This window comes from Lemur catta, chromosome 4 (genome assembly GCF_020740605.2).
Source record: "Lemur catta isolate mLemCat1 chromosome 4, mLemCat1.pri, whole genome shotgun sequence".
NCBI lineage: Eukaryota > Metazoa > Chordata > Mammalia > Primates > Lemuridae > Lemur > Lemur catta.
The window spans coordinates 29,152,114-29,296,292 of NC_059131.1; the positions used below are offsets into that span (position 1 = coordinate 29,152,114).

The window sequence follows — 144,179 nt, forward strand, 5'->3', positions numbered from 1 at the left end:
GAAGAACAAGCAAAGTTTGAAAACATCGAGGTCATAGCCCAGCTAAAGCTAAGACATGCCATGTGTTCCGGCTGGATATTTGATCTTCCATCATCTTGACGCTATGCCAAGCTAAATGTGCTCATACACCGTCTATATTCTGGCTTAGACTTTTGCTTCTATTTGTCTGCAGATGTCTAGCTTGTAGTCAGTCGTTAGAACATGTTAACTTTATGATTTTAAAATGTAGAGAAAATACTTATTTTACCATGGCCCCAAATACTGAAGCCTCCAAATGTCTTAGGTAGGCACAAAATCAAAGAGGTATATTCTAACTAAATGCCAATATCTCTGGCAAAGTTTAACTCATCCTTTAAGAGCTAACTCAAAAGTTACCGTCTCTACATAGCTCGCCTGACTCCCCAAGGCATTTAGTCTCTTCATTGTTCATGTTCCCACAGCACTTTGTTATTTCTACTATAGCACTTGCCTCTTGTTCTATCTATATGTCTGTGTCTTGCCACTAGACTGGCAGCATCTTGAAGATGGGAACCGCTTATTCATCTTTGTATTTCTTACTCCCCTAACAGAAATGGGGGTTAGTGGGTGATAGTTCATTGTTGGAAATATCCCAAAAGGAAATTTTTAAAACATGGATGGAACAATGTGCAGTTGCTGTAGCAGAGCCTGTGTACACATCATATGTCACATCCCTGCTGGTGCCGTTAATGCTGCACCAGCAGAGGCAGTGCTCTCATTACATGCTGCTGGCCCATATTTGTAATGTGTGACATTTTTTATGAAATACTGTCAAGGGCAATCCATCATATAGTAACCTTTGGATTATATGCTGAGACTGGTCTTAAACATAGACATAAATGGACTTCAAGGATAATGCTATTTTCTAAGAAGAGTATGATCAAAGAGTTCTGGCTAGGAAAATGAGACAGAACAGTATGTTCTTTTAAGTTAAACAGAAGTGCCTCAGAAAGAGGCACTCTTCTGTCTAGCTCCAGTTGGGGACAGGATTATTGGGTGAAGATGATTAGGTGACTCTGAAATGCTGCTGAATATTTATTTCTTGTAGTACATCAGGTGAGGACTTGAAAAGGAGATGAGCACTTGCTAAAGGCTTGACAACCCCTGGGATTTGCAAGGTTTGTAATAACTTTATCTAAAGAGGTATTTTTTAAAAATAAAAGGACGCATGATAAGAGTAAATTTCAGATGTGAACTGTGGACTTGCGGTTAAAAGTATTCTCTCTGTGTATCCATAAAGATCTAGGATTTCACACATATTACAGAGTATAAATAAAAGAAAGCTTCTAAGTCTCATCATTTTTGTGCAAATCCAGATAAGACTCCTTTGATGAGCTTAGCATTTCCTGTTAAGGAAAAACTTATAGGTGAGAGATATACTAAAATTATAATTCTTTGTCTTCCTTAATTAGACTAGAGCTCATCATAGATCTTGCCAAAGCTATGAGAAGATCCAGGCAATAATTCACATTGTCAGGTCAGCAGAAATAGGCACGGGGGATCTGATATGATTTGCTTAAATGAGGCTCAGAATAGGTACATGATCTTTATTGGACATATACCCTCTGAGATGCTGGGTACAAACAGCCATGAAAATAAATCCCAGCAAGATTCTTAAACCACCTGTACAGATGTCATTCCAGAGGAAGTATATAAATCATATTAATACCAATTGATGTGGGACACTAATTAATAAGTCCCATTAAATCATGGAGTAATGACATTTAGTATCTAATGAATGCTTCATAATCTCTTGATCATTAATATTTCATAGCATAAGAACACAAGAATTTCCATCCCTGGGCTCATGCAGCATGGTTTTCTGTCTCTAACATGGTCACAAGGGTATTAAGCGGCACAAGGGTATTGCACCCCTGTACTGACTATATACCATATAAGCAATTAACTCTTAGTACCCTGGCTCCTAACATCTCCTCGTTTTAGAAAATGTGGATCTGCCTGCCATTCTTGGAAGTCACATCCCTCACTGCAGAGTGCTCTGGAAGAACAGAACCAGGCTCAGATGTTGACTTCAGTGTGTAGCAATGCTTTGTTGTTGACCCTCCCGGCCCAGGAGAGAAACTTGCACAGGAGAAAATCATTACTTTGATTTATTACTGGGGGCTTTCTTTATGCAAAGGCAATAATCGTCTCACAGAGCAGGTGCCACAGCAAGGGTTTATTGATCCCAGGCTCTTCTAGAAACTCCAGGAGGCCGTCAATCTGGAAGAGATGGAGGTAGTCAACGAAAAAAGAAGCCCATCTCAGTGCAGGCTGCAATGAAGTTGGTGGACATCCCTGGCCGTCGCTCTATCGCTCCAGTGACACTCGGTGTGTTTGCTTTCAGAAGAGGGGCTGGGGCAGAGAGAACGCTTAGAGGTTGCAGGGGCGAGTGAGAGGGAAAGAGAGCGACGACAAGGACAGCTACAGTGGGTCCCAGGGGCTGTATCCTTCTGGCGGCAGGACAAAGGGTCTTCAGCTCCAGATCGACATTCCGAAGAGTTAAATGCTACCACGCAGCCCGGCCTGGATGGGATTTGCTCCTGGGTACAAAACGGGACACCGATCAAAATCAACTTGGACAAGTGACAAGAGTGAGTCTGATGTTGGTGGATGTCTTTTAAGGTCGCTGGAGGGGAGACGGCGCGAGGGGTGTGCTGTGGAGTAGGTGGAGAGAGGCGCTGGGTGCAGAGCGGGGATATAAAGGCGCAGGAGCCGGGAAGCAGAGGGACAAAATAAGTGGGGAGAAGAGCGAGAGGAAGAGTTGAAGAAAAGTCAGGGGAAAGTAGGGATCGGGTTGAGGGGAGAGAGGAAGATGAAGGCGGTGAGGAGAGATTAAAAAGGGAAGAGGGATCGCTGGAAAGAAGGGCGGACGGTCGGACGCAGAGGTAGGGCGAGGGGCGCGGGGAGCGAGCGGGGTGCGGAGAGGGGCTGGGCGGGGAGGAGGGCAGGAGAGTGAGAGCGGCGCGGGGAGGGCTCAGCCGGCCGGGAGGCGGCGGCGGGCGGCGGGCAGGAGAGCCAGGGCCGGGAGCGGAGGGCGCGGAGGCCGCGGGAGGGAGGTGGGGGGCAGGAGGGGAGCGGGAGGCAGCGCGAGCGGAGCCGAGGCCGGGCGCATTGTGTCTGGCGGCGGCGCGCGAGCCCACCGGCGGCTGCGGCGGGCGGGAAGCCATGGAGCCGCGGGCGCTCGTCACGGCGCTCAGCCTCGGCCTCAGCCTCTGCTCCCTGGGGCTGCTCGTCACGGCCATCTTCACCGACCACTGGTACGAGACCGACCCCCGGCGCCACAAGGAGAGCTGCGAGCGCAGCCGCGCGGGCGCCGACCCCCCGGACCAGAAGAACCGCCTGATGCCGCTGTCGCACCTGCCGCTGCGGGACTCGCCCCCGCTGGGGCGCCGGCTGCTCCCGGGCGGCCCGGGGCGCGCCGACCCCGAGTCCTGGCGCTCGCTGCTCGGGCTCGGCGGGCTGGACGCCGAGTGCGGCCGGCCGCTCTTCGCCACCTACTCGGGCCTCTGGAGGAAGTGCTACTTCCTGGGCATCGACCGGGACATCGACACCCTCATCCTGAAAGGTGAGCGGCGGGCGCGCCCCGCGCCTCCCAGGGGCGCGCCGGTCCCCGCGGCCCCCTCCCCGCCGCGGCCCGCGCTCCGCCGCCCGGCGCCCTCCCTCATCCTTCCCCGCAGCCTTTCTTTCTCCTCCTGCCCGTGCCTCCCTTCTCTCTCTCTCCGGCTTCTTTCCCTCCACGACTCTTCCTCCGTCCTCATCCTGCGCTTCCTTCCCCTTCCCTCAAGTCTGCGCTTCCCCCCGCCTCTGGCTCCTTCTTTCCTGCCTCTGCTTCCCTTTCCCTCTTCTTTTGCTCTGTCTCGTCCTTCTCTGTCTGTACACCTGCCAGACGCGGATGCATGTGTGTATCTTCTTGACGCTGCTCCCCATGAGGGTGACGGTCAAAAGACCCGACTTTGCTCAGTCAGGCTCCTTCCCTCAAGTTGTGCTTTCCTTTTAGGAATACCCTTTGGGAGAAAAGGGGTGCACACCTCAGAAAGGGGCGGGGAAGGGCTCTCTCTTGTATTGTGCGGATGCTGGTGGCAGCCGGACCGATGGGGTCATCCCAGCCCGGCGGGCTAACGGGGAGCTGCAGAGGCCGGAGGAACCTTCCCCCAGACACCCAAGTGCAGGGTTTGTGTGGATCAGACTTCAGGTGCCAGTCCGCTGCCGGGGGCAGCCGAGGCAGGTAGGACACCTGGTTTTCTCAGTCTTCCTGATGTGCCCTCAGTGGCTAGGCTCTCCAGGGGGAGCTGAGGAGAGAACATGCCCTAGCCCTTTAAAGTAGAGCTTTCCAGATCTGGGCTTGGAGTCTCTACAGATCTCTCTCTGTCTTGTTTGTGGTACCTTGAAAGGTTGTTTTCGTTGTTTTGTATTTGGCACTGAGTTGTAGAGCATCAGTTTGCTCTTTGGGAATCTATGCAACACCTGGTTTCCATGCATGGAATCAGATATTTTGAAAAATTTTTTTTTTTTTGGTAATCCCATTCGTGTAAAAATAGTCAATGTGACAATTCTATTTGGTAAGCTTCCTTTAACTTGCAGAACTCAATCCTTATTATAATTTTTTTCCCTCTGAGGTGAAAAAAAAATAAACATCTCATCCCTTGGACTCATTATTCCAAAAAAGAAAAAAATCTAAAATCAGTGCATTTTAATATTTAGCCATTCGGGAATGCAGACCAACAGATTTGTGCTGAATTACAACTCGGAATGGAATTACATAGAAAGGAGGGGGTTAATAATGTGTTGGCCTTCAGAGTCTTGTTGGTTGGCGTATTCTTCATTTCTCAAACATGTCAACTTCCTCCTTCCCATGGCTAGCTCAGCTGGGGACTGCCATCCAAAATCTGTCTGCGGATGGAAGGGCTCCAGCACTTTTGGGGGAATCACAGTAATCTTTCTTTGGGAAGTGCACCCTTTTCTTTCCTCTCCTAACTCACATCCACATCTGATTTCTCCTCATGAAGATGCTGCATAATTAATGCTGATAGTAGACAGTACATGAACAAACTATAAAAGCTGAATTCGGAGGCTCAGTTATGGAATGCTCATTTAGGCAAGGCAATTTTGAAAGCTAAGCAGTGTAGTCTGTCTTTGGAAATGACAGAACTGCATTTCCTTACACTCTTTCTATGCCTAGAGTATTTGATTGCATGTAAATTGGATATAGAGTAATGCCTGAAACAGCAAAGTCCAATCCACCAGTAGGAGAGAGACCCTCATAGACACTGTATAACGCCTCTGGAAATGCCCTGATTAGCTGAGGTGCCCAGTTCCTGGGCAGTCCAGAATCAAATAATCATAGAGGTGGAAGGACTTTAGAGGTCATTGAAACCAAACCTCCATTCATTGTTCAAACTCCCTTCTACAATCTGACAAATGGTTGTCTAGCCCCGTACTGCCATAGGACAGAACTCACATACCACTTAAAAGAAGCAGATTTTTCTAGTGATGAATGCATATTGTAGATGAAAACAGTCTTAGACTGATAATATTGATGGTGTTTAGCTGATCCTTTGTGTAGAATACCGAAGAGTTCTAGGTCATAAACAGAAGATATGGGCTCCATTGCTGGCTCTGTTGCTAAATTGCAGTGTGTTCTCCAAGAAGCATCCAGGCCTCCTTGGCTTTCAGTTTCCTTGTCTGTAATATTAGGAAGGCTGACTATTCTTTAGAGAATTTCCTAGTTCTAAAATCTATCATTGTTGTAATTAATGTAAATTTAGTGCCCTGGGAAGTTAATGAGCTGACACTATTAAGAAATGAGGAGTTTGGAGGAAAGGATGAGCACCGGTACGTTATAGGTCATAATTTGTTGTTTGGGGGATAGCTAGCAGCGCCTTTCAACATTGCTACTAACATAGCTACCTTGGGCTAGTTACATAACGGTTCTAGATCTCAGTTTCATCATCTGTGAAATGAATGGATGACATGAATAGCTTTAAAATTCTGATTCTGTGAATAATTTGAGAAAGGAAAATGTCACCAACATTTTCTTACCTCAAACAGACGATTTTGGCACCCATATTAGGTAAACATTATTACCTTTGCTTTGGCGTATGACATTAGTGGTATGAATTTCTTAAATGAGCCATATAAAACTAGAAATTAACATTACCTCTAATTTAAAAATGTGTGTAACTAGAGTCCCAAGTCCTAGTCTTACTTTCTTCTCTGAGTTACCTTGTTCATGAGTCCTAACATCATTTGGAAATTTTAATTATAGGAGTTGGAGAAAAGTTGATTCAGATGGGAGAGTGGAGATGGGTGAGAAAGGGGCACAAGAACTGCCTGGCATGTTCAGTGAGCTTTTGAGAGGAAAAGAAGTCAGCCTTTTTCTCCTGTGGACCTAGAAATGGGTGAAGGTTGTAGAGACAAAAGTGTAGATTTGATAAAATGGAAAACATTCTCACAATCGGAATTGTTTACATTTTCTATCACTGGAGGAAAGGCAAGTATTTCTGAGAGATGTAGAGGAGATAGAAACATACAATGTGGGCAATGACAGATTAGTTTAGAAGTGTATATAGACTCCATAGTAGTAATCTACTTAAATCACATGAGCCAGAAAAGCATTGATGTCGATAGAACAAATATTTGGAAAAATCATCAAGTTCTGATTTTCACCCTCTCATTAGGATTCTAGTTCACCCCTATCTAGCCCAGACCCTGGAAGGGTCTCCATTGGACCTCTAACTGGACCTTCAACAAGAATGGAGGTAAAGTTGTGATGAGCCCATTAAGTACTGATACTAGAACCCTATGCTGTTCTACCAGGTTGACAAAAACCATTCACCAGCATAGTTTAAACACAGTTGTGTTTCCAGCAGCAGGTTTTTCCTAACAGCACTATATTGACCAATCCACATTTTGCTATCTTGTTCACCAGGATAACATGAGAACTTATCAAATGCTTTAGAGATATTAGGTTAACACTGTATTTTCTTAGTTTACTCTCCAATTCAATAAATGCCCGTTGAAATCCTATTATGTGCCAGGTTATACTAAGAAGATTTTGGCTATACACATGGGGGTTCTTTCGTGTTTGAGTTGGACATTGACTCTGAATTATTCTTCCATGTATGCTCTTCTTGCAGCACTGGCTAACTTTTGATGCTAAGAAAGCTTTGCTGGTCAAATAAGGACTGGCTCTGGGAAATATGCAAATGAAGTCATCCTCCGCCCAAAAACCTGATTGCTGGAGTAGTTGAACAGAATGGATTTAAAACTGAGGGCTTCAGGCCACTGGGAATTTGGGGCTCTGAAAGAAGCCTTTATGTGTAAAAGTCTGTAAGGCAAGTGAGTGTAGTGTGGATTATATAAGGATCCCAGGAAATGAGAAGGGGTGACCTAAAGATAGGTCCTTCCTTCCTTCATCCATTTATTTACTCAACAGATAGGTATTGGAGTGTCCGGTATTGTTCTAGGTGTAGAAGATACTGGAGTGAACAAAATGGATAAAAATCCCTGCCTTTGCAGAGGTTATTTGATGTAGTGGAGTTTGTATTTTCTAGTGGATTACATTGTAACTACCCTTAGTAGGTTATGGGAAGATTACCTGAGAGCACTTTGGGAAGGCTGATAGCTCTAGTGAGTAAATGACAGGAAATACAGTGCAGAGTGATGGAGTGCTGTGCCCTTTGGGGGACTCCCAGCCATTCTGTCCCAAGTGCAGTACATATGTTTCAACTAAGTAAGATAGGAGGACAGATGGAAGGAGACTCAGTTGGAAACATATAATGCTTCTTTCAGTTACTGAAAACACTGACTTTAATAAATAAACATTGATGAGACTTGTGAATACATTATGTAGAACTTTGGCAAAATCAATTTTGAATAGAAACCATTGTCATTGAAATTATACTGGAAGTTCTAACTGTTCTATTAGCCTTAACTTTAATTTTTAATTAAAAATTTATCACTAACAATTAACATTACTTTTCAAATATATGTACTTTGTGCATGTAAATCAAATTATAATATTATATATTGTCTGCAATAAACTAAAGGGAAATTAATGTTGTAGTGTTTTGTTTTGATGAAATTAAAAATGATAGGATTTCAGAAATGTGAAGATTACAATTCTGTACACATAATGTAGACTTGTATAAATCATTTGGGATTGAATTCTTGAAACTTGAAATAAAACATGTCCTTGTGGTTTCAGAGGCATTTTTCCTCTAATGGGATAAACAGATATCAAAGACAGTGAGACATAAATACTTTGTCATTTTGCTCTCTGTAAGAAAGGAAAGTAAGAGCTTTGGTAGGAATTCATTGGATCTGCTCTTCACTCTGCTAATGATTTATCTGCTTCCCTTGTTGCTTATTTCCCACGAAATTAATAGTCTGCACAGGACCCACCAAGTTCTACCTGACACAGAAATAGATTGATGATTTTCTTCAGCTCATTTGTAGACCAGAGTATCATTTGTGTTTGAATAATTATCTCCCAAGAGCAGATTTATCTAGGGAAGCTGAGAAGCCGGCACTGTTTATCCTCCTTGACCCAGTAGTTCACAGATTGTTCTCAGACCGTTTTGGGCTAGAAGATGCTGCTGGCAAAGGGATTCCTCAGTTTTGGGAGTGCAGGGGATGTGATTAAGACTTCCTTTTTCTTTCTTTATTTCTCAAGGCAAGTGGTCTCTGAAATTCATCCCTCTATACGATTTATATTTACTCATTTAATTTATGTGCATGGACTGTACTAACACATGCATCATACAATGTAGACAAAAGCAAATTTTGAAGGAATGTGGTAGTAAACAGATAGAAGTTTTTCATCCCCCCTTCCAAAGAATTGCTTGTGCGCCCTGGCGTGCATACACCCCACTCTCAAGAATGTTTCTCTCACTGTTCATTAGCAGAGCCAAGTCTCATCTGGGCAAAGGAAGCAGGGATTTTTTCTATCATGGCTAAAATTTATGGTGGGTATCCCAGTGCACTGTTACATCACACACGTTTATCTTCCACAGGGAAAAGAAGATGCATTTTATTTCTGCATCAATTCTGACATTAGGCACAGTATTAAATGAGCCCTTTTTGATTAAACAACTGCTAGCTAATTCTACACAACTCTTAATGACTAGATTTGTAGTTTTGGCTTGTCTCATAGAGTGTCGAGGCTGAACATCCCCAAGTGTGATATTCTATGTTCCAACACATTCTTTTGCTAACATTCATGAAGGTTATCTTGAACAGAAATTAAATTCTTGCCACTCTGCCATCAATAGAAGATACTTGCTTCCATTTTTACCATCTGCACACAGGAACTGTCTTTTAAAAGTAATTTATAAACACAAAAGTAAATGCTGTTTACGAGGTTTGTGATCAGAATTGCCAGAATCAATGCCATTTTCATTTACCATGTCTCATGGATAACATTTAGCAATGGCCTTGAGGGGAAAAAAGGAAGTTTTTGCTATGTCATAGAAAGTTCACATCCAATTATACCCAAGTTGCTGTGATTTTTTTTCCTCAGCTACTGATTTTTCTTCTTCAGAGCTCAAAAAAAGCCCTCAAGCCCCATCAGGCAGACTGCTCATAATTGCAAGTGTTCTTGATTGCTATGAAAGACAGGCTTTTGTTGGGGGAGCATCTGGGAATTCCATTCCATTGAGGGGATGTCAACGCTAAGTGTGAGATCCTGGGGAGTGAGAACCTTGAAGGAATTTAGGCAGGTCACAGGGTTTCCCCAACAGTTACCAAGAATGAGCTCTCCTTTCATCTCTGTGTACACCTGCAGTGCTATGTACGACAGGCTATCAGATTATAATCACAGATTATCAGATTATAATCATAGATTATTACTACCAAGCAAAGCATGATCTCAGGTTGTCTATCTCCTTATTCCCTGAGCCCACCTTTCTTGTGTCCACCTTATCTTTCAGGGAAATTCCACTTGCCTTCGATTTTCAATTGTGTGAAAAACTGGGGTCCTTTTTTTGTGTTATTTGCTGGTTAAAAGAATAAAAATAACCAGATCTAGTCTGGTCATCCTCTTCAGTCCCCCCCACCCCCCGACCCCCAATAGCAATGGTGGGATGAAGGAAAAAGTTGAAAACAATCGAACTGGAGGATTGGTCAATAATACAAATAGCAAATACGTTTCCTTTGGCATAAAACAGCTCAGTATTCTGGGTTGATTCAGATACGATCACTGCTTTAGGTTTTAGAATTTTTGTTTTTTCTATAGTTCGTATTTTTAAAAAACACCATTGATATTGTCAAAAGCTTTGCATAGCTGATTGTAAAGATTTTAATCCAAAGAAAGGCATTTGTAAATAGAAAATGGACCTTATCTTCCCAACCTGGCAAAATTTATGACAGTTTATTTTTTGCTCTTTCATAGTGTTTCCCTGTGGTTAAAAGTGGTTGCAGTGATTAATCTGTTTTACTGCAAGTTTTAACTAAAAGGATGTAACTGAACTTCTTGGAGCATGAGAGAGTCAGCGTCCACCGTCATGAAGCTGACAGCCTTTGTTTGCTGCAGAGTAACGGGGAAACTACATGCTGCACTCCATCTTTCTTGTAACTCAGCCAGATAGCTGATTGCAGACCAAACAATAATGTCATGGGGACACCCATCAGGGAATGCATTAGCAAGTGAAAAAAGGGGAACAATACAAACCATATTTTAGTTTCTGTTATCTTGAATTACTGAGGACACATCGACTTATTTTCTGTAACTTGCTTCATGTCCCCAAATGTTCAGACTTTTTAATATTTTGTTCATAGGCAAAAATCAATCAACTCATTTCTTTCCTAAGAGCCTAAAGGATGTAATATGTTCCCTTTTGGTTCCACCAAGTTATTTGACATTATACATGTAGACAGGGAAGAGACTCCAAAAATATAAGTAGGAAATTTCTGAGTGTACAGATAATTCTAGAAGGCTTAATTGTCTCTTTATGACAGGTCACTCAACTGCAAATCAACACCGATGCTTCCATCTGCCATGCAAATAAGCATTAACTTGCATACTTAGGGGTCTGTAACAGCAGAACAAGCTGGATGGGGGCAGTGGTGGGTGGGAGGCTGTATTAGGCTTGGATCTTTTTTGTGTGTGTTTCAAGGAATTTTTATTTGGTGTGGGGAGGGTGTGAACATTTGCTTCACTCAAAAATCAGTCAACAAATGTTACTGAGTGTTAGAAAAGAAATTAAAAAAAAAAATAGGAGGCTGTTCAGTGAAAAATGTGTGTTAAATCCTCTAGGTTCCATGGGATTGTGCTTTCCCTAACCGACCCCAGACTAGTGTGGAAGGGGCTCTGAGTCTTGGGAGTGGACTGTTGGTTAATTTCAGTTTTCAGGCCTTTTTTAAGCTCTTGCAATTTTGAAAACTGCTTACAGTAATGTTTACAATTGTCATGGAATTTTAAGTATGTGCATCCTGTTAAATATTACTCAATGAAGTTATCCTGCAAAAACAACAAAATTGATCACTTGTCATGTGATTGAAAAATTATGAAACAGATCATCAGAGCAACAATTTGACATAGCAGAAGATAAACTGTACGGGTGAAAACAAAAATTGTAATGGCCAATTGGAATAATTGAGCCTCTGCCATTTGGAGCTCAGTGTTTGTTTTATGCCACTTATACTTAAGTCATTTATTCCAGGTGATTTAGTCCTTAGCATCTAACATATTCTAGGAAAACTTTGCTTGGTTTTCAGACAATGCAAGAATAGGTTGAAGGAAGATAAAACTCCCAAGTATTGGAAAAATAAAGAGATAGGCTGAACTAAACAGTGGCAGGAAAAGCAACAGTGACTGCCAACATGAACGGTCCTGAAAAATATTGTCTTTTCCCTCAGGTGTTTGAAACAAACAAAACAAAAGACACAAGGAGACTGTTTACTATTCAGCAGTAAAAGATAAAATCCAGCCAGAAGATGTCCGCTGAAGAAGCATCAAAGTCATGTATTTCCTTCCTTTTTTTCTCAAGGGTCACCTTTCTTTCTGAAAGAAACGCAAATTGGTAGGGAGAAAATGGGTAAGCACCTGTAGAATCAGATTCACAGAGTTGAAAGGAACTTCAAGCAGTGATCCTCACCTGATTTTTACACTATAATGCCTGTGATGGGTGATTTGTACTTGTGATACAAACTTTTGTCAATTACTCGCCAGTCCTGGCACATTAGCGCTAACTGCTTCCATTTCTCTCTGAAGCCTATTATCAGAATCCCTGTAAGGGGGATGTTATTATTGGTAATGGGTTTTAATTTATAAAACAGAGTATATGTTTGGAGGGGGAAAGCCCTTTGACTTTTCTATAGAAAAGGTGAAGGTGGGGGCTTTATCCAGATTGTGCATTTTTTAGGGGTGGGGATTGTACAGGGAGCTGATGGGTATTTTGGGCATGGGTGCTTCAGTTCGTAAAGTCATCCCTCGGCACCACCACTGATTTGGAAAATTGGCAGCTGTGTAACTCATTACCTGTTAGTCCTCTGAACAGGTCCCAACATACTTGATTTGGAGAGGTTAAAAAAAAATGACAGGAGAAATCTTAAAAGGGCACAGTTTTGTATGCCCTCCAAATGTGACAGAGTTATTAAAATACATAGGTTTGAGGGCCACTGAGAGGTGTTAAACAGAGTAGTTCCCTATTCTCTTAACCACCTATACAGATGATTCTGCAGTAATATTTTGATTACGCCATGGCAGAAATTGAATGCTTCTTACTAATAGGTCCCAGATTTTCCTTTTGGAAATTTGTGGCATGAGTGTTTTTTAGAGCATGTTTTTATCTCTAAATTATCACACAGTTCTTGTTTTCACACTCTTCCAGTTCTGTTTGCAGGTTAACATGGCAGACCTATTTTTTTTTTCCTGGTCAAGTATTCTCCCATATGTGTAGTTTCCTGGGGTTGTTTTTATTTCTAAAAAGGTCAGATACAGCAGCATTTCTGATTAGGTATGAAACATTATAATTTGGGTTGCAGGTGTAATTTTTAAAAATGTAACTAATAAAGTACTTGATAAACATTTATCCACTCACTTAGGTAGGTTTTACTATTAAGGATATTTTAGTGTTGTATAACAGAATACCCAAATAAAAATGGGTTAACCAATCAGGAAAATGTATTATTTGCATAACAAGAAGTCTGGAGAAAACCTGCACCCAGGCTAGTTAATTAAAGAGAGTCAATGCTTTGTGGCTTTAGCAGACCCAACATAGGCAATTTTGCCTTGGGTCTTGTCTCTTCCTGGTCATTGGAGTTCTGTGAGTTGCTTCCTCACATAGCACAGTTCAAAGTCTAGAAAATAGGAGAGCACATGCCCCTTTTTGATCCCTTTTTTACAATAAATGTGACTTCCCAGAAGTCTCCTAGCAGACTTCCCACTGATCTCATTGGTCAGAATTATGTCACATGACCATTTCTAACCCAACCCCTGGCAAGTGGAATGGAATTGCCATGATTCTATTAGACCAGTCAAGCTTCATCTTTAGGAGCTAGGAAAGGGCTGCTGTGTTGACATCTGAACAAAATCTGGCTTCTGTAACCAAGGAAGAGTGGCTGCAGAGTGTACAACACAACCATAGCGCACCTGCAGCAGGGACATTGAAATGGCAGTCCCATCTTTCCTATGATCATTCCATAGTAGGACAAGACTGACAGGAGAACCCTAATTTCCTTCCAGCTCTTTGGGATTTACTACTTTCTCTCTCCACACCCTGCCCTGGTGGGCATGCGGAAGTGCCATGAAAGCCCTATACTTTTCTTTTTGAAGAGCTATTTAAGTCTCTTTAATCCCTAGTGACCCAGAGATTGCATGGTTGTTGCTAAGGAGTTTTATTTATAATTACACTTTAAAATGGAATGTTAAAATGTTCAAATTTGTGCATTTTAGTGGATATTAATGTACTCTAAGATTAGATGGTACGGTTGCTATAAATTTAATACCCATTGGATTGGTGAGGTCAGTGCTTTGGCACTCCTTAGATGCACAGCCTTTGCCCCCACCCGTCCCCTTCCTCCTAATGGAAGTTCAGTGCCCTCCAGAGAAGAGCTTCGTGGACATGCCACCCCACTGCAACCCCTCAGACCAGTTTCATTTATAAAACCTGTTCAGGCCATTCTATGACTTGTTTTAATTTCTTGATTTCTGGGAGGAAAACAATAACAACAAAACAGCAACACCATATTTTATTCCCATCCTTTGACTGGTCACTGAGTGACCATCACTGTAACTTCTGAGTACATCCATAACTATCATAACTTTGAGAAAGAAAATTAATAAATCACTCTTTGCTATTGCTTGTGTACTGGTGTGTTGATGGTGGCACATGTTCAAAATTTGAGAAACTAACCAATTTTAATTCTAAGGAAAGGCACTTTACTCATGTCTGCATTGGGCTTTCATAATCCTTGAAAGTCCTGTGAAGAATTGTTTGCTTTTGAAGTTACAAACCTGGAAGTCCCACTGAGGAAGCAGTTGTTTAGCAGTGTATGTTTCTGTGTTTGGAGGAGAAGGATGGAGAAGTATGTGAAGGCAGGAATGCTGAAGTCAGAACACTCCAGTGAACTTCATATTTCCTGATGGAACTGCTGTGCTCATCTGGGACCTCTCATTCAACACCAAGAGGCCTATTTATTAAAGCTTGATACTTCCCCAGAACAGGAGTTATGAAGCAAGAAAACAATCTGAACTATTGCAGATGGGCTGAGCTAGCAGGATTTTAGCACAGAAGCCTCAGAAGATGGTGTAAAGCCACAAGGTGTGTGGGTGGGCATATATTTGGACTACCAGATTGCATGCCAACTTGTAGGTTCGAAAAGAAAAAAAAAGGAAGAGAGCAGGCAGGAAAGAAAGGAAAGGAGGTAGGAAGGCCAGGAAGGAAGGCAGGAAGAAGCAGATGAACAACTATTTGGTAGATCTTTGGGGAACCATCCCTATAGGATCTTGTTTCCTTAAATATCCATTAGGTACATTTAAGTTTCTAAAATACAATCTTATGTCTTTCTTTTGACTATAAGTATCTGATGGATTCCTCAATAAGTTAAACCAAATAACCCAGCAATTCCACTAGTAGGCATATACCCTCCAAAATTGAAAACAGGTACTCATAAACTTATACCGTACATAAATGTTCACAGTAGCACTATTCACAATAGCCAAAAGGTGGAAACAACCCAAATGTCCATGAACTGATGAACTGATAAAGAAAATGTGGTATGTCAACACAATGGAACATTATTCAGCCATAAAAAGGAATGAAGTACTGATACATGCTACAACATAAATGGACCTTGAGAACATTATACTCAGTGAGAGAAACCAGACACAAAAGGCCACATGTTGTATGATTTCATTTATATGAAATACCCAGAATAGGCAAACCCACAGAGACAGAAAACAGAGAGGGGGAAATGGGGGAGTGACTGCTTAGGTATGGGGATTTTCTTTTGGATTAACAGAAATGTTCTGGAAATAGTGGAAGTGATTGCACAATGTACTAAATGCCACTGAATTGTATACTTTAAAATGGTTAAAATGGTCAACAAAACAAAACATCACAAAATCTCTGATGGTTTCCTACTGCCCACAGCTATACATCTAAACTTCTTAGAAGGTCATAAAAAAGCTTTGTCATGTGGCTCCAGCTACCTTTCTGGTTGCGTCACCAGCCACTTCTCCATGAAATCAGGGATCAGGCTACATGAGACCATTTGCTGGTCCCTCCATACCCAAGCCCTTCCACATGTCTGTGTCACTGAATATCCTGTTTACTCTGCCTGAAACAGCATCCTCTCTCACCCATCTGGGCAGTGTCTTCTTTTCCTTGAAAGCTTAGTGCTGGTGTTATTTCCTCTCTAGCTTCCCTTGCCCCTGCCCTCAGCGCCTCCCTCATTCCCTGCAGAATGAACTGCTGTATTGACTGGGACTCCCGTGTGCATTGTACATACCTCTATGACAGTACTTGCTACATTACACTGAAGTTTGTTCCTTTTTCCTTTTACTCCTTCCCTTAAGGCCAGAGACAGATGCCACCCAGCTCAGAATTGGGCATATGGTGATCTTTCCATAAAATAGTTATGGAAAAATTTGCCTTGTATTGATGCAAATCACAGTCATATCTCATTCATTCTCTCCTCATTAACTCCACGGCTTTTTGTTCAATTCAAGGACAAGAAGAAGTGAGAATTATTCTGTTTTCAAAGACTTAGACACTAATTATTAATTCAAAGAAGATAAAGTACTTGGCATTAAAAATATATAATAGCAGTAGATGTAAAAAAAGCAGCCAACATTTATGGTATGCTTTTATTTTGAAGTATTTAAAAAAATCAGTGTAAAATTAAAAAGGGCACTCCTTTATGGGGATTTTTCTCATACAATGTTCTTAATCCTTAACTGAAGGATTATATTATTATTATTGTTGTTGTTGTTTTTCTGCTTATCTTCATAGGAAGTCCCTACCTTCAAGGAACTGTCCCTTTTGCTCTGTTTTCTGACAGAATCTAGTACTCAATATATTGGTAGTGCTTTGCCAAGTTCATTCTATGTATGTTCTTTGGTAGTTTCAGTTTATTAAGTATTCTTTATTCAGTAAAATTGTCGCAACTGTAGTTATATACTTCCCTTGACCAGAAAGTAGAATGTCTGGGATGACTTGCTGCAAGAAAGACTCTTGGTTTCTGCCCTCACCAGGCTCTTCACTGAACTCTTGTGCTGCTATGTGAGCCTCGTGCTGAAAAAAGCCCAGAGGGTCACATTGTGGGGAATGGGGGCTGGGGACGGCCCAAGGGCTCTTCAATCTTCAAGACGACATCTCTTTGGTTCTCCTGGAGAGAGCTGGAACCCATTATACTAAGTGAAGTATCCAAAGAATGGAAAACCAAGCATCACATGTACTCACCAGAAAACTGGTTTCCCTGATCATCACCTAAATGCACATCGGGGAAGGATACCAATTGGATATCAGACTGAGACCGGGGGTGGGGGCGGGGGTGGGGGGGATGTATGCCTACATGATGAGTGCGTTGCGCACCGTCTGGGGAATGGTCATGCTTGAGGGTGCTGACTCGGGGAGGTGGGGGGGGGAGGGGATGGAGGTATGACTACATGGTGAGTGCCAGGCGCACTGTCTGGAGAATGGACATACTTGAGGCTCTGACTCAGGGGGATGGGCGGGACATGGACAATGTATATAACCTGAACTTATGTACCCCCATGATGAGCTGAAATAAAAAAAAAAAAAAAAAAAGAGAGATCAGTGGCCTTGCTGGCGTCCTGGACTGATCTTCCTCCTGGCAAGTTTATGTTGCAGTTTGTTGAGGTGACAGGAGGGGGGAGATTTGGGGTATCTTCCTCCCTCCCTTAGGCAAGTCACCTCACCTCTGCAGATCTTGATTTTCTCTTTCCTGAGAGGTTGGGTTGGTGTAACATGTTTCGTTCCTTGCTGTTTTAGCTGGCTGCAATTATAGAATGCTTAGAAAACAGCAGCTTAATTAACTCAGCAAAGTGTCAGGATGGGAAAAGGTTAGTTAGTTCTTTCTAGAAGTAGGTAAGCATTAGGACAACCCAAATGCAACGGTTTTTTCCTGTTTTCAAATTGTTCACTCACATAGCTTTCCTTTGCTCTTTTGAATGTGGCATGCTTTCTTATTGCTAATTTTCTTTTTCATTTCCTGAGGGTTTCAAAGGAGAAGTCAGAAGTTTTATTTTGTTCCAGGAATTGTGTTCTGTGTGAATATGTGCTATTTGCTTGGAAGGACTCAACTGTATAATTTTTTTCTTCTTAGATGATTTCATAGGGAGTTGGTAATAAGTTATACCTGATTTTGAGAAATGGAATTAGAGTTGATAGTGGAGAGCAAAAAAGGAGATACTCTTTAGAAAACTGCAGAGTATAATTTAAGTTTTGCCTTACTTGCCCATTTTAACTTTCTTTGCAGAAGTTTTGAAAAGATTTTGACGAAAGACAAAATTCATATACTTTTTTTGTTACCACAGGAAAAAAGTCTAGGTTTATTCCTTCTTTACTTCATGAGAGTATTTAATACTCATAATCCATGTGAAGTCAGAGAAGACTATAATTATGCTTCATTTTGTTCAAAAGTTTTAGAGATATGCTTTCTGAATTTAATAATCCTCTGTGTTAAATACCTGGAAATTATATTTAATCATTTAATTTAATTTGTATTATAAATCTTGATTATTCATTTTAGTTTCTTCCTTTTTTTCCTTGAATGATATTTCTAGGTAGCTTGCTACATATTATAATTGGCATAATAGTTAATTTCATTGAAAGCCTTATTCAAAACTTTGAACATGATGTGACTTTCCTTGACCTCAAATTTCCTCTTTTATGGAGACAAAAGGACATACCTAGGCAAACCTCTTTAGTCATACAGAGGGCAATGATTATAATGGCAGATCTGCTGCTTAACCTCAGATGCTTGACAGGACCTGTTTTTACTTAAATCCTTCCACACAAAGCAGGCATTAGGATCATCTCCGTCATTTCCATCAGGGTTAGGCTGGTTCTAATTGAGAAAGCCAGAGTGTGACTCCCAGAAGACAGAGTGTATATGACCTAATACATTGAGCATACTGCCTCACCTCTGCCCTGTCGTAAGCATCTTGGTCCTTTGGAAGACTTACCCAGAAGATGATCTAAGAGGAGAAAAATAAGCCTGTTCAAAACAGGTTAGCGAAACTCTACTGGCCAGTGAGGGAAGATGGGAAGGAGAGACACCTCCATGGAAGGGTGATGAGGAGAGCCGTCATGTATTTGTCTTCACTTTGCTCTCTTGACTTGAAAATATGTTTCTTTGGATTTTATTTCATTCTGTTGAGATTTTTGTTCATTTATTTGTTTCCTTTTACAAACAGTAACACTAGGGAAGAGTCTTACAAAATCTATGGGAGATTGTGAATTAGGAAACTGAAATTACTGTGTAGTAGCCATAGGATGAGGAATGTATTACTCATGGAATGTAAGACAAACACCTTAAACTTAACACAGCAACTTCCTTTCACATAACTCAAAGTAGTTTTTACAAAGAGAGACAGGAGACACGTTCCTTGACTAAGCATATGTAATCGTGAGAATGACATTGGAACTGCTGGTCATTATCATTTATATATAGCAGAGACTGTGTCCCTGTGGGGTGGGGAGAGATCAGGAACCCTGGGAACCAGAGCTATAGGCCTGGTCATGGCTCTTCCTGCTCCCTGTGGGACACTGGCAAGTCATTTAAACCTCTCTAGACCTCAGTTTCTCATTTTTAAAGCGAAGGGTCAGACCTCATGCTAAGCATTTATCAGATTATTACATTTTATGATTTAGAGCATCAGAAAGTAAAGGGTGAGTTTTCCAAATAGATAAAACCTACCTTTCTGTACACGAAAACTTGTTTTTATTTTCAGCTAATTGTGCACATCTCTGCCTTCTGAAACAGAGAGCACTAACTTTAACTTCTTAATGACTCAAAGTTATCAGTATGAACTATGATGGAATACTGAGGCACCCGTGGGGAATGCAGAGGTGTGTAGAACTATCTGCCTTAAAACTAAATGACACTGTTTACTATCCTTTAGAAAAAACTATTATGCTTGTTCTGATTGTTTTTATACTTGTTGCTTTGCTAAATATCATTTCTTTCTGCTTCTGTTGTCTGCCTGTAGCTGTCCCTTTGTATCAAATATATCACACTTTGCTGTTTCTAATGGGCTAGGAATAGGGGGCCATAGATGAAGCAAGTTAGTGTTAGCTTGATATATAGGTCTGAAGTTAAGATAAATAGTCCCTAAGTGAGGTTTCAGGAGGTGCTCCTGCCAGTGAATACTTTGGGACTTTATTGCCACTGCCTGAGGCCTTTGGGATGTTTTCCTGTGTTGTAATGAGTGGCCCTTAATATGTACTGGATCAAAGTATATGGCACTTCCTATTTATAGAATGATGTAAATTTTGGGGATATCCTTCCTAGAGGAGAATATGGGGATGAGAGCAGAGCAAGAATGACAGAGCCCACAGGACCTCAAGAAGGCTCAGAAATATAGGGGTCACGGAGAGGGCAGATCAGCAGGGTCTGTGAGAGTGTCCAGATGATTGACAGGCCTGGGCAGACCTCATTTGTGGGCCATCCCACACAATCATCCTGTTCACAGCCTTGGTTTGCCAGCCATTCTCTACCATGACAGCCCATTACCACCTATTTAAGATAAAGCAGATACAGGGGGATTATAGTGGCAAAGGTTGAATTAGGACCTGTGGATGCAGAACTTCTAGTTAATTGTAATTCTATTGATCTTCAGGGCTACTTACAGTAGATTAAGAAAATTTAAATTGGTTATTCGTTTTCTCTGTATTTACAATTAAATGCTGCTTTATTAGCTTGCAAAATAGGTATCGTCCATTTCAGCATGAATTTGGACACTGACTAATTTGCACTTGTTTAATCTGCAAGCCTGGCAATTTTGGGAAGCCTCCTACCTTCTCCGTCTTCCCTCCCGTAGTCTCACCTCACTCATCCAACAAAGCCAGGAATGTTATTTTAGGCTATGGAAGCCATATTAAAAATACCACTGGGTTTCTTTAAGCTTTTTCTGAAGTTTTAAAAGGATTCAATAAAAATAAGGCCAGTCTCACACGAGGATCTCCTTTGCTGCATTTTCTGGGCATCTGTGGAAGAGAAGCCACGTGCCCTGCAGGCAGGCCTGGTGCTGTTCTGGGGCCACGGCTTCCCTGTCCAGGAGGTGGGCGGGAGCTCCTTCCGGGCAGGGGAGAGCCTGGAGGGTCTAATATCTGCAGCTACAGTTGTATCTAGGATTGTGGTTTTTGTAGCTCCTGAGGGTGATGGGGAAGCGTGGAGAAAAAGCCACGAGGTGGTCAGCAACTTGAGAAATAGGACTGTATATACCATCCATTTTGGCATGGGAGTTATGAATGCCACAATTGTGTACCATTTATGTTACCTTTTTCCTTTCTTTTAACACAATCAGTATGGATGAGGGTGGGCACGGTGTGGAAGCAACTTTTGCTTTCCTCCCTTCTAATACTGGCCCCCTCCTCACTGCTAGAAAAATATGAGTTCAGGATTCTGGAATTACAGTCCCTATAACAGTGTAGGCTGCCTTATTTACCCAAGGCTTTGGATTGACTTCTTCTTTATTGATTTGGGCTGATAATCATGCAGTCTGTTGGGCTGTTTCTAATTATTTTGGTTATCTTAATTATTGGATTGTGCATGATCTGTTCTGTCCAAATAACTTCTCAGCAAAAAGAATCAAAGCAGCTGAGGAGTGCATGCATCTACCTCTTTCCTGTTTGCTTCTGCCTCTAGCCCTTTGTGCCATGTTAAATGAATCATTTTGCTTTCCTGTTTTTCATTTTCTCCTCTGTGAACATGGAGAGAATGATATTTATCTTGTGGTTTAAGATTTAGGGTCACTAAATACCAGGTGCTATCAAAATATAAATTGTTGCTATCAGTTTGATGGGCCATCCATGCTGACTTTACGTGGTTTAAATCTTAATTTTTTTCTGATTATGAGCTTTCATAAGTACATGCTCCTGTGGTAAATGCAGAAAACTGTAAAGAAGGAATCAAAAACCATCTATAACCCTACCACTTAGTTATATAAACCTGTTAAAAGATTTGTTTTCATCCAGTCTTTATGTAAATATATACACAAACACATATTTGAGATAATATGAAATATACTGCTCTGTATCTAGCATCAAGCTACAAGAATTTTCTAATTTTAATCAATTTTAATATCTACATAGTATTTTAACATGTGGATGCATAGCCATTTAAACTAATCTTTCTGATTCCCATATCTTCTCATATCCCTTATTTATCCAACCGACAGAACCATCTATCTAAAATAAACTTGATCATATCACTTCCCTGCTTAAATCCTCCTGCAGCTCCTGATAAGTTACTGGATAGGGCCTTGTTGTGTGGGGGAGGGAGCTGTTCCTGTCGGGTCTCTGCCAACCTTCCCTCTTAGCTCTTTATTTCTCATCACTCTTGCTCTCACGCTTTTTGCTCCAGCAATGTAGAACCTCTCATTGGTTGCTGAAAACGTCCCTTTTTCTACACCTTTGCTTTCGCTGGTCCTCTGTCTGGAATGTTTGTTCCTTTTCCCAATGCCTCCTGGAGCCCTGGCTGACTCTGACTCAGGAGGGCTTCTCTGACCTCCACTCACGGGGACCCTTTTCTCTTGGCAGTTCTTTTTTTAAATTTATTTCAGCATATTAGGGGGGTACAAATGTTTAGATTACATATATTGCCTTTGCCCTGCCTGAGTCAGAGCTTCAAGCGTGTCCATCCCCCAGACAGTGTGAGCACCTCACCCATTAGGTGTGAATATACCCACCCCTTCCTCCCCTCTCCCACCTGCCCGACACCCAGTGAATGTTACTACTATATGTGCACATAAGTGTTGATCAGTTAATACCAGTTTGATGGTGAGTACATGTGGTGCTTGTTTTTCCACTCTTGTGTTACTTCACTTAGTAGATTGGGCTCCAGCTCTATCCAGGATAATACAAGAGGTGCCAGATCTCCATTGTTTTTTGTGGCTGAGTAGTACTCCATGGTATACATATACCACATCTTATTAATCTGCTCATGTATTGCTGGGCACTTGGGTTGTTTCCACATCTTTGCAATTATGAATTGTGCTGCTATAAACATTCTAGTGTAGATGTTTTTATAGAATGTCCACAATGAGATGTCACCTAACTCCAGTGAGATTGGCTTCTATCAAAAAGTCCCCAAACAATAAATGTTGGCGTGGATGCGGAGAGATAGGAACACTCATACACTGCTGGTGGGACTGCAAACTAGTACCACCTCTGTGGAAAGCAATATGGAGATAACTCAAGGAGCTAAAAGTAGAACTACCATTTGATCCAGCAATCCCACTGCTGGGCTTCTCTTGGCAGTTCTGTAATGGCCTGTTTGTGTCTCCATCACTTAAATTACTACAAGCTCCAACCTCCATTCACGCCAGGGTCAGAGTGAAATGTTTTTGCATGTTTGGTTTAAAATATCAATTCTGAGTGTGTCTTCTAGTGTACGATCTGTGGAGACGTCTACTGAGGCTCCCGATAGAGCCTCAACCTGGCCTTCAGACCCTCTGTGGTCTAGCCCTCACCTTCCTTTCTAAGCAATCTCTTCCATCACGTTCCCTTCCTCTCTGCACCCTGGGCCTGCAGTCCTCCTGTCCCAGGAGTGAGGTGGGCTCTCACCATAGGGCCGGTGGGGGGGGCACTCTTGCTTCTGCTCATCGAGGGACCTCAGTATTCTCCTCCTGCCTCCTCCTTCCCTCATGGCTCAGGCACTCTGTTCTATGATCTCAGAACACTGTACTTCTCCTTTATGTCAGAGTCGTCATTTTACATCTCTGTGCTATTATTTCAATGATGCCTGTGTCCTTCACAAGACTCTGAGCTCTGGGAGGGTAGGGATTGTGTTTGTTCTCATTCAGTTTATAGGCAGGATTGGACTGAGGGAAGATCACAGGGTCCACTAGCTGAGGTTAGACAAGCTCTTTAACAGACTGGGCTGCATGAGACCAGTTAAGCTAGATGTGGCTGAGTGGGGTAAGGCAGGAAGCATGGATTAACGGTGATCATACATTAGAAGTGCCTGGTCTTTTATAGTCCTTGCAATACCCTATGAGATAAATATTATCAGCCCCATTTTACAGATAACCAAGACTAAGAGAATTATTTTGCCGAAGGTCGTAAAGCTAGCGGGTAATAATTCCATGTTAAGCCAACCTTCAGGATGGGGAGGCAATGTGGAATGAACAGCATGCTAGGCTTGGGAAGTGACAGACCTCCTGGCGTGCAGTTTGTAGAGCTTGTGTTTGTTCAGGTATCTCAGGAAGTGTTTTGGCAGCTGGCTGGCCCTCAGGGCTCTTAAACCAGCCAGGCAGGGGAGTGGCACAGCCAGAAGCAGGGACTGCTGCAGAGGCTGACTTCACCTCTGCGCACTTGTGAGCTGGTGATGATTCATGGCGCTCTCTCAGACCTTTTGACTGCCCTACACGGGTGGGGGCAGCCACCAGCCAGGGTGCCAGAGTCCTCTGGGAGCACTGTGCAGAGCCCCAGCAGGAAGTCACCAAGTGCCCAGAAAACTCAGACTCAGGTGCTTCAGAGCCTTATGGGGGAAACAGAGATAGGCTTTCTGCTCCCAGCCCAGGGCTATTAAGTTACCCCCAAAGGAGTCCTGAGGACTCTGGAAGGCCCTAGAGCATTGGGTCTCTAGCCTGAGACTTTGAAAACCAAACAAAGGCAACTATAGAAGTCTTCTGGTAAAAGAGAATAATCCATAAAGGATGTTGCCAGAGTTTTAAAAAATGTCTTCAGAATTTTCTTAAATTAGGTTTTCCTTTTAATTACGTACTTATCCTTCAGAAACTTGGAACAGTCTCATTCCTTATCAACATACTCCTTGTCAATTATGCACAGGCGCAGGCTTATGGTGCCGGGGGTGATGCTGAAGTACAAGGCAGCTGGAAATTTCTCCCCTTGGGTGGAGGGGAGTGATAGGAATGCTGATGTGCTGCAGCTCTGGGCTGAGCTGGTGGGGGGTGGGGTGGGCCTAACTGAGCACAGCAGTGCCTGGGGCAGGGCAGGGAGCGGATGAGGGGACAGAAGAAGACGGGTGAGGGTGGGCGGCTACTAACCTTTGATGTTTGTGACCCTGTCAACTCTGCCTCCCCACTGCACTGAATCCCCAAATAGCTGATTTAAGGGGTACATAACAAAACTGCCTGTTGGCACTATTTTTTCCCTCTGCCTGGTTGGCTATGTCATCCATGCTGCTTGAGGTAAAACTGGGGCTGGAAACATTCTGTGGACATATTCTGATGAGATGTCAGCCAAAATGTGGCAGTGTGTGTGTTATGAAATGCAATGAGAAGGGTAGTAAGGTACAGGTCTGGACTATCTGCTTGTCCTTCAACTAGGTAGTCTGTATGCCCTTGTTAGGACTAGATGTGACAAGGACAGGTGGTAAGCTGAAAGAGAACGATAGCTACCCTTCACGCTGTCATTGGAACTGGGCCAGAAGTCCATTTATATTTCAGGCCCAAGTACCTGATGGTTATTTGGACTGTTTGAAATATGTGAGGTAGGTGGGGAAGTTCTGGTAGGAGGGAGAATGGGGAATTCAGTTTAGAGGGTGCGGCTGTGGGGTAGGCCCCCTGTCCCCACACATAGGGTCCCATCTGGAGATGTCAGCTCAACATGGTCAAGGAGAGGTTTTCCCTTCCATCATCACACTGGATGCTGGAGCTCCCACTCCCACCCCTGATCTGGGGCTCACGTGTATCTGGGGCTCTGGGGTTTCACAGAGGTGGACCCCCTTTCCCGCCTACCTCCTCTCCCTGTTCCCACACCTTCTTCTCATTTCCTGGTCAACTCTGTGCCCCTTCCTTTGTTTTTCCTTTGCCCCAGCCAGGTGTTTAGGCACCTGAAAACCTGCTTGGCAAGCAGGAAAAGAAGTCTTTCCTTGCAGAACATTGGACAGTGGTTTCCTAGAGTCTCCGCTTCTGCTTCAGTGTGGGTAGAGGGCAGCCTCAAGGTGTGAGTGCAAGAGCAAAGGAGATGGAAATATTCAGATTAATATTATGATAAAAGCAATGCAACATGTCAAGGCAGGCCTGTCTGCTCTGTCCTTGTCCCCTTAAAAGGATTAACTGCATGATCAGATGTGGTCACAGTGATTCTTATCTAACAACATCGGTTTAGATGTCTAAGAACTGGTTTTGGAGACAGATACAAATTCAATCCCAGCTGTGTCACTTGTTAGTTGTAGGATGCAGGCAGGTTATTTAACTTCTCTGAGCCTCAGTTTCCTCTTGGAAAAGAGAGGTAATGATAGAACCTATCACGAGAGAAATGTGAGTAGAGCTCTCAGCATAGAGCCTGGCATATAGTAAACCCGTAGTAAATTAGTATTGTCACTGTTTAGTTATGTGGCCTTGGGCAGGCCACTTAAGTGCTCTATGCCTCGTTCTCCTTATTTGCAAAAGGGGAAGGATGTCTGACTTATGTAACTAAGAGTCATGTGTGAGAAGGCACTTTGAACAAAGCATAACATGCGATGTATTAAATAAAAGCATGATTATCATTTTCCTATTACTACACTAAAGCAATTCTGATGGTCTCAAAAGTGTGCTTATCTGGCTGCAGATTTATGTAGTGATTTAGAGATGCCTGTGGAGCTGTTGGAGGAACCAGAACACATGGGAAATAGTGATAAAGGAAGCCAAAGACAGAGGACCCTGCCCTGACTGTCACTTCCTGCCGTTACTACTTACTGGCTTTGGGATTTGGCTTCTTGCTACCATAGGCTCATGGCACTGGAAAGTAGTGAGTGCCATCCTCAGCTCTTGTTAGAGTACATCCCTGATAATGCATCCAATTTGTAGATTTCATTGCTCCTTCACTTCTTGGAATCTGGCACCTAGCAGGACATTTAACTGTGAGAGGATCGGCTAAAGAAGTAAAAGGAAATAAAATTCAGACATAGCAGTTTTGCTTGATATCTGCTTAGATTGCTCATAATCATTGCCTTGATTATTGCTTAGAAAAAGTTGAAAATATTGTTCCTAATCAGTTCATGTTGCTTTTTGAGATTGATTTCAATAATCCATAAAAACCCAGGAGTACAACTCTATCAATTATCAAGCCAGCTATAGAAAAGACTCTCTATTTAGGTCCTGAAGGTTGGCTTTAAAAAGACTCCTAGTTTCCATTTATCTTGATATGTATCTATGACATATCCTATCATAAATCCAGCAGCCCATCTGGTGTAGAGGACACGAGAACATTGTTCATGGTAGCAAATATGTTTAAATTTTTGTCACACTCTGAGCAGAGCTATTGCCCTTGTCTATATTTTCATAAATTAGTGGTACCAAACATTGCTTTCCTAATTGTCTTGTACAGTGTTAATTAGTCAATTCAGCTTAATCCCCCATTCATTTTCATAAAGGAAACAAACTTTTGAAAGTGTAGTGCAATTAGAAGGATTCTATCAAGACACCTGGAAGGGACCAACAATACATTATTTTTAAGGATAAATTACCCTGGAACACTGCCAACCCATTCTAAAATGTGCAGACTTTCTCCAGTAAGTCTCTGTTTTCTGAATATTTGTGAAATTGCTAAAGCCATCAGTGTTTCTGGGTCATGATATGGCAAGTGGGAGATCTCTCTATCTTCCTCCCTCTCTCCCTATCTTCCTCCCTCTCTCCCTCCCCATTTCAGAGTTCTAGTTTAGTTTCACTTTGTTAGTTTTTTGTTTTCATGGTACCATATTCTAGATTCAGAAAGTAGTAGGTCCTCAGTCTAAAAGGTACTTGCTAATGTTTGTTCATTTAATGAATGAAAGAAAGAATAAATAAGATAGTTGACTTTAGAAAGCAAAAGGTAATGATTGACATGGAGACAGAATGGTGGTTTCCAGAAGCTGGGGAGAGGAGCAAATAAGGAGTTTTTGTTTAATGGGTACAGAGTTTCAGTTTGGCAAAATGAAAAGAACTCTAGAGATGGATAGTGGTTGCACAACAATATAAATGTGCTCAGCATCATTGTACTGTACACTTAAAAGTGGTGAAGAGGGAGTGATGTCAACAAATGGCAGGATAAGAGATTCCAGACCTCATACCCCCACAAAAACATTGATCTTGACAATCACCCATGGATGGGAATACCTCTGTGGGAACTCAGGAGTCCAGTGAAGAGATTCCAGCACCCCATTTGAGCCAAAAATCTGAAAATAGGTGCCTTGACGAGGGTAGTAAGAACAGTTTCACTTTACCTGTGTCACCTCTTTCCCAGGAGGCACAGCTCAAAGCCAAGAGAGACCACCTTGGCCTGCAATTTCACCCATGGGGAAAAGGGAGAATGTAGTAAGTGTTTGCTTCCACAGCCTCCCAGGATGTTGCCCAGGAATCCCACTTCTGCCTTGCCCCACCCAGATCACTGAGGGGATCAGCATGACTGAATAGCCTGGAGGGAGTTAGGAGCAGGGAAAACAAGCAGAGACGTACAATAACTACTGCATTGATCTCAAAATCTAGCCACAGTTCCTACTAACTGACTGCAGACTCCACCAAGAGGTCCACCAAAAAACACTGGGATGCCTCACCTGCAGTGCCCCCCTAGAACTGCCTGTCATGTGTCCCCAGTGTGCTGTGTACACCCCTGAGATGGTACATGTAAGCCTCTGCAGATGGAGATGGTGTGTGTTTGCCCTCACAGATAGCACATGGATATCAGCAGCCAGCTCAACTCTGTGGAATTAGAAGAAGATGCACAACCTTGGACATTTCAGGGCAGTGCCCTAGGGCACTGATAAGCCTCTCAGCACTGTGCCTGACTCTGTGGGGTTGAGAGAGGGCCAAGAAACCTAAGACTCCCACCTCCAAGAAGGAATGAGAGGAGCAGAGCAGGTGAATCTATAGAAAAAGCCTGAGAGACCTTCAAAATTTCAGAGCTGGGCTGACTAATGAGGGTCATTAACTCCCGAAGCCAGTCAGTAAATACTGGGGGTGGGGGTGGGGACTCCTTCTTTAAATGCAAAGATAGCAATGCAAAGCTTCAAAGAACCTGAAGTATTGAAGAAACACAACACCACCAAAGGGGGTATAGCTTAGAGGTAGAGCATTTGACTGCATAACACCACGAAAGGAACAAAATAATATTCCAGTGGCTGACCCCAAAGAAATGGAGATCTATGAATTGCCTGACAAATAATTCAAAATTTTGTCTTAAAGAAGCTCAGTGAACTATAAGAGAACACAGACAACTAAATGAAATCAGAAATACAATATTGAACAAAATTATAAGTTCAACAAAGAGATAGAAATCAAAAAAGAACCAAACAGAAAATCTGGAGCTGAAAGATACAGTGACTGAAATGAAAAATTCAAGAGAGAGCTTTAACAGCAGATTCAATCAAGCAGAAGAAAGAATCAGTGAACTGAAAAAAACAGATCATTTGAAATTTTCTAGTCAGAGGAACAAACAAACAAAAGAATGAAAAAGAGTGAAGAATACCTTTGTAACTTAAAGGACACCATCAAACAAAACAATATATGCATTGTGGAAATTCCAGAAGGAGCAAAGAAAGAAAGGCACAGAAAGATTTTTAAAAGAAATAATGACATGAAGCTCCCCAAATCTGGGGAGGCAAATGAACATCCAGATCCATAATGCCCAAAGAACCCCAAATAGGCTGAACATCAAGAGATCTTAACTGAGACATATTATAATCAAATTGTTGAAAGTCAAAGACAAAGAGAGAATTTTGAAAGCAGCCAGAGGAAAGCAACTCATCACATATAAGGGAACCCTTACAATACTATCAGCTGATTTCTCAGCAGAATCTTACAGACCAGGGAAGAGTGGGATGGTACATTCAAAGTGCTGAAAGAAAAATCAAGAATACTTTACTTGACAAAACTGTCCTTCACAAATGAAGGGGAGATTAAGGCTTTCCCAGACTACAAAAGACAAACAAACAAACAAAAAAACCTGAGCAAATTCATCACCACTAGAACTGCCTTACACAATATGCTAAAGGGAATTCACCAAGTTTAAATGAAAAGATGCCAAATAGCAACATGGAAACATATCCAAAGTAAAAGCTGACTAGTAAAGGTAAGTATTTAGTCAAATTCAGAATTCTGAAATGGTATTGCATAAATCACTTTTAACACTAGAATAAAAGTTTAAAGACAAAATGCTAAAAATAACCATAGCTATAATAATTTGTTAGTGGATATATGTTATAAAAATTGTAAATTCTGACATCAATAACATAATATGTATGTGGGAGGGAGAAATAAAAGTTTTTGTATCCAAAGTCAGGTTGTTATAAGCTTAAAATAGTACGTTATTTCTATAAGATGTTTTATATAAGCCTCATGGTAATTACAAAGGAAAAATCTGTAGTAGAAGTACAAAAGATACAGAGAAAGGAATCAAAGCATAACACCACAGGAAGTCATCAAATCACAAAGGAAGACTGCAAGAGAGAAAGAAAGGAAATAAAAAACTATAGAACAGTCAGAAAACAAGATCCAATTTTTTAAATTAATTAATTTTTTTGAGATAGAGTCTCACTCTGTTGCCCTGGCTAGAGTGCAGTGTCATGATCATAGCTCACTGCATTCTCGAACTTCTGGGCTCAAGTGATCCTCCTACCTCAACCTCCCGAGTAGCTGGGATTACGGGCATGTGCCACCATGCCCAGTTAATTTTTCTATTTTTTTTATAGAGACAGGGTCTTGCCTTTGCTTAGGCTGGTCTCAAATCCCTGACTTCAAGTGATCTTCTTGCCTTGGCCTCCCAGAGTGCTAGGATTACAGGCATGAACCACCATGCCTGACATACAAGGTCCAATTATATGCTACCTATAAGAGACTCATTTTAGCTTAAGGGTACACACAGGCTGAAAGTGAAGATATGGAAAAAGATATTTTATGCAAATGGTAACCAAAACAGAGCAAGTATGGCTATACTTAGATGAAATAGACTTCAAGTCAAAAACTGTCACAAGAGACAAAGAAGGTCACTATATAATTATAAAGGGGTCAGTTCATCAAGAGGATGCAACAATTGTAAAAAATATATATGCACCTAACATCAGAATACCTAAATATATAAAGCAAATATTAACAGAACTGAAGGGAAAAATTAACAGCAATACAATAACAGTAGGGAACTTCAGTAACCCACTTTTGATGTTGAATAGATCATCCAGACAGAAAACAATGGACACTATAGACCAAATGGATCTAACAAACATCTAAAGAACATTCCATCCAGTAGTAGCAGAATATACATTCTTTTCAAGTGCTCACAGAACATTCTCTAGGATATATCATATGTTAGGCCCCCAAATAAGTCTTAACAAATTTAATAAGGTTGAAATAATATCAAGTATCTTTTTTTTACTACAATAGTATGAAACCAGAAATGAAACTAGAAATCAGTAACATGAGGAAAATTGGAAATTTCACCAAAAAAGTTTCAGGATACAAAATCAACATACAAAAATCAGTTGCACTCTACATACTAATAATGAACTACCCAAAACAGAAATTAAGAAAACAGTCTCATTTATATTAAATAATAGCATCAAAAGGAATAAAGTACTTAGGAATAAATTCAAGCAAGGAGATGAAAGATCTGTATACTGAAAACTATAAACAGTGATGAAAGAAATTAAAGAAGACACAAATACATGGGAAGATATCCCATGTTCATGGATTGGAAGAATTAATATTGTTAAAATATCCATTTTAACCCAAAGCAATCTACATATTCAATATAATCCCTATCAAAATTACAATAGCATTTTTCACAGAAATAGAAAAAGCAATTCTAAAATTCATATGAAACCACAAAAGACCCTGAAAAGCCAAGGCAATCTTGAGAAAGAAGAACAAAGGTGAAGGCATCACAGTTCTTGATTTCAAATTATATTGCAAAGCTATAATCAAATAGTAATCAAAATAGTGTGGTACTGGCATAAAAACAGACACATAGACCAATGGAACAGAATAGAGATCTCAGGAATAAATCCACACATTTATAGTCAATTGATTTTTGACAAAGATCCCAGGAATACATAATGGGGAAAGGACAGTCTTTTCAATAAATAGTGTTGGGAAAACTGGATATCTACACGCAAAAGAATAAAATCGAACAATTATGCCATACACAAAAATCAACTCCAAATGTATTAAAGACTTAAATGTAAGACCTGAAGTTGTAAAACTCTAGAAGAAAACATGAGAGAAAAGCTTCTTGATGTTGGTCTTTGCAATGTTTTTTTTTTTTTTTTGGATATGATCCCAAAAGCATGAACAACAAAAGCAAAACTAATAAGAGTCTGCCCACATCAAACTAAAATACTTCTGAAAAGCTAGGGAAACAATCAACAAAATGAAAAGGCAATCTGTGGAATGGCAGAAAATGTTTGCAAACCATATATCTGATAAGGGGTTAATATCTAAAATAAATAAGGAACTCATACAATTCAATAGCAAAACAAAACAAAATAAATAACTGAATAAAAAGTAAGAAAGAACCTGAATAGACATTTTTCCAAAGAAGGCATAGAAATGCAAGCATGGATTTGAAAAGGTGCTCAACATCACTAATCATCAGGGAAATGCAAATCAAAACTATAGTACAATGAGTTCACCTCATACCTGTTAGGGTGACATTATTAAAAAAACAAGATACGTGTTGACAAGAATGTGAAGAAAGGAAACCTTGGTACACCATTTGTATTAGCTGTTTTGCATTATTATAAAGAAAATACCTGAAGTTGGGCAATTTATAAAGAAAAGAGGTTTATTTGGCTCATGGTTTTGTAAGCTGTACAAGAAGCATCACACCATTATCTGCTCCTGCTGAGGCCTTCAGGGAGCTTCCAATCAAGGCGGAAGACAAAGGGAGAGCAGGTGTGTCACAGGGCAAGAGAAGGAGCAAGAGAGAAGGAGGTGCCAGGCTCCCTTAAACAAACAGCTCTTATGTGAACTGATAAAGCGAGAACTCACTCATTATCTCAGGGAGGGCACCAAGCCATTTATGAGGGATCTACCCCCATGACCCAAACACTTCCACCTCCAACACTAGGGCTCAAATTTCAACATGAGATTTGGAGGGGCCAAACATCGAAAACATATCACCTGTTGGTGGAATGAAAATTGGTACAACCATTAAAGAAAACAATATGGAAGTTCCTTAAAATATTAAAAAGAAAACTACCATATAGCCCAGCAATCTCATGTCTGGTTATTTATCCAAAGGAATTGAAAGAAATGTCTACACCTTCATGTTCTTCACAGCATTGTTCACAATAGCCAATAGGTGTAAAAACCTAAATGTCCATCTACAGGTGAATGGATAAAGAAAATGTCAGATATACATAAAATGAAATATTATTCAGCCTTAAAAGAGAACAAATTCTGCCATTTGTGACAACATGAAAGGACCAGAGGACATTATGCTTAAGTGAAATAAGCCAGATATAGAAAGACAAATACTGCATAATCTCACGTATGTGTGGGATCTAAAACAGTAAACTCACAGAAGTAGAGAGTAGAATGTTGTTACCAGGGGCAGGAGGAACAGGCAGATAGACGTTGATCAAGTGTGCAAAGTTTCAGCTATGCAAGATGAATAAATTCTGGAGATCTGTGTACAGCATGGTGACCATCAGTAACAATACTGTATTGCATACTTGAAATTTGCTAATAAGATAGATCTTAAGTGTTCTCACTACACACACACACACACACACACACACACACACACACACACACAAGGTAACTATGTGAGGTGATGGATATGTTAATTAGCTTGATTGTGGTGATTATTTCACAATGTATATTTATAGCAAATCATTAAATTGTACACTTTAAATATATACAATAAGAAATGGTTAAGATAATGACTTTTATGTTATGTGTGTTTTACCACAATAAGAAAAATTGGGGTTGGGGGAGAGAAAGCAGTGATTGATAGTTGGCCATTTATTTCCTCCTAACTGCTGGAGATGAGGATGAAATTCCAAGTACTACAGTCCCTAGGTCACACTTTGTTGTATGCTTATAAAGAGGGAGAAGGGAGGAAGTGGATGGACGCTGACATTTACTAAGCATCAACTATGTGCAAGGCACTGTGTTAGGACAGTTTATGTGTATTATCTCATTTAATCCTTATGACATTTCTGAGACTGTGCGATCACTTATTTTACAAATGAGGAAATACAGGCTCAGAGAGGTCGAGTTTTTGTTCTAAGTCACACAACTCGTTCCGAAGCCAATATTCTAGTTTACACTTTTGCATGCTGCTTCTTATACACACATATTAAATGCAGAAAAGAATACATTCTCCAGTTTCTCCCAATATTTGGGAGCACACATGCTTAACCTTATGATTTAAAATAATTATATTCACTGATATTTATACTAACTGAAACAGTCATACTGGAGAGGGAAGAAAGCTTAGGTTTGCTCCCCACACTGTTCGGATGCTTTCCTGAATTCAGGAGATTTTAAGTTCAGGGGTGTATTAACAGCAGCTTTAGACCTGTGTACTATTAAGATGGCTTTTGTTCTGACTGTATTGATCTGTCTGGGGTCAGTATGTTGTGACCAGAGCAAGAGTGACCAGCAATGACTGTTGGCGTGTTTCTGTAACATGGTATCCCCTGTGGAAAGGAAAATACCACAGTGTGTTCCGCTTGAATATCCCGAGTTGATGGCTGTATTCAGTTTCGCATGAGACAATGGCTCAGGGAACAAGGTATGGGATGGGGTGTTAGATCTTGCCTGGGTCTATCTTCTCTCCAATGGCACAATCATGTCCCTTTTCCATACCTTGGTATCTCTGAGATGGAGAAGAAAGAATAGAAACTGTCTCCACACTGTGTGGTCTCTTGTCTCCTGCTAATGAGGGATGATAAAGGAGAGGAGAAGAGAACAGTGAGGGAGAGAGAAACAGAGAGTGCTCCGCTGGGGTGGAAATCCTCCAAAGCCACATAAAGTCGTATCTTCTCTTAGCCTCAAGTCATAAATACTGTCCTTGCCACACCAGTCACCAAATGTATGCCATGATGGTTCTGAGAAGCTGAGAATCCCTGGTTTTAAAATTTTAAATATCTTATTATTTTTTATTATAGATACACTATAATAACCACATTAAAAGAGATTTAAAAATTAATTCAGCAAACCAGTGGGCATCCACTACCCTAAACCAATGACACTTCCCACTTCTGTACAGGATCATGCCAATTTTGAACACTGTGATTTCTGGTTTACTCCATTGGCACTTTTTTTTTTTTAAAACTTACTGTGATGGTATTTACTATCTCTGAAATGGGTTGAATCTGTCTGGCTTGTCATTGAACCCTCCCTCTTTGGTCCCTAGAGATCCTGTGTTTGCAGGTCAAGGAACTTACCTGAATCTTGCCTTTAAGAAATAGTACAGTTGTTGGGGTTTGTTCAGATAAATAATATAGCAGTAGTAATAATAACAATAATGTAAGCTAACACTAATACTATTATGTGATTACTTTATTTATTTATTTTTGGTGCTATGACTTGGATCCTGATTATTTTATTTAATTGTCCTATGAGATAGAAGGACTATCATTGTGTACATATTCCAGCCAAGGAAACATGCTCAGAGAGATTAAGTAACTGCCCAAGGGCACACAGAGAGTGAATGGTGAAGGCAAAATGGAAATCCAGGCTGCCTTGTTCCAAAGACTATATAGAATGAACATAGATGTAATTCCATAATCACTAAGAAGTTGAGTCTCCATTAATAATAAGAAACACTTATGGCAGAACAAGATAGTATGTTGTGAAGAGAGGATGTAAACAAAGAATAACCTTCACACTTTTCAGGCACTTCCTATTTCAAGCATTCTTGTTTTCAGTTGTTTTACTTTCATTGGAGTCTTATTTATCTTCATCTAGAAATCTCCGCTCTCCAGGATGGTAGTCACCAGCCGCATAAAACTAGTATTTGAAATGAGGCTTGTTCAAAAAGAGATGTGCTGTAATTAGAAAACATACCAGATGCAGACTTTGAAGACTTAGTATGAAAAAAGTATATGAAATATCTCATTGACAATTTTCAAAGTATTTATTGCATGTTAAATTTAAAAATATGAACATTAATCTCACCTATTTATTTTTTAATGTAACTGTTAGAAAATTTAAAATTCTATATGCCTTGCATTATATTTCTGCTGGACAGTGGCTGCTTAGATTTACTAATTTTGTATCTCTCTCCTTTCAATTCTGCAGACTTGAGGATGGGTTTGCTCTCTAGGGCTTTACCTTAGGGTCTGGTTTTGGCCATCTGAGGCTCTAAAAGTTCAGCCACTAAACTTTTTGTACTTTGTTTGTTATTTAAGTGAGGGTTATTCATACCCAATACAGGAGGTGATAAGGAAAACATTTTCTTTTGTCTGTTTAGCACCTGATTTGCTCTGAAATTAAATCTCTCCAGCAAGAACATGGCTGCTACCCTGTCCTGTGACCCCAGGACTGATCTTTCCTTTCAAACTGGGATGTGTGCTGGGAAAAACATTTATTTATTTTTCTGCCCAAGGGCCAGTTACAGAATTCCAAGTTGCCTCTGAAATGTTTTAGGAAACAGTACACACTGTCACTGACCCTTTCTACTAGAGAACCTTGACCAGCATCACTTGTACTATTTTGTCATCAACTATTTCAGACACATCTTAGACGTTCTATACCCAGAAAGAAGTCATAGCCTCTAGTCGTAAGGAACTTGGGATGTTGATAGGGAGGCAGACTTTCTGATCTATTAGGAAATAACAAAGACTGAGTAATCAAGAGCCAGATTGTGAGGCTGAGCTTTGAACTTCAACATAAAGCCAGAGAAGAGAGTGAGCTGTATGGGCTGCAGTGTTTGGAGAAGGCTTTTGGAAGGCAGTGTGTCTGGAGGGCTTAATAGGTTTTTGTTTGTTTTAAGGTGAGAGCTGTAGGTGTAGGAAGGTCACAGGAATGGGTATGACATTGCCAGGGACACTTCTGGGAGGGGCAGAGGTAGCCCCTGGGGATCAGTCACAGGTAAGTGTAAGTAAGGTGGGTAGAGATGATAGGGGTCTAGAGTGTGGGCTTGATTCAGGGGGAAGCCAGTTGTATGTTCTTGGACAGGGGCATGACAGAGCCAGGCAGAAAACCCTAGTCTTATGTTCTGAGGGACTGCAAGAGATTTTCTCACCTTCTGTTTCTCAAAGTATGGAAATTGGCACATCACCAAAACATTGAAGCTTTTAAATAAACAATTATATAGTACTCATATGTGCCAGCCACTTTATTTTTAAATAAATACATAATTAAAAATAAATGCATAATTATATCATGGCAAGTAAAACCATTTCTCACAGTAATCAGTTTAAAGCAACGTATTAAGTTAATGATACTGTAAAAGGCAGGTAGATGTAGGAAAAATCTTAAAGATTTTCATATTTCATTTTACTGATGGGCAGATGAAGCTCCAGAGACCCCAAAAATTCACACAGCAGATTTATCTGGCAGTGGCATGCAGGGTGGGTTGAAGGTTGAATGAACAGTGGCAAGGAGGTCAGTTAGCAAATTCTTCAGGAGGAAGTGATGGGAGACCTGTGAGAATAGAGAGGAAACATGAGAGCCAGTGGTTGGGCCATTGTTCAGGCAGGTGTTGCATGCATCTATCTCTCCGGACACTTGGGTTAATCTGTGATGCCCTTTGAGGGTGCAGACTCCTGATGTGTGGCCGTGGTTCTATATGGTGAATTGCACAGGTGCCAAGAGATAACTCAACATCCAGTGCTCACGTTTATGTAGTGCTTATAATGAGCCATATCCTATGCTAAGTCCTGAATTACCTCTTTCTTCCTTCACAATAACCCCACGAGGTATCTGCCATGGTATCTGAATCCAGGCTCAGAGAGGTTTAGTAATGTGCCAAAAGTCACACAGCTTGGATTCAAACCCAAGTCTGTGTGACTGCAAGGCCTTTAGCCATCATATAAATGGTCTCATCACTGATTGATAATAATGACTTTTTCTACCATTTTTTTTGCTGCTTCTCATGTTTCTCCCTCATTTAACCTTGAGTGTGGGTTTCTATGACTTAGCTTGGAACTATATCATCTCTCTTAGCATTGGATACAACAGAAATTCATCATACCAAAAGCTCCATTTCTAATTGCTGTACAACATATTTATATATCTTCTTTTATGGTTTATGTCATCATTAAAGTGGCTCTACTTGGCCCTTTAAGAAGCTAATTAATCACTAAATATAGACCACAACTTGTTCTTTTCAATCCTCTGCATGTTTCTTCCCCCCATTGTGTGATGCCATCTGGTGCTATGAGCTCATGCTTTTTGTGTTCCTTTTCAGAGAGCCAGATTCATTGCTCTCTAAACCTGGAAAGCCAGTTAATTTCAAAGTTTGCATGTATGGCTTTGAAAAAATTGGAATCTAATGCCTCCTTGTGGATTATCATAGTATCATTCCTTAACAGAACACTGCATGTAACTTCTGTCTTTGCCACCATCTGTGTGTGTTTGTGTGTGTGTGTGTGTGTGTGTGTATGTGTGTATGCTTATATATTTTTTTTAAAGGACCTAATTTGTCTTTGGAAAGCCATCAATCAACCACAGGTCTTCTCCTGTATGATTTGTCAAGTTTCATGTTGTCAGTTTAATGTGTGTGTTGTAGGGAGCCAAATCTTAATAACAAGCTTTCTTCTTCGAATCTATTTGACTTTCTGCTATGACAGAGGAACAAGGGTTTGATAACAAGGACATAAAACAGCTAATAGCAGGTCTCTGACACTGTTGCTGATCTGTCTTTCATTCCCACTCTCTCCTCTAATTCTGGCTGAAGTCTCTAATCATCCTCCAAGGGAGTGGAGCACCAGGACCATAGAACATTTTCTTGTGAACTCAGCTAAGGAGCTCTGAGCTCACCACCAGACTCCCAATCTTTGGGATCCTTCAGTACTGCTTGTTACTGTCAATCCAGACCTGATCATTCTCCCTACCTCCTTTCTCTTCTCATTTCAGAATTCTTGGCACTTTAAATTTAGCCTGAGAGCTCAGTGGGGAAGGAAAGGCAATTTAGTGATGTGTGCACTACTTACCTCATTCCTGGCACATGCAGACTCCCCTGGGGAAGGAGGAGAGCACTGGGCCAGCTGCCCACCTCCTTCCTGTTACTCTCCCTGCCCACTGGGATCCTGCCTGTTACCAGCAAGGGGCAGAGGAGGAGATGGGCCCTGGAAATATTTGCAATGATTTAAAAGCGACCACGTATTTCCCTACGACAGATGCTGTTCTAAGGCCAGCTGCTTTGAGTCTGAGAGAACAATTTCTCCCCAGTCCCACCCTATCTCCAGCCCCGAGATGCAGGTAGGATGAAGCCATGGAGTCAGCCATGTAACCAACCCAATCTCCCTCGATCAGGAATCAGCTTTGCTTCCAAAAGAGCATATGCTGGTGCTAAATTAGAAAAATTGTTTTTTACTTCAAATTGACAGGACATATAATAACTACAGCTTTAACTACCCACAGAATTAAGATGTATTTCTGAAAGTCTAAGAATTTCTAACTTTCCTGAGTGAGTAGTGTACAGAGTTTGAGTAACAGCGTCTATGTTGAAGCTCCGTTACAACCTTGCGCTGTGGCCTCAGGCTAGTAACTTAACCTCTCTGAGCTTCAGATTTTTCTACCTATTTAATGGAGTTAATAATATCTTTTATCTCTGGCTCATAGGGTTGTTGATGAATATCAAATGCACTTTGTCAAATGCTTTTTTTTTTTTTGAGTCTGTGAGATGATCAGGTGGTTTCGGCCCTTTATTGATATGGTATATTGCATTAATTGATTTTCATATATTGAACAAAGTTTGCATTCTGGCAATAAATCCCACTTGGTCTTGATGTATAACCCTTTTCTTTTCTTTTTCTTTTGTTTTTAAATGTCTTTGTTTTATTATGTACAGACTGTATTAAAATGAACTACCCACTCTGAAAACAGCGGATTCTGGCTTTTCCATGAGCCCTCAGAGGAATGTAAATTGGAGCCTTTGAGAGACAGTTCCTTCCCCAGGCGAGGTGGGGGGGGGGGAGTGTGTGTGTGTGTGTGTGTGTGTGTATGAGAGGGGGAGAGAGAGAGAGAGACCTGATTCCATGGGATCTGGCCAGCCCCTCTGAAGCTACACACCCCTCCTTGCTTTTTTTTTTTTTTTTTTTTTTGAGGCAGAGTCCCACTCTGTCACCCTGGCTAGAGTGCCATGGCCTCAGCCTAGCTCACAGCAACCTCAAACTCCTGGGCTCAAGCGATCCTCCTGCCTCAGCCTCCCGAGTAGCTGGGACTACAGGCATGTGCCACCATGCCCGGCTAATTTTTTCTATATATTTTTAGCTGTCCAGATCATTTCTTTCTATTTTTAGTAGAGACGGGGTCTCGCTCTTGCTCAGGCTGGTCTCGAACTCCTGAGCTCAAACGATCCGGCCTCCCAGAGTGCTAGGGTCACACCTTCCTTGCTTTAAGCCCCGGCTGCAGCTTCACGGGCCCACAGGAGGCTCTGCCCGGGGCAGGTGTGATGTGACCCAGTCGCTCCACCCGCGTCCTACTCTTCTGCAGAGGATCGGGAAGGCGCGGCGCGCCGCCGGGTGAAACGTTTATGGGCTTCGATCTCGCTCCGAGTCTGTTTGGGGGTATCTCGATGGTACTTCTCCTCGTCCTGGAACATGGCCTGATAGTCAGTGAGGTCCCGAGACGGGACATTGCCTTTCTTTTCCGGAAATGTGGCTTCTGCCGCCAGGTCATTCAGCACGTAGGGCTCCCGGCACAAGCTTCCGCGGCGTCACCTCCACGTCCCCCTCCGTGGCTTCACCTTTCTCTTTCGGAGGCACCGCCTCGTTGGGGTCCGCAGCCAACCCCATCCAGGCCAGGTGCTGCGGCGCGGATGTGGCGTGGTCCCGGCGATGCCGTCCCTGTGAGCGCTAGACCCGCGCTGCCGCCTTCCGTGGGGCCTTCCGGTTCGGACGCTGTAGGTTGACATTGTAACCCAGCCTCCGCCTCCGGGTCTGGCGCTTGGCCTTGGGCCTCGCGCTGACCGGGGCCAGGGCGGCTCAGTCTGGGTGCCTGTCCGTCTCAGAACCTCGTGTAACCTGTACACCCCTTTTCAAATGTTGTTCAATTCAGATTGAAAATATTTTGTTGAGGATTTTTGCACATGTATGCATAAGAAATATTATATAATTTTCTTTTCTTGTGATATCTTTGGTTTTTGTATCAGGGTAATACTGGCTTCATAGAGTGAGTTAGGAAGTGTTTCCTCCTCCTCTTCTATTTTATTTTATTTTTTTCTGGAAGAGTCTATTAAAGATTGTTAATTCTTCTTCAAACATTTGGTAACATTTACCAGCAAAGCCATCTGGTCCTGGACTTTTCTTTGTGGGACGTTCTTTGCTAAGTTAATTACTAACTCAATCTCTATGCTTGTTAGACATGTATTCAGATTTGGTTTCTTCTTGAGTCAATCCTGGAGTTTGTATATTTCTAGGAATTTCCCCATTTTATCTGTATTGTCTAATTTGTTGGCATGTAACTTTTCACATGTTTTCACTTTTTTTTTTTTTATTTCTCCAAGATCATTAGTAATAGCCTCTGTTTCATTCCTGCTTTTAGTAACTTGAATCTTCTGTTTTTTTATCTTGGAAAGTCTAGCTAAAGATTTGTTAGTTTTGTCAGTCTTTTCAAATAACCAATTTTTGGTTTTGTTTATTTTTTCTATTATCTATTTCATATAATTCCACTCTAATTTTATAATCTCTTTCCTTATACTCTGAGTTTAGTGTGCCCTTTTTTTTTCTAGTTTCTTAAGATAGAAAGTTATTGATTTAAGATCTTTTTCTTAATGTAGGCATTTACAGCTATAAGTTTCCCTATGAGCATTGGGTTAGCTGCATCCCATAAATTTTGGTATGTTATGATTTTGTTTTCATTAATCTCAAGTGTTTTCCAATTTATTCTTGTGATTTCTTCTTTGACACATTGGTTATTTAGGAGTGTATTGCTTAATTTCCACAAATTTATGACTTTCCCAAATTTTATTCTATTATTGATTTCTAATTTTATTGCATTATGGTAAGAGAACTTACTTTGTATGACTTTAATACTTTTAATTTATTGACACTTGTTTGACTGCCTATGGCCTATCCTGGAGAATATTCTATGTGCATTAGAGAAGAATGTGTATTCTGCTATTGTTGGGTAGAGTGTTCTATAGATGTTTCTTGTGTCTAATTGGTTTACAATGTTGTTCAAGTCCTCTGTTTCCTTGTTGATCTTCTGTCTAGTTGTTTTTACCATTTTTGAAAGTTGGATATTGACATTTCCAACTATTATTGTTGAATTATCTATTTCCCCCTTTAATTCTGTTTTTGCTGTATTTTCATATATTTGGGGGCTTTATTGATAGGTGTGTATATGTTTATAATTGTTATATCTCGTTAATGGATTGACCATTTTATTATTATAAAATATTTTTGCCTCTAGTAACAATTTTTGTCTTAAAGTCTGTTTTGTCTGCTATTAGTATAGCCATTCCACTTCTCTTTTGGTTACTGTTTTCATGGTGTATTTTCTCTCATCCTTTTAATTTCAACCTATTTGTGTCTTTGAATCTAAAGTGTGTTTCTTGTGAACACTATATGGTTGGATCATGTTATTTTACCTACAATGCCAATCTCTGTCTTTCTATTGGAGTGTATAATCTATTTATAGTTAATATAATTCATGATAAGGTAAGATTTATAGCTGCTATTTTGCTGTTTGTTTTCTATATGCCATATGCTGTTTTGTTCCTCTGTTCCTCCATTATGTCTTCTTTTGTGTTAAATAGATGTTTTCCAGTGTAGCTTTTAAATTCTCTTTTTGTTTCATTTACTATATATTTTTTTTGTTATTTTGTTAGTGATCACCCTGTAGATTACAACTGACATCTTAATTTATAACCATCTAGTTTGGATTAATAACAACTGGATTTCAATACTATATAAAAACTTTGCTCCTTTGTAGCCCCATCCTGTCCCTTCTCCTTTGTATTGTTGTTGTCATACAAATTATATCTTTATACTTTGGATGTCCATCAGCAGAGATTTATAATTATTGCTTTATGCTTTATGTATTTTAAATCAGAGAGGAGAAAAAAGAGTTATAAACAAAAATACATTTATACTGTCTTTTATGTTTACCTATGTCATGACCTTTACATGTATTCTTTAATTCTTCATGTGGATTCAGTTACTATTTTTTCATTTCAACCTGAAGGACTCCCTTTAGTATTTTCATAATTTGTCCTAGTGACAAATTCTCCCAGTTTTTGTTTATCCAGGAAGATCTTAATTTTTCTTTCATTTCTGAAGGATAACTTTGATGGATATAGAATTTTTGGTTGACAATCTTTTTCTTTCTGTGCTTTCAGTAAGTCTTCCCACTCCCTTCTGGCCTCCTTAGTTTCTGATGAGAAATCAGATGCTGATCTTTTGAAGATTTCTCTTATGTGATAAGTTGCTTTTTTTTTGCTGCTTTCAAGATGCTCTCTCTGCCTTTGGCTTTCAACAGTTTGATTCTGATGTGTCTGGGTGTGGGTATCTTTGAGTTTATGCTATTTGTAGTTCCTTAAACTTCTTAGTTATGCAGATTCATGTTTTTCATCAAATTTGGGAAGTTTTGAACAATTATGTCTTCAAATATTCTTTTTTTGTTCTCTCACTTTTCTTTTCTGGAACTCTCATTATGCTAGTGTTAGGATGATTGATGGTGCCTCAAAAGGGTCTGAGGCTCTGTTCTTTCTTCATCACTTTTTTCCTTTATTTTTCTCAGATAGAATAATCTCAATTGACCTATCTTCAAATTTCCTGGTTTTTTTTTTTCTACATGTTCAAAACTTCTTTTGAGCCTTTGTAGTGAATTTTTCTTTTCAGTTATTGTACTTTTCAACTCCAAAATTCCCATTTGTTTTTCTTTCCTTTTTTCTAATAGTTCTTTCATTTTACTAAATTCTCTATTTGGTGAGACATCCACTCTCATAATTTCTTTAAGTTCTTTGGATATGGTTTCCTTTTCTTGGATTATTTTTAAAACAGATGATTTAAAGTCTTTGTCAGGCAGGTTCAATATCTGGTGTTCCTCAGTGATAGTTTCTAGTGACTACTTTTTTTTCTTATTTCTTTGCTTGTTTTGTACTTTTTTTGTTGAAAATGGGGGCATTTTAAATACAATAACATGGAACTCTGAAATTAGATTCTTCCCCCTTCTCAGACTTTGTTAGTGTTTCTGTGATTGTTGCTGTTTGCTTATTTGATGACTTTCCTGAACTAATTCTATAAAATCTATATTCTTTGCTATGTGAGGCCCCTGAATCTCTGCTTGGTCAGCTTAGTGGTAAACTAATGATTACACAGAAATGTCCTTAACTTCTTGGAACCAGTAAGTGTTCCAGTCTTTGCCAGTAGGCTCTGTGTTTATGTTGGGGCATGCCTTCAACTCTGTTGTAGCCCTTACTTCCTGCTTACACAGAGCTTGCAGGTCAGTCTAAGGGTGCATATCAAGTGGAATGATAGTTCTGAAAAATACAAATGTAAGCTGTTACTACATTTGTGGTCCTTTATCTGTCATTGTTCTCCTGCCAGGTTGTTTGACATTTGCATGCACAGGCATTTCCTGATTTATAAACATCTAATTTATATGTAAACAGCTAGAATTTGTGGTTTCATTTTTTAAAAAGCTTCCAAAAATTAGAGATAGTTTGGGTAGTGTTTCTGAAAGTGAGGTTCAGGGACCTGCATCAGAATTACTTGAGATGTTTGTTAAAATTCAGGTTCCTGGTTCCATTCCAAAACTTTTGATTCAGAATATCTGGGGTAAGGTCATAGAGTTTACATTTTAACGCACCCTACCCAGGTGATTTTTATGTACACTAATATTTGAGAAACTCGTTAGGGAAGATGATCCTGTAGGTATTTTCACAGGATAGACTGACTGACTCATGATGCAAACTATGCTCAAATATTAATCTCCTCCCTTTACTGTCTGATTTTTTTTAAAAATTTCACTTTACTTTTATATTTACTCAGATTTTTACCAATTAGAGATTTGTTTGCATTGATGAGGATTTTTTTTTTAAAAACAGCTGCCAGGGATAAAGGACTAATATTTACTCACATCTTTTTAAAAATTAGTTTAATCAGATTACATTTATCCAAACAACTGGCCAAGATGATTTACACTGAGAGAAGAAAGTTTTTCATGTTTTTTAATTTTAAGAGAGTGTAGATACTTTTAATGAGATTCAGAAGTCTTTAGGAGAAGAGAAGAATAGGCCTGTGTTAATTTATGCAATAAAAGCATGGGTTGGGGGTGTGTGAGGAGCAGGATGTACTAGATAAACCAGTGAGTACACTTGCCTATATCAAAATATCGTGCTTAGAGCTGGCAATACAACCAGATAAGGAGAGGAAATTTTTTTTCTTTCTCCTACTTTCAATATTACCCTTTTTCTCCAGATCCAGAATTAAGGTCAATAAAATCATATTAAGGAATGACATCAGCTACCCTAGGGTTAAATAGGCTTTTGTGGGTCATCTAGAGACATAATCACCACCTAAACCATGTGGAGGTTTCTCTTTATGGAAAAAAAATATCTGCTGGTTTCCAAACACAATTCCTAATGAACTTTTTGATGCTACTCATTTGAGAATTTGAGACCGTATCAGATTCAGAGGTGTAATTTTTCTGTGTTAATTTAAAATTTTAAGCTGATTTCTCCCAACCATCTGTATAATTTTAAGCCATTGTCTTTAAGGAGTTTTGTGTTTAGGTAAAACAAACTCAGTATTGAAAAACAATTAGGGGAGTATAGATCCTTATGAAATTTAATGCATTCAAAAGTGAAACATGATTTTAAAGATGATTTCATGTTTTAGGTTTTTACTGCTCTGACTGGCCTGTTAATGAGAGTAATCAAGAGAGTCCTATCCTCTCTCCCTTTCAACGCAGTTTAGGATACATTATTCTGCCTTAGGTCTTCAGAATTCTATTACAAATGAGCAGACTCATAAATCGCATTTCTTATTTCCTTCAAGGTATTGCGCAGCGATGCACAGCTATCAAGTACCACTTTTCTCAGCCAATCCGCTTACGAAACATTCCTTTCAATTTAACCAAGACAATCCAGCAAGATGAATGGCACCTGCTTCGTAAGTATTTCTGGGAAAGGTTCAGAGAGGAAATGGTATCTTTCTGAACACAAAGTATTCCCACCACCCCTCAGATTTGGACCAAAAGATGTCCCTATGCTCTGTATCAGGCTTGCTCAGAGACTTGGAAGATCATTTCACTATGCTGTGGATACAGCTCGATTACAAACAAAATGTGTGAAAACCAGGTCTGAGTCTGTGTGAGCTGGTGCACTATGCCTGTCTGCCCCGGTGGCATCTGTACACAGCAGCCTACTGAATCTTTTCTTTGATCTTTTGGGTATAACGACTTGCTCTACTCCTTGTCTTAGTAAACCAAGGAGATTATTCCTTAGGTGCTCTTATTTTTTGTTTTGTTTATACAATATGTACTTTAGCCACTATGTTTATCTCAGACCTTAGTATTTCTGCTAAAATATCTTTATGAGTATTTGTCATAATTTTCTCAGAGGGTGTCTACATCTCAGTGGAAGGAACTACTCTTTTTTTTTTTTTTTTTTGAGACAGAGTCTCGCTCTGTTGCCTGGGCTAGAGTGAGTGCCGTGGCGTCAGCCTAGCTCACAGCAACCTCAAACTCCTGGGCTTAAGTGATCCTACTGCCTCAGACTCCCGAGTAGCTGGGACTACAGGCATGCGCCACCATGCCCGGCTAATTTTTTCTATATATATTTTTAATTGGCCTGATAATTTCTTTCTATTTTTAGTAGAGACGGGGTCTCACTCTTGCTCAGGCTGGTCTCAAAGTCCTGAGCTCCAGCGATCCACCCGCCTTGGCCTCCCAGAGTGCTAGGATTACAGGCGTGAGCCACCGCGCCCGGCCCTTACTCTTTCACTGTCAGGAAAATGTGAAACTCTACAAAGGATCATGCAGTGTAAAACTAAAAAGGGCTGATATGTATCTGAAAACTGTTGATTCAAGCTCCCTGGTGATAGATAGCTCATCAAACTAAAGAACTACAGTGAATTCCTTTTGGTGTTTACCCTCATTAGAGACTGACATGGTTGTTTTCTACTGAAATAAGCAGGAAGGGCTCCAGGATCTTGTTTGGTGACCAAAGCCACTGCAGGAAACTAAAGTCTCATTCTCTAAGTAAATCCCTCTGAATAGTAAAGCCTCTGTTTTGACTCTCAAACACATAAATGGAAGCTTTTATGATATTGCCACAGCAGTGGTCTAATATTACAGATATGATTGGCAACTTTAGAACTTGAAAGCCATTGGATGAAATGTGATTTATTTCTTAATAGTATGATTTCCTGAAAGCCTTTCTTGCTGGCAGATTTTAACAATCATTTCTCAGCAGATCCAAATTAGAGTCTTATCTAAGTGTCCTTATGTCTTTATTCTTTATGAGCATGTTTGGAGTTCTCTGCCTTAGTCATCTGTCCAGAGTTACCACATAGTTACTGTAGTTTGGGCAGGTGAGAAAGTGTCATCACAAGATCCTGAGAAAGAACCTTACTTAGCTCTTTACTCTAAGAATTTGTACCCTGTTATTGTCCAGCAAGGCAATATTTGAGCATTCTCCTCTTAATCCATTTTTGGGATTCTCATGGAAAGATGCTTTTAGCAGTCTCATGCATGGTTCTTTCTGAGAAAGTCACACTTGGTGATCTGTACCACATTTTCTGGATAAGCTGAATATGTATGATATTAATGAACATTCTGTGTGGATTATATCTGAACCTTGTGCATTGTCATAGCCATAGAAAATAGACCATCACTCAAGCCACAGGGAATTTGGGAGGTTGTAAGATAATAGTAGCTGAACTATTATTATATTTCCCCTGTTCAGATGTGGATGTCTCCAAACTACTTATACTCTTAACTTTAAACTCAGGATCTTTAAATTATTGCTTCCCCTCCCCTTGCTTTGTGTTGTCTACACTTCCTCTTCTAGGCAGAAATGCTCTGTTTTAATTTGGTTGCTCTGAGCAGGAAATGAGAAATCCTCTTTTAAAAAAATGGTGGGCTCTATGTGGCTAAGATGCTAAAAGCAAGCCTGGAAGGTACCATATTCCATCCTCCATGCAGCACCCCCAAGATGCCCAGGGGCTGCACAAGCATATAACGAGGTCGCGGCTGCCTGGGTACTGCCACCTTAGCAGAGCAGCCCACACTCCAAACAGTGCAGTGTGCACCTTGCTTGGGTCCGTGTGTGTGTGTGGCTATGTGTGATCCATGTGCCTATTGCCGCCTCAGGGAAGCAGATGTATGTTTGGGATCTATTGTTTTAAGAAGGATCATAGAAATTTGGCTAAAAATGTTTTTTTTTTTTCCTTCTTTGAGACAGAGTCTTGCTCTGTTGCCCAGGCTAGAGTGCAGTGGCATCATCATAGCTCACTGCAACCTCAAACTCTTGGGCTGAAGCAATCCACCTGCCTCAGCCTCCAGAGTAGCTGGGACTATAGGCATGCACCATCATGCTTGACTAATTTTTTTATTTTTGTAGAGATGGGGTCTTGCTATGTTTCCCATACTGGTCTTGAACCCCTGGCCTCAAGTGATTCTCTCACCATGGCTTCCCAAAGTGTTGGGAGTATAGGCGTGAGCCACGATTGCCTGGCCTTAGTTATCAATTTTTAAAGTTAGCTTTGGTCCGAAAAAACAAAAAGGAAGGGAGGAAATAGAAAGAAAAGGCAAAATAGCCAGAAGGTGGGCAATGAGAGTGCTGCGTTAGCAGTTGGAGGCAAAGCATATGCAGGTACATGTAGTCCATCCAACTCTCGGTTTTGCCAAGGAGATGGGGAAAGAGCTAGATTCCTGTGTCGGTGATCACATTTGTGTTTTTGTGATAGATAAAACTTGACATTTGGACATATAGTGGAGACTTGTGCCATGGGAACAGTCCCTCCTTAACCTGAGTAAATGGGTGCTCGGGTTGTGGGACCTATGCTTTGGGAGAGAGGGCATTTAGGAACAGAGGTTTTAGAGGAGAAAGTGTTTATGAGCAGATGTCTCATGTGTGCACCTTGGGTTGCTATTTCAGTCACCACAGTTGCCTTCAGTTTCTCAAATCCTTTTCGAAGAGAGGCAGGAGTAGATGTAAATGAAAAATAATATAATTGGCGTGAATGGTGCTCAGCTAAAACCCTATTTCACTATAGGTCACTTTTCAGGCCCTTTCTTTCTCCAAAGCCAGATTAATTACAGCCACTGTGGCGCTCACCTACATTTTCATTGCCCTCTTAAGGCTATCAGAGATATTTCTCAAACCTTTCTCACTCTCAGTTTACTAAATAACTTGCCATCTGTTATTCACATTTACCCTGGGTTGCCCTCTAGTTTGTTCGGGTGGCCTCTGACCCCTCCCCTCCTCACACCCCGTCTGCCGCTCACGGGATACCTGGGGAAAGAATTCCAGCTTATTAATTTTCACAATGTATTGTAAGCTCTTCATTGTCTAATTTTCAATCACCTTCCTGCCTCTTCTGATTTGGAACATGTGTTTCTGTTTGGAGCCTAGATTTAAGAAGAATCACAGCCGGCTTCCTGGGCATGGCCGTAGCCGTGCTTCTGTGCGGCTGCATTGTGGCCACCGTCAGTTTCTTCTGGGAGGAAAGCCTGACCCAGCACGTGGCGGGGCTGCTGTTCCTCATGACAGGTACGCGGTGCACCCCCGGCCGCCCCTCCCCGTCAAGGTGAATGCCGCTCTGCATGCAGCTAGCTTCACTTTATCTGCTTGCCAATTTTGTTTTCACTGTGAGAAAAGCAACCAGAAGGTCATTTGGCTTTGGTGGGGAATACAGAATTTAAGGAAAACAACAGTGTTATAAATGCAGCCCGGTTTCCCCCTGTGGCCTGTTAGTAGGTTAGGTGGAAGTGTCTTGGGTTTAATCTCCATAGGAGGCGGGTCTGTTTTTTTCTGTCCCATTCTTTCCTACTGTGCCCCAAATCCTGGCCTGGACTCTTGGTAAACGCGGGCCATTTGCTTGTCAGGAGCCCTGAAGGAGAGAGAGGGTGATGAATCAGAGCAGCCCATCCCCGCCCTCAGTCGACTCAGAGTTCATGCCTCAGTGATGGTGTCATTGCTGTCACTTTTACATACAAAACATTCATTCCTTTCATTTAGCTCCACGGGTATTTTTTGAGGACTTACCATGTACCAGGCACTGCTACAGGTACTAAAGACACACAGCGAATAAGGCAGGCGAAGTGCTTGTCCATTTTTCTTGTGTGGAGATGGAACAGAGATTTGCGATAGTGATAAAAGCTGTGAAGAAACTAAGCAGGGTGAGATAGAGACTCCAGAAGGGCCTTGCTGAGGCAGCGACTTCTGAGCTGAGTCGTGAGAAGCAGCGGATGGATGGGAGTGGGCTGCAGGCTGAGGGGGCCGCCAGCGCCAAACCCCGGGCAGGGTCCATGTATGGTAGAGCCACAGAAGGAAGACCAGTGTGGCTGGAGGGCAGTGAAGGAAAGGACAGCACTACGCGAGGTGGGAGAAGCAGGCAATGGCTAAATCTTTGGGGCTTTCTTGGCTGCGGTAGAGAGCTTGGATTTGAAGCCAAGGATGATGGAAGCCACTAGAATATTTTAAGCAGAGGAGTGACTTGATCTTAAAGCCAGAGATTAGGGCAGGGGGTGTCGAGACATGGCTAGGACTTTTTTGATTAGCAGGTGAAGGATACTTTTTGTCTAAAAGGAGTCAGGAACTGAGTCCCTGGCTGACATCCTGGGGAAGAAATCTTCCCTTCCTTTTCTCCCTTCATAAAAAAAATTACCGTATTAATGATTAGCAAATGCCCAATGAACAGTTTCACAAAGTATATCCAGCATCAGAACTAATACTACTCTAGACAGCCATTTTTAATCAGCTCATTTCCACTTGCCTGGAGTTCTGTTGCTCAGGTGCCCGTGACTAGACTTGCCAGCACTTCTCTCTGAACGAGCCACTTAGTCCAGCCTGTGCGAGCAGGAGCAGGAGGCAGCAACACCTCTCTAGGGCTGATGCCATTTTCTGTGTGGCTGTGTCTCAGGGCCGGCAGTTAGAGGGTGCTCTGCTCTCTGGTGTGGTCAACTGCCCTGCAGTCTTAAGGGACCCACCTCCCGGGCAGGGGTCCCTTTCCCGCTCCGTGAAGTGGCACTGTAACACGCGACCCTCCGGAATATGGGCCATCACCACAAGCATCCTGACAGAACATCTGGAAGTCATGTGGATCCTGCATAGTTCTAAGCAGAAAACCAATTTAGGTTTTCTAGATTTTTGTACATACATGATGGCAACCAGGACTGTAGCATATGGAGGCTAAAATTCTAGTTTCTGGGGTTTTGGAGGAAGATTTAGACTCTCAAAACCAGCTACTGGGTCTCTGCCCAAGGGATGCACTTAAAATCCAAATTATAGTGTAAGCAGGCCAGGGCAGCAGACTTGGAGGGGACTGTGCTGCCTAGAGGATTCCTTTAAGCTAATGGTCATTAAAAATCTCCCCCATTTTCTTCCCTCCGTATATTAGTTGAGCCCCTATTTCCCTGACTGTCATCCCCATATACATCAAAGAAGTACAGATTCATTGTCTTCCAACCCTGGAAAGGCCCCACATCAGGAAAATGAGAGAAGCTCTGTATCAGACAAAAGCCTCAGTAGGAGTAGTTTTTAAAGGACGCTTTTAATATACGTAGTGCATGAATAATTTAGGATACTCTCAGCATATAAAACAATTGTTAGTGTTAAAATAAATCACAAGACCACGAAAGCCTAGTGAGTGCTCCTTGGGAGCCCAGGGGCTGGTCTGATTTTAAGTGAAAGGAAGGTAGAAGTTCAATCTTCAGTGGGCACAGAGGAGAGCCAGGAGTTTCCCAGGACAGTTCCACCTCTCCCTACTCTCGGCCCTTATTTCTGATCCATGTGTGGACTCTACCTCCAGGACAGACTGGCTCAGGATGCTCAGGATTGATCATTGAAAGCTTTTATGTCATTGTTAAACAAAAACAAACAAGCGAAACCATAGCCACAACAACCAAAACCCACAACCACCCCACAACAACTAAATAAAAAAAAAAAAACAAAACCAAAATCTCCAAACTTATAAACTTGAAGTTTGATGACCAGTCCCGAAGGACTAACAGACACAACCTAACATTGTTAACGTTGTTCTGTTTTGGTTTGTTCTGGTTGGGCAAATGTTGTTGGAATAAAGGGGAAGTCTACTTACAGAACCCACCACCTGAAAATAAAATGACCTTGTTTAAATATTTTCCTTAGTCTGGACCAACTCTTGCCATATATTTGCTTCAAAAAGAAAAAAGAAAGAAAGAAGAGAAAAAGGAAAAAAATATGTTTGGGACTGCTGATCCCCCAATGGGAACTATTTAATCTTCTGTGGGTCCAGTTAACATTATACCATAAGCATTCCCCATGTTGCTACATTGTTCTTATACTCACAGTCTTTTTTTTCTTTTGCACGATTTTCTATTTATAAAATCCATGACACGCACTTACAACAGACCATCACTTCTTTCTGTAAATGGGACATTATGAATATAACATTGAATCCTCAAGATCAGGGTCAGCAAACAACAGCTGTGGCTAAATCCAGCTTATTTCCTGTTTTATTTTATTTTTTTTCTCCTTTCTAAGTAAAGTTTATTATTTTTTATTTTAGCAGGGTACAAATGTTTAGGTTACATATGTTGCCTTTGCCTCACCTGAGTCAGAGCTACAAGCATGTCCCTCCCCCAGACAGTGCGCACCGCATCCATTAGGTGTATATATTCCCATCCCCTTCTTCTCCCTCCCACCTGCCCAACACCTGATGATTGTTACTACTATATGTGCACATAAGTGTTGATCAGTTAATACCAATTTGATGGTGAGTACATGTGGTGCTTGTTTTTCCATTCTTGAGATACTTTACTTAGTAGAATGGGCTCCAGCTCTATCCAGTATAATATAAGAGGTGCTAGGTCATCATTGTTCTTTGTGGCTGAGTAGAACTCCATGGTATACACATACCATATTTTATTAATCCATTCATGTATTGCTGGGCACTTGGGTTGTTTCCACATCTTTGCAATTGTGAATTGTGCTGCTATAAACATTCTAGTGCAGATGTCTTTTTTATAGAATGTCTTTTTTTCCTTTGGGTAGATGCCCAGTAATGGGATTGCTGGATCAAATGGCAGTTCTACTTGTAGCTCTTTGAGGTATCTCCATATTACTTTCCACAAAAGTTGTACTAGTTTGCAGTCTCACCAGCAGTGTATAACTGTTCCTATCTCTCCCTATCCATGCCAACAAATTCAGCAAAGTCTCAGGTTACAAAATCAATATACACAAATCAATAGCATTCCTATATGCCAACAACAGTCAAACTGAGAACCAAATCAAAGACTCAATACCCTTCACAATAGAAACAAAGAAAATAAAGTACCTAGGAATATATTTAACTAAGGAGGTGAAAGACCTCTATGGGGAGAACTATGAAACACTGAGGAAGGAAATAGCAGAAGATGTAAACAGGTAGAAAACCATACCATGCTCATGGGTCAGCAGAATCAACATTGTCAAAATGTCTATACTACACAAAGTGATCTACAGAGTCAATGCAATCCCTATTAAAATACCAACATCATTTTTCACAGATCTATAAAAAATAATTCTATGCTTTGTGTGGAACCAGAGAAGACCCTGTATACCAAAAGCAATCTTAAGCAAAAAGAACAAATTGGGAGGCATCAATTTACTAGACTTCAGAGTTTTTAAATAGTTGAATGTTCTTCCATGGAATACTATTCTGGATTTATCTGTTCTCTTGCTGTGAGATTTAGGGAGGTTTGTTTTATTTTTGTTACTACAAATAATGCCTTGAAATTTCCTTTGTAAACACTGAGATAACCACGTCAATCCACTGCATGAGACAAATTATCTATAGAACGTTGACACGCAGTAGCAGGAAATCAGAGCAAAAAAGGGTTAAAAGAATTGATTTTAATTAAGCAGAATGTCTTCAGCAGCTCGAGGCAGCATCCTTCCCGCAGACTTTTGATGCTAAACTTAGCCCCTTCTAATGCCCTGCCATCTTCATTCTCTGCCTGAACTTATTAGCCAGATCTTCAATGAAGAACATCAATGATGTGACAGTTTGAGTTGTTAAAATGGAAACTTTGGAACAATCTTTCTCCTTCTGCCTTATTGCATACAGATAGGTCTTGATTACCCACACGTGTCAGTGCACATCTGGGAGCCAGGTCTCACCCCCTTTCCTCTTCCCTAGGGCCATGCCAGGGGTCCTCCCGCAGGGCCAGGGGCGGGCCACACATCCCCCAGGGGCCTCACATTTAGACTCTTGACGTCATGTCCTCCGAGGTTACACACACACAGGCACTGAGGCATACACAGAGGATTGAGGGAATAAGACGCTCATCTTCCAGCTTCACGCTTCTGCCCATTACCAGACCATACCGCTATCAGTGTACTGTGAGGGAATATTTGCATCAACATGAAGTGATGCATTCTATCAGGTTGCTATAGTAATATAATTATAATTATTATAATTTAAATTATTAATGTAAGTATTGTAAAGAGTTAGTTTATGCAATGCAAACATTTTTAAATACAATTTTTATAGTTCTGTTGTGGGATTTTTATTATCTTTTAATACAAAAAGTCGCAAAAATTGGATAAAGCTTGGGGCCTCCCCTGGTGGGCTGTCACTGCCTATGGGATTCATTCTCCTTCACAGGCTGTGCCCTGAGCGGCTATTTCCATTTTGGAAGATCACATACAGCACATAACATTCCGGTCCTGACAGCAGAGAAAGAGGAGACAGAGCCCAGGCAGCCTAGCAAAGCTTCAGGGACAGTTAACACCCGCACTGGGTTATTCATTCCTTTGTTTCAATGCATCCAAATAAAAAAAGACTCCACTGTGGTAGGTCTATTGAGCTATCTAGGATATCCATTGATTATGACCTGAAACTACGGCTCAATAATAACCTTAACTAAAACCCTTGGGGCCAGATATGTTCTGGAATTCAGGCTTTTAAAAATTTTATTTTAGAAAAGTAATATGGTGCATATATCCTACATTATTTAACAGCCTCAGCAAGGTCTGGGGTAGCATCTTGAAATCAAATACATTAACATTTCTGCAGTGAAACATATGAATATTCACACCAAGCAGTATCAGCAGAGACTATAATAGCCGGTGTCAGATGAGGCCAGGCTTTGCCACTAAATGAGATTGCTGCAATCTTTCAAAAAATGATTGGATTTAGGAATTATTGCATATTGTGGATCTGTTGTGTGTGTGGTTTGAGGTTTTGTCTGTCTCAATTAGTCCTGCCAGTCCTTTAATTAAGACAACGTAGGAATGGCTTTTTGGGTAATAATGTGTGAAAAGTAGCACCAGGCGTTTTGGATGCGGCAGCAGAGGAGGAAGAACAGTGGGCACGCCATCTTTTGAAGGAGTGGGGGAAAATCAATGTTTATGCCTTTGGGTGATGTCGTTATGTTATTTATCAAGCAGACTAACCAGGGTGAAGCAACTTCCACTCCTTTCAGCTTTTTAAGCACATCAAAAAAAGGGTGGTCAAAAGAATTATATCTCAACAGCTGGCCACAGGCTCCATGAAGATTTTAGGGTAGGAAATTAGGTTGGTGTTGTGGGATGGTAGAATAAATTTACTTCTGTCCTGATCTGAAAGTTCCCTTCCAGCGCTGTAATTCTGTGATATCATGGTATCTTCTAATTAAGAATATTGGCAGAAAACCTTTTAATATTTTATAAGAAAAGTAGCTGCATATAGGGTTTGTCAGGGAGCCAGTAATTATTCACTCTTTTGAAGATGCTACCAGCAGTAGCCAGGACCAAGCTTGGAACTTGGGAACCTCTCTGTCTCCTGGGGCCACCAGCTGGGCTGGAGAGCATCAGTTAGGGGAGAAGTGGATGGGAGACTCAGAGAAGAATGAAGGAGAAGCAGCCTTTCTCCCCGGGGATCTCCAGGAAGCACTGTTGGATTTTGAACTTTTTGAATGCAGGGGTATTACCTTATTAATCTTTTCATACTTTTCCTTCACATACCTCGCATTGATTAGATTGCTACTCATGAAAGTGCAGCATTCTCTGAAGTAACTTGCTACGTATGTAGTAAGTCCTACTTGGGGTCATTTGGGATGAGCTGGCTCTTAGGTTGGTAGAACTCAGTGTCTTGCAGACTCAGTTTTGCTCAGCAGGTCTTCCTGACTCCATGTGCTCAGCTCTGTCAGACTCTGTGCGGAACTTACAGGGAGTCTAAGGGGTTCTATTGTGAATACCTTTCCCTGAGATGCATACGGGAAAGTGGGGTGGAAAGAACACTTCAGGTTCCTGACCACAGCAATGTCAAACTAAGTTTGGCTGTGACCCACAAGAACTCATGAAACTAAACTACTCCTAATGTAATCAGAACTGGGTCTGGGACATACTTCAGACACAATTGCTGAATAACTGATTAACACTGAAAATAGTACAGTCTTGCTAAGACCTATAAAAAGAGAATTCTGCCACAAGCATTGTTTCTTGTTTTTTTCCCCCAAACTGATGCTACTGTAGTGACAGGTTGTACTCCACAGAAGGAGGAGTATGGGATTTGGAAGAACACCAGGCTTTAGGCTTTGGGCAACTCCTCCTAAGTCCAGGTTTCTCATCCATAAAACAAGGATAATAAAATCTATTACAGTTACCTAACAGGATGTTGTGAAGATTTAAAGAAACAAGTGTATGTAAAAGAACTGTAAAAACTACAAAATAATAATGCTGATAGCCAATATTTATGGTGTGGTTACTATGTACCTGGGATTTTCCCATATATTATCTCATTTAATACAACAATCCAATAAAGTAAGAATTATCAGAAAAAAAGAGATAGAAATATACTTTATTCATGACTACACACACTTGCACACACATAAATGCACATGATGTTATGGGCTGAGTTGTATCTACATCTAGATTCATTTGTTGAAGTCTTAACCCCCAGTACCTCAGAATGTGACCATATTTGGAAATAGGGTCCTTAAAGAGAAAATGAAGTCATTAATAAAATGAAGTGATTATGGGGGGCCCTAACCCAATATGACCAGTGTCATAATAAGAGGAAATTTGGACACAGTTACAGAGGAAAGATTGTGTGAAGACACAGGGAGAAGATGGCCATCTATAAGCCAAAGAGAGGGACTTAGAAGAAACCAGTCCTGCTGACACCTTGATCTTGGCCTGTAGCCTCTAGAATTGTGAGAAAATAAATTGGTGTTAAGCCACCCAGTCTGTGGTAGTTTGCTATGGCAGGCCTGGCAAACTCATACACATGAGTATTGTAAGATGTGCATGTGGAACCTAAAATAGAATTCCACAGTCTCAAAACTGACCTAAAACTATTAATCCAGCTACAGTTAGTTAAGCATGCTTTCATCATTTAAAACAACACCTTTGCTTGACGCCTTCGAATTTAGAAGGATTTTTTCTTTTTAAAATTTCTTGAACGAGGTAGTCTTCTTTTACAAAAGCTCGTTGGAAAAGTTAGGAACAATGCTTTGTCTCCTGTCGGTACATTTCCGTGTAATCATCACGCACACTCCTGGCCATCCCACGGATAACGGCTGTGGCATGGCAGCTATCTATTTGCAAACTTCCTTGGAGATGTGAGGGTCTGAAAAGGAGGAGCTCTTAGATATGCTCTACTTGTTAATCTCTCCTTCTCTGCGTTCCTCTCACTAAGAACAACTTCAAGAGCATCTTGGAAGGAGAAAAGATGTTTCAGAAGGACAGACTGGGGGGGCATTTGTGGGAAGGGGGAAGGGCAGAGAGGGGATGTCTTTAGGGACTAACAGGCTTGCTGTCCACCACTCTCAGGTGAGTGAATAAAGGCAACAGGAAATTAAGCAAGTTTTCATCAAATGAAATGAGTACACTATTCCAAAAAGGACTCCAGTGGCACAGAGATGCATATAAAATTTCATAATAAGATAAATGTAAATAAATAATAAAAATAAGACAAAGGGACAATCAGGTTTACAAGGCAAGATGGATCCAAGAGTGAGACTGGAAGCAAAAAGCATGCCATGAAATCCCATACTGTTGCTCATGGTGGGCTACAGATCTAGCTTTAGGGAACTACAGTTCTCTGGCAACTTGGACAAACAAAGAAATTCTATTAGTGACATCATTCACAGTGTACATGAGGTTAGCAAAAACCAGTTACCCAGATAAAGCACAACCATCCATGACAATGAGGGCAGAGAGAAATCTTCATCCTGGTTAAATCTTCAGATTAAATTGTTTCTTGCAATCCTTTCCTATTCAGTATGAACCGGTGATGTAATGCTAAACTTCATTTCACCAAAAGTGATTTTATGGTTGGCAGAAGAGAGGTGCTAATAAAATCAATGTTTAGTATAAAATCAGAGGGAGTATGTGCATAAAGATAAATATTAATACATAGGACATTCCATTTTTATTTAATTGCATAATACTGAGTATTAGATTCACTAGGAAGTTTTAGGAAGTATTCTTGTTCTATGTCTTACTTCGGAATTACAAAATCACAGAAATTTGGCACTTTTTAGGGACTTTAGTAACCAAGTCTCTCAATGTTTTTTCTAGCTAAAGAAACTAAGGCTCAGAAAGGTTAGGTATAATAATTTCAAAGTTGTACAGTGATTAGTAGAGCTGGAAACTAAAATACCTAGTTTTTGCTTCCCAACCCAATGCATTTAGACATCAAAGGATGCTTAAAAGTCTAAGTTTGAACTCAAGCTTTCGGAGGTCATTGAAACCATGTTACATATAAAAATACTTGCTTTTAGGAATTCAGCTGTATGCAGAAAGCTAAATGCAGAAATAGAGTTGTTTTTTCTATGAATAGGTCCTTGTTATATTGTTATATTTTACCTGTTGATACTCCAGAGTGATCAATTTTTTTCTAAATGCCTAATATTTTTCAATTACCAGCATTCATTAAAAGGGTCTTGTTATATATAAACACCATTTTTGTTTTTGTGCCAGTGAAAACATTCATGTAGATGTAAGAACATTTGCTTTTCACAAGGTTTGAAAAAAGCAGTGGAGTGTTCTTTTATGAAGGCATTATTTTCGTCTTGATCTTTTTTTTGGAGAACTCAGAGTGATATGTTTGTTGTAGTAAATTGGAGCAAGAAGTCAGAAGATAAGATTTTATCCTTTTTAGAGAAACAGAATTACAGAATTAGGCAAAGAGTGGGAATAAGATTTTATCCTTTTTAGAAAACCAGAATTACAGAATTAGGCAAAGAGTGGGAAATATCAAATTATCTCAGATCAAGTGTCCTTTTAATTTAGAACATTTATTTTCTAAATTCACATTTAGAAAAGGATTCAGGCAATGTGCCCTTACATGACTTGAAAGGAGGCAGAATTCTAACACTTTAAAAATGGCATTAAGGTGATCTTTATTTCCTCCAAATTGCTGCCTGCTGTGAATTTGTTTTTCTGCTAGCATTTCTGATCTCCAAAGCTTTAGGTTAAAAAGAGAGGGGAATCTGCTACTCTTAGCTGTCTCTTTTCAGCTCCAAAATTTGTGTCTCTATTTCTGGTGGAGATGCTGCATGTGTCCTAAGGATACCAAAGCAATTTTCCAGCAAATAGATACTGTCTGGCTTGTACACAGGAAGAGATGTGTAGGATTCAGAACAGAACTGGACATCCTGACCCTTGCTTGGGTGCAGCTTCTGATTACCTGCCTTCAACTTAGCAACTGCCTCATTCTGATCCCATGCCCATCCAAAAGAAGCATCCGTGGAGGTCCCTTGTGGGAAAATAGAAGCATCTACATCTTTGTTTCGTCACTTGAGTACTAAACATCCTGTGTTTTGGGCTTATGAAACATTTTTATCAGAATGCTGATTTTCGTATTCTAGAAGGATTATACATACATGTATTGGTATAAAAAAGTAAAATTTGAGGTCTGTCCATTTTCCTTATATCACCCCAATTGCCTACATTTTGAATGGTTGAGGTCTATAACCTCCTTAGCTATTTTACATCAATTCCAAATTGCTGGTCTTAATTTATAATATTTAAAAGCATTCATTCATTCATTCATTCAAAAAAAAAAAAAGAAAACAACCATTTGTTGAGGCCCTAGTATATGCCAGACCTTAAAAAAAAGGTTTAGCTACTTGTGTGAATTAATGTAAAATATTATTTACAGACAACATGATAAATACTTATTGATAACTGAAAAAGCAGACTTTGTCTAATGATTGCAACTATATAAAAATGTATCAAATCAGGTATAGAACAAAGGGAAATGAAAACTATTTTGCATTAGATTTGAGTGATTATAGAAGATTTTTTCCTTAAGAATATTTAGAATTTTATTAAATTGTTTTTAAGACTAAAAAGCAAAACTAATTTCCAATATACATAACCATTTGAATCAGATAGTTCTGAATACTTCCAGTTATCAGAATTCCCCTGCCTATCTTTTTCATTTCTGTATCTCCAATGCCTAGCGTAGGGTCTGGCACAGAGAAGTTTTGTCAGTGTTTGGTGAGTGAATTAATTCAAGTAAAAGAATTATAGAGCCTTTATGAATTTGGAGTGATTGCCTCACTGGTTGATCTGCTTTTCATAAAGGCCTGTCTGGCATTTGCCTTGTAGCAGACCAAACTGTAACTAATCATTCTGTTCTCTCTGTATTATTTATAGGGATATTTTGCACCATTTCCCTCTGTACTTATGCCGCCAGTGTCTCTTATGATTTGAACCGGCTCCCGAAGCTAATTTATAGCCTGCCTGCTGATGTGGAACATGGCTACAGCTGGTCTATCTTTTGCGCCTGGTGCAGTTTAGGCTTTATTGTGGCAGCTGGAGGTCTCTGCATCGCTTATCCGTTTATTAGCCGGACCAAGATCGCACATCTAAAGTCGGGCAGAGACTCCACGGTATGACTGTCCGCACTCAGGGCCCGTCCACAGTGCGGGCGACCCCTGAGGGGAGCGGCGCCGAGTTCACGTCCGGATTCGAAGCACAAAGCGGTCTTTTACATTCCAACCTGTTGCCTGCCAGCCCTTTCTGGATGACTGATAGAAAATCATGCAAAACCTCCCAACCTTTCTAAGGACGAGACTACTGTGGATTCAAGTGCTTTAATGACTATTTATGCTTTGACTGTGAGGAATAGAGAGCAGTGCCATGGAACATTTCTAGGTGTAGAAAAAGAGGAAACTGCAATGGAAAAATTTGTATGATTTCCATTTATTTCAGAAGGTTTGTATATAACAATTACCCGAGAGTCATTTCTATTTGCAAAAGGATTCGTAACAAAGCGAGTATAATTTTCTTGTCATGTACCATGCTTGTTAAATTTCAATGCGGCATCTTCAGAACTTGTCCTAATGGTGTCTTGTTGTGTCAGCACCAAATCTTTGTGCATTATTTGTGGATGTTCCTTGTCACAGGAAGATTCTTCTGTTGCCTTATTATTTTTTTTTTAATTGAAGTCTCTTCTCTGTCTTTGTACTGGGATCAAAACCATAAGAAAACTGGATCAACCATGTTTAAGAGCTAATCTGTGACACTATGCAGTAGTGTTTGAAGTCCTATCTGTTGTTCAACCTCCGTCTCTTTATGTTAACTGGATTTCTGCATTAAATGACTGCCCCCTTGTTAATCTTGGTGTGTTTTCCTGTGTCTTTTAGCTGTGTCAACAAGTCTCCCTGGCCACACTGGTCAGATGGGGACTCTGTTGTTTTTATAAGACTCTTACTAAGACTTACGGATTGCTTCATTTCCACTAGGCTGGTCATTATTATTTATCTTTCATAGCAACCACACACTTGCTTTTGACAAAAGATGTCTTTTTTTAAAAACAAAACAAAACAAAACAAAAAACAGGGTCTTGCTCTTTTGCCCAGGTTGGAGTGCAGTAGCTGATTATAGCTCATTGTAACCTGGAACTCTTGGGCTCAAACAATCCTCCCAAAGTTCAGGGATTACAGGCATGAGCCACCGTGCCTGGCCAAGATGTCATTTTTAAGCTTCTTTTTAAACCTGACTATAATATTTAAAATTTTATTCTCTCTCTGTGAATTCTTCCAACTGTACCTAAGCTGGGCCCTCCCTCAGACCAATTAACTCCAAATGTCCACAGCTGGGCCTAGGCTTAAGTATTTTTGAAAAAACATCCCAGATCATTTTGATGTGCAGCTGCCATTGATTGAGAGCCACTTGTTTGGGCCAGAACCGTGGTTACCTCCTTAGCTACTGATTAAGCTAACTACCTTATTTAGTCCTTACTGTATGCCAGGCTGTTTTTCTCCGGGTGTTATTCACTTAATCCTCCCGAGGCTCTGTGAGTGGGTGTTGTTACTCCCATTTTCCTGATAAGGAAGCTGAGGGTGAGACCTAGAGCCTTTGCTTCATTTTTTTTCCCTCAATCCTTTTCTGATATGTGGGCACAGGACAAAAGTTAAAATACTGCCATTGTGTTTCCTTATCCTTCGTGGAGGGGCGGGCACTGGCTGACTTCTAAGCTTTTCCTTTTAATTCCAACATTATCCCCTAATCTACACCCAGCACGGGACAAAGACAGTCTGTAAAACGGGGGAAGATGCCATATCCAGAAGTAAGACACTGCTTCAGATTTTAATGTCACAAATGGTACTTTTCTTTCTTCTTTATACGAACTGATTTAGTACTCATAAAAGGAAAATGATAATCCACCCCCAAAGAATAAAGTCCGATTTCCAAGTGACGGTGTCCACGTGCTATCACCTAAGCCGTTTGGAAGAGGTTAAATGACGCTGGTGACCACACCAGCTCTCACCCTGCGGTGCCAGGCGCAGCAGAGGCCTGGGAGGGGATTCACGGGCAGTCTCGCAGGCCTGTTTCATAAACCGGTCCCTCTGGATGAGATCAGAGACATGCAGAAAGGGGCAATTATTTTCATTTATTTCTTATATGGGAAATTCTCAAAGCAGGAGAGCTCTTTCTTTGAAGTCTTCTTTAAAGATCCCCATAGACGATGTCAAGACTCTTGGACATTTGTATTCCAACCACCAAAGCAGTGTCTGAGTGAGTAACTTTTGAAGTTTCAGAGAAGCCTCGTAGGGGTTTGAGGTGAGAATGGAAGAAAGCCTCACGGTGGCAGAAGGTTGAAGGGTTCACACACCAGAAAGATTTGCCCAGGAGCCAGGGGAGTTCACTTAGGATTCAGACGAGTGCTGGTGAGGCCTGAGCCTCCACGCTTTCCAGCCAAAGTGAGCTGGGAGCAAGGAGCAGCCTCGGTACACAGCAGTGATGTGCCGGGCCAGGCTTCCTTGTTTTCCATTTACTGGCACAGAAGGGTGAGCAAATGTTGGCCCCCAGTCCCTGGGCTTCTCTTAGGCATGTTTTCTTAACTGGACTGTGAATGGAGAATGATTGAAATGGCTGCACAGTACTGTGTGGGACAGAATAAGTTATTGAGATCTGTTATTTTTCTCCTTATGTTCTCTCTCTGTCCCACACACTCCCCTTTTTAACAGCCTTGTCCCTGGTTTATTTGCAGTGTTAGAGCCACTGCCACCCACTCTGAGGGAACCCTATCCCCGCTTTCTGTGGACCCCCATGGGCCCTTGATAGTCAAGATATTGCAGGTCGTGGGAAACTTCCATAGAATGTAATATTCCCCATAAAGTTCATTATATCTTTCAATAAATATTTATTGAATGTCTCCTATGTGCCCAGCACCATTCTAGGAACTTGGAAAACTTCAGTGAAGCAAAACAGACAAAGGTTCTTGCCCTTGTGAAGCTTACATTCTAGTAAAATGCAGTAAAGTACAAAGAAAAATTTAAAGTTCCCCTTTCTGGCCCTAAATGATTTTATAAATCCCATGAGTAAAGTAATTCAGACAGTTATTAAAATAAACTTCTTTAAAATTGCATTCCCATCAACTGTGCATTTCACTTCACAACATTCTCGTTATTTAAATTTATCCTCAGCAAAATAAAAAATAAATTATTAACATTTGGAGGACAAAAGTGTGCTACACAGGTGAGCTAAAGGGGATAAGAGGAACCTGGGATCCTGGAACTCAGGTAAATGGAAGCCCAGGAGCTCAAGACTAACCACCCAACGGAGGCTCCTGCATCTGGGAGGCTCACATTGTCTGTTCACCGCCTCCAGGTCTTTGCTCAGGTTGTTTCCTCTGCTGAGGACATCCGCTCCTCTACCTGAATCCTGACTTACTCTGACTTGTCCTTGTGTCCCGCTTCACCACAACATGCTGGATGGCTCCTGCAAACATGCTACGCTGCCTTGATCCCTTTCCTAGCCGTTTACACTCTGCATGCTAACTACCTGCTAACCCACAAGCAGACCATAGGCTCATCTTGCAAGGTGGAAACCGGTGCCTTGTTTGTGCTCTGTCTCCAGTTCTTCGCCCACCCAGTGAAGGAATTCAGAGTCACGGGTAAACTGTCTTCTTCCCTGGACAGAACTGAATCCCTTAGCACCAATTTTAGGGAGCCCATAAAAAATATACAGTAGTGTGATGAGGCTAAATAGAGAGAGAATATAGCTTGGCAAGCAAGTAAGCCTCATTAGAATAATTAAAGGGACTATTAACCCAAACTAACCCAGACATAACTTAAAATGTGTTATGAACTAAGTACTATGGAACATTTATTTGATGGCTCAAACATTATTAAGTTAGTAACCTCAATATGGTTCTACACCTCAATTTAAAGCTTTTCCATTTATGTGTATGTCTTAAATCCTAATTGGAATTCTGAAAGGAATGCTTCAAAAATGACTTCCTTTGAATGCAAATAGCTACACTGACCAAGAACTCTTTTAAAATTGCATTTGAATTTCTCAGGGGCCTTGTTCTTTAACTGGAAGGAGAGGAAGTTCTCTGTGCCACATGCAGGACAACCACAAATGTTTGAAGATGCTCAGGGCACCTAATTGCATACCGGGCATATGGCTATCCAATATGTCTTCTCAATATGCAACTTATATTTTCCCAGTCTTCAAAGCAAGATTTCTAATTATTCTAAAACTGATTAGAGTATGTCTGCCTGAAACTCCTATAAGAGGAAAAATTGGTTGGCTATATAATGATAAACTTTTTTGTCTTTATTTCCTATTTTTTTTCCTCCCCTGTAGCATTCACTGTAAAATATTGCCTGCTATGGGTACGTGGGCTATGCTGGGTCTCTCGTGGGTCTCTAAGTGAATGTTTTATAGATAGGAACGAGGAAAGACCATGGTGCAGGTGAGACAGATAGAGCCTTGCTGGCTGCTTTGAGGAGGCTGGGTTTTATTCTGGCAATAGAAAGCAATTAAAAGGTTTAAAGAAGGACATTGATGTGAACTGACTTCCATTTTAAGAACATCGGTGTTGCTGCTGGATGGAAAATGGATTGGAAGAGGCCAAGGCTGGAGGTGGAAAAGCCAGTTATGAAGGTGGATGTTGCAGGAATCCAGGAGAGAAGAAAGATGGTGGCCTGAACCAACAGGTGGCGATGAGTTGGGGAGCAGTGGGTGGACATGTTTTAGAGGGGGCGTTGATTTGCTGGTAAACTGGATAGGGGACAAGGGGAGGGATGTCATCAAGGGTGACACCTAAGGAATTTTTAGAGTTAGATTATTTACTGAGGAAACTACACTTCTTATATCAAAAAGGGGATAAAATAATTTGGGAAAAAAAAGAAAAAGAAAAAAATGCTAAGTTTCATGGTAAACTTAGTGTCCTATAAGATGGCATTTATTTAATGGAGGCTGGGATTGAAAATTGTAATTGAGAATATGGTTCAAAGCCCCAGTTTCCCTCTCTCTACTTGATCCAACTGCCAGCTGATTCCTCTTTGATTTCTAGTTGTTCTGCAGATGTTGCCTATACCAGGGTTGGAACTAGGATTCACTTTGATTGTGAATTTGCTCAATTAGTGGCGACTGGGAAGATTTCAGTCAAGGCACAAAGATGTAGGGATTGCAAGCTAACGGGAAAGGCAGATGTCACACACTGGCCACCCCCAGCTTATTTTTTAGTATATGTGCTGCCGAAGCAAGCACCACCCCCAGCTGAAATCCCATCTGACTTTGGTCTGCTGTAATTAAGCATTTTCCTTTTCTGAAGCTCACTGTGAAATTCTGAGGATAAGCTTCCACCATGTCCCAGGGCTGACATTCCTGACATACACAAAATACACAGACCATTGTCCCCATGATCAGCTAATCTTGGATGGCCAAGACTGACCACACCACTGCTTTGAGAGTGATTTGTGAGGATGGATGAGCTCTACCCGCAGGCTCATCAGGAAGTGTTCTGAATCTAAATCAGAACCTTAAAGGTGAATTCCCTCAATATCTGTATATATGTGGAGTGGCATCCTCTGGGAATTCTGGAAAGAGCATGGAAGCCTTGCTATAGCAAGGATTCAGGGAGGCTCTGCCGGATCCTACAAGAAGGGCCCAGGCTCCTTTGACTACGTTCCCAGAACATGCTAGACCCTGCACAATCACAGCTCGGGACGATAAATTCTCAAATCATAAAACACTTTTCATTTCCATCCTCACAGCTTTGTGTGTCAGTCAAGCTGACTGTGATGAACACGTGAATACTTGCTTTAGAAACTTGGCCATGCCTGAATTAAACTTCACTCAGCTGTGCCTTCAGTGGGCTTCAAATTCATTCCCCACACAGAAAATACATTACTCTCATCATCACACTGGTTGCACCTGTTAATCATAAGAGTTTAAAATGAACCCAAAGATCTGAATAAAATGCTGAGGTTTTCTCATTTTCCCCCTAACTGTTGGTTTGCCATTTGTAATCCTGGACACTGCCGGGTGCTCATTTAAAAAAAAAAAGTCAAAAACAAAAAAACCGACTCTTTTAAGGCATTTGATTCTAAGAAGATGGGACTGGTGTCACATTCTTGACAACTCTTAGGTCTGTTTCATTCTTGTGTATGTTAGATATGAATGAAAAGTGGAAAAGAAAGCTCTGATTTGCAAAGTCCCCTCCAGTTCTGTCTCTTGGCATTGATGACACTGAGTCCCTGATTCAGCATCTCCTCTGTGACTATTTCAGGCCATGCCCTTTACACACCTTACCTTGTTGTTACTGCCCTTACTTCATGGGTGGGGAAGCTAATGCTGAGAGGTTAAGTAACCTTCCATAAGGTACTCAGTGGCAAAGCCAAGATTTGTTTCCCAGCCTGTTCACACCAAAGTCTAAGCTCCAGCAGCACACCCATAGTGCGTCTCTAACCATGTCTGAGCCAGTCTTCAAAATTTTATACATCTAGATAAGTTTACATTCCCCTGCATTTTTCGTGGTTCCCTTTGGAAGTTACTGCTCTGTAGATTTTAATCAAGCTGCTGTATTTCTAAACCACAGCACACACTGCCCTTTGCAACTCGGTAAAAATGCCAGACCTATTTTCATAAGAACCTCTCGTTACATGACTGACCTTCAAGAGACCTTGTAGTCTGCAGTAGCCTAAAGGTATGACAGCAATTTTAATTACCTTCTTGGCACTTCCCCCACAAAACATTATGAGAAATCCCCATGTCACTAGGGCTGCTCAAAGATTAATATTTAAGTGGGTAGGTCCTTCTTACTTTGTCCTGTGAAAGCATCCCTGATGGCATTTTTTAAATTATTAAATGAAAGCAATTATTCAAAAAAAAAAAGGAGGTTATATAGCCTTGTGGTTAGAGGTAGGATAGCAACTGAGAGACTCGTGAATTCTAGTCCTTGCTTCCTGGCTGTCTTGAAAGTCAATCGGCTCCCTGAACCTCTCTGGAGACGTCCGTGACTGATATTTTCCAGGGATGTTGACAATAACCACACATTTAAGAAACTCGAAAGACAGTTTCAACACCTCTATAAACTTTTATTTTCTTTATTCAAGTTGAATGTGAACTCATTTTAAAAACATAACGTATTAAATTACACAAAACAATAAAATAAAGCCATCTGATGCCAAGTTGATACAAGGATACCTTCCAAGTTTTTTAAAGACATATCAAGGAGAGTACAGTATTTTATTTTATATTTTCTCTTTGAGAGATTGGTTGCTGTGCAGTGACTACGGGAAAACCCAAAAAACAAAACCAACCCTGAGATAGCCTTGGAGGTACAGGGAAGCTGTGGTTGTCATCCCTGCCGACAGTAGAGGAAGTGGGACCCTGAGCATGAACCCAACATCTCTCAGCCGGTCCCTGGCAGAAGGCTGAGGTCCCCAGGACAGGAGCTAGCTCGATTTTGGGGTCGGCATATCTAAGTATCTATATTCCTGCAAATATGTTGAAGGAGCATCAGCCTCTGTTGTATAGGCCTCTGTTGTGAACACGGTGAAAAAACTATCGTGCCAACATGTTTCTCAAATAAAATGGACTCGGGAATTGAAATGAAACCAACTGTGAAAGGTAATCTGGGGAGATAACACCAGTGATTAATGCAGTATTGACTCAGAGGATGAGCCAGTTCTTAAGCAGAGAATTCTCCACATAAAGGAACAGTTTACATGGTGTTCACAGGGGTGGGGGGCGGATGGTTTTCAAGAGGAATGACATGAAGGCGAGGGAAGAACGAGGGTGAGCTGGAGGGAGAGGCACATGGAGCCACATGCGGTGGGACACGGGAGAGGCCCTCTTCTCACAAGCCTGTCCAAAAAAAAAAGAAAAGAAATACCAGTTACCGTGTGAGCCAGATGAGTAGGAATGCAATGGGTTAAGATGAAATTCAGTGCAATTTCATTATTTTTTTAAAGCAATCAGCCTGTGGGTCTGTGATACGCCTACATAATCAAGAAGGGTGTTGAAAAGTGTCAGGCTTTTACCTAGTAACGATTGAGCAGCTGGTTCTGTGCTGCACGATTCCATACATTCCAATGTCACAGAGGAAAAAGAGAAAAAACATTCCTTCAGGGAAAGATATCTTTTTCTTTTTTCCTCTGTGACATTGGAAGGCTTGGATTGGGCCAATGTGAGGGGGAATGTGGCTTAGCATCCAGGACCTTTCTGCTCCATTCACTTGGTTGGCAGATGACCTTGAAAGGGACCTTGTTTCGGGGGTCACTGGGGTGTGGAGTAAATGCCAATAAATGTGTGCTGAAGGAATGAGGGGGCGAATGAAGTGTCACCAAGATGATGGTCCCTGCTATGTAGAGGAGACTTGCTGCCTCACAGCTTCCATTTCTCAAAGTTACTTTTCTTTGGTTGTCCGGAAGCTCCACTTAGGATTTTAGAGCTGAGCTATTTGTAGTCCCTTTAAGAGCAGGCCCACGATAGCAAGATGATTCTGGGGTCTCGGCAAAAATAGGGACATCTCAATACCGTGGAACAAAGACACACGTGGTCATAGAATGAATGACCAGCTCTGTTCACTTGCTCATTCACTCACATGCTCTCTCATGTGTCAACTCTATATTGAGTGCCTAATACGTGCCCGAGACTGATTTAAGTGCAGGAGATAAACCTGAACAAATCAAAGCCACCACCCTCCCTTAGTGGCCCCTGCAATGGTGGAGACACAGGCAGTAATCAAACATGTCTTATGTAATAGCTGGTGGTGATGTGGGCTACAGAGAACAAAGGAGGTGAGAACAGAGTGGCAGAGGCGAGGGGGTGGCCACTTTGGATATAGAGGCCACGGAGGGCCTCTCTGAGAAGGGGACATTTGCGCAGAGAGCCTGAGCAGTGCAGGCATCCAGGGGAAATGTCCAAGGAGAGGGGACTCAGCAAGCACAGAGGCCGGAGATGGGAATGGGCTTGGCACGTTCCAGGGTCAGCAGAAGGTGGCATCAAAGGGAGAGAGTTGCAGATAAAGTAAGAGGGACGTCAGGGGCTGGATCAAGATTCTAGATTTTATTCTGAGTAAAACAGGAAGTCATCAGAGGATTTTGAGCAGAGGAGTGATATAATCTGACTTACATAGAAACAGATGAAAAACCTCTGGCCAGTGAACCCATCTTCCTTGGTTCCCACGTTAATACTGGAGGCCCGTACCAGGCATCTGGGGCTCCCTGGCAAAGCACATGGTTAATACACCCAGTCCTCCAAGGTGAAAGCAATCTCAAATAGTGTAGGGATACCGAGGACAGGAGTCACAAAAGGGAAGCCAGAAAGGTGACCAAAACAATGGTGGAAATAATGTGAGTGAGAGGGGGGACCTGGAATATCTACTCCAGTTTGTTTCATCCCAGAGAAGGCAGGTACTCGCCAAGGAACTTCATGAACACTTGACAGTATTAAATGACTGTAGCATTAAGATGTCACAGTTACACTTCAGATCTCCTGATTCTCTTGAATGCAATAAATCCATGGAAATTAACTAAAATAAAAAGCTGAGTTCTCCATGTACTGAGACACGTTTTTAGTTGTTTCTTTAAATTCCCAACACTCTATAACTTTACTCTCAAATGTTTTCTTGGACTCTGGTCGACTCTCTCTCTCTGTCAAGATTTTCCAGAAAGTGGTTTTATCCCTCTATGTCCAAAGGTCAAGGATATTCCTATCTCTCAGAAGCAGGGGCTTCTGGCTGGCGTCCTCCTGCCCCTGCCCAGATCGCTTTCAGAGAGCGGTCATAGCAGCCATTCGGGCAGGGTCAGGTTACCAAAGAGGAGCCTGACAGGTGGCAAGTATTCTGTAAATGCCTGATAGCTGAATGAATGAAGGAGAGAATGAATGAGTGAATGAATAGGAGCTTTGAAAAGGCTATCGATACAATGGGAAATTATAAGCATGCATAAAAAGCGATCACTTGAGATTTCTTAAATTAGCAGGATTTCTCTGTTAAGACTTTGCATCTTACCTAATTTTAGTCCAAAGGCTTTCTTGCATAGCTCCCTGAACAGTCATATTTACTTAATAGCTAAGTGAGCAGTTCCTCTTGAACTTCAATTTATTTTGAATCCCTAGTGAGACTTAGCTTTCTAGGTTACATAGGAAATCGGTGTCTCCCCTGACGGCTGTCTGTCTCCTAAATGGTTTCTGAGTGTCCTTTTGACTCACCGCTCTCAGATCCACAGGCATTTATTTGTTTCCTCCTACCTGGAGCGAGTTCAATTTAGTTCAAAAAAATATTAATTGCTCATGTGGGCCACACCCTGTGCCTTGTGCTGGAGGAGAAACAAAGATATGAAATAGTACTCCAACTAGAAGATATCCTCAAATTTTCAAAAATTCTCAAAAAAGCTTTATAGTCATGTGCATTTGATATTAAAGATATTTTAGCAGAAACTAAAATCACGATCTAATCCTGCCAAGTACACTGAGATCATTAGAGCCACTGCCTCTTAGGATCTACACCTTGTCACACAAGTCAGTGAAGGAAGGCATTTTTCTACCTGCCATTTGCTGCATTTTGGTCATGTGGTCCATCCCCGCATATTTTTTTCTTTTCTCCTGAAGACGCAACTAAAGCTTAGGCACACACGGAAAAGGACTGTATTATTCAAAATCTTTGAGAGGCCCAAACATTAAAAGTGACTGGGGAGTCGAGGAGCAAAGAATGATAACATTGACACTTGGAAAATACGGTAAAAGAAAAAATGCAAAGCAAGTGGAGGCGCTGCGCTGAGAATGAGGTCTGCAGTGCCTGCAGGGCGGGAGTGTGCTGCAGCAGCCTGGGTGTGTGGCACAGGGCTCCCAGTTGCCAACCACAGAATCCACTTCAGGTGGTTTAGCAGAAAAGGAGCTCGTTTAAAAAATATATTAGGATGCTCATGAGGTCCAGAAAATTGATCTGGAAGGCTATACAACCAGGAACAGCATCCAAACCATCTGACAGCTACCCACTCCCCAGCTTCACCTTTGACGCTGAGCCCTGAATGCTGAACTTCTTTGCCCCTGTTGGCCCCTGAAGACAGATGCTTCTGCTGCTGCCCTCCCAGAACGTGGTTCGATGGTACCTGCTGCCACAGTATAGCTCACGTCCGAATCAAATTGCCATAGGTCAGTGCTGGCCTACATTCTACCTATAATAGAGATTGGGAAAGCTGGCATTCTGGTTTCTGCCTTGGAAAGGTGGTATTCAAAAGGTAGAAAATTCCCCAATCACTGGAAACATGTTTTGGGATAACTCCAAAATATGCTAATTTACCATTTTGATACATTCTTTGGATGCCCAACATCAATATCAGTTCTTATTCCATATTTAAACTTCCTCTGAACAACAATATTCCCATGTAACATAATGCAATTATACTCATACAAACAAAAACCTGCTCATCCTCTCTCCTTTGGACAAGGGTAGCACGTGCACTTCAAGAACCTGATTTCTGGGTGGTTTCTAATACTCCTCTAGTTCCATTTGACATTCTGTAAATTATGAATTAAATTGTGGGGGTGAAATATTAAAAGTGGGAAGGAATTGAAAGTCATCCTACTCTTGATCCATGGGGGACTTGAGCTGGCAGATTCTCTCTTCTTTTGCCCCTTGGGTGGATAATGGTTGGCTGTATTTTACACAGCTTTTTAGAGGAGCCCTACAGGACCAGATACCAGCTTTTCAAAGTGGTGATCAGCTCAACAGTGCATTCTTGGATTACCTTTCCCTCTTTCCATACTTCACACCTTCCAGTCCCCTCCCCCCGTCCCCCCACCCCAACATAAATTATCTGCAAGGAAACTTTTGTCTCAGCTCTGGTATTGGTGGGAACCTCTGGATGACAGAGTTCTAGACATAACTCTCCCAGAGTACTTGGACAAAACACTCCACCCCACACAGTTAGCCCCTTTGTGCCTTTCTGTCCAGTGGAATCAAGAATCCAAAATAATCAGGTGGCAGTCTTCCCTCCTAATTCAATGGCTTCATTGTTGTGTTTGTGGACAGAAGAAATCCTCTCTTGGGAACTATTTTGTAAGGAGAAGGGCTCTCCATGAATGACTGTGGGTGCTCACAGTGGATTACATGGACAATGAGCAGCTGGGAATTTGGGGGCACCCCTTTTCCAAGAAAGAGGAGCTGGCTACATTCAAGCTCAGATTCCCACAGAACTGGATGCTTTCTCCCTTCCTCTATCCTCCCTCTGGCAGGGGGGACTGTGACATGGGTCCCCAGGGTCCTTAGGTCTCCCAAGTATCCCATGTGCAGAGCAGCTGGCTTTGCAGACAATTCCATAAAGAGCTGGTAGACCAAACTCAGACTACCTGGCACCGAGAAGCTTATGCATTTCCCTATTGAAAAGGCTCTTTTCTCATGGTTGCCCTATAAGAAAGGAGACTGATAGGTGGGGGTGGTAGTGGTGATGATTATGGTGGTGGTGGTGTGGTTATTTCTTGTAAAGTAACTGATCTTTCCAAGAGTTGATGAGGAGACCAAGGGATGGTGTGGAATATATCTTGACCCTTCAGGCAATAGGTGACAGTACTAAAGTTTCCCACCTGGAGCTAGAAGCATTGAGAACTGTGAACCAGGGAGCCCAGATGCTCCAGTGATGAGATGCAAACGTTTTAATAGGGTAATTAGGGGTGATACAGTAACAGGTACCACTCTCAACTTCTAGCTCTCGAGCTCGTTATTCCGACTATGGGAGAAACAGCACCATCTATTGGCCACTGATTCACAGCACACACAGTGTCCTGCAGGAAGGCATCTCATTCTCTCAAGGAGTTATCTCCCTGCTGGCACGATAACCGAGCGTTCAGTAGGCCATTCCACCGTGCCATAGACCTTCTGTTTCAAGAGATGGGATACATGGTAAGACAAGAAATCCTACGAGCCTCAGTCTCTTGTCTCACTCACATGCCTGTACAATGAGCTCTTTGGTGAGAAGCATTGTTACGTGGAAATAAATGATAGTGAATAAGGCAATTTGTTAAGTTCATGGAAGATATTGTTGGCATAGAGAATCCAAATCCAGAATACTTATTCTAATGAGGAAAAATTATTGCCCTCTCAAGGAGAGGTTTTCAATATAATTCTCCTCTTGTTTGCAGTTGTCTTAGTCTATTTTGTTTTGCTCTGACAGAGTACTTGAGAGTGGGTAGCTTATAAAGAAAAAACATTTAGTGAGGTCATGATTCTGCAGGCTGGGAAGTTCAAGAGCATAGTGCTGCATCTAGCCAGCTTCTGGTGAGGGCCACATGCTGGGTGCAAATATTACGGAGAAGTAGAAAAACGAGCAGCCATGTGCAAAGAGATCACATGGAGAGAGAGAGGAAGCAAGAGAGTCTAGGAGGCAGAACTCACATTTATAACAACCCACTCTCTGATAACTAATCCATTCCTGCAAGAGAGAGAACAAATTCACTCCCTCAGGAGGGCGTTAATCTATTCATGAAGGATCTGTCCCCATGAGCCAAACACCCTCCACTAAGCCCCACCTCCCAACATTGCCACATTGGGGATCAAATTTCAACATGAGTTTTGGAGGGGACAAACTCAAACCATAGCAGTAGTGTTATAACAAGTCTCAGGATTGGTCACTGCTACTGAAAATTCATCAGCAGTAGCAGTAACCACATCAGCCTTGGTGAGGAGTCCTTGTCGGACCAGAGCATTGTCTCCATCCCTGCAACCATGGCCACTTTGTCCACAAGGACATTGAGCAAGTGCCAGAGTGCTGGGGAAGGGCAGGCTGACATCCACAGGGCACAGGGCAGGCAAGCTTCCACTTACATACTTAGGACCTCTCCACAGTGGGGTCGCTTGTGACCATTCCAATCAGACACAAATATTCTCCCATTTGGGGGCCTGTTATGAGATGTGCATATACATTCCTCTCCCCCAGACCTTCTTTCATGTCCCTTACCATCATACGAATTGTTAGCCACTGCCCACAACACAGTGTGGATCTGTCTCTCAGGCCATCTCTCCTTCCAGGCAAAGTGTGCAACGTGGACCACTCAAAGTTCTGCTCCCTGGGAGGGTTTCCTTTCCCCACTGTCCCTCCCCCTGAGTGGGGCTATAGTTAAATTCTTCTGGTGCCAGCAAAACTTGCAGTCATCTGAGAGCCAGATTTGACTTTTTTCCTCCTTGGTGACCTGCTCATCGGGAATGTCCCATGAGACCATGGCTGTGAGGGACGGGTAGTGGCATGGCAGGAGGCACACTGAGGGGTAAGGCACCGATTGCCCCTGCAGGCATGAATTCGGTCAACCGAATTCTGAGTGCAGCACAGTGCAGATACCTACCACTTCCACCTGATGAGGGTGTGCTGCTGGGCTGGGCTTGGTGGATCAAATCACTTCCAGTTTATGGGTGGTTTAGGTCCTATGGTCACCTAGTGTCCCATGGTCAAGCTCTCAGTAGCAAGCCCCAGTAGCAAACCAAGAGTTATTTCTAAAAGGAAAATAATTACTTGCACAAGTGAACTTGGCTTTGCTCCAAAAGCTAAGAGGCTGCAGCTGTGCTTCCCCTATGGGGATTTGCCACAGGCTCCACACAGCATCCAGGTCTGCCACAGATGCTCTGAGCACCATTAGCTTTCCTGGGTGGCGAGGGCATTAATGGAGAGCTGCTGACAGTGGGGCCGGAGCAGTTGGAGGGCCTTCCCTTGCCCAGGCCTCTATTAAAAGTAAATGAGTCCGAGTAGCAAACCCAAAGGTGACGTAGGCTGCCTTCAGATGCCAAAGAGTTCCGTCAGCATCTGTGCCTTTCTTATTGATGGCACTAATATCTGCAAGCCCTACAAAGATTATGGTATTGCTTTTGTCTACTTTGGGAGGGAGGGACTAAGGCATTGATGTTGGCTCTTCCAATAATGGACGCCCTTACTCTATGAGTCAAAAAGCCATTATGGGAATTCTGCAATTGCTAGGGGGACCTATTCCAACTATAGACTCAGGAACCGGGTAAATTATCATGTAATTTTTCACTGAGAAAACTGAAGTAGTCAGAAGAGAACTTCCACAGTCTACCACCACCACATCCGCCCACCTTCCAGCATCTGCTCCCACTTCTAGTCTGTTCTCCTACAACACACGTTTCTGTAACAATGGGCATTATGTCAAATATTGCCAAGTAGGGACATGATGTCACCATAATGTGGAAACTGGGTTGGTTCACAAGCGATTTGGTTCCCCTTAGCACATTGTTTTGAGTCACCGGCTGAGAGCAGCTGGATGTGAAGGACACCAGTGGAATGGGCTGAATGGGCAAGCTGCAGAATACAGCACTTAACGTGACGCCATTGCCACATGCTCTTCTTGGTTCAGCTGGGCACAGATCGTGCCTTGGCCGGGCAGTGCTGATTGCGTAACTCGGCAGCTTCTACGCTTCCTTATGCCCCATTCTGTCAAGGTGCTTTGCCTTTAACTTGAATAGGTGAGGTCCTTTATTTACTGATGTATTTATTTAGTAGGAATATGTCTTTGTAAGTGTGCTAATATTTTTATTAAGATTGGGGTTTTTGTTAGTGCTTGGGTTGCAAAGTTGGACAGGTTTGGAATGGTCTACCTCAATCCTTTTTTTTCCTATAAATTCTGTTATTTTTAGTGCATAAATTTGAGAATGAAAAATTTTTTAGGAGCACACTTATCATACTATAGCAGAAATGTCTGTATCCTGCCTTCCCACCCGTAACCATGAATACATTATTCATGCTCCTATCTACAGCTAATTCCTCCACTTATGGACTACATTCCATCCTCTTACTCAAGGACATAGAGCCAGCACTTAACCCCTTTTTCCTACTGCATCAACTTTTTGTCTTTCCTAGAACTTTTCTTCCAATATAAAAAAACACGCTGCTACTTCTCCCAACTTATAGAAAAAATCATTCTCCTGATCCTACCATCCCTTATGAACTTAATACCCCCATTTCTTTGCTCCCCTTTTCTGAAAAACTAGTTGAAAGAGTTGTCTATGCGCACCACCTCCAGCTCTGCTTCCATTTTCTCTTAAGCCCACTGCAATCTGGTTTTGCTCGCTGCTCCACTCCACCAAAACTCCACTGTCAAGGTCACTAATGGCCTCCTCATTGCTAAATCCAGTGGTCAACTTCCAGTCCTTGTCTCACCTGGTTGGTTAGCAGCATCTGTAGAGGTGAACACTCCCTCTTCCATACCCTTTGCTCATATGCCTTGGAGCCAACCACACTTGGTTTTCCTTCAACCTCACTGTTTGCTCCATCTCAGTCTTCTTGAAGATTTCTTCTCCCAACCTCTTAGGATTGGAGGAATTCAGGGCTCAGCCCTGGTCCTCTTCCTTTTTCTCCAACAGTCCACCTTTTGGTGATCCCATCCAGTTTCATGCCACCTAAATACTGACAATTCCCTAACATACATCTCCAGAGTAGACCTTTTTCTTAAACTGCAGATTCACATATTTAATTGCCTACTCAACATCTCCACTTAATGTTTAATGCACATTTCAAAATTAGTAAGTCCAAAACTGTCTAGCAGCAAGTCTAAACAAGATTTGTTTAGACTGTCTAGACAAGTTTAAATTAGACTGTCTAGACTAGCAAGTCCAAAACTGAACTTTAATATCTCCCACCAACCCCCACAGCCTTTCCCCTCTCAGTTGATAACTCCATATTCCAGGTTCTTAGCCAAAAATCTTGTGGTCATTCCTGTCTCCTCTCCGTCTATCACATTATACATCTAACACGTCAGCAGATTCTGCTGGTTCTACTTTCAAAATATGTCCAGAATCCAGCTGCCTTTTACCACGTTTCTATTGCTACAATCCTGGGGCAAGTTACCATTTTCTCTTCCTTTAATTATTGCAAAAAACTCCCAAAATGATTTACTTTCATCACCCTTTCCTCCTTACAATTTGAAATACAGCAGTTACGATGATCCTTTAAATATGTGTTAGATGACACCTGTTAAAAGCGCTTTCATGCTTTTGAGTAAAGGCCAAAGTCCTTCTAATAGTCTTCAAGGCCCTATCTGATCTGACCCACCACCTCCATCTGCCACCCACTACCTCTTTAACCTAATCTCTCTATCCAGTTTATCCACTAGATGCCAGTAGTATCTCTCTTCCCCACTAGGTTGTAGCAACCAAAAATGTCTGCAGACATTGCCAAATGTCCTCTGGGGGACAAACTCATCCCTGGCTGAGACCACTGCTTTATTAACCCAAGGAGCAAGGAATCTTGCTCTTTTCCTTTGCGCTGTCAAGTTCTAGCAAAAGCAGACAGCTCATGCACAGTGCTCATATTGCTCAGGTCTTTGATGTTTCCTATAGCATCAGGTAAGCACAGTAATTATGAATTCTTTCAGCATCACATGCCATAAACTTTCTATAATACTAGCTGTATCCTCACTGCCTTTAACCCGACCAGGCCAGATAAGATAACTAATACAAATTCACATTTCTGGGGGCTTGTTGCCTGAAACCCCTCAGATATCAATCTCCATACCAGAGTCCTACCTGCTAACAACACAACCAAATCTGGAGTTTTAGCTAAAATGAAATGTATTAAGATTAGTGGGTAGCTTTCAGAATTTTCTTGGAAGGCCAGAGAGATAAGCTTTGAGGCTACACAGCCAGAAGCACTGCTGAAGCCTCAGGACAGAGATGTTCTGATGAAGACCACTTTGTTGCTGCCGTTGGGTACAAATGCCACACCATGCACAAGGTGAGTGTCCCTTGATACCAGGGGCCTAGGTTACGTATGACACCCTGGCTAGAAAGCAAATTTTCTGGCTTCTGCTTTGGAGAGGTGAGATTCATGGGTAGGAAATTTCCCAAGCATAGGAAGGTTGTTCAAAGGGTACTAAAGTAGCCAACAAATAGAACCACTGGGATCAGGCTATCGAAAAAATTAAATCAGAGCATATATTTTCCTCAATTTACTGTTTCTTTTTCCCAAGTAATAAACACAAGAAACATACTGAATTTCTAGAAATAACGGTGAGGTGACAATTTATTAATGCTTTTAGAAAAAAAAGCAAATGTCATTTTCCATCATGTTGAAAGATACTGGCTTAATTCACATTATTCCCACTGATGTTTTATACGAGACATATAAAACGTATTGGAAATACAAATTATTTTCTTTCCAATGGAGAAGAAAATCACAGACTCAAAAATTAAGTTAAATATCAAAAGAAGTTATATATAAAAGTTTCCATATTTCTAAAAATCTGATAAATAAAATATCAACAACTTTGTATTGACTGTGATACACTTGAAAACTCATTTTGAAGCTGAAACTTTTGCTCAGAAACAATGCATGACAGAATATATCTTTTCACAGTCTGAAAGAATACAAAACTTTAAGAGTCTTTTAAAAATATTCACTAACTGTTTTTGTTAAAAACATTAAGCGCTTTAGAGTATAAAGCAGCAACTCTTACTAAGAAGGTGGTTCATGAGCTACGCCCCCTGTCTTAGGGGGAATTTGCTTCCGTGGAACCCTGTGGGCACTATAACGAATCCTAGACCAGCAAACTCCTTCCGCTGTACAGCTAATGTGTAAGGACTTGAACCTGGCTGATGGCAGCCAGCCTGCTACGGTGCAGAAGAGTGTGACTTCCTGTATTTATATATGAATGCATCTGTCTTTCCAAGACTAACTTTGTGGCATTCTACTGGTACCAAAGAGCCGAATGGTGACATTCTGTCTAGGCACTCCTGGTTACTGGCTTCAAATGAAGACAACTCTGTCTCTGATATTCCAGTTGTTTCTTCAAGATTCAAGCACTTTTTAATTCCAGGTTCATCTGTGTAACTGTTCTTGGAATTTAAAGGGATGCTGCTTTCTTCGCAGTCTCTAAGGCGCCTGTGGTGATCTTCGCTAAGCAACAATACAATGGTTCCGCCAACACGAAGCACTCTGTAACAAAAAACGATCATTGGTACGAGTATTTCTTTCTTTTCAGACAACAAACAATCCCACTTCATTTAAAATGTTTGGTGTTTTTAATTTGAAATTTAATTTTATCTATTTAAATACAAGAATTTTTGATAATTAGGTACTATCTTCCATAATGCATATTCATTATAGTAATTATGAAATCCCTAGTACAAATCTGCTTTAATTATCTATTTTTACTCTACTTAAAAGGCAAGCCTCAAAGTAATTTGTAGTCACGTTCTAATAAACGATCGTACAAAGGAAAAGGCAATGACAGAATCCTAAAGAATCAGCATATTTTAAGGGCAGTAGGCTGACGGCAGAAGAAAGTTATCAGGAGAGAGGACATGAACAAAGAAACGGCAAAGGAAAGATCAGAAAAAGGGCAGACCTTGAAATGTCAGCTGAGTAGAATTCATTTATTCAGCCATTCAACCAAAGTCTGCACAGCACTTATGTAGAAAAAGTGATGAAGACACTTTTTTCTGGGTCCTGTGGGTTGTTAAAGAGGTGACTGGTCAGTGGGAGAGGGGCAAGCGAGGAGTGTGATAAACTTACAACCAAGGCAGGCGTGCAGTGCGTGGGAACACAAACCCAGGCAGGGGAGAGGGGAAAATTTCCCAAAAGACAAGCAGGAGTGAGTCAGGCAAAGCGACAGCGAGGGGCCGGAGCAAGGGAGGGTGCTGGAGGCAGACAAGGCAGCACACACAGGAGGAAGTGGGGAGGAGGCAGCACTGAGAGTGGTTCAGGTGGTGGCTGAGTCAGAGCAGAGCGGGTGGCGGGTTCAGCAGGTGGGTGAGTCAGAGGCAGGGTGCGGGGGTGCAGTGAAGAGTTCCCCTTGGAACGTGCTGAGGTACCTAAGGGGCACTGAAGTGTGAACTCCACCTGATAGCAGGATACCCGGCCCGTAGGTGATTAGAAAGACCGGGGCTTGAGGTGGAGATAAGAGTTTCAATAGTCAGTGGCAGATACAGCTGTAAGGCGGATGGCATCGGCTGGGTGGCAGTACAGAGCAGGAAGAGAAAAAGGGCCATGAAGCAGAGACTACATTTAAGGACAGATAGAGGCGGCGGCCCATGAAAAAGATATCCTAAGAGAAAATCTGGACAGCAGTGACATCATGGAAGCCAAAGGAGTACAGTTTCAAGAAGAGAATGGTCTCAACAGTGTCAAATGCTACAGGACTAACAAGTGGCGAGGATTATAGGAAGTCATGAGTGAGCCTGGGGACAGCAGTCCTAGCTGAGGTCAGGAGCAAATGCTGGTCTGCCAGAGTTGAGCGTGGACTGGAAGGAAAGGAAGCAGAGATGTCAAGAGTAGACGATTTTTTCAAGTTCAGCTGTATAGATAAGAAACAGGGTGACAGGCCAGGTACAGTGGGCTCACGCCTATAATCCTAGCACTCTGGGAGGCTGAAGTGAGAGGATGGCTTGAGCTCACGAGTTCGAGACCAACCTGAGCAAGAGTGAGACCCTGTCTCTACAAAAACAGAAAAATTAGCTGGGCGTGGTGGTGAGCACCTGTAGTTCCAGCTACTCAGGAGGCTGAGGCAGGAGGATCGCTTGAGCTCAGGAGTGTGAAGTTGCAGTAAGCTATGATGACACCACTGCACTCTACCCAGGGTGACAGAGTAAGACTCTGTCTCAAAAAAAAAAAAAAAAAAGAAAGAAAAAGAAACAGGGTGATAGCTAGAGGACCAAGAGATAAAGGGAATCTGTCTCATACCTAGCAAAGACGTAAGCGGCTTAGGTAGCTTTCCCTCATCTAAGCCATCAGGAAACCCAGACAATCCTGCCTCCATCTACTTCATTCATGGTTTGCCTGGACCACAACAACAGTCTCCTGGCAGACAGGTCTTGTTTGCATTCTTGTCACCCCTCCCACTCTCCCTTCCCAGTTTCCACACAGAAGACAAATGCAAATCCCGGCTAACTTTCCAGTTGCTTTCATCATACTTCAAATAAATTCTAACCTCCTTCCTACGGCACACAAGGTTCCCACACGACCTGACCCTCACCTAGCTTTCCAACTTCACTGCCTGCTTGCTTCCTTTGCACGCCGATCTGATCTTCCTTCAGCTGCTCAAACTCATCAAGCTGCTTCTTGCCTTAGGACATCTGGCCTTGCTGTTCACACTGCACTTAACACTCATTCCTGTGTGTGCCTTCTCATCATTCAGGCCTCAGAGTTCAAACATCACCTCCTTGGAGAGGCCGTTCCTGACTACCTATATAAGGTAACCCCTGCTTTTCTCTCACTCTCCAGCAAAATATCCTGTTTAATTTCCTTCATCGTACCAATCATGATCTGAAATTATCCTGTTTACTTATTAACGATCTGTCTTCCCACACTGTATGGTCAGAGACCTAGTCTGTCCTACTCACTTCTGTATCTCCAGGGTCCAGTACAACGCAGGGAGATGCAAAGCCCTCCAAAAGTATCTGGGGAAGGGACGACAATCTCCTTTAAAGAACAAAGAGGTGAACAGGCCGAAGATAACCATGAGAAGCAGGCAGAGTATTATTATTGAGGAGGAAGGAGTTGAGAGGATAAATTTTGGCAGGAAGAGAGAAATCTCTTCTGCTGAGAGAGGAGGAGGTGGGATGAGGACAGATGTGCTTGTATACCATAAGGCAGAAACAAGAAAACACATAAATATCTTTAAACACACAAAAGCAAACAGAATTAAAAATAATGAGATATTATATCTTACCCAGCATATTAACAAAGATAAAAGGATTGCCATGCTGAGGATGACAGGATTATGAGAAAATAGTACTTCTGAAGACAGAAATTAGTATAAAATTTTTGGGATAGTAGTGTAGTAATAATGTATCAAAAATATGAAATGTGCATAACCTTTGATCTAGCAATTTCACTTTTAGGAAATTATATAACATATAATAGAAATAGTAGAATAATAGTGATAATAATGGTGATGATAACTAATATTTGTTGAGTACTCATTATGTGCCAGGCACAGTTTTAAATGCTTTGTATTATATATCATTTAATCCTCAGAATTATCTTTTGGGTATGTTCTATTAGCATCATCATCTTGCAGATAATGGTTTTAAATAACTTGATCAGACAGTAAGTTTGAAAAACTGTGCTAGGATGTTCAAAGCACTGTTCTTTGTTAAATATAAAATTGGGAATCACCTAAATGTTCATCCATAAGTACAGTTGCATAATGGTACATACATATAATGTAATACTATGGCAACTATTGAAAATTATAATGTACATTATAACAACTGATCAGAAAGGAGATTCATGACATATTGTTGAGTGTAAAACACGTTACAGTACAACAAATTAAGGATGATTCTATTTACGTATAATAAAAAACATGTATCTACTTGTGAATATGTACGTGGAAAGATGTCTAGCAGGACATTCACCAATTTATTTATTATAATTTTTTTCAAATAATGGACAAAATAAAGTAAAAATTGCTTGAAACCCTGCAACTAAGAGATTAACATTTTTGACAAAAGTCCTTCTAGGCATCTTTTCATGAATACACACACATAATTTCTTACTAAGAAAGCTATTCAGAAATTGTAAAGTAACATTTACCAAACTGTGCTCCTTTGAACTACTGTAGCAGTGTTTGATGATGACAGTATTATTTTTTGGAAAAAAAAACCTCGGTGGTTAGTAAGTTGGGGAAATTCTGTATCAAACAACTAAGAGATTTTTCTTCTGGATGTGAACTTGCAAAATTAGAGGAAAATGACACAAATAATCCTAAATTATTTGCCCATGGAACACATTCAGTCTAAACCACCTACTACAAATCCTCTGCTCCAGGCAGTCTAGTGTACTCATTGTTTCTGGGACATGCTTGTTATTGTATATTCACTCAAGAAATACCGAACATCTGTATGTATAAAACATGATGTAGTCTCCTTTTTAATTCTGTCTAAACTTCAGATTTTACTGAAATCTTGCTTCTTTGCTAAAAGCATCTCAAGCCTCTTTGGCACACAGTGCCTTCTTTCGAGCTGAGCAAGCTGAATTTCAAATTTTCCTCATCTGTTCTGCTTGGTTATATTTGAGAGGAAAATTCAAATACTATACTTTTCTGAATTCCTCACAATGCTCTGCACCCATAAAATGGTTATTCCTTAAATAAATTAAAGGAGGAAATAACTTAGCTGAGAGTGCATAGCTTATGGCACCAGAGCAATCATTTTCTGACAATCTTCAATTCTGATTCCATGGAAGAGTCCAGCTCTGTATTACACACAGTGCCAACTATTTCTACTACCTATTATGAACAGGTTCACTGACCTCTTGCATCTTTCTTATTTTCACTAATACAATTCTCCATTCCTTCCATTTTCTAGCTAGGGCCTTAAACAATCAGTAAACCATCAGGAGAAAAGTTATGTGTACTTAGAGATATTTTTATATATCACCATCTACTTTCCAAAAGGATCTGAAGTGGTTTTACGTGAAAAAAATCAGGTGAGAAGTAACAGATACTGAGCACTTTCTAGGAGCCTAACACTGTTCTAAGAGTTGTAAATCCACTGAATCCAAGAAAAATGCTATAAGGTGAGTATTATTTAAAGATACAGAAAGCAGTTCAACAACATGCCTATGACTGACAAACTATGTAAGTATTAGAGCCAAGAGTGGAACCCAGGTAGTCTGGCTCCAAAGCCTGCACTCTTCCCCACTGTATTATGCTACACTGCCTGTACAAAACCTCAAACCATAAAAAATCAAGTCAGATGTAAAGGTTGGGGGCAGGTCGCAGGAGAAGGAAAAGTCCCTTATATATCCAAATACATATACTTTGAACTGGTCCTACTGAAGTACTCTAATTACACAGTTAGTCTTGAATATTCATCTTCCTGATTCTCAGGTAAATATGTGAACTTACTGCTACAATGTGAGGACAGTCATATCTCTTACTGCCTCATTTTCAATTACCTGGAATAAAACCAAATCCAGCCTAAAGTTAGACTAGTATAATTTCCTAGTGCTGAAAAGGACTGTCTACTCAAAATACTGCCCTCCACTGACTTGTAGAGATGTCCACAATAGGCAACATTAGATTTTTAATTAGGGTACGCCATTATCTCTCTGCAAACTTCCAGGGTTAAATGTAAGTCACTACTCACACGTATTACAAGTATCTCACCATGAATTGGTTAATGTTACAGATGGAGAATAATCTATTAATAGTTAGGTTCAAAGGCTGTAGTTATCAACCCTGGCTGTACAACAGAATCACTTTGGGAACTTTTAAGAAATACTGATGCTGAGATCCTACCCCAGATCAATTAAATCAGAGCCTTGGTGGGGAGGAGTAGAGAGTGGGCATCAGCATTTTTTAAAAGCTCCTAAAATGATTTTATAGTACGGTTGCAAAATATGCTCGAGGGGGGCATGATACTGGGCAGAAGAAAGTACAGGTGCTCAGGAAATGTCTTAATTATAGGTGCTGCTCACAGGGTAATATATCAAGAATTAGATAACTGGGAAGCAGGGAAAGTTGTTTAGAAATAAGATAATCAAAAAAAAAAAGTTTCTTGCACCCAGCTCACAAAATACAGTGAGATGGCTTTTAGCTGAGCTTAGACATCGTGTCAAGTTTTAATTTTCCTTACAGAATGTTGACCTTGACACTGATTTTTCTCCAACTAAAATACATGGCTCATTTTTCAAGTGGTGACACACTATTTACATAGCAGGCTCTTGAACATTTATGTTGTCCTACTTTATCAAATGCCCAGCTAGACAATTTAGTATCAATTGACCTCTTATATTCATGTTCATTCATTCTTGTATGCATTCTAGGTTCTCTCCTTTGTCAACTTATATGGATCAGAAAAATATATATTCACGCCTCACTGCTTGAACCTCTCAAAGAAATACTTCCATTGAATTATATTCCCTTAGGTCAACATTAGGAAACATAAAGATGAATATTTCTGCATTTTCATTTCACAGCCAATAATGCAGGTGACCATCCCGTGTTACTATTTCTTATATAACAATTCTGTTCTGTTGTTTAGTTGCTGTGTAATCATGAGAAAGTTAATGTTTCCAGACTCCAATTCTCATCTGTTAAGTATGGGAGATTAACATATAAGAGGCGGGGTTTTTGTGAAAGTTAGAAGCAAATTAAATTTTTGCTTCAGCCCCACGACTGAAATATAGGTCACTATGTCATATATTCAAATTTCAGGCAATAAGAAAATTAATATTTTTCAGAATAAAATTTATAGTGTAAGATGATATGGAATAACATTTCAATTATAAACTTCTGACTTGAAACCTTAGAAAATTAGGCTACAAAAACCCTGGGAAATTACTACAATGCAATCAGACCTTAACTGAAGAGCTATGATATATTTTGGTTAAATGCCCTGCAGCTAAAAAATTATGGAAATAAATTCAACAACTTACCTTTCCATTTCTTGTAGAATGCTTTTGATGTCCTTTCCTAACTTAAACTTTTTCCCAAATGGAATATCAGAAATAATAATATCAACACTTTCTGAAGGTAATGGCAATTCTGAAATATAGAAATCAAAGAATCCTACTATAGTAAGGTCAAATGTTTACAACTTAAATAATGAGAAAATTGAAGTACACAGGATTAAATAAAATTTAGGGCTGCTAATATTGTTTCTAAGTAATTACAAGATCCCAAAATGCTTTCAGAATCACCAATGATAAACGGTACATTTATTGTATTCTGTTCTTTGAAAACTGGTTTTTAAAGTATGATAAAACATGATGTAAGTTAAGCAGAATTTTAAATTAACCAGAAAAACCAGAAAACTCAATTCTCTAAACATATTACATGTGTAGAAAGTTGCCACATCCAGGAAAAATTACATTGTCTAGAAAAACCTTTGACAAAATCATATTCTACAACTTTCTTTTCCCTTTTTAAAGTTGCATGTATGTATGTATGTATTATTTAGAGACAGGATTTCACTCTGTCACCCAGGCTTGAGTGCAGTGGCTGATCATAGTTTACTGTAACCTCAAACTCTTGGGCTCAAGTGATCCTCCCACCTCAGCCTCTCGAGGAGCTGGAACTAATTTTTTTGGCAGAGAACAGGGTCTCACTATGTTGCCCAGGCTGGGCTCAAATTCCTGGCCTTAAGCACGCCTCCTGCCTCAGCCTCCAAAAGTGCTGGGATTACTGGTGTAAGCCACTGCATCTGGCCCAAAAGTTATTAATATATGTTTAGATCTATTTGTTTTTGAAGGAAAGGATTCATAGCTATCATTGCATTTTTAAAGGGAACTCACAAGGTCAAGAACACTTACTTAAGTCCTGAGACTAGAGAAAAGGCTACATGATCAATAATCAACACAATGAGTATCATCACTAAAAATTGTAGTATCTGATTATTAAATCTAAATTGCTTTATCATCTTAACATTTTCTTCTCAGAAGTTATATTATCATAAGGCAATACAGTATACCCTAGCTTAACATCTGTATCTTCTAAGTATACTTTCTACTTATTTACTTCCCACTCATCATCTAAATTAAGTCAGATATTCATAAGGAAGAAGATGCCTTAATTTTCATTTTAAATAGATCAAAATTCTATAGAAATGTAATGAAATTTAAATAATCTTTACTAAATATATAATTTTTTGTTGGCAGGAAATTAAAAAACAAAACATCCTTTGTGATCTGGGAAAGTCTAATGACTCCTTGCTAGATCTTAGTTCTAACACTTATGTGAGATTAGAAGAGTAGATTATTAGAAAAAAATAACAGGATGATATTATTTTAAACCTAGGCAGAAATTTTTTTTTCCAAGTTACGTTTTAACTTCATGCACTTAGTTTTAGGGTGCTGATACAGGACACATCCATTTGAGTACTATTTATATACATTTTTTGCTAAATGATTAAAAACAATAAATAGGCATAGTTCTCAAATGTTTTATGTACGAGGAACTACGCAGTAATTTACTCCTGAATTAAATCCTAAATCTTTCTTTCACCTTATTACCGCCCTACCCCCATGCATACTCTCACAACCCACTCATGAAGAAGATTCTTTCCATAAGGATATCCAAAGTATATTTACAGAATTTCAGAATTAAATCTTGTACAATATTGAGCTTTCAATAATTTGTTCATTTTCCTTTGTGTTTTTAGGGAAAGATGTTAATGTCTTCCTGTTAACAGCTTGTTTTTATAACTGCAAATGACCAAAAAATTCAAAGGCTAAAGTTTTTTGGCACACAATTTGTTGAATTCTTTGATTACAGATTTCAAGCATATTTTGAATAAAATGCAACCAAAATTAGGAAACTTGTTTTTTCTTAAAAAAAAAGTTTATAGCACCATTGTATTAGTAGGACACTTTGGCTGATTTATAAAGTAGTTCTTCGAAGGGTTAAACTTTTAAACCAAACTAATGATGGGCAAAGAGAGAAAGTGTACTGCCATGCTGAAGTATTTTTTTGCATTCAACCATTTTCATCACAATAATTTGCAGTTCAGTTACTTTGTGTATATTTAAAAAATAAAAATGTTGATTATTTTGACAACTTAAGTTTCTATTTCAATTGACAGAACACTGTAGCCTGTTTGGAGGTAATTATGAATTATATAGGTACTACATTAAATTCAAAGTACTTTTCTGTGATTAACTTTTATCATGATGTTGTGGTCTACCAAATTAATGCATAAGCAGGCAGAAGTGTAATGCTGAACTGAATTTATAATAGCATTCACAAAGAAGTTTCATCTTAGAAAAAAAAAAAACCTCTTAAATTTCTAAGCACTGGGATAATCCCCCCCCAAAAATCTGAATCACTATTGGAATTGATTTAACTGATTTTCTTTCTGAATCATCTGATGATATTGATACAAAACTGTCAACATTTACCTATTTGCAAAGGTCTTCTGCTAATGGAACTAACTTATTAAAAGCAACAGCTTCCTTTTACTTATGTACATATGAAAACTTGAAATTGAATATGAGCAATATAAATTTAGAAGAATAGCCATTTGATCTAAAAGGAAAGTCATACTTCAGAGAATGTTATTTAAAAAGCATTTTCTTCAGCTACATATAATAAATAGTTGGCTTTGTATTCTTAAAATATCTACTAAGTGTTGAAGTAAATGCTTGATGCTTCTACAGACAGATTTGTTTCATTTGGTCTGTGGAATCACCATGGCCCTCACAGTAGATAGTAAATATCAACAAATATTTCACTCAAGTTATGTGTTCATCAGTAGCTATTCTGACAAATGGAAACTCAGTACTTTGTTAAAAATGCATTTTTAAAAACTTATTGCTGCTGAGTTTATTACAAAGTAGAAGTGTTGCTGAACAATAAAAAAGACCATACAATAAAGTCTTTGTAGTAAGAGCATGCAAACAACTCAATGGTGAGCTTCTTATCTCCTATTTCCTACACATATTTCATGTCTACCTAATCCATCATTTTCCACATTTCCCTTGGTGCCCCCAGTGGGCAGCCTGGCACTTTCATGAATCTCGCAGAATACGGCATGGGCCATAAGACATCTGCCTGGAAAACCAGGGGCCAAGTCAGCAAGCGTAGGACAGCTATGAGAAGAGAACACACTAATGTACTGAACACACTAGTGTATGACAGAAAACACAACCACCACATTATGGAATTTTTATGAGTGTCCTGAAAATACATGTCATACTAGAAAGGTAGAAACACCTGAGAATGAAGCACAGGTGTTGCCAATAATCTTGTTATACACTATCACTTAAGTGACTATGACAGGCTGTAGAACATTTAATGGAAGGAGTGAAAACAGTCCCTTTATCTAGCTATGATTTTGGCATTTTAAATCATAAATGTGTTTCTTTTACTCAAATCTGTATATGTTACAGCTTCTGTCTTATACTGAGAATGTAAATATATCTGTAGATTTTTTTAAAAGCCTAATCACAACTGCAATTTCCTAAGATAATCTGTAACATAATATTCATTTCATTCCAAATTTTCATGATTAAAATTTAGTAATAGATACATGATTTCTCCATGTTAAATGATCATCTCTTTTTATACTAGTAAAGGGTTATATAAAACAATGTGAATGTTACTAAAAAGGTACAAAAAATAAATCAAAGCACACAAAAAGAATGAAGATTGGGATTTTGTAGAAACATAAATCATGATGGGACTATTACTAACTCCTAGAAATACTGATGCTTATAGATGCCTTTAATTCATGCTGTGTGTTAAGTAATGTTCTCTATGGGTTTATGTAATAAATCCTCACCGCAGTCTTATAAAGTAGGTAGTATTATTTTCATATTATAGATAAGAAAATACAGAAAGGCCCAGTTTTTTTTGCTGAGAAACAGTGAAGAAACCATGGTGGAGACAGGATTTGTACTCAGTCTGAAGTCCATGCATGCTCTTAATTACTATAGCATAAATGAGTGAGATCCTCAAATCTGTCATTGTTAAACAAGGGATTCATGGGTCTCAACATTCTAAATTGTATTTATAATTAGAGTGCTTAAAGGTAAAACTCAATTAATAAAGAAAATAAATGCTTTTATCTAGCTAGAATGTCCACCTCTAAAGCAGGTGCAACAAGGGCTAACTGTTAAATAGTAAATATTTGCCCTTATGTTAGCAAGACATAGTTCCCTTAGACTGAAATTTAAAATTAAAAGGTTGTGATGATGAAATAGCTTAAAACCTTCCTCTAGGAAGTTATCCTAAAAACAAATAATTTACAAAAGAATAACCTACAAATGACACAAGAAACATTTTTTCTCAGTAATAAAGTCAATTTAAACAAACCTAGCAGATTTGTACGGGTTTAGATATTGTAATAAAAATGACAATAACCAGTATCAATACAGCCTTAGAGGAATGTGCACTAATGTCCACTGCTGGTTTGACGTGAACTGTTAAGACTTCTGTTCTCCCTCTGCCTTCCCCTGTTCCTAGGAGCGTGTGCCCCACCACTTGTGCACTGTCCCATCCTTTGCCAGGGGCCCTGAACATACAGCAGATAGCAATTCTCTTCTCTCTCCAGCAGCATGTCAAGTGCCTCCTTCTTATCTGATTATTCTCTTTAGCATGCAACCGTATTGTACTTAAAAAAATTCTAATTTCTACTTTCAAAAAATTCCTGCCTGATTTTCAATATCCTTCCTTTCAGTTACTACCCCATTTCCCTGCTTCCCTTACTAGCCAAATTGCCCAAGAGGATGCTCTAAACTAGCTGTCTTTAAGTATTTCCTCCCATTCTCCCCAGAGCCCACTCCAGGGAAACAGCTTTTGACTTCTGCAATCACAGGCCTCATGTTACTTCACCAACGGGCAGCAGTTGACACAGTTGATCATTTTCTTTCCTGAATTCTCTTAGTTATTCCCTTGCATCACTGGCTGTTCCTTTACCAGATGATCACCTTCCAGAACTCTAAGCATCAAGTGCTCCAGGTCTCAATCCTCTTCTCACACTCATTCCCTGGGTGATCTCAGGAATTTAAGTGTTATCCATATTGGTGATGCCCAACCCCTCCCCTAAACTCCAGACTTGTATATTGAGCTACTAACTTGACATCCCCTCTTGGTGTCTAACAATCATGTGAAATTTATTAATAACAGGTCCAAAACCCTAACTTGTTCCCTCTTCACAGACTTCCCCATCTTAGTAAATCTTAGTAAATGACAACTCCATCCACAACTCCATCTATCTCAAGCCAGAAAGCGTCTTCTTTTTCTTTCTCTCATACTCTGCATCCAATCCAAAAATAAATCCTGTTGGCTTTAGCTTTAAAGATCTACATTCGGTCTCCTCTCAACACCTCCATGAATACTACCATGAGCTCAGCCACCATGATTTCTCACCTAGATTACAACTATAGTTGCAATAGTCTTCTAACTAGTCTCTTTGTTTCCATCCTTCCCTCACAGTAATCTAAGAGGGATCCTTTCCAAAACTAGGATTTATTTGGTTACCTAGTACCATAGAGAAACTTTACACTTTTTTTTTTTTTTTTAAAAAGAGTGGAGTCTGGGCTTGGTGGCTCACACCTGTAATCCTCTGGGAGGCGGAGGCAGGAGGATTGCTTGAAGTCAGTGTCCGAGACCAACCTGAGCAAAGGCAAGACCCCATCTCTACTAAAAATAGAAAAAAATTATCTGGACAACTAAAAATAGAAAAAATTAGTTGGGTGTGGTGGCACATGCCTGTAGTCCCAGCTACCTGGGAGGCTGAGGCAGGAGGATTGCTTGAGCCCAGGAGTTTGAGGTTGCTGCGAGCTAGGCTGACTCCATAGCACTCTAGCCTGGGCAACGGAGCAAGACTCTGTCTCAAAAAAAAAAAAAAAAAAGAAAAAAAAAGAGTAGAGCATTCTTGCTTGTTTTTTAAAGTGAAATCTTATGGAAAATTTCTCCAAAGTGAAAACAGATAATAGTGCGGCTAGGAGTGCAACAGAGGTCCGATGGCCAACTCAGTACTCTCTCCCTCAGTACTCTCACCTCCAAGGTACTTTGGAAAATGTAAAGGGATTGAAAACCTACTAGTTTGGAACAACTTGTGAAATAATTTCAGTTTTCTTAAAAGTCTCAAAGAAATAACATTCTTAAAGAAATTAGGGTTCATGAAAGGTTGATTTCAGTCTAATCACCCCTCACTTTGATCTAGTAACTTGTGTCTTATGCGGAAAGCCCTATTAAAAACTGGGGCAGAAAGGCTAAAAATCCAGGCACTGGCAGCAAACAACTATGAGATCTCAATCATCAACAATTCTTCTTTGGGACTGCTTTGTTATGGTTTTACACAAAAGCTATCCTAGTATTTTCCTCTGTTGATACTCATCTTTACTACTTTTCCATTATAACACAAAAATTTTAAATAATATTTTGTCCCTCCTGATTACAGCTTTGGTACTGGGACCTATCTACTACCTAGTCATTGCCAAGAGAATATAGTTTTCTTACCTGGGAATTAAATGCGCTAATTTTTTAAAGGAGAGCAGTGTAATCTGGGAACAGGAATAAAACAAGGAATGTGAGGCTTCCCTACAATAGTCTAAATACCCACGGATCTTAGGGAAATATTATTTTGATTGGACTCAGATTGATTCCTAGTCATGTCTGTCACTGCTGACTCCCCTTCAATTAAATAAGGGGTAAAATTTTCCTTCTACCTCACAGGGGACCAGCTGTCCCATTTGCTGCAGACTTCCCCGGTTTTAGCCCTTAAAGTACTGGTTTAGCACACTGAGATGGGCTGTTACCTTACTCCTGTATATCTCAGGCAGAAAGAAGGTAAGATAATTCAGAACATTTCACATAGTTTAACTGAAATTCAAAGAGTTTTTTTTTTTTTTTACAATACTGCTGTCTTTATTCTATTCCTACATTAACTGATCACTGGTTATGATATGAGAAATGAATCAGATGCAACAAACACATCTTAAAAAGGCATGCTTCTGCTTACATGCTTATGAAAACTATATAACTGTTACTTCCCAATCATGAACCTTTTGAAAATAAAAAAAAGTTACAATATTGGAAGTAAACTGAGTATTAGCCTCACAGATACATTACAGGGTAAAACAAATCTTTACATATGGAAAATGAGCCCTGTTTTCTATTATGATTTTAAATATATTTACGTACATTCATTTTCTCCAATTTTTGCATTTTTAGTATCTTACCTATAACAGAGACTTTAAGTAACTCAATTTTATCCTTAAGGCCTGCAGCTTGCAGATTGTCACATGCACCTAATAACTGTGAGTCGCTGACATCAGCACCCACATAATACACATCCTATGGGGAAAGAAATTCATATTTTAAGTATAAATAAAACTACTACATATTTTTTATGTAGTTAATAAAATCTATTTGCGTTTTCTCAAATGATGAAAATGAAATTAATAGACTTTAAAATTCAGGTTAAAACAAATTTAGAGAATTCTTTTAAAATGATATTTAATAGCAAAAAATGGAAAGTTTTTGTTAAAATTTAAAAATCTGTTAATATCTTACAATTACAAATGCCTAAAGAATTTGAAGATTGTAATAACCTGGGCCATGGCTAATTATTGGAATTCTGTCCTATTTTCCTGAAGTTATCACAGTATTTTAAAAAAATAACACAGCAATTTAATCCCTCATTATAACTCACAATTATTAATTAAAAATAATAATCCCCACATAGACAATCTAGTTGTAAATAACCAGTGACTATATGTATACTCATTAAAGTAAATATATTGCTTGGTTTACCAAACTTTAGAACTTACTGGCCATTCTTTAGCAGCTTCCAAAAGTATTGTCCCAAGTCCACACATTGGATCTAAAACAAATGCACCAGCCTACAGACAGAAATATTAATTTGGTATTAATATTAATAAATTATAAGATAAGTTAATAACTATTAATTTACCATAGTAGCTGTTATAAAAGAAACCTAAAACTTGAAGAATCAATATTTCAAGAGTAAAGATTCCTTTTTATACTTTATCAGGAATCTCAGGTAGTTTAAGCCTTAAGGCAACAGCATGCTCACCATGTTTAAAGTCTAGGAAGGAGGCCACTGTGGCCAGAGCACAGTGAGCTTTGGGAAAAGGTGGTGACAGCACCAGACACACAGCCAGGGGATTCCAACAAGATGGGCTGGATTGTGCTGCATCTCGTAATGACCCCCACACCTTAGAGGTTTAAAACAACATATAGCTCGCGCTACATGCCCAGAGGTGGGCCCCTGGGGCCCCTGCTCCTTGCTATGGAGCCCAAACTGATGAAGCAATCACCATCTGGAGTGCTGCCCTCACCATGGCAGAGGGAAGGATATCATGACAAATTGTGCACTGGCTCAGAAAAGGGCCACCTGGAAGTGACACACATCACTTCCACCAGTGTTTAACTGGGTAAGGCATGCTTGTCACATGGCACAGTCTCAGGGTGCAAGGAAAGTATAATCCTACCTGTACCTGGGAGAATAGGAAATTTGGAAGAAAAACTACTTAGTCCCACTCTGGGAATCACATCATGTCAGATCTTGTAGGTACTGTGAAGATCCTGGTTCTATTCTGACTGATGGGAAACTATTGGAGGGTTTGAGTACAGGAGTCACGTGACACCAAGTTTCAAAGCGATCATTCTGGGTGCTCTGTGGAGAGCAGAACACAGAAGGGTAAGAGTGTTAGGGAGGCAAGAGTTGATAGTGGCTAGAATTAAGACTGGTATTGGTGGAAGTGGTGAGAAATAGCTGGATTCTGGATATATTTTAAAAAGTGGAGCCAAAAGGATGGATTGGATATGGAATGTTACAGTCTGGAATGACGAAAGTTTTTGACCTGAGAAACTGGAAGACCAGAGTTGCCTGTTTCTGAGATGGGAAGGATTTGAGAGAAGCAGCTTTAAGGGAGACAAGACCTGGACAAGTCAGTCTCAAGATACCTCTTAGAGCTCCAAGTACAGATGTCAAGTGAGTCACTGGACATATGCATCTAGAAGTCAAGGGAGAGGTTCAGGATACAGGTCTGAATTAGGGAACAGTGAGCATCAGCCAGTTTATGAATGGTATACTTAAAGCATCAGAAGTGGAAGTGATCATCGAGGAAACAACGTAAGTTGAAAAAGAGATGTCTGCGGATTGGGCCCTGGTGATCCCCTATACATAGATGTGTGGAAGATGAAGATCCAGCTGTGCATGCTGAGAAGCAGCACACGCTGACACAGGAGCAGGACCTAGAGTGGTGACAAAGCTGTTTCAACAAGGAGAGTGACCACAGAGTCAAAGTGCTAAGAGGGTTCTGGTGGAGTATTGGTGATGAAGCCTTGTGGAAGTAGGTACAAGAGAGAATGGGAAGAAAGGAGGTAGAGACAGAAAATACAATTGTTTTTATGAGTTTTTCTGTGAAGTAAAACAGAGAAAGGGGTGGTGGCCAAAGGAACATGTGGGTTCAGGAGAGGGTTTTTATTTAAGTTGAAAGATATTTCATCAGGTGTCCAAGCTGATTGGGAGTGACCCAGTAGAGAGAAAAGTTCCTAAGTATGCAAGAAAAATGGAATCCAGCATACAAGTACTGAGGTAGAATAAGGACAGTTCACTTATTGTAATGACAATAAGGCAGAACAAGTGGGCACAGATTCTTATATATTCATAGATTTGGTGAGAAGGACATGCTGAAGCTCTCTTCTGATTCTAATATTTAAGTCAAGTAAGAAGCAAGAGAGTTAAAAGTATGGGCAAGAAAATGACTCTAATGCTAGAAAATAAAATCCAAGCTGTCAAGGAGGGACGAGGACAGGTGCTAGGTAAAGGACAGTGGTCGGGTCAAATGACTGGAGGTCGCTGTGGAGTTGAAGGTTTTGTGACAGGGGACTAGAGGAAGCCAGCAGGAAAGAGAAAAAGCTTAAGAACAGGATTCCCCAAACAGATTTTTGGAATGAACACCCTTCTGGGTAGGACAAGGTCTGGGATGTGACTAGGGCAGATCATTAGAGGTAAGGAAGCCAAGAAACTAAAGGTAGGTTATTGGGTGGGTATGGAGATCGTAAAGAATTAGGACAGGAATAATGGCCCACACTCTTACAGGAGTGATGGAGAGAGATCTGCACATGACTAGGACAATCTGATGGAATGTGCTTCAAAGGCACTGAAAGGTCCTGCACAGAAAGAAACAAACAATCACCTATTGTACAACGGGCAATGGGGGCAAGAAGACACCTACCCCACCTCCAGGCCCAGTGTACTCGGGCTGTGGGAGAAAAGACATCTACCACTTGATATGTCTACAGAGGAAGCCGAGTCCCCAGTGGACAGCCAGGTTTCAGTCAGAGCCATAGGGTACCTAAGGGAAAGAAACAAAATGTTCTTCAGAAGAGAAAAACTTCCCCCTGGCACTCAATTCTGAAGAGAATATCTTATGGATCCCCCCATGAAGGGGCAGTGAGTAACAAAAGGAATAATAATTTAAATGGCAATTTTGTTTAAAATTAATAATGGTATGGGAACTAATTTTTATGAAGACCTCAAAATGTACCAAACACTGTGTTCTTTCCCCCACCCCAATCCCATGGTCTGTGCTCAATGACATAATCTTACCTGAGCTATCTTTAAATGTCTTTATTTTACCTTAGGACCTTTTCTAGCCATGGCATTGGATATAGGCTGAAGCAGAAAAGTATTTCTTTATTCTTATAAAAATAACTAAGATTTATTGAACCTGACTTTCCTTACCTGTTATGATATGTAGGAAGGAGAACAATTTAGAGTAAACATGAAAAATATCTAACATCCCCATTTTCAAATTCCATTTTTAGAGGCACTGGCCTGCCCAGGGTTGAGCTGTCTGTGCACGCTCTGGAAACTGAGCTCCAGAGAGGGCACTGGACCAGGCTGGATCCTGGGATAGCTTCCACTGTAAGTCATCACTACCTTGCCTCCAAAGGAACTCTGCTGTGCTGCTGCTACGTGCTTTAGCAGACCTCCTTTGCCAGTGTCATGTTTAGAGACATTTCTTACTCTTGGTATTAGCAGGGCAAATACACAGTAAGGAAAAATTTTTATAGAGCATTACTTTTGGATATTTTCATATCAAGACAAAAGTAACATTTCAAATTTGTAGGTAGTTATGTCAATTTATATTTAAATATAAACTGTGGTGAAACCACTGGCACTTTGGAAAAAAATTAACTAACCGTACCTTGCTCCTTATACTAAAAGAAATTTGGAACTGAAGATTTAGATCAAACAAAAAAGCAAATCACGGGTTATGGGTACATGGTAATCTGAAAGTAGCTCTCTCCTCTATTCCCAACTCAAAGCTATCTCCTTTCACTGAGCCAGACCTAGAGGCAACTGGTGCTAAGAGAAACCCTGGGCTCTGTTGGGGCCCCAGAAAAAGGAACTAGTACGGGGCCTCCTTGCTGTGGGGGGGGCGAGTGATTAGAGAACAGCATTGGAGCCCAAGAGGGAGAAACAGTGGAACCAGAGAGCTTGGTCTTCAGAAATCTGTGGACCCCAAGGGAGACTAGTGAATTTAGAAGTTTCCGCCACGTATCTCACTCAGCAGGGCTGACAGATTCTCCGTACACTGCTGAGCCCAGGGGTGCTAGAGAACCATTTGTCTTTTACCATTCATAGGATTCTGCCCATTTAAAATACTTTAACAACCACATTTTAGCTCTAGTGAGCCAACAAAGAAAAAATAATGGCACATTTAAGGGGAGAGGGGTTGGTTCCTCGGTAGCCAGAGTAAATGGGCAAAACAGTCAGAACACACACCTAGTGAACTACTGGCTACTGAAACAGAACTACTAACTACTGGAGGAGATAGTTAAATAACTGAATAAAAAGTAAAAGATTTAGAAATACTCAAACCTAACACACACATCTTCCAGAAGCTAAAAAATATCCATGGTTTTTAAACCAGAAATATAAATAAGTGAATTAAAATGGAACATATCTCTGTGACTCTTGTTAAAAAGTGGAATACAATGTTCAAGAACAACTCAAAATGCAAAGCCAAAATATAAAGAGATGGAAACCATATGAGAAAGAATAAGAGATTTGAAGGATAGAGCCAGGAAGCTTAACATGTTTACAACAGGAATTTCAGAAGTAAAAAAAAGAAAACAGTTTAAAGTTAAATTTGCTAAACAGTTGAGGCAATAATAATCAAATAAATAATGGAAGAAAGAGTGCCTGGGCTGGAGACATAGTCATTTTTATAATTATTATAAATTCCAAATAATTTTTATAATTTTAATTATTATTACCATAATCACAGCTAATACTTAGACACTTTCTATATGCAAGGCACTGTTACAATCACTTTATTAATGCTACTTCACTTAATCCCTCATGATCCTATGAGATACTATTGCTATTTTCATTTTACAAATGAGGAACTGAGGCACAGAGATGCTAAGTATCTTGCTCAATGCTTCCCAGCCAGTAAGTGGTGGAGCCAGAATTAGAACCCAGGCAGTCACACTCACCAAGCTCTGGGCTGAATAGAAAAGACACATACATAAGCATACTGTGCTAATATTCCTGAGCTCTAAGATTAAAGAGAAAAATCTTACAAGCTTCGAAGTAGAAAGAATAAAGTAGCTATAAAGGAAAAGACGACTCCACTGTCATGGCCTGCTCATTTGTAACATTGGAACCTCACAGACAATGGAACAGCATCTACAGACCTCTGAGAGAAAAGAACTGCCAACTCAGGAATCATACACCCAGCTAAGATGGGTATACCCAGGATGAAAAGAAATCTGCAGATATAAGGGAATTCAGATAATATATTGTTCAAATAGTAATTTGAGGAAAATACCTAAGCAAAGGCTTTCCAAGCAAAAAGTAAACCAAAACAGAGGACTCAAATGGGGAAAGATGAAAAGAAGGAAAAAAATGGTAAGGAGCCATACACCCTGCAATGTATCTTTGTGTGTGTATAAAAAAATGCACATGTTACACACAATTCTACCTTAATGATTAAGGATAAGCTGTGTAACGTGAGTGCTAACTAAGAATTTTTAAAACAGAAGGGGCACACTTTAAAGGAAGTTCCAACACATAATAAATAATTTAGTTCAGTCTAATAGTTGGGGGTTGGAAGAGGAAGGGGTAAAAATATTTCAAGGTCTCATTGTAGGGAGGAGTAAAGGTGAGAAGAGAAAAACAATAAAGGTCTCATCTTATGACAGGGAAGAGGGGGGAAGTTGGGGGAAATCAGAGTGCTTGGTGCTAAGAACAGTGTGTCTCGGCCCACGAAATGGTTGATGTTCTGTTTTAAAGTCAGGGCAGAGTCATATGTGTTTAATTAAGACACCTAGGAAAAGGAATTTAATGGAATAGAACAATAAAGTAGAATCTCCAACCTCGGGGAGAACAATGGAATGATTAACAAGTAACTTGATCAAACTAGCAAAAATAACAGAAGTAAATAATGTAAGAAGTTATGGATGGAGTAAAAACAGGAGGAATACAATCAAGTGTATCTGTCATAACACTTCCTGAATTCTCTCACTGAAAGATCATCAGAGTGGGGATAAGAATAGCTGTGTGTTTTTTAAGAAAATACTTAAAACTGAAAAAAAAAAAAAGCAGTGGCAATGAAATATTAGGCTAATGCAAACGAAATGGAGTGAAAGTATTAGTAAGATGGTGCAATTTAAGTTTAGACTTATTAATCAAGATAAAAAGGATTTTATGAAACACTATGTAGTTAACAGTCATAAATGTGTATATGCTAAACTATACAGCAGCTGAATAATTCAACAACTAATAAAAATGCAAAACTTTTAAAAAGTATAAGATTTCAAAATACCTTTAAGAATAGAGCAGACAGTAACATAGTAAGTAAAAATAAGAGAGAACATGCCTTTACTAGAAAATAAAATTTTATGTTCATAGACTAGTACAAAAATCGATCAAGATCTTGATTATAGAGAAAAACTAATTTCAAGAAGTAGAGATTTTAAGGCCACATTTTCTAATTGTGACACAACAAATTAGAAATAATAAAATGTAGTTAACTTTTGACCCCAGCTTTTCATAGCCAAAATACTCTGAGAAGTTCAATACATAAAAATATCACTGCAGCAGTTAATGTCAACAACAAAAAGATAAGAAAGCAAGTAAACAAAATGTCCATCAATAAGAGAGGTATAAGTTAACTATGGAAAGACTTGCTATTAACAAGAATGAAACACCTTTCTTACCTTAATTTCAGCGAGAGATGCCATTGCCCATGCTACGGTAGATCGCAGCCCAGCCGTCTTGATGTACGCTCTGCTGGCTAAAGGAACTCTACAAAGAAAAGAACCTGATTACATATCAAATAATACTATATGTTAAAAAACAGGATATAAATAAAAATGATTGACCAGTCCATATCTGACAATCATTTTAACATATTCATCTAACATACACTAAAGTACTCCCTAAGTTAGAGACTATTTCAACCTTATTACAAAAATACTTTATCTAATGGACACTTTGTATAACTAGCCAGTGTGGTATTTTAGAAAAGTAAATTTTTTAGACAAATGAAATTTAATGTGTTTAAATTTATAAAATTTAATCAAACATAAACAAAATCTTTTATACTTTCCTGTCTTCCTATATGGAATAGACTTTTCCTTGCTATCTGGAGTCATGCGGAGGAATATACTGTTCCGTGATACAGATGTAGCATGGGAAGCAGGGCTGAATGGATGCTAACCCTTAAAATCTGTTTTCTATAAAAAGTCCCTTTTGTAAGTTTGCTTTCTGCTCATTTGCATCTTTCTTAAAAGATGAAATGAAGCATGACATTGCATTGTCTAAAATAATTTCTGAACGAAGGGCTGAAGCAGACATCTCCCAAATGAGTTCACTGGTCTCCATCACGTGCAATTTCATACTTAATCCTCCACCTCAACACTCTACTATCAGTGTTTCCAGATTTGACAGAAACTTTTAAAATATCATGTATTATTTCTACCTTTCTCATGCAATGAACAAACAGCATCTCCTTGGAAATTTCAGTCTGTTTTTTTAGTTCTACAATTTGTTGGTAAGATATGAAAATATGATTTCAAGAATTTGTGCTGGTTTGTTTTAGGGTAGGCTTGTTCCAAAGCCATTAAGAGGGCTCTTCTATGAACATTACACAAAGCCACAATGTTCTTCCAACCCTTAAAGACTTTCAACAGAACATTTGTTTCTTTCATCATTTTGTTTCTCATCTTTCTTTGACTTTAAGTTATCCTGTTTTTATATTTATTGCAAGCCTCTTAAAAATCTTAAAATTAGATGATATATCCCTTTCAAATGAAACAGTACAGTTGTATACATACTGTTATAATGAGGAAGTTTTGCATGGTAAACATATGGGAGTTTGGTGTTTTAATAAAGTTTTTTTTTTTTTCAGGAAATAACAATTTGCATTGTAAATAGTACTGTAGCCATACATTTAGAATCAGGGATGTAAACTGGCAGGTATTAACAGAAAGACTAAAATATTTTGGTCAATGAATTTTACTTCTAGTGTAAACTTGGCAATTATCTTGCTGCAAAACACATTAGTTTGTACTCTAGGTATCAAAAAAAGTAGACGCAATATAGAAAACTATCTTTGTCCACATATATTACAAAGTGCTCCTTTATGCAACAGGGATTTATGTGGAACCTTTGAAAGTTTTCAAAATTACACATATATTTTTACTAACGGAAATTTTATTTATGGGAGCCATTTCTATTAATATGTGACAAAAGTGAATGTGTTCTTACTTGGCTTAAACCTGGCCAAAATTGATCTGCTATTACTGCAACAAAAAGGCTCCATGATATCAGTATAATAAAATTATAAAAAAAATTACCATAAGGTATATGTATTTGTTAAATAAAAGAACACAAAATCTAGCATTTTTATATATAATTAAAAATTTAAAAATCAGTTCTTGGTGCTAGATACATTAGCACTATACTCAGCACTGCTAGGGATGAGATGTTCCACGTAAGTCAATTTTCTAGACACTTAGGCTCACCTTTTTGGGGGTTAAAGTATGAAAAACATTTAGCTACTTTCAGTTTCCCACCCTTTCTGTTAGCTATTATGGAATTTTAAAGAGCCAGATAGGCAAAATGGTTCAAATTTAAGTCAATCAGTTTTATAAACTTTTTTACAGGGATTAGGCACTGGAGTAGGGCAGCCTGGAAACCTTTTAGGTACACAGAACAGGTTAGGTTTGGTCTGGAGGAACTTATAAAGTATTAGGGTCACTGAGATGTGCTGACCTCACAATGTTACGGCAACAAGAAATTTTATTTAAACATGGGCCTGTGAAAATCACTTAATAGAAATAATTAGATATAATTTTCAGTATTAATCATGTAATCAATGGATTACTATGATCAAATATTTCCCAGCTCTAACTGGTTAGTTCAAGTCATATCTACTAAGCCTCATGAAAATACTTTATTGGCTCAAGCAAAGAACTCACTCAAATGTTTTGCTGTCAGCCTCCTCTGCTATATCACTGTTTCATACTATAAATAAAAAGCATAAAGTTCTTATTTTACAAATTCTCCTGAGGGACAAATCTGAAGCTTAGAATACAATAGCTACCTGAACACAGGAATCCCCACCACAGAGTAAATGTCATTTAGATGTACAAAGATCTGAAAGAACAAACACAGAAGTTAGAACAGAACAAGAAACTGCATTACTAAAGTATTGACAATTTAAAAATTTCCATTTTTAACCTTTCTGACCTATGTTTTAGTAAGAAATTCCAAGGCCTTATCTGTCATATCTGGAAAAATGTTCCATAATCTTTTTTTCTTAAGCAGAGGTGAGCTAAATTTTATTTCATAGAACAATTCTGAGGCAAATTTGGTATAGAAGTTATATGGAGAATCATGTTACAAAGAACTCAAGATCAACTTTCTTCCCACAGATTCTTTAAATTACTATAACTGGATCAGACTTTTCAGCATTTTGGGTTAGAGAAGATTTCCTAAATCTACCCTAATTCTAACGTAAACAAGACTCAAGCCCACATGGGGCTATCATGGCCTACTTTCCGGGTAACAGAAAACCTTCTTTAGGCCAAATATATGGTAGCAAGAGTACCCTTTTCTCTCTCTACTGTCTGTAGGTGAGTTTTTGCCTCTCTTTAACTCCTTTCTTCTCTTAGGCCATGAAGAGGATTTAAATGCCTTGAGTTATAATTAGTAGCTCACAAAATTTTAAAAGTTAGAATCTTTCTTACTTTTGTAGACTAATAAGGTTTATAAAATATTCAGATTATTGTTTTAAACCTCAAGACCATTTAATCCCTAGTGTTTCACCCCCAAATTATTTTCAATATAATTATTTCCATATTAATACATTTTCATCAAGAAAAGAATTATCTGAAGTGACTCCATTTGGTCAATTTAATTCCACAATCAAAAATGAACATCATAGCTAAACTTTCCAATTTTATATATTATATATTTTAGCAAATTTATTAGAATTCTATTTATAATTTATAGTAAAGATCTGATATACTTACCATCAAATGTTATCAAAAATAGCTTCTCACTATAAATTTTTTTCTATCAATTTGCAAAATTTGTCAAGATTTGATTTTTCTGTTAATTTTTAGTCACAAATTTTACTATACATGATTTTAGTGTTGTCAATTTTGTTTTGTGTTGATTTCTACCAATAATAGCTATTATTAATTGCATCAAATGACTGATAGGAATTGAATTTGCTGTGAACTAATCTATGAGAAAACTATGGGAGAGAGAGATGGACTCAGGGAAGATGGGGGAAAGATCGAAACATGCTTGGGGTCAAGATATTTAGCAGGACAAGCAATAAAAAATATATACCAGGTATTACTTTTTAAAAGTGAAAATCAGATAAAAGGAAATGTAAAAACTAAGCAACACAAAATGCACTGATTTGGCTAGCTACTACTCCATTTAAAGCAACATAACAAGTAACAAATTTATGAATTAATGAATCATGAAAATGACTAGCTACCTGTCAAACTTGTAAGATGGTTTTCAAAATGTAGTATAGTTTTTTGTTTCACCTTGTAAATATGTTTGTTCCAATTAAAAATAGTGTAACCTTATTAATTTTGAAAATACAGGAAAAAAGCCTATAATCCATTATCCTTAGCATAGCCACTATTAACATATATTGGATTTTGTACAGGCCTTATTTTCTTTTTTTTTAACATCAGCTAGATGTTAAAAGAGATTTATAAGAGATTTGTATGATTTATAGAGATTGTAGAGAGCATCTCTGCAACCTTATAAAAAAGTGTTTTTTTCTTCAACTGTGACCAAACAACTCCATTCCAAAAAGCCTTTTTTTTTGGAGTTTGGATAAGAATGTTTTCACGGTGAAAACTAATAGCAAAATTAACTGCACCATTCTACTGCTGGAGAAAATAAACTGCTGGATCCATGTAGACATGCTTTGTAAAACTGAAAAGTACAATAAGAATAATAGATGACACTGTCTTTAAAGAATTAGGTTACAAGTACATAAAATAAATATTCATTACCTCTAAATTTGGATTCCTCAAATCTGCTTTCCATCCAAACTGTTTCATAAGAGCAATTCCGATTACTCTTCCTACCTCCTAGAAAAGTAGCAAATTAAAAGAACACTAAAAATAAAAAATTTTAAGTTTTAATGTAAGCAAAACCAGGGTAGCCTACAGGAAAATCAAGTCAGACTATCTGATGGTAATTTAGGGTTCTGACATTAAAACATGACACAAGAGCATTTGCTATCAAGGCAGTAAGTCTGCATTTTACCTGCCCCAACCCCAACTGTCTGTGCTGTTCACTCCTCCCTAGCTTACTGAGACCTCACATGTATGTGTGTATTTGTAGTCTAGGTTCCAGTGACAATCCCATATACAGGGCTTGGTGCAGAGTAGCCACTTAATAAACACAGAACTGAAGAGAAACTGCAAAAGTTTAGGCTTATAAATCAGGATTTCCAAAAGCAGATGACATTTATGAGTTTAAGGAAACTTTTAGGCAGAAAGTAAAAAAAAGCTATTACATGGAATAGCATACCATTCTTCTTAAGCATCTGAGGTAAAATTAAAAAGGAAAATGCATTTTTAAAGTAGCTAAGTATATGAGAATAGGTCTAATTCTCTATCTGGGCTAAGTTATCTGTTCTGTTACAGGTTTGCATCTCATTTTAAATTCAAAGAGTAATTCTTTTAAAAAATGGGAGCCCACTTTGAGAGGTAAGCTTACCTGTGCAGTAAACGCCTTTCCAACAGTTCCGCTGCAGCGACATGAAACTCTGAAAGTCAAGTTGTTCTGGTTATGAGTAACAGTGGCTTTCTCTCTATCATTCTGAAATTCCTCTTCTTGAAATTTTTCTCTTTTGGTGATAAAATCTCTTTGCTCCAGAGTTTCTTCTTCTATTTGTTTTTCCAGCTGGCATTCCCTATTCTCCTCTATCTTTTGCACTTGTTCTATTTTTAATTTCTTAGCAATGATGATTTCGTTTTCTCCCACTTTCCTTTTTAGTGGGTTAGCATCTTTTTGAGAAAGTTTTTCATTTTTTGCATCAAGTTCAAGAAGCTTTTTCCAAACTGAAATGGCATTCAACCAACTTCCTGGATCATCATTTATAAGTCTTTGAATTTCATGAAATATTTTTCCTAAATAAATAAAATCTCAGTTTATCCTATGTTGAACCTTTAAAGACCATCTATTACATTCATCACTCCCAAATTCCATTATCTTTATTTCTTTAAAATCACTTTTATTAAGTTGCTATGTGAATAACTTCACTTTCATTTGGAATTTATATTCCATTTATCATAAGAATATTGTACAGAAAAAAGTTCATTTTTATATTGTATCTACAGTATCAAAATTGTGTTAAAATTTTTTTGGAATTACCATATAATACTTAAACAAGGACATTTGTCCTATGATAATATATGAATCTGTTCAATATATGCATAGACCTAAAGTGTATATCAATCTTTGAAATAATGGAGATCTTACCTATAAAAATTAACTTAAAAAAAAAGAACAGGAGCCTGGTGTGGTGGCTCATGCCTATAATCTCAGCATTTTGGAGGCCGAGGTGGGAAGATATTTGAGGTCAGAAGTTTCAGACCAACCTGCGCAACGCAGAGCAATCCTGTCTCTAACAAAATAGAAATAAAAAATTAGCCAGATGTGGTGATGCGTGCCTGTGGTCCCAGCTACTCAGGAGTCTAAGGCAGGAGGATCACTTGAGCCCAGGAGTTTAAGGCTGCAGGGAGCTATGATGCCACAGTACTCCAGCCTGGGTGACAGAGCTAGATTGTGTCTCAAAAAAAAAAAAAAAAAAAAGAATTGCAAAACTCAGACCCATTCATAACTTAGGGACTGCCAGCATGCTCAGCAAAATTTAATATTTTCTTGATTAACAAGGGATATCAAGAGGATCCAAAAATTATTATTCCAGTTTCCTAAAGATGTGTGTACAATACTGGGAGGAATTATATTGACCCCAGAGTATAGTAGCTCGGGCTTTGCTTCAGAGCAATTTTTTCTGCTCGGTCTTGATTTCATGCCACTTGCATCTTTATTGAAATAGGTTATTATAGACTATATAATTACATGATCTCTTGTGCACAATCAGCAATCAAACCAAAGTTTAAGGCTGCTTTTATCAAGATCCTTAAATCAATTCAGCAGCATATTTATAAAATTAGAGAATGGACAAAAAATCTCTTATGCCCGCTTTAGCTCTAATGCTTGATAAATGGGTATAAGTTTATTGAAAACACTTAAGTTCCCAGAAATAGAAAATTTTACTGTGTATAATTTTTCCAATTCTATCACTCAGTTAAAATTCACAAGGTAACAGTTTGCACCAGTTTACTATTAATATATTTTGGGTTATTACATGTTTCTAAATTGAAATCAATGCAACTGACCATATATATCCCTAGAGAAGGTGGCTGATCATACACTCAAAGAAATGTGATTTAGGACACTAAAATCTCTTAAGAAAGGCAGCGGCTTGCAAAGAGAAGAGACAGATTCTACTTCAATCAGGTGATGATATTCAGGAAGTACAGAAAAATACATAATTAATGATCCCACACGTATGACTGAATCTTAAAAATGTGAAATGGCTATATATTATTTATCAAGCAGAAAACTTGAGCACAATATATGTGGGTAAAAGCAACAGGCAAACATCGTACCTTTACTTACAGAAGAAACAGTAAGTGGAAACTCCTTTTTAATAAGCAAAAATAATCTCTCTGCAGATTTTAATTTCTTCAGCATATTCACATCAGAACAGGTGGTAAAAAAAACCTTTCCTGAAGTATATTCAACCTAGAGATCGAAAAACAGATTTTAATGTAGCCCAGTGTCAGTAAAACCCATTTTCTTTTCCCCCGTTTATCAATTTAGTCACAGCATTTAGATTAACAATAAAAGCAACCATTTCTGAAGCATCTCTTGTTTGTCAGGCAGTGTACTAGGCACTCTGAATTTTACCCCTTATCCTTATAACAATTCCTCTAAGGTAAATTTTATCATCCCCATTTTACATAGTTGGAAACTGAGGATTAGATAGGTTAAATAATTTGTATAAATTTACATAATCAGTAAACAGTTTTTATGTTATGTTACCTCTTGTAAAGTACACACATATATACACACATTACTAGAAAACTAGAACACAAAATACACAGTAATTATATTACCAAACCTCACACATTATTTAAAAGTAGGCAAAAGAAGGTATAATACATAGGACAAATTAGGTATCTAAACCAAGGTGGATATTTATTAAATATCTGCCTGTGGTCTACCAGGAAGCATAAAGCAGACATCCTGAATACAACAGATATACACTGACATATGAATTAAAACATAAAATTTATAAGACAGTAACTTGAATTAAACCCAGAAGAAAACTAAAGTTTTAATATTATAATGCACTGACAAGCTGCAGGTACAATCAATAGCATTGAATATGAAAGCCAACATTACTAAGAGACTTGGGGAAGAATCCTGTAAGATTTGGGAAGAGAGATTCTATACTGACAAAATGGGCAGAGACAGAAGTGGGAATGAAATCCTGGCTGAAGTAAACTGTAAGTTAGCTTGGCAACATTTTCTGTATTATGCTGATTGATAGTATCAGGTGGATGGATGATGCAGTTTAGGCCAGCTTGATAAATGGTCATAAAATTTTGAGTACCGCAGAGGTAATGGTCAACCATCATAGACTTTTGATGAAAACTGTGACACCACTGAATTAGCTGGCAGAAAAAATCACTTTGGAAGAGGCATAAAAGACTGAGTGTAGAATGTGATGCCAGAGGGAGAAATAGGTTACTGAGGTAGAAATGATGAGACATTTGGCTGTAGGAATTGGATAATGGATAGAAGATACACATATCAAACAGAAACAGGCTTTGGAGACAGGATGGATATGTGATAAAAATCAGGGAAGAAAGGAAAATGAAAAGAGACTCATAAGGAGCCTAAGGTGGTGTGACAAATGGTACCCAATACCAATGGAATCTGAAATCTTCCAGGGTCAACCCATAGGGAACCCTCTTAAGTTCCCAATGGATGTGGATTGTTCTGGGTTTCTCTTTTTACCAGTGTCACGGTTCGAAGTTATCTCCTAATACTAAGGCACCAGGGAATTTGGGGTCGCCTATGTGTTTAGGCAGCTACCATACATGGGAACTTGAACCCCAAGGAATTTTTGGTTTGTTTTGGATCTGACATGGTCTAATTAAGCTCTTGAGAAGGTAATTTCTCGAGTTATCACCCCAGGTTGATGAAGGAGAATCTCTGCCGAGGAAGCCCCTGGCTGGCACCAATGAAAATGCAAATATTATGAATAATAGCTTAGGTACCAGCAATATAGCTGACCAAGACAGATGGAGGAACTGATGACATCGTGGGAGGAAGTGGGAAATGAGAAGAGTGTTTTGGAATCAATATTTAAGGGGTTAGTGAGATAACCAAAACAAGAACCTCTGGTTTCTAGAATTTATTTCTTTTTATATAGGTAGCATTTTTCCAAATTAAAGTATATACCTCAGAATGCTCAGAAATTGAAAACAAAGTTGTGAAAAGTAAATTTTTCAAAATTCTGATTCTGTTACCTGATATACAGAACACATCTGATATTAAAGCCACCACAGAACAATTGAACACACATGAAATACCTTGCCAAGATTCTGGGGGGAATGAACTAAATATTTCACTGAAAATGTATGGTTTTAAGTTTCAAGTCCCATAAACAGGTAAACTGATGCAAACACCTAGAGCAGTGATTTTAACCTACGTAGTTAATGATCTATATATTAATTTATAGTTACTTAATTGTACAATGATCTTTTCTTACTTATTCGAACATCAAGGGAAGCATTTTATACAATGAGCTTTCTTTAAAAATCTCCTTTGCTAGGGAGGGGGATTTAAAAAAAATGACTATCAAGTTAATTAAGAGGATCTGAAAAGTTTCATTTATTTAGGGCTTCAAATCATAAGAACAGAATGTGTTACTGCAGGAAATGCCAAATACATTCCCAAGACCAAAAGCAGCAACATTACTCTCTTTTAAGAATTAACATAAGATCTACATTCCTTTTAGAAGTAATAAGAATGTATCAGAAGTACAGCAGGTCCTAGAATTAAGTTGTTTCGTTCAACATTGTTATGCCCAACAATGAGAAAAAAAGTTGATTCCCGTCAAGGCCACTATCTGGGTAGAGTTTATAACTTCTCCCTATGTCTTCATGGGTTTTCTCTGGGTCCTCCAGTTTCCTTCTACGTCCCAAAGATGTACATGTTAGGTGAACCGGTGTATCTAAACAATGCTGGTCTTGGTGTGAGTGTGCCCCACTATGGGATGACATCCTGTCCAGGGCTGGTTCCCGCCTTGTACCCCGAGCTGTGGGACAGGCTCCGGCCACCTACAACCCTGAACTGGAATAAGTGGGTAAATAATTAACTTGTTTTAAAGTCAGTTTTCAAGAAGCTATTGATGACATTGAGTGAGGACTTACTATAGTTTACTAAATTGTAAAATACAGTAGTCACTGTGAGAATCAAATAATCATACATGTGAATGTACTTAAATAGTTTTACCCTTTGTTTAGATAGGTATTATATATCTCAAAGCAGTACGGAGTACAATTTTTGGTGCTTATGATTTCAAAAACTGAAGATAGTATTTCCCTTTTTCTTAGTTTATTGCTTATAATTGATCATATTCAATTACAATACTGAAGGAGAAATGTGGCATTTTGGAATATTTTATCCTAATGTTACTTGAAAATTTATTTGTATATACAATCTGTTTTTTCCATTCAGAATTAAATTATAACCAAGTATCTAAAACCACCTGGTTTTATGTCTAACACTTCCAAAGATGAAATAACAGCCTTTATTAAAGTAAAAACAGCTCTATTATCTGCTAGCATATTTAAGCAGTTAGCATGTTTTTCCTTTCTTTTAAAATTCATAGATTCAAGTTTAACACAGAAATTAAAAGTTTAAATGTATGCAAAAATGTCTGGCAATAAAGGGAGGTATCAAATTTCTCCTAATTTTACAGGTGCCACTTAGTTTCAGAACTAATTTGAAAGAGCAAATTGATGAGTTAAGGTGGTGTTTGAGTTTGTTTTGGTTCATTTTATAAGAGGGAATTCAAAAATATGTTTTATTTAATTTTTTAAAAGGGCATTCAATCTAAAGGCAATGCAGAGAATGCTGAAAAAGGCAACCTTATGCAATCATTCCATTAAATGAAAATAACTATGAAACAACTATCTGCTTAGTTATTGCTGCAGCTGGTTGGTAAGTATACAGGATTCATCACATCATTCTGCTTACTTTTGTGTATGTGAGAAATATTCTACGATAAAAAGCTAAAAAGAATACATAGGAAATTTTGCAAGCTGTGTGTTGGAAGTTCCACCCATATCAGAGTCACCTGGGAGGGGAGAGCATTCAGGTTAAAATGGAAACACCTGGGCTTAGCAGCAGCCCTACTGAAAGGAAGCCTTTCCATGCTGGCACCCAGAAATACACACTTCCAACAAGCTCCCCCGGTGATTCTTATGTTTATTAAAATTGGAAAAACACTGATTAAGACAGAGTGATTACTTTCTAAAAGTAAATAATCACTTCTGAATTAATTTGTTTTGTAAATTTAGATTTCAGAATATTAATGTCCTTGAAATGAACCAAAGTTTCAAACAGATTCAAATCACTGCAAGAATGTTTTAAGCAGTCCTATGTAACTCACTCAAAAAATGAGTACTATTTGCCAGGCACCGTACTACCCGTGCTATTTATCTTTATTTCAAGGATTGCATTAATCCTTTAAAGTATTTATATTATCATCTCTACTTTACATTCAAGGAAAGTGAAGCTCAGACATTTGAGTAATTTACCATAAGTTAAAAATCTATTAAAGGAAGATACAATATTTGAACACAGGTCTTTTGATTCTAAAACCTACACACAATCTTTACCATAGTGTTACACAGTTAACCTACATCCATCCTTACAGGGCACTTTCCCATGGTAATTTGGCCTAATGGTAAAGCATGTGGGCTTCAAAGCTAGACAGATTGAGACACAACTCCCAGTTCTACCACTTAGCACCAGCTTTCTATTTCTTTGTAAAATGGAGGTAAAAGTCTTTTGAGGATTAAATCATAACATGCACATAAAGTGTCTTATGTTTTAAGTGCTTAGTAAATGTTAGTTGCTATCATTATTATTTCCGGACTGCCTTAACTTTGAGAGTTCACTTTATATTAGAGCAACTGGGATGGAATTTCAGAGGTTATTTATTCAGATTCCATTCCCAGGCACATCTATCCTTAAAACATACAAAAAACAGAATATGGAAATTCCTAAATCTCTTGGCATTTAATTAATTTCATTGTCAAGAAGTTTTTCCCTGCACTTAAGTGAATTTTCCTGTTGGTAATTAAAGTTTCCCATCTCATTTTGTCTTTAGAAATGATGGAGAACAAGCAGAAAGGGTCAGTCTTTTTTTCTAATAGTTCTGCATACACAGATTGGGTCAAGCCTTTTTTTTTTTCATGCCAAGCACTCCAAGTAAACATTAAGAAAAAACAAACAACACCGGCCCCCCTCCCCCCTCCAAACCCATTGCAGCATCACCGGTGGTTTGAACATGATTACATACTAATGCTTGATTACAAAGACAGCTTGGGTTAGAATCCTAGCTTTGCCATTTTCTAGTTGCATGGCTTGAATAAACTATTGGATCTTACCTGTGCATCATTTTCCTCATCTGTTAAATGAGGAACACCCACCTCACTGGGTTGTTGTGAAAATTACAACAGCAAGTAAAAATGTTTTGCTTTTTTTTTGAAAAAAGTAAATCAAGGTTAGTACCTAAGAACGTGTGCCTGACACACATTAAATGCTTAATAAATGTCAGCAGTTCTTGTTATATATCGTTGCTTCTTTAGATTAGCTACACTCAATACACTATTAAACTCTGTGACCCAAAACACAAATGGCAGGTAGTCTATTAAGACTGACATCGTTCATGACTCCCACCTGTCACTGCAGAAACTCATATATACCCCATCAAGGTACTTTTTCAACTACATCTTTCTCTCCTGCTTTCAAGAAACCAGCTCGTAAGTACTAAAACCAACACTGATGTTTAAAACCTTGTTCATTTCATGGAAATTAACAACAGATAACTATGAGGCCTACAAGAGTGTATTACTTGGGCTACTGTTTGCTGCGTGTTTCAAGTGTACTTTACATACCCTGTATCATTTAATCCTCAAAACAATCCTATGAGGTAAATACGATCATTGTCAAGAAACTCTTAAGGTTCAAGTAACCCAACTTCATGATTATGTTTGCATTCAAACTCCAACAGGTCGAAATACAGGCACTATATAATTTTAAGTACTTTATTTTAAAGAATCCAGGAAATAAGCTGCCTCAACACTTCTCTTTTTAAAACCTTAGCCGCGACCGATGTGCGGCAACCGGATTCGATACGTAGGGAAAGAAAGGAAGGCAGGGCTCGTCGGTCCACGCCCGAGGCCGGGGCCGTCGCCGGGTCGTCCCGGGCCGGGCGCGGCGCTCGCTCGCTCTCCCGGGCCCGCCGTCCCTCCCCGGGAGGCCGACTCACCTGAGTGGCCGCCAGCCGCGCCCGCACCTCGCGCAGCAGGAACGGCTCCAGGCCGCGGCCCGCGGTGCAGAAGTACCGAGCGCTCGCGCCGGGCCCCGGCCCGGGATCTCCCGGCGGCGCCGACATGGCGGCTCGGGCGCGGCCCCGTGGCTCCGGGTCACGTGGCCTCGGGCGCGCGCGGCGCGCTCCCGCGTTCCCAGGGGCGGCGCGCAGGGGCGGGCGGTGCCAAAGGCGGGCCGGGGAGGGAGAGCCCGGGAGGGTCGGGTCAGCCGGGAGTGGGCCCCGCGGGTCTCCTTGGTTAACTACCTGGAGCCTCCTTGATTCGGCATCTGGAGTTGTTTAGAATCACAGGTGGAAGGGCCATAATTGGACATTTCGTCCATCTGCCTTATTTTTTCAGCTTGAGGAAATTGATGCCCCGAGAGGCCAAGAGACAAGGAGTTGGCACAGCTGAGGCTGCGGCCTTGGGTTCTCTAAGTATTAATATAGTGATTTTCCGCCATCCCTCCTAACTTCCTCACCTCTCCATCCCTCTCCACTGCTGTGCTTATAGAAGGATCCCTGCTCCGTCTTCAGCAAGAATTGGGCCAAACCTGTGAATTCCCAGGACCAAGAGCAGAATTTCTTGTTTTCCAACAGAATTTCTTTATGTTCATGAAACAGGTCACATTTCTTGCACTGCTTAATCATCAAGGAAATGAATGAACATACCATCTAGTTTTGGCCCCTTGATTTGAGTGGCTCTCCTAACAGCATTACTTGGGAAGAATAGAATCTGTATTACAAAATGAACAGCATTAAATTAGCTATAGTTTATATCTATATAATCAGATATAGAAATTATTAAATGAATGTGTCTCTTTGGCAAGTGCCTCCCATGTGCTTTACAGTGAGATACCAAGGTGAATAACTGATGCCCCTTCACGTCCCCCAATGACCCTATACCACCACCCCATCTCATGATCTACTGGAATGGTATTGTAAAAATTCTTCACAGAGTTATGTAACATAAACTTTTCAAAGGTCCGATTTTAATATTTCTCAGACTCTTCCATTTTGGTGAATTCTTTTCTTTGCCTCAAGTCTTATGTCTTTTTCTTGCGTCTGGCCATAGCTCATCCCAACTTCTCCATACTTTGGGATTATGACTCTCAAGTCTGTCTGGGGAGGACCATGAAACCTCCTTTGCACCCAAGATGGTAAATATGCAGATACAGCATGTCCTGTTCAGTTCAACAACCTACTGAACACCTTCTCTCTGCCAGTCACCACACTGAGTCAGTCTTGAGGATTCAAAGATGGGTAAGCAAGGATCTGGACTTCAAGGGACTTAGAGGATGATGAAGTCGACTTACTGAGGACATACCAGGGAAGCTGTGACAGCACCGACAAAGAGGGCAGGGAGAACTTCCTGGAGAAATCACTTCTGAGCCAAGCGTTGAAGGATGTGGAAAAGGGAGCAGCAGCAGGTGCAGATGTCTGAGATGGTGTTATGGAGGTGAGGGACAGGAAGGCCCTGATGGCAGTTAGGGGTTATTCCAGCATAAATTAAATGAGTTGATGAGTAGATAGAGATACAGGTAGAGAGGTGGGTAGGGGCCGGGTTATGACAGTACTGCCCAAGGCAAATGAAAAACTGACCTAAATGACTTCTCTAGCCTAGTGCTGGCCAGCAGTGTGCTCTCCTGGACAAACCACAGCTGAGCTGAGGCTGCAGTTTGCAGAGCCAGTATTCCTCTTACATCCCCCCCTGCCCTCCTGCTGAGGTCTCCCCCCCTCCAGGAGGCTTTGGCCAGCAATATCAGGGCCTACTCTTGTTCCAGTTGAGGGAGGTGTCATGTGCATTTGTTCACTTTTGGATCCTGCTGCAGCATGTCACCTCCACCAACACCCTTCACAAAATATGTGCAATGAGATGGAAGAGGTGGAGTTCTGACTCTTCAGGGAGAAAATAGATTTCTGGGAGGAGTTGTCTGGAATTCTCTCCCCCATTATTCAAATATTTCTTCCATTATTTCTTCTTCTCATTTAAAAAATATCTCCACTGAAAAAAGAACTGTGGATCCCTATAGTTGAATTTAGCATATCCAGCTGCAGTTTGCTGTTTGAATGTGATGTATTCAACATGTAGGAAATTGAAAGTTTGCAGGAACAATTTTAGAACAGACAGACTTTTAAGTGGGGGTGTTTTAGGAATTGAGGACAAGATCATTCACTTCAAGATATTTCCCTATTTTGGTGCCATTGGAAATTCTTTTTTAGTTCTTAAAAGCATTTGATGTATATTCTTAGATGTTAAAATGCAAATGCTTTAGATTGTGAGAAACTTGTGGATGGGATGATGTCATTCACCTGGGGATCTGTAGGGCGCACACTGGCTTGCATGTGCTGGGCTCACAGTCAACTCGTGCTGATAGAGTGTAACTAAACAGAATGAGGACTGACACACCAGGTCTCTCCCAGTCAGGATTGCCACAACCCATCTACCAGCAGGGCCTTGGTGAGCAGGGTACGGAATAAGGCCAATTACGTAGGGAAGTGAGGGCATTAAGTGGTAGGAGGGCCCCAAAGATAAACTTCTTCACAACCTTGGTTGCTACTTCTCTTCCTCACCATCTCCTCTATCCTCCCTATACACTTCATAAACATTGTTTCTTACCCAGGAAAGCTCCTCAGAATTGCGGGGGAAGTTTTTTCAATGTCATGTGTGCCACCCTCCTTTCCTGTGTTCTGGTACAATTGAGTGGGGTTGGTGACAAGCCTGGGTCTCTCAGAAGATAAAGAACCGTTGCTATTAATATATACCAACCAATTCAGCTGCAGACTTTTCCAAAATGCCCACTTTTCCCTCCTCCCAGGCCTTTGCTTACCCCTTTGCCTGGCATGTTCTTCTCTTCCTTTTTTTTTCCTTTGAGGCTAAGCCAGAATGCCACATCTTCTGTGGTGCTCTTTCCTGCCTTTCTTGTACTCTTTTACTTATATAATATTTTACACATTTGTCATTTATTCATTAAGAAATATTTACTGAGAAAATGGCAGTGTGTCAGTTAATATGGTGAGGTCCTGGCATTTGAAAAACCTCTTTAATGGGGGGTAATGGTGACAGGGCTGGCTTGCTGAGAGAGACAAGTAAAGAATGACAATACAACATGATATATGGGAAAGAAAGGAAAGCACCTGGCATGGCGTATATTATAGTAACCACTTAATGAGTGAGGTTTAATAAATGAGCTCATTCTGAAGTTGAATGAGCCTTTGTCATGTTTTTGGTTTCTCATTTCCTTTGGAGCATCTTTGCCTAGTCTGGGGCACTCTCTGCCTTCTGAGGCCCACCTCCGCCAGGTAGAGCCTCTTTTGTAGTCAGGGCATAGTCTTGTGATCTGGACTTTACTAGTGAGACTCCCCTGGCTCAGAAATGAGCAACTTGGGGGAACATTTTACTTCCCGGGGTACCGGCAGGGATGTCTGACTCTCAGGGAAAGCCTCACTGGCAGGACAGAAGCAGAAGCAGAAGTAGTGCTGGGGGTAATAGCAGTAGTATGCGCAGCCATTAGTTTCTGGTCAGGCCAGTTTCTGAAAGCTTAACCTCCAGGTTAGTTTTCCAGCCTGCCTAGCAATTGTTACACATTTTTTTTTTTAAACAAACTCTCCTTTGCTTAATCAGTTGAAGGCAGCATTTGTGTCTTACAACAAAGATCTTTGTACATGCACCCACTCTTTCTGGGTAGAAGCAGCTACCGTGGTTTGCTTCTCCCCCTGTGATTGTATCGGCCTGCATCTCTTCCCTCATTAGTTTGCAAGCACTGTGGAGGTCTGATAACTGCCCATACAGCCCCACAGAGGGACTAGTAAAGAGTAGAATTTGATAAATTTTTTGGAGTTCAATTACACTGTGGCATCGTGGTAAAACCACAGATACATATGCACAAATCTGTCAAACAGACACATTCCAACCAAATCAGCACAGATTGTGAAAAAGAGAATCACTGTATTTTTATGGCTACTATTGCAAGTGTTTTGGGAAAAAGCTATTGGTCACATAGTGATCATTTAAACCACTTATATTTACACAATAATCACCTTGAATGGTGCTTCTTTGAACATACAATCAAAAAAGAAAAAATTCAGCAGAAAACAGTATATGCAAATACTATCTTTAAAACATTATTTGCTAATTAGTGTTTCTATCACTGTAGCTTTAATGTAACATCAGAATTCAAAAGATACAGTCTTTATGCTCTGTTCCAGAGAGACAATTCTTTTTTATATGTTATCTTGGCTTTAGTTATGCAGTGCATAAAATTATTTTGATGTATAAATACAGTCAACTATTTTCAGCACCTTTTCTGAAAAGTGCGTCATACATTTAATGCATATTTTAAAACACTAGGCTATTTGATGTGATTTTATCTGTTTAAATATATTTTGAGCCCATAAAACTGTGTCTCTATCTGATAGACCCTTGTCATCTTATGATGCCCCAGTTGAAAGAGAATATGAAAGATATTTCTCTGAAACATTTGTTGAATGAACAACTAAATCTGTAATTTTCTTCAATTTACTTGAATGAACTATATTGCCTAAATAAAATAAAGCCATTTTCTTCTTGCAGTTATGTTCACCTCACTCAGACTGTTGTTTTAATATTCCTTTTCTCTTGCTGCATTTATGATTTTATTTACTATGAATTACTTTCCTCTACAGGTTTGCTATTATATATCTTTTTCTATTCCTTAATCCAAAGGAAGCCCCAGAAATGTCCAAAACTAGCTAGGATACTCAAATTTTGTTATTTTTTCTTTTCATTTTTCTGTAAATCTTTTCATTTTTAGTATGTGTGTGTGTTTAGTAGTGTGTTTTCTTAGTGGTAATTGAAAAAAATAATTATCTTGAAACTCAAGCAGATGTGATCTGTGAATAAACAAAGCAGCCAAGGCATAGCTTGTATTTTCTCAAAAACACAGGTAGAGTATCATTTTATTATAAATGGTATTTGGCAGAAGAGAATCTAAAGAGTTTATTAGAGTGTTACTTAATTAAGTCAACCTTTCTCTCATTGTTGGCATGAAGAGTTGAAAGTAGACTATGGAAAAATGAACTTGCTCGATATATATCCATCTTTTCCTATTTTTCTTTTTGTTGAAGGGTGACAATTACTTGCTGCCCACAGACAATTGGTACTGTTTTGAAAAACAGATTTTAGTGCCATTGAAAAAGTTCTTTCTGATACATGTCCACACATAAACAGGCTTATTTTATAATACTTTTGAAAAGTTTGAAATTTAATAATTATAATAAAAATATACTATTTATATTTATTCTTAATGCTATAACTTTTTATAATGAGTATGAATTACTTGGCTAAACAGAAAAACAATATAGATACAAAATAAAAGCATGCAACCTGCAGTACCAGCTTAGGTAATCATTTTGTTCTTTCATAAAATAGCTTCAGAATAGGACAAAAAGCCTGAAATTATTTGATACCAGTTGAGCTTTCAGATGGCAGACAGGTAATATTTGTATATTCAATCACTATATGTGTCTTTATTGCTGTGTAACTCTGATCAACTTAGATGATATAGATCTTCCACCTCATAAATTTCAAAATCTAAATGTAGCCAGGTTGGGAAAACTAATCTATTTTTAAAATTTTATTTGTTTTTATTTCAGCATCTTACGGGAGTACAAATGTTTAGGTTACATGTACTGCCTTTGCCCCACTAGAGTCAGAGCTTCAAGTGTGTCCATCCCCCAGATGGTGTGTACTGTACCCATTAGGTGTATACATACCCATCCCTTCCTCCCCCGCTTCATCTGTCCGACACCTGATGAATGTTACTACTATCTGTGCACATAAGTGCTAATCAGTTAATACCAATTTGATGGTGAGTACATGTGGTGCTTGTTTTTCCATTCTTCGGATACTTCACTTAGTAGAATGGGCTCCAGCTCTATCCAGGATATTACAAGAGGTACTAGATCACCATTGTTTTTTGTGGCTGAGCAGAACTCCATGGTATACATACATCACATTTTATTAATCCATTCATGTATTGCTGGGCACTTGGGTTGTTTCCACATCTTTGCAGTTGTGAATTGTGCTGCTATGAACATTCAAGTGCAGATGTCTTTTTTATAGAATGTCTTTTTTTCCTTTGGGTAGATGCCCAGTAATGGGACTGCTGGATGAAATGGTAGTTCTACTTGTGGCTCTTTGTGGTAGCTCCATATTACTTTCCACAGAGGTTGCACTAGTTTGCAGTCCCACCAGCAGTGTATGAGTGTTCCTATCCGCATCCACAGCAATGTTTATTGTTTTGGGAATTTTTGATAAAGGCCATTCTAACTGGAGTTAAGTGATATCTCATTGTGGTTTCGATTTGCATTTCCCTGACGATTAGAGTTGCTGAGCATTTTTTCTTATGTTTATTGGCCATTTGTCTTCTTTTGAAAAGTTTCTGTTCATCTTCTTTGCCCACTTTTTAATGGGGTTGTTTGTATTTTTTCTTTCTGATTTTCCAGAGTTCTATATAGATTCTATATAGTTCTGTATAGATTCTAGTTATAAGCCCTTTATCAGATGGTTAGCATGGGAATATTTTCTCCCATTCTGTAGGTTGTCTGTTTGCTTTTGTGATAGTTTCCTTGGCTGTGCATAAGCTTTTTAATTTGATCAGGTCCCATTTATTTAGTTTTGTTGTTGCTGTGATTGCCTTTGGGGTCGTCTTCATAAATTCTTTCCCTAGGCCAATGTCTATAAGAGTTTGGGAAAAGTAATCTTAAAAGCTAGCCCTGGAATTCATATTAGGCACAAAATTTTCTTTGTTTAAGAAAATTCCCTGATGGAATTCAGTGAGTCTCTGAAGTCACAGACCAGAGACATAGAGAGATAATTACACGGTTGTGCACAAGAAGTCGAAAGGAGGGAGGGAACACCAAGAGGGGGAGGATCAGCTGAGAAAGGGAATGTGCGGGGCAGCACTGTGCAGAGCTGAGATCAGCGAGAATGCACCGTCCTCAAGGGATTCCCCATGGGGTGGTAGCTGAAGACCTTCTAGTAAGAAGGATGTTCAGTACTCGAATTTGCTTCTGATACTGATGGGTTAAACTCACTCACTTTAGTGGCCCAAACTTTCAGTAAAATAAACAAAACACAGCCATTTTCCTCAGATAGTAGGAGTGAAAGTATCAGGATGATGCTACTCAGAGTAAGGTATTGTGATGTGAAAAAGGAAGGGCACTTTCTACATGGGCCATGGAGGTCTTTAAATTGAGTTCTTCCATAGGCTCTTTAGTCTTATTCCTTGATTAGGATTTAGCATATTGATCTTTTATTTAAACACATAACATAAAATTAGCTCTCAACTATTTTCAAGTGTCCAGTTCAGTGGTGTTAACTGCATTCACACTGAACAGATCTCTAGAACCTTTTCATCTTGCAAAACTGAAACTCTATACCCATCAAACAACTCCTCATTTCCCCATCTCCCCAGCCGCTGGCATATTGGGTTTTGATGGATTCTCTTTACATGTTTGTTTCCCCCACTTGACTCCAAGTTATGGAATTTAGTGATTTTCTGTCCCCAGTGTGTATCACTTCATAGGTGCTTAATAAATGTCTGTTGAATGTGAGAATGAACAACAGAATGAGTCTTTTCAAGTAGAGTTGTGGTAATGATAGCAAGTTGAAGTTGTGCCTGGCACTGTTATTTGCTTCCTTAACCCATCCCCTTTACTTCTCTTTTTGACAAAACCCAGATTTCATTCGTGATGGCAATGTGCCTAGCCCTCGCAATGGCTCTTGGGTGGTCCAGTCTGTAGCAGTCTATTGTCCCTGTCTGCAAAATAGAATCACCTGGGTAACTTTTAAAAATACAGATTCCTGTTCCCCCTCCATGATTCTGATTTAATTGGTCTGAGGTGGGGCCTAGGCATTAAAATTAAAAAAATCTGCCGAGCATGGTGGCTCACGCCTGTAATCCTAGCACTCTGGGAGGCCAAGGTGGGTGGATTGTTTGAGCTCAGGAGTTCGAGACCAGCCTGAGCAAGAGCGAGACCCTGTCTCTACAAAAAATAGAAAGAAATTAGCTGGACAACTAAAAACATATATAGAAAAAATTAGCCAGGCATGGTGGCACATGCCTGTAGTCCCAGCTACTTGGGATGCTGAGGCAGAAGGATCGCTTGAGCCCAGGAGTTTGAGGTTGCTGTGAGCTAGGCTGACGCCATGGAACTCTAGCCCAGGCAACAGAGCAAGACTCTGTCACAAAACAAAACAAAACTAAACTAAACAAAACACATCTCCCTCTAGGGTAGAGAACCATTGTCAGGCAATTTTGTTCTTCTTTGCCAGATATTTGCTTCCTAGGTTTTTTAATCCTTGTGGATGGCTCTGTAACCTAGTTCTGGCCAGTGAAACTGTGCTGAATCTTCTGGAAACCTTCTTGTTTTTTCTGCTAAAAGGGACAGATAATCAGAGAACTCAGTGGTGCTCTGCCTTCTTTTTTTCTGTCTTGAGTGCAGGTGTGATGTCTTTTGCTATGGTAGGCTGTCTTGCAACCATGAGGCACTAAGCAAAAAAACCAAAAACCCAGCAAGTTAAGAATGGCAAAGCAGAAAATTGGAAAGAGTCTGGATCCTTAATAACATTATTGAACCTTGGAACTGCCTACCTTTTCTTGTTAAGTAAAAAATAAATGTCATTATGGTTTAATCCACCTAAACCTTTTGTTATTACTTGCTCACAAAAGCATACTGTGCTGAAACAAAGAGTATCCTGGTCCAAGCTCATAAACTGAATGCCAATAAATCCCCAGGATGAAATGGTTTTGAGAAAAACTTGGCTAACATTCTATAATTATTTGCCTAAATGTATAACTGTTATTACAAAAGTTCATGCTCTTTCTCATAAAACATTTCCTGATGCCATTATCAAAAACAGATCCAGATTGGATATATTAAAATTCTTACTCAGTTTTATATTTAGGTTTTTATATTTCCAGTTATTAATGTGAGCATGGCAGAATGGCATATCTAATTTTTAAAAAAAGTAACATTCATGAAATTGGACAATACTTATTGAACATCCATTCTGTGCCAGGCACTGTTTTAGCTGAGCATATGGGAAAACATCAGTGAACAAAACAAATATCCCTGTCCTTAAAAATACCCCTGTGGCATTTATATTATAGTTGGTGGAGGAGGGGAAGAAAAGCAAGAAAATCATCACCATAACAAATAAGATACATGGTGTATTAGAAGGTGAAAAATGCAAAAACATTAAGAAACCCCCCCAAAATCCCAAAACAATACAAAAAGAAAACCTGAAGAGAATAAGGCATGTCAAAAAAGCAGAGGGAGCACGGTTTACAGATTTAAGCCAGGTGGAGAAGGCAGCCCTCACTCATAAGATTTTACTTCTGATACTTGATGTATCTTTAAATACTCAGATAAAAGTACAATTATAGAGAATGAAATGATAGAATCTTCAATACTAGATTCGTTTTCCGAATATGTGATCATAGTATGTTCTTCAAAGGGCAAATGAAGTTTAAATTGGTTAACTACAGATAGAGGTAAAAAGGTGAATCCTTGATTATGTTGAGATTCTAAGTCCTTCTGTCTATCTCATATTCTCATTAGACATTTTTTAGTGTGTCATATTTGGAAACCAAATGTTGACATTGTTTCCTGCAATTTGAATTTGCAGAATTAAAAACAATGGTTTTTGAAAATCATAATTATGCCTGCTCTATGTGCTGGTGATATGGCAGTGAATAAGCCTAAGTGGCCCATGTGCATGGAGGTAACTTTCTAAAAAAGAAAGGAAGTTCTGTAGATTCATGAGCATGTGATTTTTTTGGTAAGTGTTCAGTAAATAATGAATCAGTAAGGTGGTTGAATGTGCTAGACAAGACGTAATCATTCTTGTCTTTACAAATGAGGACAATGAAAATTAAAGAGGTTAAATGACTACCCATCTTAGTATATTTAATTAGTGGTCTTTTCCTTTTTCTTCCCCCTTTTTTATTATGATAAAATCCCTTAACATGAGATGTACCCTCTTAACAAATTTTTAAGTGCACAGTACATTATTGTTAATTATAGGCATAATGTACAGAAAAGCTCTTGAACTCATTTATCTTGCATAATTAAGACTATGCTCATTGATTAGCAACCCCCCATTCCCCTTCCCCAAACCCCTGGCAATTGCTATTTTTCTCTTTATTTCTGAGTGTGACTATTTTAGATATCTCATATAAGTGTGATCACGCAGTATTTGTCCTTCTGCAACTGGCTTATTTCACTTAGCATAATGTCTTCCAGGTTTATCCAAGGTTGTTGCATATGGCAGAATTTCCTTCTTTTTAAAGGATGCTTTGGATTTTGCATTATTTTTAGTAAGATTTGACATAGCAGGACATCTCATGGCAACATGTTGCTCTATTTGGGGACAGGGAAAGGACACAAACAGTAATGGGCATTTCTCTGACTTATGGCAGGTGCCACTCTTGTTATTAATACTATTGGCTTCTGACTTGCTTTGATAGATTTAAAAGCAGTTTCGTGAATTCCCAAGAAAACCTCATCAACCATGAATGTAAAGGGGTAAGAAACAGACAGATACAGGAATTAGTCTCTCTGTAGAGTCTTCCTCAGATTTGACCTCAATTAATTGCTTGAGATATTTATAAAAATCACGTGTATAAATTATTAATTTTTATGGAAAGCATTTTTAAACATTTTTAAAAAGTACTTTTGGGACAATGGTAGAAAGCTAGTTATTTAAAGAAATATCAAGATCCACCATAGTCTTGGACTTGAATATTATTGATATTTAATTATTGTCATCTAAACATAAAAGTTCTTGTAGGGAGCCCAGTGGGGCAAATTCTTCACTAGCAACTCCTTGGCTTATTTTTCTAAAGAAAAGTCTTTTAAAAATGTACTGGGGTGGGGTGGGGTGGGGTGGGGTGGGGGGTGGGGAATATAACAAACACTGAAAATGAAGGCGAAAGCTATTCTTTTGTAAAAATAGCTGCTAAGGGGGACACAGATTCATCTTGAGGCACAACACAGCAATGTATGGGGACCCTGGGATCTTTTTTAGGGCAACTTATAAGATTTTTCTCATAAAAACTACACAGAGCAAACAGAAGTCTCTCGAGGTCAGGGCCTTCAAGGACATGGTCTAGGGCATGGCTGTGTGTTTTCTGACTGGTTTGGGCTTATGAGGTGAGAGGAGAATAAAAAATGTTCTGTTTGGACTGCCCTGTGTTCCTTTTCCATCCCTGAGTTATTACAATGGCCTTCTGGTCTGAAGTTTTATGGCACAAAATGAAAACTCTTTATTTTACCCGGGCTTTTCGCATCTGACAGAGGCAAATCATTCAAATCTTACATCCCAGATAAAGCATAAACAGAAGTGTGATAAGGTACAACCGGAGGAACAAGTTTAAAAAACAGTAATCACCACTGGAAACAGTATTTTATAAGCTTTTTCCTGTTTATTCCATTTGCTTGCATAAGCATTAGCATTGTCTATCGGAATGAGAGTTTATGATGCAACTTTCTTTTTTTTTTTCCTGGTCAACAAATATTTCAGTAAATAAATGTCAGAAGGAAATCTGTGTCGAATTCCAAGTTGTTCAGTGTTGCTTCTATGATTTTGAAAATGAACATAGCTATATGTTTTGTGCATGGTTAAGCCTAATTCAATAACAATATTTAGAAACCATATTTTTCCTATATGCTCCAGGAAAAGGTAGATCAGTAGATAGAGTGTTAAAATGAGATAGCTGTAACTATTTTTCCTTCAGAGTTGATGGTATAATTTATTTAAATACAGGTTTTCATACAACTGGTCTAACATTTGACAAAAACAATGATACAACTCAAACGATTAATTTTTCAAAGTTTATTTTGGGAATACTTCTAATCATTATGTAAATTGAAATGACCAGTTGTGGTAATTATTGGCTAGACTTGAGGAGTTAATAGAGCAAGCTGATCTATGAGGCCTTACAAGCACAAGAGAAAAAAAGGCTTTAGAAAAAAGATAGATTTAAAGGTTTCTAATGATCACATAGGAGATTCCCACATTTTATGTAGAGTTCAATTGAAGCCCATGAGGCATGATGTCAGCCTTGAGTCAAGCAGTCGTACTGATATAAATGATAATATTCCCAATTAGAAATTTCTCACAAAACAGATTCACAATCTTTAAGAAACTTCCTCTGAAATGAGAAATGTATTCTAATCTTTCCTTGTAGGCTTTCTTTGTTACAGAGTTTATATTAACAGTTATTCTTTGAGTTTTAATGTTGCAATTAAAATGTCTATCCAGAGATATGTAAAATTAAAATCCAACCCCAACCCCTACCAGGTGTCATTAATTACACATTCTGGATCCAAGTTCTGCTCCTGAACCAAATCTCTGAGTCATGAGCTTTGTCAGTTTTTCTAACTCTGCTTTCATTTCTGATGCTTCTATAATAAAAATGGATCCCCTAAATTTTGGTAAAGCTTTATTACTTCTGCTAAATAACATTTATGTCAGGCTTTTGGTTTGGACAGAGCTCCTGTACTAGGCCCGACAGACCTAACCAAAATGGAGTCACTCACGCAGAAGTTCCACGCCACTAAGCCGAAACTAAATTCTTTATCTGACCTTCCCAGAAACTGGGGTGGGGAGGATGGTTGGGGCTGGGCCCCCAGAGAGAGCGATAATAGCCAAATCCCCCAAACAGGCCAGTTTTAGTTGGCATGATAAGGAAATCCCCTCTGCTTTAATGTTTACAAGGAAAGTAAATTTGAAACAATCAATCTGTTTTTTGTTCTGTTTCTTCTTTGCTCAGCCCTTTTCTGTCTATAAAAACATGCTTCTCTGCTCAGCTTATTGGAATATCATCCTATCTTATACCATGAGGTGTTTGTTGTCCCATTCTGGAATCACAAATAAAAGTCAATTAAGATCTTTAAACTAAATTTGCTATAATTTTGTCTTTTGGCACTTTTGAAGTCTGATAATCCTGTTTCTATATCTTTTTATCCGTGGTGGGAATGAGATACAGCTTTTTGACCTACAGCATCATGGTTAGAGTTAGAGTGAAGAGAAAATATTCTTTGCACTTCTATTTTAAAAATAGATTTTTCTAACAGAGAGGGCTTTAGCACTAACATCTTGCTTTCTATGGTACCGATCATAAAAATATTTCTGCTCTGTCATTCATGACAGTCATTTTTAGGAGGTATTCACAAAACTAAATAAAAGATAGCCTACTAAACTTGATTTCCTTACATTTTGAGCTCTATTCTTTCCTTATTACAGATTTCAGGCTCTTTCCCAGTGCCTCCCTTATAGTGTTCATTTCTATACATGGCTATTCTGAGTGAATCAGACAATTGTGGATAGCAGTAATCTGAACTCGCAAGATATGGTTGGTTCCTCAAAGAACTAAAAGTCAACCTACCATATGATCCAGCAATCCCACTACTGGGTATTTACCCAAAGGAAAAGAAGTCATTTTATCAAAAAGACACCTGCACTGGAATGTTTATTGCAGCACAATTCACAATTGCAAAGACGTAGAATCAGCCCAAATGCTCATCAATTCATGAGCGGATTAACAAAATATGGTGTATATACAGTATCACAGAATACCACTCAGCCATAAAAAGGCATGACTTAATGCCTTTTGCAACAATTTGGATGGAACTGGAGACCATTATCCTAAGTGAAGTATCTAAAGAATGGAGAAACAAATACTACATATACCCAGTACTAAATTGGAACTAACCGATGAGCACATATGGGCATAGAGGGAAATAAAGCTCAATGACAATCAACCAGGGGTCTTGGGGAAGGAGGGGACGGGCAAAAACCTACCTAACGGGCACAGTGAACAATATCTGGGTGACAGGCCCTCTTGTAACCATGACTCAAGCATTATAAAAGCGATTCATATAACCAAAATTTGTTGTACCCCAGAATACTTTGAAATAATTACAAAAATTAACTTTTTAAAAATATTTAAATAATAAAAAAGTTTTATGTATTTAAAAAAATATAGTTGGTTCAGCTGCTACAACTGGAGTAGATAACAAAAGAAAGTAATCTGATAGGAGCATTGTTTCCAGAGTCATGATGGTTTCCCAGTTATTTCTAGTAGCCCCAATAGATATTGTACATAGTATCCACTGAAAGCTTCCCATGTGGTAGGAAGGGTCATTTAGTATCATCCAGTTTTATTTCTGGATAACTATGTATATTCATTTTTTTGACCTTGGTAAAATAAACTTTACTGAATTATTTGCTCACCTTAACTAACGTCCCATACATAAGTCTGATTTTATTTCTTTTCTTCCTGTTACCGTGATTTTTCTAAGAGTGTTTTCAGAGTAGGTCTTTGTGTGTTAAATCTTCTGAGACTTTGCATACAAAGATCATCCTTATTGTCTTCTCATATTTAAATGATAGACTTACTGGACCTAAAATTCTAAGTTTGATGTTCATTTCTTGAAACACTTTAAAAATATTTTTTCATTATCTCTAGTGTAACTGTTGAGAAGACTGGTAACAACCTGAATTTTGTTCTTATAATTGAATTAATCTTTCTTTCTGGAAACTTTTTGCATTTTCCCTTAAACTTTGAAGTCTTTGAGTTTTCCCCATTGATGTCTAAATTTTGTATTTTCTTTTCTTTTTCTCTTTCGTTTGTCCCTTGGCACTCTGTGAACCTTTATAATCTCAGATGTTTCATCTTTAATTCTGGGAAATTGTCAGTCATTAATTCTTCAAATATTTACTTTGTTATCTTATTCTGAGACTGCCATTATATTAATATACAGATGGTAACACTCTATTCTTATATCTCTTACCTATAGTTATAATATCCTTTGTGTAGTCCATCTATTAATCTATTCTTGAATCCTTCCGGGATGGTTGTTTTACTTGGCCTTCCAGCTATCCAAGTGACCTAAGTTATCCACGTTGCCTGTCATAATTCTTCATTGGTTCTTTAAAATTCTTGTTTCTGTGTCATGTAACCAATACTTGATTTTATGCTTACCTTAAATTCTTGATCTGCTTCCTCCATTAATTCATCTGTGTCTGCTATGTGTTATTATTGCTTGTTGTCTTTTTTTATAGCACTTATGTCCTTTGAATGCCATTTTTCCTTCTGAGCTTATATTCCCCTGGGAGTATTTCCTACCTTGGTTTATAATGATTGTCCAGGGAGAGAAGTCCAAGCCCAGCCCCAGTTTGTAAACCTTCTGCTGAATTTGGGGTGCCATTTCCTCCACACTCTGCATCACCAAGAGTCTCTTATGGGTTTTTTGTTAGCTTTTTAAATGCATGTGATTCCCCCTTGGTTGTTTTTTGTTTTGTTTGTTTCTGCTTCTTTAGAATTGGGTTCAGGGGAGAGACTCAGCAGCCTGGGCTAGTTCAGTGTCATGTCACAAATGTACAGTTCTTTATAATATCGCCAGTTCTCAAGATGTATCACTATGTTTGAAAAGGACAGTGTATGACATGGCTGCTTTCTAAATTTCAGTAACTTTGATAATTGACGCATATTACTATATAATCCACTTGGTCATACCAATCATCTCTGGGGACTGCTGACATGAGCAGAATGCTGTATTGCAGTTCAGTGTTCCTGCAGTATATGGATTTGCCTCAAATCTTCTTTTCCTGATGGACCCAAAAGGACCAATGCTCTACTCGCAAGGGCATAATTCATGTACTTGAGTGATGATTTTCTGGTTCTAGCTCTAGTAATCCTTACCAGTCTTGATGATTTACTATGACAGGAAAGTCACATCTTACAATTTATGTTATTTTAATAAAAAGTTTAAATTGAATTTTACTTTCATTGATTTCTACAAAGTCAAGCAATTCATTTGAGCATTATAAATCCCACACCTAAACCATATCTGTCAGGCAATGATGATGAAGAATGATGCTATTTCTGTTCTTTTCATTTTCACACAATTTTCTACTTTTCTAAGTCTTCTTGGGGGAGATTTGTTCCATAAGGCTGGTGGTAAGCCTTATGGAGCTCATATAATATCTGTCTTCTGAGAGGAAAAAAAATTGGGTTTAAGCTGAAGGTTAAATTATGTTAGGCTTAAAAAAAAAAACTCCTGTTAAGATTCTGAATGATAGTTAATTTAATTGATAAAAGAAGTAGTGTTAAGTGCTAAAAGTTACATGCTGAAATAGTGTGTAAGGTCTTTCTTTGGAAGTCTTTAAATACAGTATATATTTTTATCTTTCTAAGGTGACTGGCTTAGGAGTATTTTTAAAGATGGAAGGGTTGAGATGATATCTTTTCCAACTTTATTTGAGCCCTTCGATTGAAACTGCTCTACAGTTTTCGCTGAAATATGCACCTTTTCAAAAAGTGCTTTTGTGCAACTGATATTTTTCAAGGGAATGTAGGTAAAGACAGACATATAGCCTTGAAGGAATTATATGTAACCTGAAATTTTGTATTAACCATTTCTTTTTTCTTGTCTCTCTGAATCATTTATGTCTCCTCCTGTTGCTCTTCATTTTTGTTCTAACTAATCGTGAACATATCTACTCCTCCCTAACTCTGCTATGGACTTTATATCTTTCTGAAGATTTGCCTTATATGTAAACTCATTTTTTTCTCTTTCTAACCTCTCCTCCTCTCCCTCTCAAACAAACATGTTGTAATAGCCTAGATTAAAAAATAAATATTTCTGAGAGTGGCTTAACTTTTCCCTAGCTTTATCAATTATTGTAATATGCTTGACCTCTCTCTGCCCCTTCGTGCATTTCTCTCAGGGGAAAAGTGAATTATTTTCCTGTTAAACTTAAGAACAGGAAGTGGACATGGGAGGGCCCAGACCCTTCCCCTTCCATTTTTTCATGAGATCTATTTGACCTAGTTGCATGCAAATGAGCATGCATTTTGTTCTGTTCTTCCATGCTGCAAAATTTACAGGGAAAACTTGCCTCCATCTGCGTCTAGGGGAAGCCTTGATTTTCCAGCACTTCCTGTGACTGGGTGAGGAAGGATTTCTAATTTTTAGGTTCTGTCCATTTACTGAAATTACTGAGTGTTTGGATTTAAATCTACCATCTTGTTTTGTGCTTCCTATTTGTCTCACCCATCCTTTGCTTCTTTTTCATTCCTTTATTTCATTCTTTTGAATTTAATTGTTTCCATTGTTTAAAAAGCTACAGTTTGGAAATTATATTTAAAAAAATTCTTTCAGTGCTTACCCTCAAAATTAAAAGATACATTTATAATTATTAAAAATATTCAATAATTATTTATAAAAGTTTAATGTTAAATAAGATTTTTACTCTTTTCCCAGATAATATAAGGAATCTTAGAATAGTTTAACTCCACTTACTACCCTTCTAACTTATATGTTACTGTTGCCTGGTAATTTTATTCTAAATATTTCAAATGTCATAAGACATTATTTTTATTTCATGTAGCCCATGTTCTTTCATATTTACTCATTTGTTTACCATCTTATTACCCTTTAACTTTTGATGCATTTTTGAGCTTCCATCAAGATAATTTTTCTTTTGTCTGAAGTATATTGTTTATAATTTCCTTTAGCATGGGTCTTCTGGAGATAACTTAGTTTTTATTTTTTAAAATCCAAAAATGTATTTTCTCTTCATTTTTGAAATATATTTAAAAATGGTTATGGAATTCTAGATCAGTATTGGACTCACCCTCACCAACATATTGACATTATTCCACTGTTTCCTGGCTTCCATTGTTAGTATCGTGAAGTCAGCTGTATTTCTAACTTTTGATCTTTTGAAGGTCTTTTTACTCTAGCTGCTTTTAAGATTTTCTATTAGTTTTTGCTTTCTGCTATTTGATTTGATGTGTCTAGGTGTGGATTTCTTTTTATTTATCTTGGGATTTATTTGACTTCTTGAATCTGTAGATTAATGTCTTTCATCAGTTGTAACATATTCTCAGCTTCTATCTTTCTTTAGATATTGCCTCTGACACATTATCTCCTCTCTCTCTCTCTTTTTTTTTTTTTTTTTGAGAAAGAGTCTCACTCTGTCACCTGGGCTAGAGTGCAGTGGTGTCATAGCTCACTGCAACTTCAAAACTCTCGGGCTCCAAGAACCCTCCTGCCTCAGCTTCCCAAGTAGCTGAGACTACGGGCATGTACCACCATGCCTGGCTAATTTTTCTATTTTTTTATAGAGATGGGGGTTTCATTCTTGCTCAGGCTGGTCTCAAAATCCTAGCCTCAAGCAATCCTCCTGCCTCAGCCTCCCAAAATGCTAGGATTACAGGCATGAGCCATTGCATCCAGCCTCTCTCCTCTTCTGGAACTTAAGTGAAATATTTGTTATAGTTCTTAACATAGCCTCCAAGTATCTTTCTTTTCTTAGTTTTATGTGCTATATTTCAGTTTCTTTTAGTGTCCTTAAATTCACTAATTTTCACTTTATCTCTAATATATTGTTCAAATCATTCACTGAGTTCTTAATTTTAGATATTATATTTTTATTTTTATTTATTTATTTATTTTTTGAGACAGAGTGTCGCTTTGTTGCCCTGGCTAGAGTGAGTGCTGTGGCGTCAGCCTAGCTCACAGCAACCTCAAACTGCTGGGCTTAAGTGATCCTACTGCCTCAGCCTCCTGAGTAGCTGGGACTACAGGCATGCGCCACCATGCCCGGCTAATTTTTTCTATATATATTTTAGTTGGCCAGATAATTTCTATTTTTTTTTTTTTTTAGTAGAGACAGGGTCTCACTCTTGCTCAGGCTGGTCTTGAACTCCTGACCTCGAGCGATCCACCCACCTCGGCCTCCCAGAGTGCTAGGATTACAGGTGTGAGCCATCGCGCCCGGCCTAGATATTATATTTTTAAATTCTAGATTTTTACTTGCTTTTCTTTTGGTCTTCTTTGTTATTTTTCCTAGTTTTCAGTTTCCTGCCTCAAATTTTAATCTTGACTTTTATTTTTTAAGAGATGATAAACAGGTTTTTTGGATTGTTTTGAATTTTTTAATAGTCTTCGTCTGATAATTTTCACATAGCATGTGTTAGTAGGTTATTTCTGTTACCTATGGCTTATATTGCTTTTTGCTTAGAGTGCTTTGTGTTTTTGTTTACTTGGTTATTTTTAAGTCTTTGTTGGATAGTGTATTTTAAAGATATTTAGAGAACTATTTTGATTTCTAGATTATGGTGCCTTGTCCAAGAAAGGACTTTCATTTGGCTCTCTAGATGTTTTGGAGAGAGAATGGATTCTAGGCCTCCTTAATCTTGGTTCAAAACTTGAATTTCCTGGATATCCAGGTGATGGGAGGCTAAATTAGAAATCGCTGCTATGGCTGATTTATTTATAGTTCACCTCTACCCTGAGGGCATGCTTTTCATTATTCTAGTCAAAAGTATGGATTAATTTATCAGAGTCCCATATCTTGTCAGTGTCTAGGCTTTGATATCTGTCTGTTTTGTTCCCAGAGGACTCCAAAATACAGATGAGCTTTACAGTTTCTTTTCCATCATCAGCAAGTGCCTTTGGAAAAAGATATCATTGAATGGCTAGGCTCACCTTTCTTTTTCTTGTCTTTGAATTTTAGCCTACAGGTACCTCAATAGTTTGTAATATTTTTTTTTTTTGAAGGGGTACAGTTTCTTAGTTGTCCTTAGTAAGAGGGTCAGTTCAAATGACTTAGTCTGCTATTCTTTTGTTCCTTGAGAACTCTCTGCCTACAGAGATCAGGAACTTTGTTAGGGACAGAAAAACAAGAGATAATGGAATGATAGTAGCAGAAAATCAAGAAGGAAGAAACACTTCAAGAAAAAGAAGGAAATAGTTATTTCAGTCTTAAAGAATGGGGTAATTAGACCATGGAACAGTGACCAACAATCAGAAAATAGAAAAACACCATAAATGGTGACTTTCCCCTTCACACATATAGGAGAAAGGAATGTCTGGAACATAACCTTTAAGTTATATCAATACCTGGAAAAACCCAGACCCCCAAACCCATGATAAATAGTCATAAGTAATTATAACTGACCTTTACATCAACATATACTACTAGCATATAAAAGGAAAAACATAGAAGATTGTGGAGACAGACCCATTTCCCCTTAGGAAATGTACTTTCACTTTGCACCCTTAAACTTTCCTTACAATGAATCCTTCATGCATATTTGTTGAATGTCTGTCATCTCTCTGTGTCGTGTGGGCCACAGCTTGTGATTCCTCCAAGCCAGGAGCCCATCAACTGGGGAAACACTTCAAAGTCCAGCTATGGACACTTTGGTCTGTTCTTGGCCATAAATTTTGCTTGAGGGTAAAGGCCCTGTTGAGGTCAGTACTTCTACCACATGTTTCTTAAGTTGTATTTATCAAGTGATTATCAGATTAAACACGATGAACTTTTTTGGGCCTTCTCTGTGGTGTATCCTAATCTCTTTTTCTCTAGACATCTGTTTCTGAAATGAAAATAAGTTTCTCAAAGCAGGTGTGTCTTCATATGCCATGCTATTGGCATGTATTTTTGCAATAAACTCAATGGGGAATCATTGAAGGATTGAGAAGCTAGGGAAGGAGATGAAGAGGTCAAGTAAGATGGTAAGATATTAATTCAATTTGGCAGTCAAGAGTTCATGGGCTATCTAGACAGGAGTAATCATTGGTGAGGTGGTAAAAAGAATGAATGGAAGCAGAAGGAGAAGAGATAACAAGTGTAGCATGTTTTATAAAAAGCTTGATTATAGAGGAAAGGAGAGAAGTAGGGTAATAGAAGGGGTTATGGGAGCAAAAGACAATTTAAAGGTGGGAGAGATGAGCATATTTCTATCCTGAGAAGAAAGATCTAGTTTGAAATGAGAAGGGGAGGATATAAGAGATATAATTGATAGAACATTATTAGATGATTGTGGACTCAAGAGTAGAGGTAAGTTGAACTTCTGACCAGAATTTGAACATAGCTTGTGCTGAGTTTGTTTACTTCAGCATTAGGGTCCTTTAGGATTCAGTTTGAGTGTTAGTTCTGAGAGTGTCTTAGTCTATCTGAGCTGCTCTAACAAAATACCACAAACTGAGTGGTTCACAAACAACAGGTATTTATTCTCACAGTTCTGGAGGCTGGGAAGTCCAAGATCAAGATGCTGGCAGATTTGGCATCTGGTGAGGATCTGCTTCCTGGTTCATAGACAGCTGTATTCTTGCTGTGTACTCACATGGCAGAAGAGGTGGAGAAATTTTCTGGGATCCCTTTTATAAAGGCACTAATCCCATTCCTGAGGATTCTACCGCATGACCTAATCACCTCCCAAAAGACCCACCTCCTAATACCATCACAGTGGATGTTAGGACTTAACATATGAATTTTAGAGGGGACAAACATTCAGTTTATGGCAGCAAGTCTCCTTTTATATACCCTTAAGATGAGTTAGACACCCTTGTTCCTATTACACTATATGCATTTCTCCATTGAATTCCAAAATAGGGTTACTTATCCTTTAACCTCACCCAAATTTGAGGTCTTTGAGATCAGGACTTTTGTCTTTATGGTCCCACAGTAATGGCCAGTCAGTCAGTAGTTTATTGAATGAACAACTGATATCCCTTTTGTGTTTGTACACACAGATCAATAGGATGGATTAGGAATAGCATTTTTCAATTTCCCTGTAGTACAAAGCTTTTTAATGTATCTCTGAATCCAACCAGTAAAAATACAAATGGCAACCCTGGAGTGATCTACCAACTGACTTGTACTTTCATTTAGATTTTACTTTGATGATGCATCCTTTGGGGGTTTCTTTGCTCTTGAAATAAGAGCAATGAATTTAGCTTCTGGCCTCAAGGGATCCCTTCTGCCTCAGCCTCCAGAGTAGTTGGGACTACAGGCATGTGCCTCTACTTGGCAGTGTGTCAGCATTTTTGAAGATCTTGTAGTTGGTAGTGGAGCACAGAGGATGATATTCCATGGCAAAATATGGATTTCTATAACTCCAAATCTAAAAGTGATTCAGAAAAGTTAGACTCTGAATACAGAAGTTTTAGGAATTTCTTAACCAATTTATCTCATTTACCTTTTGCTTTTTATATATGTACAATTGTAGTAATAAAATTCTATAAATAAGTCTTAAAGAGTACTCTGTTTAAAATTAAAATTATAACTGATGATAAAACATGTCAAAGTTTGAGAGATTTGTAATACTATATTTTGTTTTTAATCAGCTGCACGGTATTTCACTGGATAAATATGCAGTAATTTATTTAACTGATTTCCTATTGATAATCACTTAGGTTGTTTGCTTTTACAAACAATGCTACAATGATTAACCTTGAACATGGATCATGATGTTAGTAGATTTGTAGGATGAAGTCCTATAAGGGAGATTTGCACATACATTTAAAATTTTGATAGTTCTGCCTAATTAGCTTCCAAAGATACAGCTGGTATTTTTTGTTATTGTTGTAGCTTGACTCAGATTTATAGATTAACTTAGAGGAGAATTACCATCATTAGTAATGTTGATTTTTGATATTTTCAAATTATCTTTTGGTTATTTTAGAGTATTCTTTTTTTGTGTGCTTTGCATATTATTTTTATCTTTTTGATTGCCATTGAAAATGGAATATTTCCCCTAGTATAACTGCTTACTGGTTGAAGTTAATGAAAGTAATTCTTAAATGCTACAAATCAGTCTCTTTCAAATTTCATTGAAAAAAAGTACATCATGTTAATTAAAAATTTATCAAGATTATAAAATCCTCCTAGTAAAAAAATAATTAGTTAACAACAGAGGGCCACCTTCCAAATTTCTTAGAGAAAAACAATGTTTTATTGGTGCCATGAAAAATGTGTAATGAGAGTAATGTAATCATGCATTTACTTGAATCTTTTTCTGGCTGGTGAATAATGAACAGATTTGGATGTCTTGTGCTGCTCTTGCACCCGAATTTAAGTTTAATGATGTCATGCATCAGCGTAATGCTCATAGCATTCCTACTTGGTTACCACTGACCATTACTCTGTTGACCATGAAAACTACCTGGACTTGCGTATTGTCCAGATAATTTGGCAACATTCATAGTTTACATCTAATTTTCTTGAGGAGTCTTTGGCAAGTAAAATGTTCAATTCCATTAAATAGATTTGCAAAGAATTCTTAAACAATCTGGATCCCTCATGGCTCCACCCCTCCCTTTCCGCCCCCAGCTTCGTATTCTCATTAGGAAAGGGTGTTTTTCAGCTTCAATGTAAATCAATTTGAAAGGCCACATGCTGTCATATTGAAGATTTGCCATCTATAGCTTGATATTTCATTAGACCAGGGCCAGCAAGCTTTTTATAAAAAGAAGCTGCTTTTTTCCTCCATAAAACTGTATTCTGTGCTAGCATGTACAGCTGCAGTAACATGTCACACAGTGAAATTTTCGATTATGAAAGCAGTGATGATTCATGCCATCAATGGTTTTAAAGTAGCAGTATATGTATTTCTTTCAAATAATGTTTATTGGGTTTCCTTTTAGCACCAAAAATATGAAGAACAAAGTGAACATGTCATGTAATCTCACCATTCTGGTAAACTTTATTATTTAAAAAACAAAATAATACATATATGTGGTTAGGAGATTTTAACAATCCAAAGATAAATGAAATGGAAAGCAAATTTTTCTTTCTATCGCGACCTTTTTTCCAACTTAAAGTACTATAAACATATGCTTATTTACTCTCAAAATATTTTTGCAGATATACATAGAATTTTGAGCACTTGCACATATACACACACATACTCCTCTCTTTTCAGAAAGGAAATTACACAAAATAAATCACATTAAATACAATATTTTCCTCTTTATATTTTTTTCTTATGTGTTGGGTCTCTTCATGTGACTACATGCACATCTAGTTTATTATTTATGGAAATCAAACATATGGGCATATGGACACTTAGATTAATACCAGGTTTTAAAAAATTTTTAAACAATGCTGCAATAAACATTCTTATCTGGGATTTGGAACACTTCTGAGAGCATATCTATAGATGAAGGCAGGCAGTGCAGCGTAGTGATTAATAGCATGGAGTCTGGTGCCAGACTGCCTGCAGTTTGAATTCATTATTTGTCCTATTAGCTATGCGACCTTGGGCAAGTTATTGAACCTCTCTATGCTTTACTTTCCTCCTTGTCAGATAAGGATAGTACACATCTGAGTTGGCATCTTAGTCCATTTGTGCTGTTATAACAGAATACCACAGACTGGGCAATTTATAGAGAACAGAAATTTATTTCTCATCATTCTGGAGGCTGGTAAGTCCAAGATCAAGGAGCAGCAGGTTCCGTTGTCTAGTGGGGGCTGCTCTTTGCTTCCAAAATGGCATTTTGTTGCTGAATCCTCAGAGGAGGGGAATGCTGTGTCTTCACATGGTAGAAGGCAAAGAACAAGAAAACAGAATGCTCTGTGAAACCTGTTTTTATAAGGGCTCTAATCCCATCCAGGAGGGAGGAGTCCTCATTGCCTAATCACCTCTTAAAAGCCCCATCTCTTAATGCTATCACATTGGCAGCACCTGAATTTTGGAGGCGACACATTCAAACTATAGCAGTTAGTATGAGGATCAATATATGTAAAGAGCTTGGATAGAGGCTTAACATATAGAGCATGGCCAGTAAATGCTAGCTACTGTTATTGTTATTATTATGATGGTAAAATTTGTGATACCTACATGTTAAAAACCTTTATTCTGGGAGAAGGGAAGAGTTGGAAATGAAGGAGACAAAGGGAGATGGAGGAGAAAGAGAAAATAATGAAGGACAGAGAGAGAAAAGAAAGGGGAGGAGGGAGATGAGATAAAGGTTGGAAAGAGAATGCTGGAGAAGGAAGAGGATGAGAGTGAACAGTGGAGAGAAAGGAGGGCTGTGTAAATAAAGATGGAAAACATACCTTATTATTGTCATTATTCCTTTGGAGCTAGGTGCAGAGATCTGTGTCATCTTACCCCTCAGTGCATGGCACCTTGTCCTTGCAAGGCCCCTTTCTCATTTGTTTGCTTGTTTTTTTTTATGCACTGGTCATTCTCTTTTATGTATGCCTTTGATAATATGGCTCCAAACTACCTTTCCATTTATGTCTCTCATTAATCCCATACTTAGTCTGATACTTTGGCCGACCTGGTAATGTTTGCTGATCTTTCCTTTACCTGGAAAAACATTGAACTCCTTCCACAAACTGCATCTTTTTTATATCTCTTTCTTTTGCATTCCTGATGCTGTGTAAACTTCATAGTCCACCTTTTCTTATAGTCATGTACTTTTCTCATGTTCTCTTTTGGGCGTTCAGGTCATTGTCTTATTCACTTTTGAATCCCTGTAGCATCTTATGCTCTGTAATCGATAAACATTTTTGTGGCACTGAATCTTTTCTCAATCATTATACATATCAATTATGACATTTTGCTGTAAGAGAAAAATGCTACCAGCAGTTAATACGTTATTTAGATTATTTACTTTATAATTGGTAATTCTGCTTTCTTTCTCTCATTTGTAGTGATCACGTATCAGAATGTTTCAGTGAAAATAGATGTATCTGCTGCTTCTAATTTACTCTTTTAAGTCAGTAAACCAATGAATTTTAATTTACCGATAGTTCTAGGCCATTCTCTGGCCTAAAGGTAACTATTGACCTCCCTTAAATAGTAAAGTGCAAGTGTCTTATAGCAGTTAATCCTTTTTCACTTATTTTCTCTATTACTATCTGTGTTGTGGTTACTTGAAGTTGCCAGAAGTTAAGCTGATTTTTTGTTTTTAACATTCCATAATAAATGCTTGTGCAAATGTATTGAATAATGACCATGACATTTTTCTGTACAGCTAAATAGACTTTGATTAAATTCCACAAATGTTAATTGGACGCCTACTACACACAAGCTACTGTGGATAACACAAAAATGAATAACACATATTCTCTGCCAAATGGAAACTTTCACTCTATGCAACTGCTTGGAGCAAGATCTAACTCTTTTCTCTTTTATATTTCCTTCATGTAGGGGTGAAAGGTAGATAGTAACAGATGGAACTTCTCATTTTATTCAGCTTGCAGTTTTAATAATCACCAAATGTGATAATTCTATTTCACTTTATAAATGGTTTCATTGTACCTGAGTCTTATTAGACTATGATTGACTCATTTTACCCAGGTGGTAGGATTGTATAATAGGCTACCATATTAAAATGCAAATTTTGGCTAAAAGATCATATTTACATATGGTGTTCATTCTTTTTAATGTTAAATTTTTTTTAAGCCAGCCAGTTAAAGTTACTGAAGCCTTTTAAAAACGTCTTGATGTAACCTCAAGACATGAGACAGTAAGTTAGAATGCTTTTAAATGGTCCCAGTATTTGCAGCATGTGTGACTATAAATATCAGCTAGATATCTCAGAGTTAACAAGACCAAAAGTCAACTCTTGATTCTTGCACTTTCTCTGTGAATTTTTATCTCATATAAGTGGAATCATACAATATCTTTTTTTGTGACTGCTTTATTTCAGTGCTGTTTATTTTTAATGTTAAAAAACTAGAAACAACCTAATGAAAAATAGGGAAGTAGTAAACTATAGCATTTCCATACTATTGACAACATGCAATTATTTGTTTGTTTTTTAAGACAGATATAGATGTACTGACCAGCCAAGAGGTGATAATGACTGAGACAAAGATTATCATCTTGGGTGCAGCTGGTAAGGACTGGCCAGATATGTGCCAGTGGTGTGTACAATTGGATTGGATATGGAAAAATGACATGGGTGTTTTTGGCCTGTGGAAAGGGAAGATTGGAGATAGCATTTCCTGAGATTGGAAAGATGGCAAGAGGAACAGGTTAGGATATTTTCTTCATATATGATAAAGAATTGATTTTCTTAAAACATCCAAAGATTATATTAATATCAAGTACTATGAAAAAGATGAACAATCTAATAGAAAAATAAGCAAAGGGCTTGAACAAGTAAAAACAAATGCAGAGATTGTTATGGAGTAAAAATATATAAATAAATAATATTCTATGCACTGGGAATCATCCAGATTCATCTTTAAGTAATGAAACACTGTTTTTCATCTATCAAAATGACATGGTTTAAAAAAGTGATAAAATTTCAATGGGTATGTGGAAGCATTGCCCAAAGGAATATAAATTGGTACAATCTTTCAGATGGTCAATTTGGCAATATATTTGAAAACTTGTAAACTATTCATATTGTTTTACCCAGGAATGTAACATTTAGGAAAATTTTTTTAAGAAAACAGTTAGAAATGTGCATAAAGATTTACATAATGTTATTTGCAGAGAGAATTACCTAAGTGCTTAAAAATTATGGGATTAAAAAATAGAGATATCTATATAGAAAAACTGTGTTAACATTAAATTTCATGACATGGAGAAATGTCCACAATATAGTATGGATTAATATATTGAAATGATCTGCTTGGTGAAGCGAGTTGTGCACCAAAGATATTTTTATAAAAGAGAGTAGGGAGAAATTGGAAATGACTGGCATGAATAAATATGGTTTAAAATATCTTTGCAAGCCTTTTGATGATGCCTCAAAAGCAGTAGGTTGTGATAGGACAGGCTAGCAAAGAACGGAAAGCGTGGATTGCTGTGCCAGGCATGTGTGTGTCTGCCATACCTGGTGACATGATTTCAGTGTGAGGAGAAAACAGTCTCAACTCCGTTTTATATGCCACTGAGAAGGAGAAGAAAATGCTCTTTCGCTCCCAGGCAGATTTTCTGTGAAGTCCAAAGTTTGCAATTAAAGTTAACTCCCACCAAAGTCATTGTAGTGTCAGAGTTCTTGCCTTCATTTGGTATGAAGTAAATGTTTTTGGAACATTTTGGCCTCCCTCATGGCTCCAAGTGCACAGGGCTTTTCTCCTTTCCTGCACTGTTTAAAACTTTAGCATGGAATTACTCTAAACCCACAGCTACTGTTCTCTAGCCCAGAAATAGGCCAGGGGCTTTAAGAAGCAAAGTGCCTGGGACTGTAACTATGGGAAGAGTTAATCTCTTAGGCTAAGTAAGCAAGGAAAGAAAAAATCTCAGGAATTCTGAAAATAAGGGTGCCCTCCAGCCCCTAAAGTGGAAGAGAGAGGCGGAGAGATGACAGCCAGCTGTGAAAGCGGCACCTCATTTTGGTGGCTTAGTTGTCAGATCGTGTTTATTTCACCAAGCACCTTCCTCCCATTGCTGTCCCTCTCCTGACAGCAACTGCAGCCACCAAAGGGCGGGAGAGGAGCTGGTCCCGGAGGGAAGAGAAATTTTAAAATACGTATAGTTGCTCACAACCAGATGCCATTTTCCAAGCCGCTTTGCTCATGGAGAAAGTAAGCTTATTAAAGCAAGTTGTGTTTGTGCCACAAGATGCCACCCTTCCCTTGAAAAGAAGAGAGTAAAGAGAAACCGACTACAATGCAAGTGTTTTATGAGTCCATCTCTCCCATGTTTATATTAATGCAGTTTTACCTTGGATCAAGGAAAAGCAGTTGCATTTTGTTCTGTAACATTCTGGGGCCAGGAAAGATACTAGTCCCTCGTTAACAATTTCCAAAATTCTTTTAAATTGCTATGGAAACAATACGTTTCCATTTTATCTGACAATGGATTATGATTTTGTAATGCAAGCTTCATTACTTTGGGTTCTTGGTGTTAGCCTAGCTTTTGAAATGTGTAGTCAAGCTATTACAAAAGGCCACAAAATAACATATTGTCACTATCTGCCACTTTAGGCTTCCAATTTCTCTAACAGAGATGTTTAGATCTCTTGTCTGTGGAAGCAAAAAATAGATATGGGATTTGTTTTTGATTATTTGTTTGATGGGTTATTTCTATGAAAAAACCATACTTCTTTCCACCGCCATCAACACACAGTCACCTGAAGGCAAAGTTGAAGGCTTCCATAGCAAAACGTTATTGACTTGTAAAATGGAAATCAGTGTAATTTGTAATTAAATATTCTTTATATTTGTAGCTGAAATCAATACATATTTATTATTCATAATATTTGAATTCATCTTGGAGTTTTGCTGAAAGCAAAATGTCAGAAAGTAGAAAATGTCTAGTCTGTTGCCTTTCACTTACCATGAAAATCCCGGTCAGTCAGTCTGTGGCTGTCAGTGGTCCGTCTGCAATCACCTTCTGCATTGGTAAGAAAAGTGAAAATCGGAAAATTTCAATTATTCTTCCTAAAGGGAAGCCATGAAGTAGATGTGACCTTGGACAATTTATTTAACCTGTCAGTATTTCCGTTTTAATTTATAAAATGAAGCATATTACTGGCTGCTAAGTTGTCTTCTGTATTTTTAAGACTTTTATGACTCCCCCTCATTAAAAACTCTGATAACCAGACTACTTGTGTGGTTAGTGAGGAAAATATTTGGAAGTTGAAAAGATAACAATATTTATATTAAATTCTGATGTTCTTCCTATAGTAGAGATGGGGTCTCACTCTTGCTCAGGCTGGTCTCGAACTCCTGACCTTGAGCGATTCTCCTGCCTCGGCCTCCCAGAGTGTAGAAATCTCATTTCTACAAACCATTCTACCTCCTATAGCAATGAGCAATGTCCCAAAAGTATAGCTACAAAAAAGCTTCTTTGCATATAGATACATTAATTTTTAAGGTTTACATGACAGAGCACTATGTACACACACACACACACATTTCTTTTTTAAGGAATGGGGTCTTGCTATATTGCCCAGGCTGGTCTTGAATTCCTGGGCTCAAGTGATCTACCTGCCTCAGCCTCCTGAGTAGCAGGGACTACAGCTACATGCCACCATGCCTAGTTTATATTAACATTTTATCTTTATTTTTTTCCATTTGAATTTTTGTCATGGAAAGGAGTTCAATAAGTGTATGTTACTCTCCATCTGAGAAAAGCAGTTCAAATTTTTATTGGTGAATGTAATCTCTGTGGTTTGTGCCATGTTTGTAAGATAAAACCATTTCTTTTAAATTGATCATGTCGGCCGGGCGCGGTGGCTCACGCCTGTAATCCTAGCTCTGGGAGGCCGAAGTGGGTGGATCGCTCGAGGTCAGGAGTTCAAGACCAGCCTGAGCAAGAGTGAGACCCCGTCTCTACTAAAAATAGAAAGAAATTATCTGGCCAACTAAAAATATATATACAAAAAAATTAGCCGGGCATGGTGGCTCATGCCTGTAGTCCCAGCTACTCGGGAGGCTGAGGCAGTAGGATCGCTTAAGCCCAGGAGTTTGAGGTTGCTGTGAGCTAGGCTGATGCCACGGCACTCACTCTAGCCCGGGTAACAAAGTGAGACTCTGTCTCAAAAAAAAAAAAAAAAAAAATAAATAAATAAATAAATTGATCATGTCTAGCCACGCTAAGAATCAATGTCCAAGTCAAAGGTGTACCAGGATGAGCTGGTCATTGGAGAAGCTTACTGTGAAAATCTACCAAATATGGGGAATTCCATATTGATAGTAACAAAGTTCAGCATGTCCTGTCTCAGCCAGGTGTGGTGGCTCACGCCTGTAATCCTAGCACTCTGGGAGGCCGAGGCAGGAGAATCGCTCAATGTCAGGAGTTCGAGACCAGCCTGAGCAAGAGTGAGACCCCATCTCTACTAAAAAATAGAAAGAAATTATCTGGACAACTAAAAATGTATAGAAAAAAAAATTAGCCGGCCATAGTGGCCCATGCCTATAGTCCCAGCTACTCGGGAGGCTGAGGCAGAAGGATTGCTTAAGCCCAGGAGTTTGAGGTTGCTGTGAGCTAGGCTGATGTCACAGCACTCTAGCCCGGGCAACAGAGCAAGACTCTGTCTCAAAAAAACAAAAACAAAAATAAGAACAACAACAAAAAAACCTCCCCAAAACAAAACAAACAAACATATCCTGTCT

At 39.2% G+C, this 144,179-nt stretch overlaps 2 protein-coding genes across 5 annotated transcripts; one reads left to right on the forward strand and one right to left on the reverse strand.

Annotated features, from left to right (window-relative positions):
* Nucleotides 1-3,120: 3,120 nt before the first annotated feature.
* On the forward strand, nt 3,121-61,500 carry TMEM178A (transmembrane protein 178A). 3 transcript variants are annotated; one of them, XM_045549455.1, is made up of 4 exons: nt 3,121-3,586; nt 45,757-45,870; nt 49,338-49,475; nt 60,537-61,500. In XM_045549455.1, exons 1-4 carry the CDS (start codon nt 3,187-3,189, stop codon nt 60,776-60,778), a joined length of 894 nt encoding a protein of 297 aa, XP_045405411.1. In that variant the 5' UTR covers nt 3,121-3,186; the 3' UTR covers nt 60,779-61,500. The 3 variants fall into 3 exon arrangements, with proteins under 3 accessions (XP_045405411.1, XP_045405412.1, XP_045405413.1); XM_045549457.1 differs by having other exon boundaries at nt 3,136-3,586; nt 49,338-49,512; XM_045549456.1 differs by lacking the exon at nt 49,338-49,475.
* Nucleotides 61,501-78,634: 17,134 nt separating this feature from the next.
* Nucleotides 78,635-113,417, reverse strand: THUMPD2 (THUMP domain containing 2). Of its 2 annotated transcripts, XM_045549458.1 has the most exons (10): nt 113,261-113,417; nt 107,292-107,427; nt 105,331-105,743; nt 104,619-104,696; nt 102,677-102,729; nt 100,287-100,374; nt 93,854-93,925; nt 93,263-93,377; nt 86,015-86,123; nt 78,635-79,564 (listed from the first exon to the last, which is right to left on the reverse strand). In XM_045549458.1, exons 1-10 carry the CDS (start codon nt 113,384-113,386, stop codon nt 79,240-79,242), a joined length of 1,515 nt encoding a protein of 504 aa, XP_045405414.1. In that variant the 5' UTR covers nt 113,387-113,417; the 3' UTR covers nt 78,635-79,239. The 2 variants fall into 2 exon arrangements, with proteins under 2 accessions (XP_045405414.1, XP_045405416.1); XM_045549460.1 differs by lacking the exons at nt 78,635-79,564; nt 93,263-93,377 and having other exon boundaries at nt 86,021-86,123; nt 113,261-113,392.
* Nucleotides 113,418-144,179: the final 30,762 nt, after the last annotated feature.

Bases quoted from the DNA above. Each gene is read 5' to 3' on its own strand.
- THUMPD2 (XM_045549458.1), bottom strand. From the start codon at position 113,386: ATGTCGGCGCCGCCGGGAGATCCCGGGCCGGGGCCCGGCGCGAGCGCT. The intron at 104,697-105,330 runs GTAAGCTTACCT...CTACTTTTCTAG, and splicing joins GAAAGGCGTTTACTGCACAG to GAGGTAGGAAGAGTAATCGG. The intron at 93,378-93,853 runs GTAAGTTCTAAA...CTTTCCCCATAG, and splicing joins AAGCTGCTAAAGAATGGCCA to GATGTGTATTATGTGGGTGC.
- TMEM178A (XM_045549455.1), top strand. From the start codon at position 3,187: ATGGAGCCGCGGGCGCTCGTCACGGCGCTCAGCCTCGGCCTCAGCCTC. The intron at 3,587-45,756 runs GTGAGCGGCGGG...ATTTCCTTCAAG, and splicing joins CGACACCCTCATCCTGAAAG to GTATTGCGCAGCGATGCACA. The intron at 49,476-60,536 runs GTACGCGGTGCA...TATTATTTATAG, and splicing joins GCTGCTGTTCCTCATGACAG to GGATATTTTGCACCATTTCC.